The sequence below is a fragment of the Hemicordylus capensis genome, chromosome 1 (genome assembly GCF_027244095.1).
Source record: "Hemicordylus capensis ecotype Gifberg chromosome 1, rHemCap1.1.pri, whole genome shotgun sequence".
NCBI lineage: Eukaryota > Metazoa > Chordata > Lepidosauria > Squamata > Cordylidae > Hemicordylus > Hemicordylus capensis.
The window spans coordinates 412931591-413064582 of record NC_069657.1 but is presented as its reverse complement, the minus strand read 5'-3'; the positions used below and the strand labels follow the sequence as shown (position 1 = coordinate 413064582).

General features: G+C 45.9%; 3 protein-coding genes across 5 annotated transcripts; 2 read left to right on the top strand and 1 right to left on the bottom strand.

Annotated features, from left to right (window-relative positions):
- Positions 1–16400: 16400 nt before the first annotated feature.
- Positions 16401–25678, bottom strand: LOC128350394 (adenylate cyclase type 9-like). 2 transcript variants are annotated; one of them, XM_053308659.1, is made up of 4 exons: positions 25573–25678; positions 23231–23272; positions 19737–19778; positions 16401–19616 (listed from the first exon to the last, which is right to left on the bottom strand). In XM_053308659.1, the coding sequence occupies exons 1-4, from the start codon at positions 25593–25595 to the stop codon at positions 18425–18427; spliced, it is 1299 nt and encodes a 432-aa protein (XP_053164634.1). In that variant the 5' UTR covers positions 25596–25678; the 3' UTR covers positions 16401–18424. The 2 variants fall into 2 exon arrangements, with proteins under 2 accessions (XP_053164634.1, XP_053164637.1); XM_053308662.1 differs by lacking the exon at positions 19737–19778.
- A 76-nt stretch (positions 25679–25754) lies between these two features.
- Positions 25755–66795, top strand: LOC128350386 (mitochondrial amidoxime reducing component 2-like). Of its 2 annotated transcripts, XM_053308638.1 has the most exons (12): positions 25755–26071; positions 31898–32071; positions 34440–34602; positions 38693–38754; positions 38831–38902; positions 42438–42531; positions 56325–56515; positions 57217–57379; positions 59879–60019; positions 63612–63673; positions 64127–64198; positions 64924–66795. In XM_053308638.1, exons 1-12 carry the CDS (start codon positions 25809–25811, stop codon positions 65063–65065), a joined length of 1599 nt encoding a protein of 532 aa, XP_053164613.1. In that variant the 5' UTR covers positions 25755–25808; the 3' UTR covers positions 65066–66795. The 2 variants fall into 2 exon arrangements, with proteins under 2 accessions (XP_053164613.1, XP_053164621.1); XM_053308646.1 differs by lacking the exons at positions 25755–26071; positions 31898–32071; positions 34440–34602; ... (1 more) ...; positions 38831–38902; positions 42438–42531 and adding an exon at positions 50396–50817 and having other exon boundaries at positions 56342–56515; positions 65216–66795.
- Positions 66796–73748: 6953 nt separating this feature from the next.
- Positions 73749–101143, top strand: LOC128350382 (mitochondrial amidoxime reducing component 2-like). The gene is made up of 7 exons (XM_053308623.1): positions 73749–74285; positions 78098–78271; positions 79766–79928; positions 83667–83807; positions 88498–88559; positions 88636–88707; positions 100181–101143. Exons 1-7 carry the CDS (start codon positions 74026–74028, stop codon positions 100308–100310), a joined length of 1002 nt encoding a protein of 333 aa, XP_053164598.1. The 5' UTR covers positions 73749–74025; the 3' UTR covers positions 100311–101143.
- The last annotated feature ends 31849 nt before the right edge of the window (positions 101144–132992 follow it).

The following is a 132992-nucleotide window of genomic DNA, read 5'->3' as shown; positions in this document are numbered from 1 at the left end:
AAGGGAGGCTCTGTAACAAATAAACAGGGGCTATGGAAGAGGATTAATAATATATAGCATACAATTATTATCTTTAGATAAATGGACCCTTCAAATGAATGTATGAACATTTAGGAAGCCACTGATGAAGACCCAAAGTCAAAACGTATCTGGCTTCTCCTACAAAAAACTAAGAGTCTATAGACTCTTAGACTACATTTTGGGACTTCCAAGAACATTTTGGGACTTCAAAAACTCCCACACTCCCTCCCCCCCCGCCACCCACAGACATGCCTACTTTTCTATAATAAATATTATTAGTTTGTACGTGATACCCCTTATCTTCTTTATTCTATGTAGTTCTTGTCAGATCAAGTACACATCCTGTTAGTAAGCGGTTTGTTATCCTCACAACAACCCCGTGAGATAGGTAAGGCTAAGACCCAAGCTGTTCCTTCTGTCTTCTTCCCCCAGGCCCTTGGGCCAGCCTGCCCTATATAGCAGCAGAAAAGCCCCAGCCACAGCAACAGCCCAAGGAGATCTTACACACCTGAGGAAAGGTGGGGCAGAGGCAAAGACAGCACAGTGAGTCAGTGCCGCACCCAAGCTGTTCCTTCTGTTTTCTTCCCCCAGGCCCTTGGGCCAGCCTGCCCTATATAGCAGCAGAAAAGCCCCAGCCACAGCAACAGCCCAAGGAGATCTTGTGGGGCACCACAACATATTAGACTCAGAGGTACCAACCCAGAAGTATATGGAATTCAGGCCTGGAGTCAGGGTGAATTGACACCCCGATCTGCCTGGGTAATGCCTGGTAAATGATTTGTAGAGGCAGGGGTAATCTAGCATTGTTTATCAGTGTTTGTGGAACTCACAAGAGACTCAGTCAGGCTTAATTACCAGTCTCACACTGCTGAAATTATCCCTTTTCCTCACTGACAGGATGCTTCTGCCTCAGTCAAATGTACTGATTAACTCGTCTCACACATGTACCCCTTTTTATGTTACTTTAAATATTCTCTTGTTATAATTACACACTAGATAGAGGTACACAAGAAATAATGTAATTGCTGTCTCACACAAAGAGAACCAATTCTCTCACTAACTCCTGACTTTTAACACCTTTTGGGACCAGGCTAGCAAACCTGGGACAAGAGAAGGGGCCCATTTGCAACTCAGAGATGCAGATTTGCTTTGGGCAATGTCCCCTCCTCAAGATAGCAGCTAACAGAAGATGAGATTGAGATCTCTCTGGACTGGCTGAGTAATTAAAAGATGATATCCAGAAGGTAACAGCAAGTTGTCACCTTTTTGGGGACCCAGGAAAAGATGAGGAGAATTCAAATAGACTCTATGAGAGATCAAAGGAAAATACAACTATAAAGAATGAGGCTACTGGACAGAGAGCTGGCAGTCTTGTGCCTACACACAATCTTGTGCCTACAAGCAAGTTCTGCTCACGAGCAATCCCAGAGTTTGCTGCTAAGCCGCAGGGCAACAAGCAGGAACTCTGTCCATGGACAGGAACTGTCTGTGACTTCTACTGCGTAGTGAGAAGTCACGACTTCCCCAGCCATGGTGCTCTGACTCTCAGCCGTGCTCTGAGCAAACTGCATGCTTGATCCAAAAGCTCCTGTCTCCAGCCAAAAGCCTCGCTCCTTCAGCTGAAAGATCCACCATTCTCAAGCCTCTGATCCTGGTAATATGCTGCCTCTACAAGCCTTGGATCCCTCCATCCTTTCCCCTTCTTCTCCTTTCCCCTCGTCCCTCTACTAATTCCTGATCTCCCCAAACCATGCCAGCCCTCAGCCTTCCTTACCCCCTCCCCCCCTTTTTCCGTCTATATCTGAATTATATTAGGCTTTAGGAAGATTTAATACACACACATAGGTTAGTTAGGAACACTGGGTGAATACTGGTGCTGGCTAGGGTTGAAATACTGTTAGTAATATTGATAGAGTGTTCTGCTTTCTGCTCAGTTAGATTGATGTTCTTATTCTTTTATACTCAATAAAGCCCATTGAATCATTTAGGATTGGTTTGATCTCCTTTCTTCCTTGCGCCCAGATCCTACATGGTCACTATATAAAAGAACTTGGTCACTTGGTGACACTATGAGACAGGCCTAATTTTGTATGCTAGCTAATGAGCATATTTAATATATAAATCAGGCCTGGCCTGGACCACAACTATCTTACACACCTGAGGAAAGGTGGGGCAGAGGCAAAGACAGCACAGTGAGTCAGTGCCCCATCCAAGCTGTTCCTTCTGTCTTCTTCCCCACATCCCATGGCAAAGAAGAACAAGGTATAATATCAAAACCAAAACTCGGCAATACTGCTTTTGCTGGGCATAGCATTGTACTTTTATTCAGCGGGATAGCAAGGCTAGAGGGGTCTCTGGGACAAAACTGAAGCTGGGCCCCCTCTTTTCCTTGCTGCAGAAGAAGTACAAGGACAAAATATTATCGGCACACTCCTCTCACACCTAATGATATCACACATACCTCCGATGCATACAGACACTTTTACACATGCATTCCTCTGGCTCAGAAATATATATTTAAACATATATACCTACTACCTACATATATTTACCTCCTGGAGAGAGCTTGTTTTTTCCTATCAAGAGCCAATGGTATGCCAATAAGTTGGCAAGATGTCAGGGGGACCATTAAGAGTGATCCCTCACCCTTCCTCATTCATATAGTGATGTCCCTGCGGCCTGCCTTTATTAGGATCAACTATGTCACAAAGTAGTGAGTATGCTTTCAGTTCACCAAAGCTGTCAGGCAGATTGGATGCTACAGAAAGAAAGGGGTTTGTGTAAAAGCTGGAATGGAACACACCCTTAAAATCCGAACTAGATCCCAAAAAACAGCGGGATGTGTTGGAGGACACTGGAGGACAATGCTTCAGCACTGGCATATTTCCAATATTACACTTTTATTACAATATTGTATGGTAATGTGTTATTGTAATATGGAATACTAGCTGAATCCGCACAGACCATCTGTGCGCTAGGACTTCTTTGCTCTCCTTGTTGCCCCCACCACAGCCCCTGCTTTATTGTTCAGTGTCAGCCACTCACTCTCAGCTGCCCCTCCCTGTTGCTTGCTCACTCACTGCTCCCCACTGCTCGTTTGCTCACTTGCCCCTCCCCGCCGCTCGTTCGTTCACTCACCCCCTCCTCACCGCTCGTTCACTCATTCACCTCCTCCCTGCCGGTCACTCGCTTTCTCCCTGCCGGTCACTTGCCCCCTCCCTGCCACTCGCTCGCTCATTCCTTGGTCACTCGCTCACTCACCCCCTCCCCGCTGCTTGCTCGCTCACTGGCCCCCTCCCCACTACTCTCACTCTCTGCTCACTCGCCCCCTCCCCGCCACTCAATTGCTCATTCACTCCTCCCTGCCACTCACTTGATCACTCGCCCGCTCCTCACTGCTTGCTCACTCGCCCCTCCCTGCTGCTAGCTCGCTCACTCACCCATCCCCACCACTTGCTCACTCTCTGCTCTCTCATTCACCCCTGCCCGCCACTCTCTTGCTCACTCGCCCGCTCCTCTCTGCTCACTCGCTCTTCTCCACCGCTCTCTCTCATGCCCTGCTCTCTCACTCACCCCCTCCCTGCTGTTCTCTCACTCACTTGCTGCTCCACGCTGCTCGCTCGCCCTCTCGCCACTACTCTCTCTCTCACTGCCTGCTCTCTCACTCACCCCCTCCCCACCACTCACTTGATTGCAAGCCCTCTTCCCACTGCTCGCTTGCTGCTGGTCACTTGCCCCCTCCCCACTGCTTTCTCTCTCACTCCCTGCTTACTCCCTCCCTCCCTGCCGCTCACTCACTTGTCCCTCCCTGTTGCTCACTCCCCCTCCCCACCCCTCGCTCAATCAGTACCCCCTCCCTGCTGCTCGCTCACTCACTTGCCCCCTACCCTCTTCTCTCCCCATCTGCATTTGGAATCCCCACTGCCCAATTACCAATGTGCTTCTGCTCTGTTACCTCTGATTGGTAAAGCACCGTGTGGGTGGGGCTTGCCACTAGGACCTTAGATATCTATCTATCTATCTATCTATCTATCTATCTATCTATCTATCTATCTATCTATCTAATTCTCCTGGGTGTGCCTTGAGATGTGCCTCCTGGCACCCAGCTGATTGGCTGGGCGGTGGAGGCGCCTGATTGGCTGGACAGGATGATTGGTCACTGGCAGGCCTGGCAGCGGCGGGGGAAGGACTCACAATCTAAAAGAAACATAAGACAGACACCAGCAACAATCACTGGAAGTACTGTGCTGGGGGTCCATAGCGACCATTACTCTCCCCTTGCTAGTGAGAGGATTTGATGTAAGGCCCCAATCTCTTGGCCTCGGTTTATCCCCCGCAGCGCCTGCATCGCAAGGGGGTTGTAAGGCTGCGGAACCATCAGGAACGTGGGACCGGAGGCATGTTGCTAAGTAAGCAGCGCCTTTAAGGGAGAGAGGGGCCGTCGGGGCTTGGAGCGTCCTCTCTCCCTCTTGCAGCCTGAATCCGCGCTGACAGCGGGCGGGCTCGGGCCTTCTGCTCAGCCACTAGCAGCAGCCCCCTTGGGCGGCCCGCAGGAGGAGGAGCTCAAAAAGGCAGCTGGCATCCCAGCCAGAAACCCCCCACTCCTTCAGGGGTCTGACCAGGGACATTCTCCTCCCCTTCAAAGAGGCTCCAGGTATAGCGACACCCCTGCTTTGGCAGGAATTTGCCCTGCAAGAGCAAACTGGGGCAGGTGTACCCACGTGCCCCCAGGAAGGAGAAGACAGCGGTGCCTGGGCCAGCATTTCTGGAAACAGAAGGAAGCCCTTCACACTTCACACTTGGCTAGTGTGCAGAGGAGCTTCATGCGCATGGTCTGGAGGCAGGCCCACTGCAGGTTAGGTAGGCCTTAGCATTCCTAGATTGCAGTGGGGTGGGTGTGGCTGGGGCTACGAGGGAGGGGTGCTTCTCCGGCCAGCTGGTCAGAGGCAAGGCTGAGACTTGAAACTGCACTGGCCCCCTTGGATGAGGCAGGACATGCCTCTGGGAACTGCCCTTGTGCTTTGCTCCTTAATACGAAAATGGTCAAAAATTGCAGGCATCTCTCAGCATCTTTTTACTGCAAGAGGCAGCAGGCGCAGTGGATTAGGGCAGCCTTCACCTTGCCCAGCTAGGAGAGGCTGCGTTAGTTAGGGCTGCACTGCTGGAAAGAGCCAAAGCTCTTCCGCCCCCCAACGCTCCTTCCCTCACCCATCCCTCCGAATAGAAAGGATGTCCACTCCACAGGGCTCAAGGATCTGCCAGGGGATGCCGAAAGCTTCCTAAGAGTTCTGTGGACACAACCACTGCCACTGAATTGCAGGAATCTAACCAAGTGCTGCTAAGAGGCACCAACTGTCTGCACATCTCCAACCCCATAAATTTGTGTTGAGCCAGCCAGAGAACAAGTTGTAATGGGATGTCCAACAAATAAAGTTTATCATTCAATAAATCCCCAGCACAACCTAATAGCCACTAATTGTATGATCTGCTTGATTGCATTGCAGAAGGAGAAGGCATCATTCCCCTTAATGGGACACAGCCACCCCCTGCCTATAGGGGCAGCTGATACTGTGGGAGTCACATTTTTACTTTCTTTCTGCTTCTGAGAAAAAAGCCCTAAATTCTTAAGGGACTCAGAACCTGTGTTTAAAGGTGCTTCAAGCCTTGTTGAGCTCCACTGGTGCAAGTGATGGAATGAAAACTCCTTGACTGTTTTGAAGGCCAGAGCCTTTTCAGTTTGATCTCAGCCCTTCTAGAATTCAGTGATGAGGAGAAAAGAAGGTCTTCTCCATTACCCCTCTTTAGAGATTTGTTTTGTTTTGTTTTGAAGATGGAAGGGACCATGAAGGCCTTCTGCATGCGGCCTGCCAGAAAACCTATCCTGCTCCCTTTCTCTCTCATTCGCTGTTCCTAATACATTGATTTCTGGCAAGGGGAGAAGGGAGATCAGGGAGAGATTAGGAAAGCTCAATCACATTTCAAGTTGATTTTCCTCTGGCTGAAGGAGTCCAAAACCTAAACAATCATTTCCACCCTTTCCTGTGATGCAGTTGTAGAGATTACACCCCCCAAAAAAGAAAGAAAAAAGGCAGAGGGTGGGGGATAAACAGGCCTGCTTGTCAGTCAGCATGTTTTACTCGTGTGTGAATGAAGGCCTGGCAAGAATATTCTCCAATACATTTAACAGAATGGGTAGAATAATCCTCCAAAATATTCTCTCCTATTCCAAAGAGTGCAGAATATTCTTTTCCACAGAAACCCCACCTCCTTGACTCCTCGTTTCACTCTTTGGACCAGGGGCAGGTAACCTTGACTCTCCAGCCACTGAACCACAACTTTGAGTCTGATTATGCTGTGAGTTGTCGTTCCAGCGCCAACAGGGGAGCTAAGGTTGCAGTGCTTTAAACCACAGTTTCTCAACTGCTGGTCCCCGGACCGCTGCCGGTCCCCAGGGGGTTGAGTGCCGGTCCGTGCAAGTCCTTTAACACCCCCTCCTTTTCAAGCATGCCAGTCCTTTAACACCCTGGAGATTAGCTCCCTGGAGCTAATCTTTAACCAGGCAGCCTTCGCTGCAGGGCTCTGTCTTCCTCCGGAGTCCCAGACAGCCTTTTCTCACTCCCAGCTAATCTCTCCAGTCTCTTTGATGAGAGGAGATAGCGAGAGCGAGTGACGTCACTGGTATGCAGCCGGTGAAACACAGGAGGCAGGTAGCAGGGCGAGTGAGAGGGAGTGCTTGGCTTGGCTGGAGTGCTGCATGCATAAACTCTGTTCTGAACTACTACAGAGGAGGAACAGAGGAAGGCAGGCAGGCAAAAGATAAGAAAACAAACAAAAGTAAGCAACAGTGCTGATCAAATGAAAAAAGAAGGGAAAGATAAGAAGAATGAAAGGGGTGGGGGGAGGGGTGGGCTGATCATGTACTGACTCAACAAAAGGGGATCAAGATCAAATAAAATGGGATTTTTTAAAGCAAGCATACAGGAGAGAACAAATACAATCTGTGTTAACTGAAAAATAAAATGTGGGGAGGGGGATGAGGGAGATGAAGAAAGGGGTGGCTAGGCTACTGACTTACCAAAAAGGGGATGAAGCTAACATAAACTGGGATTTTTAAAAGCAAACATGCAGGCAGGAGAGAGAACTAGTGCAATGTGTGTGAACTGAGAAAACCAGTGGAAAAAAGAGATCACGAGAAAGGGGATGGAGTGGGGGCTGGGTGTAGCAAGGTATGAAATGGTGAATAGAGGAGAGAGAAGGAGGGAAAGAAGGATGAAGAAGAGACCCACTAAAAGTCTTCCCACTCATGTGTGAGTACATAGTACTCCCCCCCCCGCTTAAACCTCTGCCTAAAAATCATCACAGTTGTAAAAACCTGGATATATATGAATGTGTGGTATGAAGGGTTAAATCTCCCACCCCATTCCCTGTGGTTTACTTTCCTAATGTGGATGCCATATTGATGTGTAAAGTTCATTACCATAACATTACCTTTTCAAGGTAATGAGTGTTTTAGTTCTGAGTGTACTGCTTGGAGGTTTTTTGGATGATGTTTGGTTACAGACTTCCAGTATGAAATGAGATGTCATGTTTTAAGCTTCCTATCAATTAAGTTGATAAGCTGGTTTTATGGTAGCAAACATGCATTGTCCCATTTGCTAAGGAGAGCAAGGGCAGTGATTACCAAATGAAGAGAGGAGGAAAGCTGGAGGGGGAGTATTGTGTGTGTAAGAGAGAGTACTATTTTAAAAGCAATATTAAATTACTATTTTTATGCATTTAAGAAGCAAGATATTATGTATACAGGAACTTGACACAAATTCCTGCCTGCATGTTTATATGCAAAATAGATAGATGAGGAGTAAGAAAAGACAGAATTGGAAGAATGGAGTGTAAGGTTGCAAGCTATTTTTAAAATATGGTAATATTAAATCTGGACTGGACAAATCTCAGGTGCCAGGGAGCCATGATGTCTCATCCTTTCCTCCCTCCCCCTTTTGAGCCAGAACTTCAAAAGTTAAATATTGATTAAATTCATTTTCATTAATTTCACTTTGATTTAATTGATTGATTAAGTGTTATTTTAATAATCAGTACCCTAAAAATTGACCTTGGCCCCCATGAGCCAAGTCACGGTCAGTTTTGGCCCATCAGGACATTTGAGTGGTGAACACCTGTGAACGCCTGTACTAATAGATAAACTTGAAACCCCTTTGCTAACTGCTGGTCTGGGACTAGAAACTGCACACAAAAAATGTAGCGTAAACTTGAAACTCTGCATGATGAATTTAGCGGTCCTTGACTCCAAAAAGGTTGGGAAACACTGCTTTAAACTACCCATCTCAAGTTCATGTGTTTTATTCTTCCCAGTTACTTTTATCCTTCAAAATTCTGTATTTTTGCTAGCAATCCAGTCGTATTTGCGTTTCCGCCTACCCTGTAACCCACCTACCCCTTCAAGAGTCTGAGCAGCCGCCTGCTTTTCTACCCTTCTCTGCTAAACCAGGCAGGCTCTGCTCACCCCTTCCAGGGCTCTTGCCAGGTTGAGGCTGCTGTTAAAGACAGGTGCATGGCTTCTGGCCCAGTTTCCTCTCTATTGCTGCTCCAGAGTTCTTTCTAGGCAATAAAGAGAGTTTCATCCTCAGGAAACTGCCCCCCCCCATCCTCGCATTATTCTCTGGTCTGCAATGGACACCCTTCTTTCTATACAGTCCAGTGGCCAACAAGAATACTTGACTAAAGCTGTGACACAGCAGGGAAATGCTCGACTAACAAGCACAAGGTTGCCGCTTCGAATCCCCGCTGGGATGTTTCCCAGACTATGGGAAACACCTATATCGGGCAGCAGTGATTTAGGAAGATGCTGGAAGGCATCATCTCATACTGTGTGAGAGGAGGCCATGGTGAACCCTTCCTGTATTCTACCAAAGACAACCACAGGGCTCTGTGGGTGCCAGGAGTCGAAATCAACTTGATGGCACACTTTACTTTAAGCTGTAGAGCAATTTCATATCTGAATTTCTTCTCAGAACCTGTCCCAATGCATTAATGTGGGTTTCAGTTCCTCCAGAACCCTTTGGCCCAGCAAGATACCTTAATAAAATATTAGTACCTAGTTTCTGGAGGGCTCTGACACTGACGTAATGCCTTAGGAGGGGCTGTCCAGGAGGGGAGATCCGGTATGATATGATCCCCTGTAAGGAGCATGTCTGCCCTTGTGGTTCTGCGGAATTGGAGTCAACAGCCCATGTTATCTTGAGTTGTCAGTTTTATCGAACTTTGCTGGAGAGAGATATCAATCCTTTTTTAACAGCATAGCCCAGTTGTTCTGAGCAGTTCTATCTGGAATTACTTTTGTCAGACCATTGGGATGTAGTATCTTACAACATGGCGAAGTATTGTTTTCTGGCTAATAAGACCAGGATAAGAAATGTTGAGAAGCAAGATATGGGGTTGGATGGAATTAAATTTTAGATTATTATAATGCATGGAGCCCTCTGTTTTATGTAATGGATGGACTCAGGTGTTGTGGATCTGTTGTATGTTTCAACAGTTTATTACTTTATCTGACCAAGTTCGCTTTTATGGAAAGCGTTTGTACTTTGTGTATTGCTGGTCGAATGACAGTAATAATAAAGATTTGATTTGCACTGCGGCTGCTGCTGCCACCTCAGACATGTCTCCCCCAAGAGGCCTGGCTGTAGCTCAAGTCAGCAGCCACAGGGGAAGGCATGTCTCCATGCCACAAGAAGCCAGAACTAGGGTCCTCCTGATGATCACACTCAGGCCTTGGTGTCTACAACATGATACAACATTCCCCTGAGATGAGGGAGTCCAACTGGGGGTCCAGAGAGAAACACAACCAGAACAGCCTGATCCTCCACGTCTTTATTCAGAAGCAATTCCACCGAGTACATGGCAGTTACTTCATAGTATAAGTGGTAGGATTACAGCCACAGTGAAGGCTTGTACAGTACTTGGGACAAAAGAAAACCCAACGGTTGCCCTTGTAACTATTTTCGGAGAAGCTTATAAGGCCATCCTTCAAGGAAAAGCAGGAAAGATAGCAGCCTAAGCCTGGACTTCACTGCCTGATGCCCGGGTTGGAAATCCACTACCCCCCACCCCCAAGTTGATAAACCCTACTGCACCTGAAGTACTACTAAGAACTCCAAAATATGGATCTATGAACAAGCTGTTCAGTACAGCTAGGACAGACATGTTGCATGTGAAAGAGGGAGAAGGCCAGAAGAGGCCCTAGGAGGGCTCACACCCAAACCCCTTTCTGTCAACAGATTGCAGCTGTGATGCACCATCACATCTAAACTCAAATGGGACACAAGTTGTGGCTCCAGTTTTGAAGAAGGTGAGCCCAACAAGAAAGGAACAGAAGTGACCACCTTACAACTGGTTGAGGTTGCCCAACTCTACAGCCGAAAGCCAGCCAGAGAGTGGCCCTTCCAAATGGCCAGAGGAACGCCTTGCCACTGCTTGCAGTGTTCTAACCTAAAGTGAGATCTGCAGAGTAGCGTGCGCAGCCACCCCGCCCCACCCCCCAGCCACAGGCACCCTTGCAGTTGGGAAGCAATGCTGGGCCAAGCAGCAGGCCACGACATTGCTCTGATATCTTCTGCCACCGGGGTTGTGTGTGTAGAAGGACACACACGCACCCCCGCAGCCATCCCCTCAGCCGTGCGGCGGCTTGAATTGGTGGGAGGCGGCGAGAAGAAAATGGCCCCAGACGCAGTGATGATGGAAGAGGGAGGAGGAGAAGGAAGCGGCCGGTGGCCAAATAAGGGAGCCTGGCAAAGGGCGGGTGAAAATGGCAGGGAGGGAGGGAGCCCAGTGGGGAGAGAAAGCACTGTCGGGGGCGGGGGAAGCTGCCTCTGGCAGGATGTGGACAGGGACCTCCAGAACAATGGGGAACTGACTCTCTCTCTTTTTCTCGCCAAGACTGCTCCATTCTCTCTCTCTCTCTCTTTCTCTCTCTCACTCAAGCCAAGACTGCTCCATTATCTTAAATACCCAGGGCCTAAGCTGTGTAGGGCTTTATAGGTTATAACCAGCACCTTGTATTTTGCCCAGAAGCGCATTGGTAGCCAAAGAGCTCTTTAAGTATAGGAGTAATATATTTATAATTATATTATATACAATATTATGTACATAATTAAGTAAAATCTTTGTGTATTAAATTTTGAATACACACTAATTGTAATTATTTTGAATTTTTATTTTTTACTGGCGGGGGGGCGCTCAACAGAATGTTGCATCGGGGTGCCAGATCCCCCAGAGCCAGTCCTACCAGCAGCAAACCTGCAGAGCAGGGGAGCGGAGAGGATCGTTGGACGCCTTCCTGCGCCGATCCTGCCGGGGCCTGCCTTCCAGCCTGCCGGAGGGAGCTGGCTGCTGCTCACGCCCTCCCGCCTCCCGCAGCAGACGCCCGGAGGCAGCAGGGATGGGCGGGGCGCCTCCGGCCGAAGGAGGAGCGGCGGTCGAGGCGGGGCCTCCCAGCCCAGATATAAGGGCTGCTGGGGGCTCGCTTGGCATCGGAGTCTGAGAACAACTGCCAAGATGTCCCTGATCGCTGCCGACATGCTCAGGGCCCTCAGCCCGCTGCGAGTGGACATGCTCAGGGCCCTCAGCCCGCTGCGAGTGGACCCGACCAACTTTGGGGTGAGTGGCCTCTCTCCCTCCCGTGGCCAAGCGCTGCCCTCTGCTCTGCTCCTCCTCCTGGGGTCTCCGGAAGGCGCGGGGTGGGGGCGGCGTTCCTGGCTGTCCTGCTGCCGGCTCCGTCTGGCCGGACGGTGATCCCTTGTCAGCCTTCGCTGCCTGCCTCCCTCCACAGCAGACAGTCCGGCAGTCGCTCTGGGGCCAAGCCTAGACGGCGCGGTTTGGGGGGCGGGGGGGCATTCGTGGCCGTCCCGCTGCTGCTGGCCCCGTAGGGCGGAGATGCGCCTCGGGGATCCCCCACCTCTGACGCTCCTCCTCCTCCCTCCGCAGTCACCGCGCCAAGACCTCCTGATGAACATCACCGTCGACAACGGAGGTCCCATCATCTCCGAGCTGCAGCTCTCCGTCAGCGAGTTCTTCACCCAGGTGCTGCTAGAGCTGACCAACCGCTAAGCGGAAGGAGAGCGCCCCGCCGGAGCCGCCGCGACACCGAGGCCCCCCTCCCCTCAGTCTCCGCACACCAGCAGCAGCAGCAGCCGCCGCAATCCGCGCCCCAGTCGGCTGCAATAAACTTGTTGGAGTTGGCCTCTGATGCGCGGCTCTCTGGCGTCTCTTTGGGCTGCGGGTGGGGGCTGCCGCTGGGGTCAGGCGGGGCGGGGAGTCGTCCTACAAGCCTGGCCAGCCTCGGAGGGGCGGAGCCCTCGGCCCCTTAGAACTGGCCCCCTCGGCGCGGAAAGGGCCTGGAGGAGGACACTCCCACCCACGCTTCTGCCTCTCTCTCGGGGGTTGCTGGGTCAGGGTGGCGGGTCACGATGTGGGACGCCCCCTGCTCACCTTCCTTCCTTTGCACAGGGCCCTTCTGGGCTCCTCCACGCACCCCCTAAGAGGCTTCTGGGGCCGCTGCCCAAGTTGCGGGTCTGCGGGCTGCATCGATGGTTCTGAAAGAGCATCGGACCAAAGAGGGGCGGGCGTGAGGAGCAGACCCAGTGTGTCTATCTGAGCACGTGTGGGAAAGACCCTCATAGACCGTCTCCTGGAGCCCGATCCTAAGCCTTGGAAGCCAGGGGGTCACCCTCTCTGGACATGCCGTCCGAAGCTGGTGCCTCTTCCCTCCTTTCCTGCTTTGGGGGTGCAATGGGGTGGGGGTGCCCCAGGGCTTTTTATCAGGGGGTCAGAGTGGATGGGGGCGAAGGAGAAATCTGAGACGGCAGACGGGTGAGGGGATTGTTCTGGGCATCACACACACACACACACACACACTCTCTCTCTCTCTCTCTCTCTCTCACTCCTGCCAGCACGGACTAGGCTGTCTCCACACCTGTGCATGACCAGGCAGGATACAGTCTGCAGTGCCTGGGGTGAGAAGAAGGCATCTTTGGGAGCCTCTTTGCTCTTTGGGAGTGAAAAGAACTGGCCACTGCGCTCGGGCCCACAGCCCAGCTAGGTAACAGCCTCTCCTCTCCGGAGAGGCCTCCTAGTACATAGGAAGCTGCCATATACTGAGTCAGACCATTGGTCTATCTAGCTCAGTATCGTCTTCACAGACTGGCAGCGGCTTCTCCAAGGTTGCAGGCAGGCATCTCTCTCAGACATCTCTTGGAGATGCTGCCAGGGAGGGAACTTGGAGCCTAGATGCTCTTCCCAGAGCGGCTCCATCCCCTGAGGGGGATATCTTTCAGTGCTCACACTTCTAGTCTCCCTTTCATATGCAACCAGGGTGGACCCTGCTTAGCTAAAGGGACAAGTCATGCTTGCTACCACAAGACCAGCTCCCTTCTGTTCTTGTGGAGAACCAGTCTATGGGAGGAGAACCGGTCTTGTGGTAGCAAGCATGACTTGTCCCCTTTGCTAAGCAGGGTGCACCCCAGTCTGCATTTGAAAGGGAGACTACATGTGTCAGCACTGCAAGATATTCCCCTCAGGGGATGCAGGCACTCTGGGATGAGCACTTGCATCCAGAAGTTCCCAAGTCCCCTCCCTGGCAGCATCTGCAAGACAGGGCTGAGAAAGACTCCCGCCTGCAGCCTTGGAGAAGCCGCTGCCAGTCTGTGCAGACAATACTGAGCTAGATGGACCAGTGGTCAGACTCAGTGTATGGCAGCTTCCTCTGCGCTAGACCAGCTCTTCTGCCTTCCATTACAGTGACTAGGCAGGGCACATGGTGGGGGTGGGGGGGACTGGGGACCTCCCTCCCTCCCTCTCTGCACAGGGCAGGCAGAGATCCAGCAATGCCCAGACCATAGTAAGTAACTCAGAGCAGGCTGGGGCTGGCATGCTAACTGATAAGCAGCAGGCAGAACTGCCAGGCATCCTCCACCCCACTTACAAGGGGACAAGGGGTCCAGGAGTGGCTTGTGGGGCCTCCACAGGAACAGGGCAGGTGGGGGGGGGAGAGACACAAGGGCTGCCCCTGCCTCCAAAAGCAGGGCCAAAGCCCCACCCTTTGTCCTGGCTGGCACCTTGAAGTGGAGCTGCCGGCCTGGGCCCAGGGGATAGCGGAGTGGCCATCAGCAGCAGGACTCTGCCGGTGCTCTCCTCTGCTCCAGAAAACTGCTATGAAGGATGAAAGGCCAAGAGAAGGGCTGTGGACGGGGGAAGAGAAGGGCCATGCTAAGCCCCCCCACACACACACACAGTGCCTGAGTGCAATGGAAGGAAGCTTCTCAACGCCACCCCCAAGCACCTGCCCCCTCCAAGATGGGGACTCCTCAGCCCAGGCAGGGCTTCACACTCAGGGGGCAAGTTCAAGACTGGAGAGGCCCAGCCCTGCTGCAGAGTCTCTGTGTGTAGCTAGAAGGAATATACCTCCCATGGCCAATTGGGCCCCCAGAAGCTTCTCCCACCATCAGGGCAGGAGAGTCCTGCCTGACTGCAACCTTGGAGAAGCCGCTGCCAGTCTGTGTAGACAATCCTGAGCTAGATAGACCAACGGTCTGACTCAGTAGAAGGCAGCTTCCTATGTTCCTCTCTTCAGGGTGCCAGGGAGGCTGTCTTTCCTGCATGTGACCAGTAGAGGGAGCCCTCTCATGCATGCCCATTGCCCTCCTACCGGCTCTTGCTTGAAATGCCAGGGTAACCCAGAACCCTCAAGTGGGTTGTGTGGGGGGGATTGTCCTACACACACACACATGCTGAGGCGGTCTTGGCCTGGTTGTGGCTTCCCCGGGCCTGGACGTGCCAGGGAATACTTGGGACGATCCAGGTTCAGGCTGCCTGCTTGTTCCTGCAGGGAAGCGTTCCCTGGTGGAGGGATGTCCCACAGGGGAGTGGCCCTGAGAGGGGGCCTGGGGCAGTAGCAGCTCGCCCTAATGAGCCAGGGGGCAGCAGCTCCAGTTGCTCCTCTCTTGCCTATCCTACCCCACTGTTAAGGAGAGCCACTCTGCCTGCAGGCTGGTCATTCATCAGGTAGAGCTCTACCCGATGAATGGCTGGCCGCAGGTAGTGTGGCTCCTGTTAAAAATGCCAGGGTGGTGTGGGATGGGAGAGAGAGAGAGAGGCTCAAACAGAGCAGCCGGGAACCAGAGGCCGCTGTGCCTCATCCCCCCCTCCTTAGGACCCCCAGTGTGTGGGGATGTGGTCAGGCTGGGTCTCAGGGCCCTGCTTTGACTTGGATTTAGTGGGGACCAGAAAGGGGGCCTTTTCCACAGTGCTGGGGGCCCTATTTGGGGGTCACCTTCTCTCCCCACCACCTTAAGTGGCGCAGCGGGGAAATGCTTGACTAACAAGCAGAAGGTTGCCAGTTCGAATCCCTGCTAGTACAATACCGGGAAGCAGCGATATAGGAAGATGCTGAAAGGCATCATCTCATTCTGCACGGGAGATGGCAATGGTAAACCCCTCCTATATTCTACCAAAGACAACCACAGGGCTCTGTGGTCACCAGGAGTCTAAATCGACTTGATGGCACACTTTATTTAAAGCTGTAGAGCAATGTTCATGTTTGAATTTCTTCTCAGAACCTGTCCCAATACATTAATGTGGGTTTCAGTTCCTCCAGAACCCTTTACAAAATGTACCTTCTGGAGTTACACAGCAAATGCAGTGCCAAAGGAATACCAAGTGGTCCCTGCCTCTCAGGGCTCTAAAAGGTGGACGCCCAACTTGTGAGCAGAGATCAGGGACAGCGAGAAATGCACACCACAGGAAAAAGCCCATCTCACAGCGAGCCAGCCAAGATGGGGAATTGCTGCCACACTCCCTTTCCTGGGCTGGGCGGGTTGAAAGAAGGAGGTTATTCAGATGCCTTGTCACTCAAAATCTAGTATGTCAAATGCTCACACCATTAGGAGCAGGCCCGGGCCAGAAAAATAAGAGGGCCCACCTCCTCCATTGCTTCTCACAGTGCCAGATCTGCCAGGCAATGTGATCCTTGAGGCCTTCGCCAGTGGCTTTAAACTAGCAAGACCAGCCCATGTGCAGCTTGGACCAAGATGGAAGCCGGACAGGCCACCCAGCCCCATTCCAGAGAGGGACAGCAGAGATTGTTGCTCTGCGGCTGCTGCTGCCACCTCAGACACGTCTCCCCCAAGAGGCCTGGCTGTAGCTCAAGTCAGCAGCCACAGGGGAAGGCATGTCTCCATGCCACAAGAAGCCAGAACTAGGGTCCTCCTGATGATCACACTCAGGCCTTGGTGTCTACAACATGATACAACATTCCCCTGAGATGAGGGAGTCCAACTGGGGGTCCAGAGAGAAACACAACCAGAACAGCCTGATCCTCCACGTCTTTATTCAGAAGCAATTCCACCGAGTACATGGCAGTTACTTCATAGTATAAGTGGTAGGATTACAGCCACAGTGAAGGCTTGTACAGTACTTGGAACAAATAAAACCCAACAGTTGCCCTTGTAACTATTTTCGGAGAAGCTTATAAGGCCATCCTTCAAGAAAAAGCAGGAAAGATAGCAGCCTAAGCCTGGACTTCACTGCCTGATGCCCGGGTTGGAAATCCACTACCCCCCACCCGATAAACCCTACTGCACCTGAAGTACTACTAAGAACTCCAAAATATGGATCTATGAACAAGCTGTTCAGTACAGCTAGGACAGACATGTTGCATGTGAGAGAGGGAGAAGGCCAGAAGAGGCTCTAGGAGGGCTCACACCCAAACCCCTTTCTGTCAACAGATTGCAGCTGTGATGCACCATCACATCTAAACTCAAATGGGACACAAATTGTGGCTCCAGTTTTGAAGAAGGTGAGCCCAGCAAGAAAAGGACATAAGCGACCACCTTACAACTGGTTGAGGTTGCCCAACTTGCCCTAAAGATCAGAGGAAAGGGGATCTTTTTCTGAACGAATTTACATTGCACTACAAGAGTTCTGTTGAATACAAAAACCTTCGCCCTCTTACATCAACCTAAGTAGGTTCAACAAAAAAATGCACACTGCAACCCATTTCACGCCATCTCAACTTGTAGAAGTGCAGACAAGCCACCACTGCATTCTTGGCATGTGTCAGTAGGACAGATTTCAACCTGGATGCATCACCTTTAGGGGGGCCAAGAGTCGGTTTGGGTATATGGAAGCCAAATAAGCTGAGCATCAACCCAAGTGTACACAGGCCAGTGAGTAAGAAACCAGGAGAGAAAAGGCCACCATACTCTCATCAAAGGCTGGGCTTGCCCTTCTCAGTCACGGCGAGAACGAAAGTGCCTACACCCCAAACAATGTACGAGTCCCTCTTGATGGCTTTGGAGTCCCAGTCACCTTTGGCATTAGCTCTGCAGAGGGAAAGGCAAGGCCAAGGATGCAGAGAGAATCGCTGAATGGGCTTTTGAACTGCACCAGGCAGAATCCTTACAGGCCTGAAGACCCCCACAGAAACAGGACTGGAGTGGGGAATTAAAAAAAAAGAGGGAGAGGCAATCCCAAATGGTTTATTATGTTGTGTCTCTTACGCCAGACCAGATGTAGAGAAGCCAGTTCCGTCCCAAAGCTCAGAAATCCTTCCCAGCAGGAGTCAAGAGCAGAACACCTGAGGCTGAGATTGCCTATGCCTTTGCTTCCGGAACCCACTTCAGCCTGTGCAGGCCCATTGGGTGAATGCTACTGCCACGTGCTCCAGAACACACCATGGCACTTGAGTCCAAATATGGCACACACAGCAGCTGGACTGTCCTTGCGCACACAAGCTGAGCGGCCTGCTCCCCTCACCCTCTGCCAGCCCACCACAAGGCAGTCCTGTACTGCTCCTGCCTCCCCTGGCCTCACGACGCCTCCTCTCACTGGCTCTTCCCATCTGCCTCAGAAGGTAAGTAGACGTGCATTTCTCTGGGTCTACAAACAAAAAGCTTAACATTATATATAAATAACGATATATTCAAGGAGCTGCAATAGCCAAAACAAGAACGGAAGGTAGTGTTTATAAGAAATAAAAATGATGAGAACACCACGGCTTATCCTTTGAATGTAGTCCAATCCCCACCCTGTGGCTTGACTTTGTGCCTCTCTACCTAGACAGGGCGTCCAGCAGAGTCTATCTGAAGGCTCTTGATGTCTCCTCCTCTCAGCTGAAAGACTGGTGCAAAGGGAGCTGGGAGTGCGAGTGTGTGCGCGTGCGCATGGGAGTGCCACCTATGACTGCCATCCACTCAGATACCCGGCTGCCAAAATAAAGGCAGGCAACCACTCAGTCCATTTCCTCCCTGCCCGCTCCCTGCCCAGGAGAACAGAGTCAGCGGGGAGGACCTCTGTGTTCTTGCGGACAGAACATGCCTGGCGCTTCTCCAGGCCATCATACACTTCTGGAGGTGTTCAGCTTGGTCAGTTCATTCGCCTCTTCGAGACCCACTTCCTCGCCGTCACGCTTCTCGCCAGCCTTACCAAGTCTACATTGGTCCTCTACTTTGACCAGCTCTTTGGGGAGTTTTCTGAAACCCGGCAGTCCATCCTTGAGCTCCGAGTGATGGTCTGAGGCCTGGGGGGTCTTGTCTGAGTTCTGTACAGAAGGCACCAGGTAGGTGATCTCGTCCGTGGGAGACCGCCCAATGCTGCCGTCCACTTGAACACGGATTTCTGGAGATATGGACAATTGGTGGTGGGGAACGATCCCATTGTCCATGCATTTGGGATACAGAGAGGTCTTCATCTGACCTTTGCCCTTCACGTTGACGGTCGCCCTGTAGTCAAAGTCATACCCCATCTTGTGAAGGATGCGGTAGCTCTGCTCGCTCACCTGAATGCGGCACTCCACCCCCGTTGTGTCCATCCTGCTGGCGATGTTCACAGTGTCTCCCCAGATGTCATACAGGAGCTTGGTCGTGCCGATGACCCCTGCAGTCAAGGGGCCGTGGTTGAAGCCAATCCGCAGCTTGAAGTTGAACCATAGCATGTTGTTGTTGAAGTCGTCCACCACCCGCATCATTTCTTTGGCAAATTCAAAGAGGGTCTGCAAGTGGCTATGGGGATTGTGGCTATCTTGGCACTGGGAGGCGTTCAGCCCTGAGGCGGCCATGTAGGTGGCTCCGATGGTCTTGATCTTCTCAACGCTGCTGTAGTTGGGCTTGCTCAGCAGCTCATCAAAGTCCCCAATCAGTTCGTTCAGGACCCGGTAACACTCTTTGCCACCTTCGTAATTCTCCTCGTAGAACTCGCTGAAGTTGACGATGCTAGCAAAGATCACCCCGCCACTGTCCTGGTTTTTGGAGTAGCTCTGTGACACTTTCAGCTGCTCGGCCACATGATACGGAATAATATTGCGCGGCAGCCAGTCAGCCTGGTCCCTCATGCTCTGGATCTTCCTACGATGGAGATCAGCGTCCACGTCTCCATGGTAATGGAGGCGGTAACTGACTTCAAACTCCCGATTTAAGAACCAGACCAGAAACAGCAGAAGGAAGAAACCCAGAATCACTTCCTGGCCAATCAGGTCTGCTGGCCGTCTGAAGTCATCAGAAGTTGACCTGTTGCAGGGGTTGTCTCTGGAGCTGAAGTCAAGCAAGATTTTAAAAAAACAAAAACAAAAAACAGGAGGGGCATGGTAAATAGAGCACATTTTGGGAGAAAGGAATCACTGTCCAAAACAGGTACTAGATACTAATTCTTACCTGTTGTTCTGTTCTGAAGGAAGGCGGGGGATTTCTGTGGAGCTAAAATCCAAAATCCAACAGAACATCAACACAAAACCAGATCTATGGAACATTTCCATACTTTAGTCAGCTTTTTTCATGCAAGAGCTTGATCTACATGTCGGGCTTTCATCACTGAACATGGAAGACGCTTGAGGCTGCCACTCGCCTCTCTACAGCTCCTCTTCCATTCCATTACTGCCTCTCTGCCTTTCAAAGGAATCCAGAGTGGGAGGAGGAAAATGCCTTTTGGTACAACAAAACCAGGGAAGTGTAGTGTGTACTGCTGGGTGGCACCTAGTGGTGGTGGGGCACCCTGCCATCTCTGGAACCAGGGTAGATTAGTCCAGCCCTTGAACCAATCGCTTCCAAGCTGGATCTCTAAGGAAGGCTGTACGGCTGATCAAGACAGGGCTGAGTGCAGATCCAATGAAAGGTCATTCTCCTTAGTGGTCGGGAGCGGGTTGGGATAGGTTGGGTTGCTCCTCCTACCTGCTCCTGAGACAGGACGAATAGAAAAGCAGCTCAGATAACCCATGTAGGAGTGGGCTCACCCACTGCTTTCCAGGTTCTAAGTCACTGAATTGCTCTGGTGCCAAATGCCAACAATTATATAACAGACAATGGGAAAACCAAGCAGTAACAACACAACCAAGGGCAGGGAGGACCCCCAAGGAATGAACTATGGCTAGAGCAATAGCTCAGATATGACGGGTCTCCCCAGAAAGGTAACTGCCTGGCGGCAGAAAGCAAAGATTCAGACAGACCTGACACTGAACTGGGTGGGCTGTATATATACTCCTAACCACTGAGGAGAATGAAATTCCAACTATTAAGTCTCCACAGGCTGGGACATGCAAAAGCTTTCCCTGACAAACAGGAGGGAGTTCAGGGTCAAGGCCTCACAGAGGGAGTTCAGGGCCAGGCCCTCACTGAGGTACCACCTGCTGCAAGACCCTTCTCCCAAAGGAGGAACCGGAGGAAATTAAGGACTGCAGCCAGTGTTCCCTCTAAGAGGGATCCCCAGATGTTGTTGACTACAACTCCCAGAATCTCCAGCTGCAATGGCTTTTGCTTGGGGATTATGGTAGTCAACAACATCTGGGAATCCCTCTTAGAGGGAACACTGACTGCAGCTTGTAGCACTGAACCAAGAACAAGGACATCCCAATGACTGCCTTGCAAATACTGATACATGGGGCCTAAGCAGAGAATGCTGCTGATATGGCAGTGTTCCTAGTAGATTGGGCTGCAATACCCCAGCGGGAGCCAAACCCCTGAAGGAATATGCCAGGCTTTTACACTGAGGAACCCAACAGGCTAGAGTATTATTGGAGACTTTGCAGCACAATTAAGGGTCCTGAAAGGAAACAAAGGAAGATTCAGAAATCCTGAAACTCTCAGAATGCTTTAAATAAATTTTGACTGCCCTCCTAACATCTAATATATGCCACTCCTTTTTTGTTCTTTGAGAGAAGAAGAGCTGGGGCAGAAAGAAGGTAGCATTAACTCCTGAGACCTGTGAAACGAAGAGTTAGCCTTTGGAATAAATGTGGGGTCTGTCCTTAATCGAACCTAGAGTAGATTAGACAACTCCTGCATAGACAAGAGGGCATAGCCCAGATACCTTGCAAGCAAAAGTGATTGCTATTAATACTTTATGTCAACCATTTTAAAGGGACCGGCCAGAACAAATGCGATGGCTGACACCTGCCTTTTTAAGGTGTTTGGCCTCAACCCCATATCCATGTCCTTCTATAGAAAAGCAGTAGATTTGCACTATGGAGGGGAATAAGAGGCTGAAAGTTGTTAGAACTGCACCATGCTACAAAAAACCTTCCATGTGGCCTGATATATCCAGTTAGTAGAAGGTCTTCTTGATGCCAAAATGGTGTCTAGAATCTGGGGAATGTATCTGCTGGCCTTCAAGCTTTGCCTCTCAGCCTTTAGGCACACAGCTTCATCTAGTCCAAGTCTGGATGAACTGCTGGGCCTTGAAATAGGAGATAAGGGTTATTGCCTAGATGAGGGTGTGTGGACCCCTCCTTGGAGAGGTCAATGAGATGTGGCCAGTTTGCTGCCATCAAGGTTCGACTTTGTGTCTGGGGCAATTCAGCTGTTGGAGAGTGCATATAGTAGACCTTGGGTCTAGCCAGTTGTCAAGGTGTCTATTGCTTCCACTCCCTCCGGCATATACCTGGACAAGAAGTGGGGCACCTTTGCATTTTCCAAGGTGGCAAATAAATCCACCACTGGCTGAGCAAACCTGCACATTATGCATACAAAGGACTGATCACCGAGGGCCCATTCTGCCATCAATATTGCAGCAGCTTAACCAGACTGCTAACACATTCAATTCCCCCTGCAAGAAATCAGCTGTGAGTGAAATCACACTTGGCCTCTGCCCATTTCAGAATCAGTTGTGCTTCTAACACCAGTCACCTGGACCCTCTGGCAAATATGGGCCTTGGTGGTGAAGTTGTCAGTTCTGAGGAGCACATAAAGATGCATCAGAACTGGTTGGAAATCCAGGCGAGCGTTTTTGATTGCCCAACCAGTTTGTTATTCCTGCCAGTTGATGCTGTGTTGCCTCTTTTCCCTAGACCACTGACCTGACGCTACCAAGGTGGCTGCAGCAGGCAGCCCATCCCCACAGACTTGTAATCTGAATCTCTATCCACTGTAGGGTTTCTGGGGAAGACCACTGCTCCAGAGATGCCACCACCAGGTGTAGAATTGTGCTTCTCCTTAGAGATCTGGAAGTAATGTGGTCTGGCCAAGACAACAGAAACTCCTGAGATGGGCATGCTTAAAACCTTGCTAAAAGAACCATCTTAATGGAGGAAATCATGGATCCCTGGAGTCGAGTAAGGGCTGGAATGATAGCCCGTGGGCATCCCCTTAGAGAGATTTAGGACCTCGGTGTCCTTCTCTCTTACTGCTTCCCTCACACTCTGCCATCACAGAAATTACATGAGGTTTGGCAGGCTAAAGGAGAAAATCCCAGCTGGCATCCTATCTCCTTTCCCTCCTAGAGATGTAAGGTCAGACAAGGCACCAAGGCTCCTGATCTGGAGCTAAACAGGGTGGAAACAGGAAGGCAGTGGGTATATGCCCCTCCTATATGGGTTACCTGAGCTGCTTTTCTATTGGCCCTGTCGCGGGAGCAGGTAGGAGGAGCAACTCAACCTAGAGACACACTCCTCTACTGAGGGAGAAGGACATCCACCTGTACACTCCCACCAAAAAACAAAAACTCACCCTCTTCTGACTCAGAATTCAGTGCGCAGAGGGCTCTTTTCTCCTCTGGTTCTCATCAAGACAAAGACTTCTACAGGACGTTACAATCTGAATATCAATTCCCCCTTTTAAAGCTAAAAAAATCTTTTAATAAGTATACTTCATTAAAGCCCCCTGATAATCCAAAGTAACAAGATACATCAGGAAAGATACAAGATACATCGGGAAATTACCTGAAGTTCTGTGCTGAATCAAAGTAGGAGAGTTCCACAGAGCTGCAACAGAAATGCAACAGGATCACATCAACAAGAAAATTCACAGACCACATTCCCTGCTTGACTACTGAACAAATGAACCTGCCCTGCTGGATCCATTAATATAGCAAGCAGTTCTTTAGCACCTGGCAGTTATAAGCCTTGTGCATCTTTGCTCCCTGAGGGTCTGCTCCAGGGGCATAACTACCATTAGGCAAGGGGAGGCAGCTGCCTGGGGCCCCCTACGCCTCGAGGGGCCCCCCAGAGGCAAGTCACATGTGGAGTGTGTGTGTATCAGCGAGGGGCCCATTTAAAAATTTTGTCTCTGGGCCCACTCCAGCCTCATTGCGCCCCTGACTGGAACTATTTCAATGCGAAATATTCTTATCAAGTGGCTGGCTCTAACAGATCCCATAGTTCCTGCGATCCAGTTTGATTTTTAAGGGGTCGTTCTGGCCCCTTCCATTTGGGCTCTTACAAAATGCCTTTAGAAAGAGGGAGGTTCTGGTGAACTCAAACACCTGCTGGCTACTTTGTGATCCTTTAGTTAATCTTACCAAAGAGATGTTAGGGTACTTTCCCCCAAATGGGCGACTTCCTGAAGGTTTTGCCTACTTTTGCTGGCAACTTGGCCAGAAGGGTGCTAAATGTGTGTCCCAAGAAGAACAATCTGTGCCCCTCATCACGGCATGATGAGCTCCACTGCCTACTGCAAGCAGCCCAGAGATGAGAGTTTGGGGCGCAGGGGGGAAATGACTTGACACCTATATATGGCAGCAGCGTTATAGGAAGATGCTGAAAGGCATCATCTCATACGGTGGAGGAGATGGCAGCAGTAAACCCCTCCTGTATTCTACCAAAGAAAATCACACGGCTCTGTGGGCACCAGGAGTCGACACCAACTCTAGGGAACATTTTTTTTAAAATGTAATGTTTTTTGACATTTTGTATTTTACATACAACTTTCCTCATTTCCCCCCAATCGCCCCACCCCAACCCCAACCTTCTCTCTCCTAGCCAGCCTTTGCATGCTGCGCTGGCTGGGGGGAGGTGGGAAAAGAAAGGAGAGATGGGGGGAAAGAGAGAGCAGAAGAGGGGCAGCAGGAGGGGAGGGAGAGGAGAAGAGAAAGAGATACATACCCTTGCACCAAGAAGAGATGTGGATAGATCAGAGAGTGTGTTTTGGGTTGTCTGTGTGTTTTAATTATTCTAAGAATAATTCAGTACAATTATCCCAGATTTCAGTACAATTATCCCAGAATTATCCCAGATTCATGCAGTTTATTTACTTTTATGAGGGCCCATTTTTTATGTGCTGCTAACTCAAGCAAATCATGGACCCATTCCTCACTCCTAGGAGGAGTAGGAGATTTCCATCGCTGCAGTATTAATCTCTTGGCTACCAGTAAGCTTCTCCATAGTCATTGTTTAGGACCTGATTTTAGTCCCCACTCGGTTGGGATACACCCCAGTACTGCATGCAGATCCTTCAGTGCAAGGGATGAATCCATCACTAAATTAATACGCGTAATAACCTCCCTCCAGAATGCTTGTACTATGGGGCAATCCCAGAACATATGTGTTAAATTGTCATGGGGATTATTGCATCTCCAGCAATTACTATTTGAGGCCATTTTTAATTGCTTAAGGTGTAGAAGGAGCCAATATTTTATTTATTTATTTAACACATTTTTATACCGCCCAAAATGCAAGTTCTCTGGGCAATTTACAAGACAATAAAAAGATTAACACATTTCAACAATTAAAATTTAAAACATCAAAACTATTAAAACACAATTAAAACACAATTAAAACAATGTCTAATTAAAAGCATAGGTGAACAAATGCGTCTTGACTGCCTTTTTAAAAGTTGTAAGAGATGGAGAGGCTCTTATTTCAGCTGGAAGTGTGTTCCAAAGCCTCGGGGCAGCAATTTGCCCTAAAAATTATCTTCTGTTTGATAAGGCGCCATTTAAGATCCATTGAGCTACATTTAACACTACCCAAAATGTCTTGCCATTGCGTAGGTGAGAGTTTATGTGTAAGTTCCAATATCCAAGCCAGGGTCTCCATGCACAAGGCATACAGATATTTATTTAGTTTTGAAAGAGGGGACATCTTAATGGCGTGCACTAATGTATCTGGAGGTGTTGCCATTGCATCCGGTCCGAATTGAGCAGATATACTATAATGTTTCAGTGGCATATACTGCCAGGCACTGGCTGGGGGTAAGTGGCTGTGCCTGGCAGTATATGCCATTGAAACAAAGGGCACACTTTACCTTTATGCAAATACACTAACTAAATGAGCGAAGGACTTACGCACAAAGTCCTGCTGTTCCCATCCTGCCGCCCGTGCGCCGCGCCCACCACCCTCCCTGGCCCCTAGAATAGCTCAGCGAGGAGGCCCTCGGCCTCTCGGCCGGCAGCGAAGGGGTGCCGGCCGGGACGCCTCCTGCTCCTCCTCCTCCCCCCTCCAGGAAGGAGCCGCCTCCTTTATAACTCGTCCGCTCCTTCGTACCGGGCGACTTTTCGCGTCTGCTCTGCTGCTGCTCGCCATGGTCGAGCCCGGCTTCCTCTGGCTGGCCAAGCGCCGGCTCGACTGGCTCTCCGCCGCCGCCGTGGCCGTGCTCATTGCGCTGGGGGCCGCAGCGGCCTGGCACTGGAGGAGGCGGGCTAGTCGTCGGGGCCGGTTGCGGCTGCAGCCCGTGGGGACGGTGTCTGGGCTGTTCATCTACCCGGTCAAGTCTTGCCGGGGGCTGGCCGTCAGGCAGGCTGAGGTCACCGACTTGGGTCTCCGGAGTGGAGACTTGCGCGACAGGTAAGGCGAGGAGAGGAGGGGCCGCCGTGCTTTCCCTGCATCCGAGGTCCGTCCCCACCCTCGCAAGGGGGGGATTGCACAACTCCCTCCTGGAGGACGAAGAGTGGCTGACCTCGCTTCCAAACTCGGGTTTTATGATGGCTTGCAGCACCCCATCTGTTTTCTCCCCCAGCCCGGAAGACTGTGGGCCCGATCCTTTAGACCACCACACGAAGCCACGTTCTGTACATGCCTGCTCTGTTGCTCAAGAGCAAGTCCCTGCTTGCGTTTGAGTTATTTATTATTACTTACATAGCGCCATCCTCTGTGCATGGTGCTTTATGCAGAAGAAGAAGTCGATTCCCTGTCCTAAAGGGGTTCAAAATCTACTAATATTTTAATGTGTCTTTAACGTGTTTTTATCTATGATTTGTATCTTTTTATTAATTTTAAATGTGTTGTGTATTATGTTTTAATTCTGTACACTGCCTAGAGATTTTTATACTAGGTGGGATATAAATTCAATCAATCCGTAATAGGATTGCTGCTTTATATTTATCTTCTGTGTATGTTTACTTTGAGTATGTCCCACTGAAATGAGTGGGACAGTCTCTGAGTAAATGCATAAGATCTTGTGGCATGTGTGGAGTAGTTAATACTCAGATATTCTAGAACTACTCCATGATCTTAAATCAGTATGGTTAAAAACATCCTCCTGACATGCTCATATGAACAGTGATCTTTGAGAAGCACTGCAGTCTGCAAATTACTTATTCCTAGGAGTTCTTAGCCCTGTTTAGGCACTTATGTTGAACCTGTGTGTTCATCTGTCTGTACACTCTTACCTGTCTTTGTGTGAATGATTGTACCTCTGTACAAAACTACCTGTGTATACGAGTGTTGAACATAACGTGTGGATAGGGTTATTGTGTGGCTGGAATCCATAAATCACTTTCTCTGGAGTAATCTGTTTTGGAATGTGAATTTTAAATTGCATCTGTAGTGCTGCAGTTTTAAGCATGAGGGAGTAAGTACTTTCTTCTTAGTAAACATGTAGGATTGCATTGTGAAGTGCTCAAATCCACAGTAGTCCTTCGCTGACTTAAGTTGCAGTAAACTGGTCCAAGGTTAGAGTCAACTGGGAAAACCAAGAAGCTTTTTACAGCATGACTCCTGAGGTTGTGGACAAGCTGCTTTGGACTGTATGTCCTACCAGCTGTTCTCCTGACCCTTGCCTAACTTGGCTCTCTTCATCTGCCAACAGTACAATCAGAGAGGGTCTGGTACATACAAATGCTTCTCTGTGGGAGGGCAGGATGCCTCCTTGCCTTAAGACGTCTATTATTAGACTTTACTTGAAGAAAGCTGCACTGGATCCCTCAGCGTTACTACTACTATTATCTATATACCACTTTTCAACAAAGTTTCCAAAGTAGTTTACATAGCAGAATGAATGAATAAAGAAAGAAAGAAAGAAAGAAAGATGGTTCCCTGTCCCAAAAGGGCTTACAATCTAAAAAAAAGAAACATAAGGGAAATACCAGCAACAGCCACTGGAGGAATGCTGTGCTGGGGTTGGATAGGGCCAGTTGCTCTCCCCATGCTAAATAGAAGAGAACCACCACTTTCAGTTAGCCAGTTATAGACCTGTCTCCAACCTTCCATGGTTGAGCAAGGTGATTGAGAGGGTGGTGGCCTCTCAGCTCCAGGCAGTCTTGGAGGAAATGGATTATCTAGACCCATTTAAAATGGGCTTTCGGGCAGGCTGTTAGGATGAGACTGCCTTGGTCAGCCTGATGGATGATCTCCAACTGGGTATTGTTAATGTGATTCTGTTGATCCTTTTGGATCTCTCAGTGGCTTTTGATACCACCAACTATGGTATCCTTCTGGATTGCCTGAGGGAACATAGGAAGCTGCCATATACTGAGTCGGACCCTTGGTCCATCTAGCGCAGTATTGTCTACCCCTACTGGCAGCAGCTTCTCCAATGCTGCAGGCAGGAGTCTCAGCCCTATCTTAGAGATGCCAGGGAGGGAACTTGGAACCTTCTGCTCTTCCCAGAGTGGCTCCATCCCCTGAGGGGAATATCTTTATTATGTATTTATTTAACATATTTGTATACTGCCCAAAATGCAAGTCTCTGGGCAGTTTACAACAAAACAATAAAAACAAGTAAAAAGGTTAAAACATTACAATTTAAAACTTAGAACAATGTTAAAACTTCTAAAAATCATCAAACTATTAAAACGTATCTAATTAAAAGCCTGGGTGAACAAATATGTCTTGACTGCCTTTTTAAAAGTAAGAGATGGAGAGGCTATTATTTCAGCAGGGGGCGTGTTCCAGAGCCTTGGGGCAGCAATGGAGAAGGCCTGTCCCCCAGTAGCCACCAGATGAGCTGATGGCAACTGCAGACGAACCTCTCTTGATGATCTCAGTGGGCAGTGTGGTACATAGCGAAGAAGACATTCTTTTAAATACCCAGGGCCCAAGCTCATGTCTTACAGTGCTCACATGTAGTCTCCCATTCAAATGCAACCAGGGCAGACCCTGCTTAGCTAAGAGGACAGGTCATGCTTGCTACCACAAGTTTTACAGTTTGGGGTGGTTTACAGTGATTCTGTTCCTACTTCTCTTAATTTAAAAGTTGATATGTCAGCTATGCCAATTTCTGGAGAAAAATGACCTTAAAACAGTGCTTGGTACATATGCTGGTAACCTCCAGGCTCAATTATGGTAATGCGTTCTATGTGTGGCTGCTTTTGAACCTAGTCCGGAAACTACATTTGGTGCAGAACGCAGCAGCCAGACTGGTCTCCGGGATAACCTGAAGAGACTATATAGCACTGATCTTAAAAGAACTGAAATGGCTGCCAATATGTTTCCAAGAAAAATACAAAATGTTGGTTATCCTATATAATAAAAGGCTAAGTGAGTGGCCATGGCTTTGGAACGTTGGGGATCTGCGTCCCTGCCTCCCTGGGCTGTTCTGGGCCTGTGCGAAGCGCAGGCCCAGAAGAGCCCAAGGGACACAGGACCTCAGACACCAGTGTCCCACAGCCACGGGCGGCCATTAGCCGGTGTGTGGCGGCGGGGGAAAGTGGCCGAGGCGGCGGCGGAGCCGCCACCTCGGCCATGAGCTGCGGCACGGCGAGAGGAGGCTGAGGCAACCAGAAGCGGCCGCCCTGAAAAAGGCGAGGGCAATGGTGGCGGGGGAAGACCGAGACGGGGGACAGGGAAGCTGGGCGAGGTGGCGGCGAAGCCGCCAACGAGGCCCCTGCCCGCTCACAGCCGCCGCCGCCGCCTGCTCACCCGCCCTCCCAGCTGCCCAAAATCACCTTCCCCGCTCCCCCCCCAAAAAAGATTAAGGGCCAAAATGGCCCATGAGAAGGTCGCCGCCCCCGCCTATCGCCCTCCCGCCCACCCAGCTGCCGAAGACCACCTTACCCGCTCCAGCCCGAGAGAAAAGAGAGGAGCTCACGAGCAGAGCTCCTCTCTGTGCTAAATCACTGCTCAAACTGCCACTATGGACGCAAAGGACGCCTATTGCGTCCATTGCGACAGTATGGGCAGCAGCTTAACACAGAGAATAGCTCTGTTTCCGAGTTCCTCTCTTCTCCTTCGGGCTGGAGCGGGTAAGGTGGGCTCCGGCAGCTGGGTGCGCGGGAGGGCGATAGGCGGGGGCGGCCACCTTCTCATGGGCCATTTTGGCCGTTATTCATCCACCACCACCCCCCAAAAAAAGTAAAAGCAAAATAAGGAAGAACAAAAACAGAGAACAACAACAAAACAAAAAACAAAAAGAGAGAGGGGACAAGGGTGGGGGGAAGAGACAGAAAGAGAGAGAGAGACAGAAAAGACGGGATAGAAAGCTAGCGCCCGTTATCATAACGGGCTTAAAAATACTAGTTACATATAAAGCCCTTAATCGCTTGGCTCCAGGGTATTTAAGAGAGTGCTTCCTTTGTCAAGAATCCTCCCATATATTAAGATTATCTGGGGAAGTCCAGTTACAGCTACCACCAGCTTGTTTGGTGGCTATTTGGGACTGGGCGTTCTCTCTGGCTGCTCCAGGGCTATGGAATGTATGTAAAGTAAAGTGTGCCGTCAAGTCAATTTCGACTCCTGGCACCCACAGAGCCCTGTGGTTTTCTTTTGGGTAGAATACAGGAGGGGTTTGCCATTGCCTCCTCCCGCGCAGTGTGAGATGATGCCTTTCAGCATCTTCCTATATCGCTGCTGCCTGATAGAGTACCAGCTACAGTACCAGCAGGGATTCGCACTGGCAACCTTCTGCTTGTTGGGCAGTCATTTCCCCGCTGTGCCACTTAAGGTGGAATGTACTCTCTGTTAAAATCCGTTTCTCCATCTCTGGCTGTTTTTTTTTTTTTTAAACCCTTTAAGATCCACCTGTTTTCTCAGGCTTTTAATTATTTTAATTGGTTTTCTGTCATAATTGTGTTAATCATTTTCTCCTATTTTTATATTTGTTATATTTTAAGTTCTGTATACCACCTAGGGATGCATGTCAGGTAGTACAGAAAGGTAATATAGGAATATGATAGATAGATAGATAGATAGATACTGCTTGGGGGCAGCAACTCAAACCAAATTCCACCCTAAAAGTGGAATTTTACATCTCTTCCCATTATGTGGTTTTTTCCTTGTTTGCAATGAAGGAAGAAAGGAAAATGGCAGAAGGTGGAGTCTCCAAGTACTTTATTTTGCGTGATCATCTATGCATCTCAAGAAAACACTAGGGACTAAATCCTTGATTCTTTTCTTAGAAGCCAGTCATTTGAACTGGTGCAGTTTGGATACTAGTAACAGTCATGTCTTCGAGACCTGTTCCACTCCTCTATACCTTTTTTTTTTTTTTTAAGGAAAATTTGTGTGGGTGGAAGGGAAGGTTATAAAGACTGTTTATCTAATGGTGGATGATCTGATATAGTTCCATCAGCTCTGGGCCTTCCTGGTATGCCAGCTGAGATTCTACTTGGAGAAGTCACTCCTGACCTCAGTCACCTCATGCATTGGTGACATCTAGATTGGATTAGTGCAAATGTGCTCTACATGAAGCTGAAGACAGTTCAGAAGCTTCAGCTGGTCTGGAATGCTGCCACAAGGATGCCTGTGGGCATTGATAGCTTCTTGAGCATTACACCCATCCTGCAGCAGCTTCATTGGTTGCTAGTCGGCTTCAGGGCTAGATCCAAAATGGCTGGTCACCACATCTTGTGGCAGAGGATTCCACAAGTGAATTATGCGTTGTGTGAAAAAGATGCGTTGTGTGAAAAAGATGCAAAATATCACGAACACTGAAGAGCAGTGTTGAATAGCAACCCAATTCTTCACTTTCTGTCATATCGGGGCAGCCCTTTCTTGAGGCAGGGTGAAGCAGTTGCCTCCGGTGTGGGGAGGGGTGGCAAGTGCCAGGTCCCTTCTGCCACAGGCACCACCCTGCCACTTGCTGCCACTGCCCTTCCTCACCCCGCGGGAGCACGCTGTTCACTTCTCCTTCCTTGCCATGCTTGGGCTTGTTTCTCCTCCTGCACCCCCCTGCTTAAGCTAGGAATGCCCCTGTCATCACTGCCTGGTTTGCTGGTATAGTCTGCAGGTCCTTGCATGCCACTCCTGCTGCCTTGGCCGCATGGCCTGGGAATGCTGAGAACTTGTCCATGGATGGAGGGTGTGTGTGTCCTATTCTCCTCCTCCTCCTCAACAGCAAAATCTCTTGGACCGGTCCTGCTGCCATAGTCAGCTGCATGTTACGGGAGCTGGCTATGCAGAGTTTAGTTAACTTTCACCAATACTTACTGTGTTGTGGTCTGTTTTTAACTTCAGGTGTTGGCTTGTGATAAAGGAAGATGGACATACGGTGACTGCACGGCAGGAGCCTCGGCTGGTGTTGATTTCTGTGTCCAGTGAAGATGGCTGTTTGATTCTGAGAGCTCCAGACATGGAGGATCTCCGTATTCCCGTCAAACTATCAAGTAAAAATCCAGTGCAGAATTGCAGGTGCTTGACACTCTCCCCTTCTGTCAGCCTCTCGCATGCTTCCAAACGGCAGCTAGAGACGTTCTGGTATTAATTGCTTTTAGCAGAGAAGTTATGATACTCATTGTTTTTAGAAGTCTTCCTTTGCTTTAAAACGCCCATGTGTGGCCTTGTCAACGTTGGCAAAGAGACTTCTATTGTCTGTACGTTTCACTGACATAACAGCACTGGGTTCCGAAGGGCCGTGGGGCACTGCCCCCCCCCAGACCACGTCTTCACCACAACACATGGGTGTATGCATAACACACACACACACACACACACACACACACACACACACACACACTCCCTAATGCCCCCAAATAAGTTACTTAAAACTGAGGTGCTAAAACAGGCTGTCATTCCATTGCCATCTTGGCTCCGCCTCACACTGAGCACTGATATGGTTCTGCCTCTGGGTGGATTATTTGATGCCCTGCCAGGTGTTGGCCTGGCTACTCACATCCAGTTGCTGACAGCAGCACTGCAAGAGGAGTGCTGCCCAAGCCTCCTCTTTGGGCCCTGGCTTACCATGTGATGGTGGCAGTAGGCAATGCTTTTAGCGGTGACACCGTTTTCACGGGTCCATGTCCTGTCGCCCCGTGTCAGAAAATGGAAAGTTTTAAATGCTGCTGAGAGAGCATCTGCTGCTGCTCCTACCATAGTGGGGAGGTCTGGTAACTGCTGACACTCTAGTCAGTCCGGCTGATTAAACCAAGCTGTCCCTGTGTAACTGACCTGAAGTTTTTGAGCCTTTTAAAGCTATTGGCAGAGTTTCTATAACGGTGCTTCCGTATGTGTATGGATCCTTATACATTTGATGCTTGGTTGCTTTAGAAGAATGAATGCTTGGTGAAAGGGTAGCGTTGTAGTGACATGTATGTGCCCAGTCTCAAGGAGTTACCACAAAGTATATTGAAGTATATACCTCAAAAAAGTGGTACATCTGCTGGTAACCTCCAGACTGGATTACTGCGATGCGCTCTATGTGGGGCTGCCCTTGTATGTAGTCCAGAAACTACAGTTGGTCCAGAATGCGTCAGCCAGGTTGGTCTCTGGGTCATCTCGGAGAGACCATATAACTCCTGTATTGAAGGAGCTACACAGGCTGCCGATAAGTTTCTGGGCAAAATACCAGCTGTTGGTTATAACCTATAAGGCTTGGGCCCTGGGTATTTAAGACAACGTCTTCTTCGTCATGAACCCTACAACCCATTGAGATCATCGGGAGAGGTTTGTCTGCAGTTGCCACCGGCTGGTCTGGTGGCCACTCAGGGACGGGCCTTCTCCGCTGCTGCCCTGAGGCTTTGGAATACACTCCCTACTGAAATAAGAGCCTCCCCATCTGTGACAGCTTTTTAAAAGTCTTTAAAGACGCATCTGTTCACCCAGGCTTTTAATTAATATTGTTTTAATGGTTTTAATGCTGTTTTAAAATATTATTTTAAAATTTTAAAATTGTTGTAATGTTTTAAGCTTTTTTGCTTTTGTTTTAACTAATGTTATACTTTTTCTGTTTTTATTTTGTTGTAAACCGCCCAGAGATGTAAGTTTTGGGCAGTATAAAAATATGTTAAATAAATAAATAAATAAATAAATAAATATTTCCCCTAATGGGGCAAATAGTAATTTGGCAAGGTCGATTTTCATTAGGAACATAGAATGTTGAAAAGAATTAATCACCCCTCCCCCTATTACCACAGCACTGTGTTTCTGATCCACATAGGAATCCCCCATAGCTGCTTTTAAAAGATATTTAAAGAGACAGGAGATCAGTTTATAGGTATCTGAAGTCTCTTGTTGAGGCAGATTGCTGTCCCAGAAACATGGCTTCCATGAACTTACTCTGGTGATTCTTTTCTTGAGTAAACTGCTTTGACACACACAGCTAAATACCACATGCATCTTTACGGCTATGGCTGAGCTCAGAGTGGAGGCCCCAAAAGCTACTTTATTTTTTCTTTCCCTCTGTTTGACACTAAACCACTCCCACTGCAGTTGCTAACCCGTTCCTTCCCATTTCTGTTGTTAGTGCAACTACTGAATGATTCCCCTTTCTACATAAGAAAATTAAAATGCCATCACCACTATTTTGGCCTTTAATTGAATGCTATCTAGCATAAGAGGGTTTTAGGAGTTTTTAATTATATTCATTTGAAACTTGTGGTTTATTCTGATGTAGCTCACAATATATAGTGATGTTTACTACATTAATGAGTTTATAGTATAGATAAGAAATGAGGGGTTTTTTAATCACATGTTGCTGTTTACAATACTGCCCTGTTACGAGATGAGAATAATTTTAGTGGTTAGCAGAGAGTATGCTGATACCTCTTACATAATCTTTTAGGTTGTTTGGCTTTGATGTCCAAGGCAGAGACTGTGGAGAAGAGGCAGCTCAATGGATTACAGCCTTCCTGGACACTCAGCCATACCGTCTTGTTCACTTTGAATCAAACATGTTTCCAAGGAATTCAAAAGATTTGCTGGAACCTTTTCGAACCAGTGATAAGGTCAGATATCAGCTTTGTAATTGCTCTCGGACCGTGTCACATTTAGTTTTCTAGAGAGACATGGAAAGGAAATAAAATAATAGTATTGAGAAGCTGTAGGTTTTTCCCTGTATATTCTCTCCTAGCTCTCAATGAATTTAGAATTCTCTTCCTCTCTGTTTAAAGGTATTGGTCATGTGGTATGAAAAAGAAAAGGGTTTAGGAAAATAAGTTGTACAGGCAGTTTGATGCCAAAAAAAAACCCTCTGTTACAAACTTGAAATAACTGATATTTCCTTTCAGATCTTTCTGAAGGTTGGAGCAAAGGGTTTTCATTATATATAGTAGACTGTGCCACTGGAAGAATCTGTTTCTATTAGATATGGCAAGGGTCCCTCATTGTAAAGTTCTTCACTTGATTATCCTTTCCCACAGTTTTAGCTTTCCATCTTTCATCTCTGTTTTCAAAATTCTGCCTGTTCATATGGGAAACCCAACCTTGTAGGACATCTAACAGTTGCTATCAATTATCACAACACCAACACCAGGGTACTTAAGAGAGTGCCTCCTCTATCATGAACCCTGCCCTCTTATTAATATAATCTGGGGAGATCTGATTACAATTGCCATTGATTTGTTTGTTGGTGACTCAGGACCAGGCCTTCTCTGTGGCTACCCCAGGACTTTAGAATGCAAAATAAGTGCTTCTCCATCTCTGATTGCTTTTTAAAAGACCCTCAAGACACACCTGTTTTTTCAGTCTTTTAATTAAAATTAATTGTAAACTTTTTTTATTCAATGAAATTGCTTGAATTGTTTTGTGTCTGCTCTGTTTTATATTTGTTGTATTTGGATTATGTACACTACCTAGATATAAAAATATCAGGCAGTATAAACATGATAAATAAACAAACATTCAAACTAACCCTCCAACTATGTGCTGGGTTTCCATCATGTGAGGTGGGTGAGCAATTTCCAGCTACTTCCCCTCCTTTCTTCTGCAACTGCCTGTGCAGAACTATGCCTGTGCCTCCTGAAGTGATGTCCCTGATGGTTGGGGGACCTTCAGGGAGATAGTTTTGGGAGACACAGGCAGCTGCAGAAGGAAGGGGGGGTTTGCTGAAAATCACTCCTCCTCCCTTATGAAATGGGAAACCCTGGTGCCAAATTCATTGTCAGAGGATTGTTCTAGACATTGGCCAATTATCATAAGACCCCATTGTTAATGATAAACTGCTATCCAAAAAAACCAGCTAGTCCTGTTTTAAGTGAGAGGTGTTCCTCCAACACTGTTCTTCGATAAGTGGAGCATCTTCCTTATGAGGCATGGCTACAGCATCTGGGGCTTTTTAGTTTGGAAAAGAGGCAATTACAGGGAGACATGATAGAGGTGTATAAAATTATGCACGGAGTAGGGAGAGAGGACAGAGGGAATTTTTTCTCCCTCTCTCACAACACTAGAACCAGGGATCGATGAAACTGATGGCCAGGAAATTTAAGTCTGACAACAGGAAGTACTTTTTCACACAGCGCATAATGTATGGAATTCTTTGCCACGGGATGTGGTGATGCTTGGATGGTTTTTATGGGGGCTTTGACAAATTCATGGAGCACAGGTTTATCTACTAGTTTGGGGTTATAGGCCACCTCCAGCGTCAGAGGCAAGATTACTTTGAATATCGGTTGCAGGAGAGCAACAGCAGGAGAGATGGTGTGCCCTTAGCTCTTGCCTGTGGGTTTCTCAGAGGCATCTGGTGGGCTGCTGTGGGAAACAGGATGCTGGACTGTGGGAAACAGGATGCCTTGAGGCTGATCCAGCAGGACTGTTCTTCTTCTTCTTCTTTTTTAAGTGTGTTGAGGATTGCAGCTGCCATTACAACTCTTCATTTAATATATAGATATGGAAGTACCCATCAGACTACCTGTTTAGATTAGATATGACCACTTTCAGGGAGCTGTTTTTTTCTTTAGATAGTCATCTAGGGACTACTGCCATATAATCCGATTACCCTCACAGGGGAGTTGGTGGTTCTCTAGTATTCTCAGAGTAGCTATTGAACAAGGCATTACATTAAAGTGTGACACATTCCTGTCTGAAATAATTTTCAAAACAAAATTTTAAGTGATTTGGGATCAAGTATTTTAGGGAACCTTGATTAAAATGTGGAAGGGCTACCAGAGGCCAGAAATAAGTACTCCGTCTGAGGGCTGCCTTCAGTTTATAGTATATTAGTTTGCCATCCTGGTTTATATGCATTTGAGGGGTGGGGTTGGCCTTACAGCTTGTCCTTTTTGAATGTGTATCTCCAGATTATGTATTCTGACTGTAGTCCAGTTATGCTCCTCTCTGAAGCTTCTGTGGAAGAGCTAAATTCCTGACTGAAGAAGAAAGTTAAAATGCATAACTTTAGGCCAAATATTTTGGTCACTGGCTGTGGTCCTCATGAGGAGGTAATGAATACCATTGCACTTGTGTATGCATGTGAATATTTAATGGAAGTGACTGAGTCATAGATAAATACTAATTCGTTGTTTATGTAATCTAGTCAGGAGAAAGCTAGGATTTTCAAATAAACTATGAAGTTAGTAGCCTACTTTCAGTTAAAACTGAGTAGAAGTTGGGTACATAGTGTGGTGCTGCTGAAGCAATTACCTCTGGAATGGCATGAAACCAAACCATTATTGAGCTATTTTCCTGATAACTTCTTTCTGCTTGAACTACCATGTCTGTAAAACAGAAGTTATTTAGTGTAGGCACATTTATCAATCTGGGCTATCAGATATTTAACAGAATTTACTTGAATGCCATCATTCAATGTAAATGTCTCATTCAAATTCATTTTTACTGTTCTGAAGATTGAATATTGCTTATATCTTCCACTTAATCAAAATGTTGTGGTTTAGCCAAAGGCCACACACAAAAAAGTCTCAAGCAGGTTAAGTAAACAGTTATTTGGCTTTTGTTTTTTTTATGTTCTCACATTGAATAATGAGACTTGTAAGTATGTATGAAGAAGTGGTGTCTCTCAGGGAGGTCAAGGAGTTGCCAAATATGAGTTACAGTATGGTCTTTTGAAGCTGTACTTTATGAAATAAAGTTAATTTCCATATTTAGTGTGTGTTGTAATAGTAAAGTACCAGTTCTAGCAAGCACAATATGGAATATTTTGAATTTCTTGCCACAGTAAGAGCAGGATTCAGTTATCAGCCAGGTTGCACTTACCCGTGCTTATTTTATCTACATTAGTTATAAATATAAAAGTAATATCTCTGAAAGGTAACTAATTCTGTGTGTATCTCCAAATATCTGGAGAGGACAAAAACCTTTAAATCAGTAATGTCTTCAACAACACCATAATCTCTCAAACTCTAATATTCTTTGTGTTTGCAGCTGGTTTTCCTGTGTCTGAAGCCTTTCCTGTTCCTGTATGTACAAAGGGGTGTATGTGTGTGCTGGAGAACACTTTTTTCCCATCATCTTAAGGATATTCACACACGCAGCCTAACCCAGGCTAGGGCAGTGGGGCTTGGTGCACAAGGGCAGCACCAGGATCAACCTCATTCCCAGGGAACGAGGTTGATCCTGGTGCTGCCCCTGTGTACCAAGCCCCACTTCTAAACCTGGCATTTAGCTGAGGATAAGCAAGCCTGTGGTTTGCGTAACCTCGGCCAATAGTTGTTTGGGCGGTTGCTGCTAGGTTAAACAGCTTCCCCTTGGCCTGCCGCCATTTCCCTCACTGAGCCAGGGGGAAGGAGTGGCCATGCCAAATGTGGCGGCTGCTCTAACGGATGCAGGAGGGGAGAAGTCCTCCCGCTCCCAAGGTCTCCCTCCGCCGCACCACTTCTCATGTGGGAGCATGGAGGGGCAGATGGTGGCTGCTTGTCTGCCAGGAAGACCCTTCCGGCTAATCTGCCAGGAAGACCCTAACCCCGCAGCCTGCCCTCTCAGTCCCTCCCCAGCGAGGTCATGTGAAAGACCTCAGGATAAACTAAAATATTACAAATTAGTACCAAATAGGAAGTATCGTTATTTTATATGTTTCAGAACTTATTGGTGGCAAATGAAATAAAATAACGGAAATGCAAACGTGACGCTGTTATATTTTCTTAGGATGCATGGGATGAGATTGTAATTGGAAGTGCAGAAATGAAAGGGGCAATGGCCTGCCCAAGGTAAGCATTTTTTAAAACTGCATTTGAGTGCAAAAGTAAAGTCACGGTTTATCTCACTGTCTTTTTATTGTTGTAGATGTATTTTAACAACTGTTGATCCAGACACTGGGATTATGGACAGAAAAGAGCCTCTTGAAACCTTGAAAGGGTAACTAAATATTGGTGTTCATTTTTTCATTTCTTTGGAGATAGGCCAGGGCTTATCATATGCAATTCTTTTTTTAAAAAATAAGAGATGTTATATAAGAATTATGTTCCATGTGACTATGATGAGGAATCCTGGTCCCCCGCCCTGCCCCCATTTGAACTGTGGGAATAATCTGTGCAAATCTGTAGTACGACCAGACCTTTATCCATAAAGGGAAGCATTTTACTTTATGAAATGAAGTGATTCAAAGAAGAAAATGGAAAACCATTCTCTTGATACTGGACTTAGTTTCACTTCCTGAATTGTCCATTCTCTGTGTTCACAAGTCATTTGATTAACAGATTTTATATTTGCAGTCAGTCAGTCTTTATTACAGTCTTTGACCAATATCAGAACATTAAAAAATTTAAACATAGCCATATTAATAACATATCTGTACACTGGATCTAACTGTCAGCGAGCAGAGTGTGTCGAACTTGTACTGCAGAACAACAGAATTTTGCAACACTGTATGTGATAGACGGATTCACATCTGTTAACAAATATTTGACATAGAATCCGTCCAATTGTCCTGGCAGGTTATGTAAAACAGGGTCAATTAACCTTCACCTAAGGCCTATGTAAAAGACATACCACAGGAGCACATGTTCAACTGACACAATCTTCTCAGAGTTATGGGGGCAATATCTCTGCTCAATTGGAATTCTGCTATATCTCCCAGCCAGTAGTTCCAAAGGGAGGGCATTCATACGGGCCCTTGAGAAGGCCCATCTATGTTTAGGGAAGGTGAGGAGAAATAGATAATCTGCTGGGCGAGTTCTCATCCCACCACTGAGCAGTTCGAATGACCTAGATGTCCTCAACAGGTCATTCTGAAACTCAGTATCCCAGATCCTTTGTTTAATAAGTTCTTTGGCCCTGACCAATCCACAGAGAGGATTGCCTTAGGTGAAAGACCGTAGGTACGGAGTTTCCTAACACAATTCTCCCACTAGCTCGAGCAGTGCCTATCCAGTAATAACAAGGGAAGGAGACTAGAGGACATTAAGCTGATTCTTGCCCAGTTTATTAATATTAGATACCAAGCTCTGGCCTCTATCGAGATAAACACCCACTTCCAGTCTCAGAGTGGCATTAGAAAAACATCTGGGGGCAAAAAAATAATGTTCTTAAGAACCTGGCTTGGACCCGCTCCAGGAGGGAATAGTTGGCATAGGGTCCCAGCTGTGCCCCATATAACGTTTGAGCCATCGACTTCACCTTGAATAAGTTGATGACAGCTGGAATGAACATCCCTCCTTGCCGCCTGTGGAAGTTGAGAGCTGCTGACGCACTTCTCTGTGCCTGAGCAGCAGCGTATCTAATTTGGGTGGTCTTCATCCCAGAATCCTGAAATATGACCCCCCAATACTTAAAACATTTAACTTGCTCTATATCAGGATTGCCAACCCTCCATTTATATATATATATTTCTCCTATTGGAGAAGACCAAGATTTTAGTTTTCTGATCATTAATGTCCAATTGCTCTTCCTTGCAATAGAGGGCTAAGCCCTTAAGAGCTCTTCTCATCCCCAGGACAAAATGACTGTGTCATCTGCCTATAAAAGAACAGGAAGCTGTCTGTCTGCCAACTTTGAGGCATATATATTTAAGCCTTGAAGGCACTTGATTAAAGAGTTAACATAGATATTGAAGGGGCCAGAATGCACCCCTGCTTGATCCCCCAATGACTTGCAGTAATTTATGTCCTGTGAGCTTGTTGACATACTTTTTTTCCTTATTAAAAACTCCAATGATCTAATGCTTATGCCTGAGCCAATAAATTAGTACTCAGAGCATATCAACTGTCTGCCTGTCAGCATAAGCTGTGATAACAATAATTTGTAGGTAGATATGGTGATGAGATATTTAGGACCAAAATGGTTTTCTTAGCTAAGATTTGAATTAATATTCTTGCAAATGTCCTAAGACTTCGATGAACTCCAATCTTTTTTTGTTAATATGGCAAGCCCATAATACAAGGTAAACCTGAAATATCAAGAAATGCCTGTCCCTAAAATAATTTGTTTCATTTCCCCTAATTATTTGCACAATAGTCCTTATCAAACAGCACACTAGGAATGTGCACGAACCGGTTTGGTGCTTTGCCTGAGAAGTGCTGAATCGGTTCAAACTGGCTCAACAGAGCGGGAGCAGTTCCCTTAAAAAGCAGGTAAGGAGCTCCTTACCTGCTTTTTAAGAGATCCTCTCCCTGCCCCCCCCCCCACCGGCAGGTGCATGAACTACTAAGTATGTTTAAGATTGCTGTCTCTCTTCTTAATAGAGCAGCCCCCATTTTGGAAACAGAACAACCTGGTCCTTAATGCAATTAAAGCAACTCCTTGCTACTGACTGAATTGGCACCCTCCGTGCCCATTCTGCTTTATGCCCCTACCAGATAGTACTGTCTCTCCTATTCAGCTCCCGCAGCCTGCCTATTGTCACCCAGGAAACCTCAGAAACCCCCTCTGCCTTTTTTGTTTCTTTTGTTTCAACCCTTATCAAACTAAACCCCCTAACTTGACTTTCAGAAGCAGGTTTGCTGGCATTCTGCTCACATCCAGCCCCAACTGAGTGCCTCTTCTTGCACCTTCCCTGCATCCCTGAACCTGGTTTGTGGCACCTTCAGTGCCCAAGGTCTGCTTTGAATCTTGAAAGAGGGTACCTGCCAAGTTTCCAAATGCCCCCTTGAATTAGGTGGCAACCCGGTAATTTTGGAAGCCAGCCCAGCGTTCCCTTTTGAGGTTTTGTTTCTGCTCAGCAGAACAAGAGTCATAAATGGTTCTTTTTCTCTCTTTCCCTCTTTCCTCATGCTCCTTTATGTCAGTCATCCCCCTATTCTCCCCCGCCATAACTGAAACAGCTTTCAGGCCCATTCTGTTCTATCCATTTTACTAGCCAGTATTCAATATCTGATTACTGTGGTGTTCTCGTCTAATAAAGCTTGATTCTTTTGAAAAGTCTTGGCCAAGACTTTGCCTCTTAGGGTATATTATAATGAAATTACAAGTTTGTTAATTTTGTGCTGGCTAATCTGGGCCCACTCTACCAGACAGGTAACTGTTTGCTTCCCCAGCTGGTCAAAATTGGCTTCAGATGGGAATCGTTTCCCTAGCATTCAAATCTCCTAGATTCAAAGTAATTTTCCCAGAATTGATTGATTGTCTGCCCTGGACACACAAACAAGGTGCATATGTCTATATGAAACACAGGTCTGAGCAAATCTCTTTTTTGAATGCAACCTGTTTACAAGTAATGTGCTTCCGTTTGGTAGTCTAAGAAGATGCATTGTGTCTCTGTGGTGTCTTCTCTACCCCCAAGATGAGTTGTAGTTTCTGTGACTGCCAAATTAGTGTCAATATGAGACTTAATATATGTATAGAAATCCTGTATGTTTGTTGCCTTAAAACAAAGATGCTTTTATAACCACTTATTCAAAAAGGAGCACATTAACTATTTTGTAGATAACTTACCATGATTTCATTTTCCCTGCAGTTACCGCACTTGTGATCCTTCTGAAAAGCATATATACAAATCAAGCCCTCGCTTTGGGTGGTACTTTGGAATTGACAAGAAAGGAATTCTTCAGGTTGGAGATCTTGTGTACAAGATTATTCAGTGATGGAGATGCATCCCAAATAGCAAATGTTCTTCTGTATAAGTGCCTTTTCCCCAAACACTGTACCTAAAATAATTATAACACATACTTCCTATCTTGCATTCAGCAATCATGAATTCAGCATTTTACTATGAAGTGCTATGATCCTGAGGTTTGGAGATGATGATGATGATGATGATGATGATACAGCAATAATTAATAAGCATGCCTTTTGCTAGTAAGATGTATGTGATCTGATCCCTTTCAGAATTCAGCTTTTTATTGTTATAAGTGGATTAATGAGAGCTCATTGGGGAAAGTAGTCCTATCAGTGATTGATTTTTTTCACTTTTCAATTTGTTGGCACTCTGGTTCTAAACACACTACTTGGAAATCAGTCAATCCCATTGATATTTAGTGGGATTTTGGTTTTACATAATACTTTCAAGACTAGAATGGCAAAAGTAAGAAAACAGAGAAATATCTTCAGTACTTTCATTACAGCATCCGTCCACATTATGTGTGTTGCAGCTCATTCACAGTGATGATCAGTTTACAAGCATAGTTAAAGCTTTCTAATCTTCAAGACATAATTAGAATCTTCATGGGGGGGAAACTGGCCTGAATTCTGCCATCCATCTAGAAGAGATTTAACAAAGATCCTAGTTAAGTGAAATTGTCACATTGTAAGTGATCTATTTTAGGGAAATAATATGTATGTATTTTTATACAAGTGTTCCTTTGGCATGTTCTTACTGGACAGAAGCAACTGAGAAATCCTGTGTCAGAAATATGCAATCCTATTTTTCTACAACTGCTTGTTTTACAACTGCTTGTGAAGTAAACTTATATATGAAATTATGGAGTCTTGAGGCAGACTTAATATGTGCAATCTATATAGCTTCTGAACTCTGGAAAAAGCAGATGGTATTTGTTTTGCTGTGCCAGTGGTGCTCCTCGGTTTTCCTTATGTTTTGGAGTGTTTAGCAAAATACTCTTCCAGTAGCAGCTCTGTACAATTAGACTAGGAGAGAAGTGATTTACAGTAGGCTGTAGCTTTTGGTGCACTTATTTGGATATAAGCTCTGCTGAACACTCGGGAAATGTCCCATGCCCTTTACTTAACACAATTCAGCTGAACACAACAGGACATAAATGAGCAGACATGCACAGAATCTGTTAACATCATACCTGAAATCTATGCAGTCCTCTGTCTTCAATATTAATGTGACAGCTTTCTCTCCACTTGGGTATAGAAGCCACCAGATTTAATAGCTATTGGTAGCTTCTTGAATGTCTTGTTGAAAAACAAGAAAACTCAAATATTGCAGTAGCCTTTTTACAAAATTGATCCAATTTTTTAAAAAAACCCTAACTAATTATGGGGAAAAAATTGGTCGATTCTGTGAGAAAAGCACAAGGGCTAGTTTTAAATACAGGTGCTAGTTTTAAATACAGGCGCTCATAAGTTTCTATATCTAGAGATGTACATATCAGGCGGTATAAAAACATGACAGATAGATAGATAGATCTACAGAACAAATAACCATGGGCTTCTATTTTTGTCATGAAAGAATTATATGGATGGCCAGCTCTACAGCTGTTGACAAAAGAAATTTACCAGGTAAACAAAGGCAAGCTTTGATGGCAATAGAAATTCTTGCAAAACTTTGTACTAGTAGTCATGTAGAACTGAATCAAAAGTTTGTGTGTGAGGTGTAATTGGGCTCAAAGTACACACACTGTATTTGTTGTCTCTGTAACTTACCAGAAAGGACTCAACAGATTGTAGCAATATTGTGTAAATGTTTACCTCTGAACTTTACCATAGTAGCTTTTTGTTGCCCTAGGGGGCAGCCTGTGTGATGAAAGACGCTAATACTAAATTTTCAGTGAAATACTTTAACTCAGAAAATTGTCATTGAGAAAGGAAACTAGATGATCTTGAAACTACATTTTAAAGTGCAATTTGCTATCCCCCACCACCCGCAAAGCAATCATTTGAAAATAGACTGATTTCAATGTAATTATACCAGTAAAAAAGCAATCATGCATTTTGTCATAAAGCCATATATGCTTGCAGTAGTCCTGTGAAGCTTAATAAGTTATCAAACACCTAGTGCAATACTTTGGCAAAACAATAGCAACAAACAGCTACCTGTGATTGATCTGTGACCCAAGGCAAAAAGCTAATTGACTTGTGTACAAGGGATGTTGCAAAGCTATGAGCATGGTTGTGAAACTCAACCAATGCAACACCATCATGATAATCTTATGAGTCAGATGTGGGTGAAAAGTTCTTTTTTATTTATTTTATTTACTTAACATATTTGTATACTGCCCAAAACAATATACAGAGAATACAACTGGGCAGTTTACAACAAAACAATAAAAACAACAAATAAAAAGGTTAAAACGTCACAACAATTTAAAAGATTAAAACTATTTAAAAAATCAAACAATTAAAACAGTATCAAATTAAAAGCCTGGGTGAACAAATGTGTCTTGACTGACTTTTAAAAAGTCAGTCACCATTTTAAGACTTGTGTCCAGTTGATCAGGGATCCCCCCTCTAAAACCTTATCTGACAGCTTGCGTTCAGTACAAGACCTCCTCCTACGAACATGTGAACATGATGATTTCCATGCCTGTTATGAGCTTCTTTTTTGACACAACTACCACAGTGCTGGTAGGGGATCTCTTTCATGCAAACTTGCATGCTGGGATGCCAGTTTTGAAAATTACGTGCCACCTGCAACCCTGTGATCACAACCCAATATTTATTTAATTCACTGTTATTCAGAATACACCACTTTCCAATAAAAAGTTCACAAACCAGTCAAGTAGCAAAAGGAAGATAGTTCCCTGTCCCAAAAGAGCTCATACTTGAAGATGAAAGTTAGGGGAGACACCAGCAGCATCCCCTGGAAAATATGCTGTGGTAGAGTGGTAAACTCCTCCTGTATTCTACCAAAGACAACCACAGGGCTCTGTGGAGTCGAAACCCACTGGATAGCACACTTTACTTTAGAATGAGCAGAGCGGTTTAGTGAGCTACCACTTTAAAAGCTATGCAGTACTGAGGTATATCCCAACCGAGTGGGGACTAAAATCAGGTCCTAAACAATGGCTATGTACTGGAGAAGCTTACTGGTAGCCAAGAGATTAATACTGCCATGATGGAAATCTCCCACTCCTCCTAGGAGTGAGGAATGGGTGCATGACTTGCTCGCATTAGCTGCACATGAAAAATGGGCCCTCATAAAAGTAAATAAACTACATGAATGATCAGAAATCTGGGACAACTTTATAAAACTATTCTTAGAATAATTTAAAAACACAAACAAAAAACAACCCAAAACACCTTTTCTGATTTACCCACATCTCTTGGTTCAACGGTGTGTATCTCCTTCTCTTCTCCCTCCCCTCCTGATCCCCCTCTTCTTCTCTCTTTCCCCCCATCTCTCCTTTCTTTCCTCACCTCCCTCCCCCAGCACAGCACAAAGGCTGGCTAGAGGAGAAGTCGGGGATGGGTTGGGGCAGATGGGGGGAAACAGGGAAGATACACAAGGTAAAAAACAACAACATAAAAAGCTGCCTCTTTGCCAAGAACTACTATATTAATTCAAATACATGTGCCAGAACACCATCATCACAGAGCAAGGGACAACACACACATATTCCTTCCACGCCGTGCAGCATTAAGCACTGCTGTGAGAATATCTTGAAAGTTCTTAAATTCCTGAGCGATTGCTGGGTTCTTCTGATACAATCAGTATCTGCTTAGCATGCAGATGTTTCCAGGTTCAATCCTTGGCATCTCCCGTTTGGGCTGGGAAAGACTCCTGCTTGAAACATTGGAGTGCTGCTGCCGCCAGGCAGTGTAGAGTGTTTCTCAACCTTTTTGGAGTCAAGGACCGCTAAATTCTTCATGCAGAGTTTCAAGGACCGCTACATTCTTCATGCGCAGTTTCCTGGACCAGCAGTTAGTAAAGGGGTTTCAAGTCTATCTATCTATCTATCTATCTATCTATCTATCTATCTATCTATCTATCTATCTATCCATCTAACAGACTTCTATACTGCCCAAAACTTGCATCTCTGGGCAGTTTACAATTAAAATAATATAAGCATTAAAATCATTAAATTTGGAATCTTTTGCAAACATGGAATATTAGGGGTTCTCAACCTTGGGTCCCTCAGTTAAACTCCCATAACCCCCAACCACAATGGCATTTGGCCATTATGGCTGGGGTTATGGGAGTTGAAGTCCACCCACATCTGGGTACCCAAGGTTGAGAACCCCTGAATCTAAAAGCCTGGGTGAACAAATTTGTCTCCAGTATGTCTTCAGTATGTGTGGGGTGGGGGTGCTTGTGATTATTCAATGGAGAGGGGATGTTGGGCCATTAGAAAAATTCAAAAGCTACATGGGGCCAATGAAAACAACACACAAGCAAGCTTTTGAATTCCCCAAAATGCTTCGTCAGGCTGGATGTCAAGCAAAGCAAAAAGGAGCTGAGGAGAGGAGAGCTGGGCAAGTTCAGTAGAGCCGGAAATCTACAGTTTAACCCTCTCATGATTGAGGTGGAGTTTTAGCACGAGTTGTGTAGTCGCAGGGCTGGATCCAGACGACGTTAGTCAGGACCACCCACTGAAATTAATTTAGTCATCTCTCATTTGTGTCAATGCTGCTTGGTCATGATCACCTGGCTTGATCTGGATCCTGCTCTTAGATGTGCACTTTGTGAGGCGGACCTAATGAAACCCGCGCAGCTCCTCCAAAACTCTTTCAAAATGGTTACATGGCAGGTGCTGGGAATGGGGTTTTTTTTAATGATGAAAGAAAATGTGAAGGAGAGCGGTGGGGACCTGGCATTAAAGGGAAGGGGGTGATTCTGAGATGGTGGAGGACGTGGGGCATTGTAGTGGTGGATGCCTCATCTTCCTCGCTGGGGAGACAAGGCACTGTTCAGGGTGGGTGAAGCAATGGTGCACCGGACCACGCTCGGAAGGTTGCCTGGGTCCAAGAGCTGCCGCCACTGTGCTTGCGCACCAGAGTGTAGCAGGTGTTCCCCCATCCTCTCTCACAACGCACGCTTCTGTGCCCCCCTCCCAACTCCCCTGCATGCGCCAATCACACCAGCCTGCCTTAGGGGCCATGCAGCTCATGTGGTCCCACATGCTGCCCACGCATACCTGCGAGGCGAGCCAAGGCAGCCCTCCTCCCTCCCTCCTCTGCTTAGCCCTCACCGTGGCATGATCCCGGCCAGAGGTTGTCCCCCACACCCGGCGAGGTCATAAAGCGGACCGCCGTCTTCCAGACCAGGGGGTTATAGGGGGCTGAGGGACCATAACACCCCACCAATGCAAGAGGGAAACTGCATTTCCTTTCAAGGTGCCTTGGCCGCAACAGGCAGCTGGTTTTAAATCGGTTTGGATCAGACCTGAACCGTGCTGGGCATCAAATCCCCAGGATCACTTCATTCCAGTGCCATTCATCCAATGACCTTTTTGCATGAACGCACAAAACAACGTAACAACGATCGGGCAAGGGGAGACAGTTGTCTGGGGGCCCCACTGCCTGGGGGGGCCCTCCAGAGGCACCTCACATGACTCCCCATTGCCCCCTGCCCAGCCCCAATGCCCTTCAGCCACTTGCCCTGTTCGCCGTCTCTCCAGCTTGTTCTCCTGGCCGGCAATCGAGGCAGCAGACAAGCTGCAAAGAGCTCCTTTTCTCCCGCCTCTCAGCTGATCGGCGGGTGGGCGGGGCTTCCAGGGAGGCCTCCTGTAGGCCTCTGTGAAGCCTGAACTCCAGTAGGGCCCAAGCCAGCCAGGAAGGAGGAGGCAGCCAGAGTGGCCACCACTGTTCTCCGCAGCAGAAGACCCCCTGCTGCCCTGCCAAATCCAGCATTTGCCAGGTAGAGTGTGAACTCCTTTTTGTGGTTACCTTCACACACCCCCCCCCCCGATATATAGGGATCTGCTTGCCATAGGGCTTTGATATGTGGGGGGGAGGGACTGAGAAGTCTCTGAATATTTATTTTTAAACAGCTTTGAAAATTTGCTGGCTTAAAAAAAACTATCTAAAAAGTCCTATAAGTGGCTTGTTTCATGGCAGAAAATTACAAAAACTTCTGGAAGAAACAGTATTATATTTATTTTATTCATTCATTCATTCATTCATTCATTTATAAATGCACTTCTGTTCAAGTTGTTTTGCAACCCAGAAGGTCTGAGTGAGAACTGTGAAGCATGTCTTGTGCTTTTATTTTATTTTATTTTTCTTGTGTGTGAACTGCTCCCCAATAACTTGCAGGGACTTCAGGGTAAATCTGGCCAACATGTGAATGCAGCACCTCCATTCCAGAGGAGATGTGTGTTAAAGGGCTTTAAAAGCCTCCTGTGAAAAACCTCCTGGAATTGAACTTGACTGAATTTGTTCAGAATTCTGAGAAAACAAACACAGGTTCACCCTGCATGGCTGAAAGTCTCCTTTGCTAATCTGCACCGAGGGGGCCATTTTAATCATTCATCTTTCTAGTGTGTTCTAGGCATTAAAAGTAAAACAAATGTATAGTACTCAATGTATATCACTATATATTGTGACATGTGCGTGTGTGTATTCAGTGAAATGTATTTCCAGGCAGCATACTTATTTTGGAATATCAGACTTAAATCCTTGGGGGCCTGGGGTGTGCGGAAGCCCTGGACTTTGAGGGGGGGCCCATTTTAAAATCTTGTCTCTGGGCCCATCCCAACCTTGCTACGCCCCTGGCACAAAATGGTATCTTGCCTCTTCCCCGTACCACACCGCCTCCCTCCTCCACTTAGCCCTCCTTGGTAAGCCTACTTGCTCCCACTCCCCTGAGGAAGGTCCACCTGCACTCCCTTTCTGCAAAGCCCGAGCCAAGGTGGCCCTCCTCCCTCCCTCCCTCCGCCACTTAGCCTTTCACTGCGGCATGATCCTGGCCAGAGGTTCCACCCCCTGGCGAGGTCACAAAGGGGACTGTGGTCTTCCACCAGCAGTGCAGACCAGGGGGTTACAGGGGACTGAGAGACCACAACACCCCACCAAAGCAAGAGGGAAACAGCGTTCCCTCTCAAGGCGCCTCGGCCGCAACAGGCAGCTGGGTTTCAATTAATGAGCATGCAAGAACCAGCAGCCCTTCAAGTGGCACCCAATGCCATACCTTTTTCTTGATGCCCCCGCGCTGTGATACTCCTCCTCCTCTTCCGTGCCATGTGCAAAATTGAGGAAGTGAGTGCCTTGATTGCAGTTGTGGGGGGTTTGACTCCCAGTCAGGGACCGGCACTCAACCCTTTGGGGACCAGCAGCGGTCCAGGGACCGGTGGTTGAGAAACTGTGGCAGTTTCCTATTTCCTTATGAGGCACAAAAATTTGGGGAAATCTTAAAAACTAACAGGATTGTATTGTGGCCTGAGCTTTTGTGGCCTACTGCTGCTGCAGTGCACTCTACTTGTCTTCACCCCAGCTTCGTGGGTGCCTGGCCCCTGATACATCTGTCAGCTGTTAGGTGCCATGAGATTCTTTGAATGTGCGCTGGTCTTTTCTAGCATCGGGCTGGGATGCCTGGCGTTTGATGCACTGGCGTGGCGTGGCCCCCCTCTCCGTAAAACTTGCTTAAACGTCCGCAGCCCCGGGGAGTTGGGAGGGGCGTTGGGGGGGAAAAGTGGCACCATCCTGAAGTCATGTCAGGCATTCAGAAGTTGCAAACCGGTTTGGGGACGAAAGACGGGAAGAAAACCTTTTTGGCAGAGCCTGAGGAGACTAGAGAGAGTTTGCTGCAGCAGCCTGAGGGCGGAAAGGAAAGAGGGTGGGAAAGTCCGTGGGGGGAAGAAGGACTGGGAGGGAGGCGCTTGCGCTTGCTCTAAGGCAGCGGGAGGAGGAGCCCCCGAGCTCCCTCCGAGTCCAGGTCTCCGAGGGGCACCCTCCAGCGGTGCCTGTTCCTCGTCCTCTCCCCTGGCAGTGTGTGGCGCGACCATGGCTGGGCCTGGCGGGCTTTCCCCGCTCTGGGTGCCTCCACTGACCACATCGCGACTCGCTTGGTTTTGCGCCGCCGCCGCCGCCTCTCTAGGCTTGGGGGTCGCCGCGGCGGCCTGGCGGTGGCAGCGGGGTCGTGCGCGCCGTCGGCTGCTGCAGGTGGGGACGGTGTCGGGTCTCTTCATCTACCCGGTCAAATCCTGCAGGGCAGTGGCCGTGAACCGCGCCGAAGTGACTGAGCTGGGTCTCCGGAGCGGAGACACCCGCGACAGGTAAGCGTGTTAAGGGAATGGCCCGGCAGGCGGCGAGGGGCGGCCGCCTCGGGAGGCTTCCGGAGGAGCAATTCGCAGCGACGCACATCTCTGCTTTTGATACGCGGTAAACTTGTCCTCAGTCAGTCTCGCTTTGCGGCGACCAAGAGACCTCGGCTGCCCTGTTGCTTTTTGTGGGCTCGACGACGGACGCACCCCGTTGCTCTTTAGGGTTTCCCCACTTCTGCTTAGGTTTGGGATTAGCAAACGATCTGCCCACACGAATCACCAGGATGTCTTGGGAGGGCTGGTTCTGTCCTCTGGCTGTCTAAATGTCACCTGCCTGCCTTGTTACTGAATGTACATATGCGCACCACAAGCTGAAAATCTGGACACTGGCTGGTCTCCTTTGCTTGCAGGTATATTTTAATCTCTCAGATTTGGGGAGTCAACCTGCAGTAATGTTCAATCTAATTTGATTTCTAGGGTTATTGACGCACTATGTTCAATGCACATCAGTGGCGGCCCGTGAACCCGCCTCTGGGAGGGCAGCTGGACGGAGGCAGCTTTAAGAGTAAAGCAATTCGGTACGACTCACCTCCGCCGAGGCGGTGGCACCTGAACGCTTTTCGGAGCTGCAGTGTGCTGCCCAGGAGCCCCAATGGTGGGGAAGCGCCTCCGCCACTCACCTGGCCTCCACGGAGCCGAGCCTCTGCCAGCGGCCAGGTGAGTGGCGAAGGCGCTTCCCGGCTATAGGGGCTGCTGGGCGGGCGGCACGTTGAAGCTCTGAATAGCATTCAGGTGCTGCCTCTGCGGAGGTGAGTCCCAAATTACTTTACTCTTAAAGCTGCCTCCAGCTGCACCCCCCTTCTGGAGCTGCCACTGATGCACATACAGTAGTGTACTTCCTATCAGTACCCTGCATTTGAAGTGCAGCAAGAAATGACTTAAGGAGCAAGACAGAGGTTGCTGGTTCAAATCCCCGCTGTTATGTTTCCCGGACTATAAGAGGCAGCAGTGATATAGGAAGATGTTGAAAGGCATAATATCATACTACGCAGGAGGTAAGGTAAAGGTATAGTGTGCCATTAAGTCGATTTTGACTCCTGGTGCCCACAGAGCCCTGTGGTTTTCTTTGGTAGAATACAGGAGGGGTTTACCATTGCCTCCTCCTGCACAGTATGAAGTGATTCCTTTCAGCATCTTCCTATATTGCTGCTGCCCGATATAGTACTAGCGGGGATTCGCACCAACTTGATGACACACTTAACCTTTACCTTTTTTAAATGAATTAAAATGAGTATAATTTAAATGAATTAAATTATCATTCACCCCCAAACATGTACATGCAGGCGCTTTGGCTGTTGTGGCTAAGAAGGATGGTGGGAGTTGTAGTCCAACAACATCTGTGGACCTAATTCTACGGTATGGTTGTTAAAAGAACACATTAAAGCTGTTTAATGTTAGGGTTAGTCCCAAAATGTATACTCTATAATTCAGTAAACTACCCATACAGCCCATGTCTCTGTGGCTCTCGTTTCTCTTTAAGTCCCTGTAATGGTGCAGGAGCTGTCAATGGCAAAAAGGCCAGTGACCTGTAGTTAGGAAAAATAGGCTGTAACCCACAAACCACCCCCCTCCACCTCCCTCCACCCCACTTATTTCTGCAGACACCCTTGGGAATAAGAGGTTGTCCTTCAACAATATTCAAATATGCTTGACTCAAGAAATTGGTTCCATTGGCCTCGGTAGGGCCATTTTACAATTACAAGTGTACTTAGAGTTCCAGCCAGCTAAAGTCATATTTGGCAATTTATTTACATAAACCAAATTAGCTGTGGGATAGGGTAATGTAATGGCCCACCCACCGACCTGGCCCTTAGCTCTGCTCCAACATGTTCCACACAGGGGCATAGCTAGGGGAGAGGGGGCCTGTGTTCGCTCCTCTCCCCAGCGCACCCTTGGAGAGAGGGAAATAATAATGAAGAAAATAGGGAGGGGTGGAGCTGGGGGCCCAGGTTCTTTGAACTCATCCACTTTGTGGTTTCACAGTTGATTAGGGCTGGAGGAGCAACCCCCACAAGCAACAGATGTCATTGTGTATATATTAAGGAGCAAAGGGAACAGGTAAAAGGGACAAGAAAAGGCAAATAATCCAGGCCTTGACCATTGTTCTTCAGATCTAGAAGCCAACCCCCCAGTTTAAGAGCCAGACAATAGTCTGTCTATCTATCTTTCTTTCTTTCTATCTATCTATCTATCTATCGCCTTAAAACAATCATTTTAATGAAAGACGGTATATAAATTTAATAAATAAATAAATAAATTTAACAAATCTCTATCATCTATCTATCTATCTATCGCCTTAAAACAATCGTTTTAATGAAAGGCGGTATATAAATTTAATAAATAAATAAATAAATTTAACAAATATCTATCTATCTATCTATCTATCTATCTATCTATCTATCTAACTAACTAACTAACTAACTATCTTGTACACTGTCCCAAACTTCCAACTCTGGGTGATTTACAGCAACATAAAACATATTAAAACAGAAATTAAAACCTTAAAACAATTTAAAACCACAATTCTCATGAAAAAGCTTGGGTGAATACATGTGTCTTTAGAGACTTTTTAGAAGTTGTCAGAGTTGGGGAGGCTCTAATTCCAGCAGGGAGCGCATTCCAGAGTCTTCGGGCAGCAACAGAGAAGGCCCGTCCCTGTGTAGCCACTAGACAAGCTTGTGGCAACTGCAGGCTAACCTTTTTGGATGACCTCAATGGGTGATGGAGCTCAAGGTGAAGACGACGTTCTCCTAAATACCCAGGGCCTAAGCTGTTTAGGGCTTTATAGGTTATTAACCGGCACAGGGGCGTAACTATAATAGGGCAAGGGGAGGCAGTTGTCTAGGGGCCCACTGCCTTGGGCCCCCCCAGAGGCAAGTCACATGACTGGCTCCCCCGGGCTTCCTTCAGTTGTATTCATCCTCCAAAATTGATGTGAGTGTTAAGACCTGGAGCTACCAGAACAGCATGTCTTTCTCTAGTACCAATGGGGGGGGGGCATTTTAAAATCTTGTCTCTGAGCCCACTCCAACCTTGCTACACCCCTGAACTGGCACATTGTATTTTGCCCAAACACTTCTTGGTAGCCAGTGTAGTTCTTTGGTAGTTCTCTACTAGGCACTATAGTTAAATTTCTAGTTGCATTGTTCACTGGCACCTTGGATTTGTCAAGCCCTGAACTAGGAGGAATGAACAAAAAACCCGGACTGCACCAGGCAAGCAGCATGTAGCGAGAGGAGCACAAATAAGCTTCCAAGATTAAGGAGTGGGGAAGTTACTCCAGGAAGATGGAATGAGAGATGCAGCAGCCTGGGGCATGATTTCGGAAAAGGAAGAGAGAGCAGAAGGAGAGAAGTGGGGATTGTGTTGGCCCATGTGGCAGAGGAGAAGTGCCCAAAGGGAGCATTTGGAATACATGTGGAAGCAGGCAGCAGGGGAACAAATGATAGTAATAAGGATTTTCCAGGAGCTTCCAGGACAATGTTTGTAGTGGAGGTTATTCACTTCCTTCTCCCTGCTGCTGTTGCTACTTTAGCCTCTGTTTGCACAGTTACTGCTATAACTATCCTGAACATTGTTTCTAAGGGACTTCTCTGTTTGGGGACACTTCCAGGCTGCATTCGCCAAATAGAAACTGCCCCCACTCCCTTTTAGCAGGGAAGCTACTTCCTCTGCCTGTCTCTTAAGAACATAAGAAGAACATAAGAACAGCCCTGCTGGATCAGGCCCAAGGCCCATCTAGTCCAGCATCCTGTTTCTCACAGTGGCCCACCAGATGCTGCTGGAAGCCACAGGCAGGAGTTGAGGGCGTGCCCTCTCTCCTGCCATTACTCCCCTGCAACTGGGGAGTCCCATTACTCTTCTGCTCTTTTTTGAAGGGGTTCATTTTCTTATCCATATGCTTCTTATTTATTTATTTTTGAAGAATCTGATTGATTAGCCATGTAAGGTGAATTAGTTGAAAATTAGATTTTAACTAATTTTTCATGTTGCAAGTAAGTACTGCAAACTGGACTGAGTACACTTCCATGTTTTTATATTTCCAACATTTCCAACATACAGCCATTTTTTTGATTCCTTTATCCAAGAAGCACTGAGTGTACACCTTTCAGAGACTGATTCAAGTCGAAAACCCTCTAAACTCCATTTTTAAATTTTACGAACTGCAGATTGTTGGGGTACCCTCAACATGTGTCCCCCCACCCTCACCAAATCCTTTTGCTTACCATAGCCTGGTGAAAAGTTCTATAGGACTTGAAAGTTTGCTGTTCGATGCTTTATCTAATAAAAGCATTACTTACTTTGGGTTATGGGTTTTTCTTCTAATGGGCTAAGACAGCCACCCACAGTTCTGAAACTCAGAGGTTCCCTCCAAGGAGCAGATCAGGAAAATGCAGAGCAACAATATTGTCAAAGCTGGCATTAAATTTAGGTGTTGCACCTCAATTGAAAATGTTGCATCTAGAATCAATTGAAGCTGAAACTAGGTGTCTTACCTAGTGCTGAAAGGCTTTACCTCTCAAAAGATGGGTCCCAGAGTCTGGTGATTAAAAGATCATCCTTCTCAGTTCAAAGTGAACTCTTGGGTGGCCAGCTGCTGTATTTTTCAAATCACAGAATCATAGGACAAACTGTGTTGGACAAAAGATAAATCCACAATCCAAAGGAGGTAATGCTTTTATTGGGACCCAGCAAAATGTAGCAAAGCATCAAACAGTAAGCCTTTGAGTTTGACAGAACCCTTCATCAGCCTGGATGGTAAGCAGAAGGACAAGATGGGAAGATGGGAGTGGAAGCATTAGGATGTTAGGATTGTAGATCTTTCTTCTAATAATGGATCAATACGGCCACCTACAATTTTGTGATTACTTGATTTATGGTTATGGAAGTACTAGTGACAAAGAGCTATAACACTGAGGCTCTAACTGCACTGCATTATATTTGTGTGAATATAAAAGATAAAGATATAGAAATAAAAAGATAAAGATAAAAAAGTGGAAACAGAATCTAGCATATAGAGGGAAATATAATCTTTGCACAAGATATTTTCAGAGAGAATTTCAAAATTCTTTGGATGCATGAAGTCCTTTTTTCCTGAATTGCGGTGCTGCTGAAAAGCTAATGTGGTATTATTATTTATTTATTTGATTCTCTGCTGCTGCTCTTTGTACTCTATATTGCTTTTATGCTTTTGTTTTAAATTTTTAATCAGATTTGTTTAATATTTTTCACTTAATATTTTAATTGTGTCTTTTTTACCATCTTGTTTTTAAATTTTGCTTTAAACCGCCTTGGGATTGTTTTAATGAAAGGCGGTATATAAATTTAACAATAAATAAATAAAAATAAATTATATGGAACTAAGTCCTGCTGATTTCAAAGGATGTAGTGTGTTTTATGACTGAGTGTTGTGGATATCTGTAGCTGTCTTTCATAATAATAATTTTTTATTCAATTAGGATTATTTTTTATTCAGGTGTTGGACTGTGATAAAGGAAGGTGGATATATGCTGTCTGCTAAGGAGGAGCCTCGGTTGGTACTAGTTTCTGTTACCTGTGAACATGGCTATTTAACCCTGAATGCTCCAGAAATGAAGGCATTGAGGATACCTGTTGAGCTCCCAAGAACAAACTCAGTCTGGAACTGCAGGTATCAAAACGGGTTTTCTTCTTAATCCCTGGCAACTGGAGATTTTCTGTCTCCTATGTTTTTCTTCCCCTATTTAGACAAGTATTGGATTTCATGTGATGTACGTGTGTGTGTGTGAGAGAGAGAGAGAGAGAGAGAGAGAGAGAGAGAGAGAGAGAGAGAGAGAGAGGAACTCACACAAAAATATTCTCTGTAATTCTAAGGGTGGGTTCACACAACCACCAGTCTTGGGAAAATCTGGGGGATATGTTGGAAACTGAGAGTGCATGCTCCCGATGGGAGTCTGAACCGGCCCAAGTCTGGTTCTCAAGATTCTCTGCCCAACATTCTGCGGACTTCAGTACCCAGGATTTGGAAGTTAGATGGAGGATGTTGGGAGAATGTTGGGTGGAGACTGGGGGAACTGCACTTGGGCAGGTTCAGATGTCACGCCGGCCAGGAGCATAAACTCTCATATATCCCTGACATTTTCCTCACTTACGCACTCATGATGGTTGTGTGAACCTGCCTATAATAATTACATATGGGTTCTCCCTTCCTTTCTGTCTGTGGTATAATGAGCCCAGTTGCCCTCAGCACACAAGCAGAACACAGAAGGCAATGGGTTGGAGGTAAAGTGGGATACTTGTATTTTGAAATGTGAAGGATTCTGAAGGCATGGCTTTCAAGCAATTGAAGAAATGCCTCTTATGATCTTCTAGGCGATTTGGAATCCATGCTCAAGGGAGGGACTGTGGAGACGAGGCCGCTCAATGGATCACCAGCTTCCTCAACTCGAAACCTTACCGATTGGTCCACTATGAACCAAACATGGTGACAAGGAAGCCAAGAGATTTCCTGCCATCTTTTCAACCTACAGATGAGGTTAGAAAACAGTTTCCTTCAAAAATACGTTTTATACTTGCTAGAGAATTGAGCGGGCAGTTACACCAAGTATCAAAGAATGCTGGTATGGCACTGGTTTCAGGCTGCAATTTGCTTGAAATCAGTGGGATTTATGTCCAGGTGAATGTGTTGAGGTTCATGTTATATATTCCATTGTATAACAGCTTTGGCTTGTGATGGGAGGTAAATGAGACACTAGTAGATGAAAATCATATGATGTCCAGCTGGGGAGAGTACAGACTTTTCACATAAAGACTCATTGTTTTATTAAATAAATATTGCATGTTGTATGGTTTTATTTCACTCCCTGGCCCCTCCCTTTGGTGGTTCTTTGCATGAACGCTGATGCTCGCCTGCTTTCCTTTTTCACTCCAGCGGTCCTGTTTATGTTCTACTCATGTTTTTAAAATGCATGTTGGGAGGTGGCCAGAAAAAGTCATTGCAAGTATGAAACCCACCCCCAGCAAAGGTCCAGGGACTTTTGCTGGATGTGTCTCATATTTTGGTCCATCTGACCCTTTTCTGATGTTGCAAAACACCATGAAAACTTCAGGTCACCCATGTAGAGCTTGTGCGTTTACATCTTATATGTGTTTAGGCTCTGTGCAGAAGAACTTATCAATGCACAGAAGTCAGGAGTAGGGGCAGCAGGTATGATTCCATATTACTTACAATATATTCATAGGTTCCACATTTTGAGCCATCTGCACAGGGCTGAAGCTGCACATCTTTAACTATTTAGCATGGCTTAGGTCCAGGGTACTTAAGAGACAACGTTCTTTATCATGAGCCCTGCCACCGATTAAGATTAAGAGGAGAGCTGGTCTTGTGGTAGCAGGCATTAATTGTCCCCTTTGCTAAGCTGGGTCTGCCCTGCTTTACATTTGAACAGGATACTACATGTGTGAGCACTGTAGAGATATTCCCACACGTGTGAGACTACATGTATGAGCACTGTAAGATATTCCCCTTAGGGGATGGAGCCACTCTGGGAAGAATACCTGCATGCTTGCATGAAGAAGGTTCCAAGTTCCCTCCCTGGCATCTCCAGATAGGGCTGAGGGACTCCTGCCTGCAGCCTTGGAGTAGCTGCTGCCAGTTTGTGTAGACAGTGCTGAGCTAGATGGACCAATGATCTGACTCAGTAGAAGGCAGCTTGATAAGTTCCTAAGATCATCTGAGGAGGTCCGGTTATGCGGCTGGTCTGGCTTGTGTGGCTGCCCCAGGGCTTTGGAATGTAATTCCTGTCAAAATAAGAGCTTCTCTATTTCTGATTGCTTTTAAGAAGACCCTTAAGATATGCCTGTTTTCTCAGGCTTTTCATTAAAACTAATGTTAAACTGCTTAATTGTTTTATTCTGTGAAATTGTTTTAATTGTTTTACTCTGAATTGTTTTTATTCTGGGAAACTGTTTTGTTTGTTTTATTTCTATATTGTAACTTGGATTATCTGCACCGCCTAGAGATACATATATGAGGCGGTATATAAATATGATTGATAGATAGATAATTTGGTGCCTGCTTCTCTTCATCAGTTTTTAGAATATGAGTTCAAAAATATAGCTTTGAGAGTACTCCACTGTGTGGTAACAGGATATAGCTCATAGGTGCCAATAGGATATCAGTGTTATAGATTTGTATGCCAATCTGTCTGAAACATGTGGCATTTTTACAAAATATACTTGAAAGTGTAGAGACTTCTCAGTTCCACATAAAAATAAGCAGGGTGTTGGAGAATCTAACTGGCTCTAAAGATTTGGAGAACCTGTTCTGACTGGCAGAATTAAAAGAGATAATTTTGGGAAGGAGGGGCTCAGTGGGATTTCAGTGTACATTTGAAACTTATTCGGAAAATCCAGTTCATGGTATGAATATTTCCAGTAAGGGAAATATTGGAAAATGGACAGCATGATCCAGCCAACCTAAGCATTTATTTATTTGGTCCCATTTAAGCACGATTATCTCTTCTAATTTAAGCGTGTGCCTAAATCTCTCCCATTGCAATGCATGTGAGAGTTTGACTGAAATGTGCCGTTAGTTACTTTAATTGTGGGGTTAATTAATTATCTTTGCACTGATTTAGAACATAAGAACAGCCCTGTTCAGGCCCAAGGCCTATCTAGTCCATCCTGTTTCACACTGACCCACAAGATGCCTTTGAGAAGCCAGAGAGGGGAGGACATGATTTATTTTTACTTCTAGCTGAGGCAGGATATTATTACAGTGCCATGGGCTTTTAATGTTCTTCAGCAATACAAAATAGGTAAGGTAATTCCTTGGTTGCATGAATTTCTGCAATAAAAGAGTGCAGGTTTTAAAACTGCACAGAGCTGCTTTTCTGTATAACTCATACATTACATTTCTTACACGAAATGAAGCCAGCTCAATGAGAAATATCACCTTACCTATTTTGTAGGTATACCTGAAGACCAGCATGGCTACTGTCAGTGCCAAACCTTTTTGCATTTATTTGTCTAGGTTATCTATGCTGAAGCCAGTCCAATTCTGCTAATCTCAGAAGCTTCCTTGGAAGATCTAAATACCCGACTAGAGAAGAAAATTGCAATAGCTAACTTCCGGCCGAATATTTTTGTTACAGGTTGTGGTCCTTATGATGAAGTAAGTAGTATTGAATTCTTTTAATGTCTGTTCTGAATGTTGCATTTCTTCTTCAAAATCCTTTAAAAAAATTCTTTTATTTAAAAAATAACATGAAAGAAACAAACAAATTACATTTTCCTCTCTTGAACTTCCATCTTACAGTAATTATAAAAGGAATATTACATGTAGAGATTCGGAAATCTTCTTCCATCCTTTACCCACTTTTACCCCGTTATCCAAAGTTACAAAGAAATATAGGATATGTATATATAATACATAAAACAGTCATCAATACTAGTAAAAACCAAGTCTTGGATGCAGATGGAAACCTTGTGTTGTATTAACATTTATAAAGGGTTCCCAAGTTAATGCGAATGTTTCTTCTGAGTTATTCCACAAATATGCCGTAACCTTAGACATCAAAGCATATTCCCATAATTTTAATAGCCAATCATCCAAGGACGGGATTATCTGTGACCTCCAATTGGCAGCATACAGAATCCTAGCAGTGGTAGTCATGTATAAGGATAACTCTGTATATTTAGTAGGTATACTAGGTTTGGTCACATTCAACAACAAAAAAGCTCAGGTGAATAAGGAAAATTTATGTTTAAAATCTGCTGCATCTTAGAATGATTTTCTCCCTAAAACTGTTGTGCCTTAGTGCAAGTCCACCACGTATGATAAAATGTCCCTGAGTGATCTTTGCATTTCCAACAGTCTTTTGGGTAATTACTGTCCATCTTGCTAATGGTCACAGGAGTGATGTACCAGCGAAAATACATTTTATACCAATTTTCTCTTAAATTGCTATTTGCAGTAAATTTAATGTTTGTCTTCCATTGGTATTCCCATTTTTTAAAATCGATTGTTCTGTTTAGATTTTGCATCCACTCGATCATGCAGTCCTTGATCTGTTCTGTTTCCATATCATATTTCAACAGCAGCTTGTATATCAGTCCCAATAGGAGATCCGTTCTTCTTCAGAATCCTAATTTCTCTACTAAACATTTCTCTCCTGCCCAAGGAAGGAAGATCATCATCATCATCAATTTTATTACAGCCATTGGCCAGCAGAAATAGAAATAACAAACATATCCAATACAACAATACTAAAACACAATAAAACAAAATACAGTTATTCATAAAAAAATTAGTTTAAAAAGCATAAACAGCTCCCACAGTTAAGCACTTAATTGAGACCTTAACCTAATGGCAATATAAAAAAAATTTGCTACAATTTTTGTAATCTCAGAGTTTACATCCGCGAGACAGTAATATGTATAAAAACGCTCGCACCTCCTTTGTTACTTTGTTTGAGTAACAAAGGGGAAATAAGTTCTTCTCTAGCATCCCGATACAAAGAACAATATAGCAGAACATGAGTGACAGTTTCCAGGAGGCCAGCACCACAAGGGCAAAAAACCATAGCAGACTGGTCTTTAGCAAACCTCCGTTCCAAAAGAGAAGAGGGCAACACGTTTAACCGAGCCCAAGCAAATGAGACCCAAAATTTAGAAAAGTGCAATGTTGTTAAGTAATTGGCACCTCTATCTCCCCTAGGTGGCAAAATCCCAAAATGCTGAGAGGGGAACAAGTCCTGTGGGCCAAGGACATTAGTTCTTGATGTTCAGTGTCATGCAACCGGAGAAATAGTATTTCCTTCACCTTATTGCATTCCCGAGTGAGAAGTTCAAAAGGAGAAAGGCCCAGTTGCATTATTTAGTTATTTACATATGTTAGCCAAGGGTTGGGATAAGAATCCACCCATAAGTATTGGGAAAAAAGAGAATTCCTGAATCTCTGAGCAGAGTTTACACCATCTGGCAAAGGTAAGCTCCCAGGCTTTACAAGCTATGGAGAAAGACCCAGATTCCAAGCACAGAACAGAGTATGACATGCACCTAGGCACTGCGCGGATTGCTCTTTAAAAAATAGACTGTACTCTCTCCAGTTCAGCTGACACTCCCTGGATCCATAGCGGGACTCCAAAAAGTAATTGGGCTACAATCTTAGCACGGAATACCTGAAGAGCCATGGGAACAAACTGACCCCCTTTAGAATAATAAAAACGCAAAAAGGCACTGAGAATATTATGGGCTATATGAACTGAAGACAGCCTATGGGCGTTCCAGTTAAGATTATATTGAAATATTATACCTAGATATTTATAGCTGTAAACCTGCTCAATGCGATTCTGATTTATTACCCATTTGTATAATTTCCTGGATTTTGAAAAAACCAGGACCTTTGTTTTTTTATAATTAACTGTTAGTTTGTTAAAGGAAGATAATAAAAATTAAGTTACAAGGAGGTGTGCATCTTCAAGTACCATGTTTGTTAATAAATATTAGCAGCTTTTCTAAGATGATCTAATTAGGTGCATTACTTTTAAAAACTTCTGAAGGGGTAGCTTGGTGAGTCTCTTGCAGCAAAAACAACAAAGATTCTTTTAGCACCTTAGAAATAAACACATTTATGTGCTGAAGGAACTACACTGGCTGCCAATACATTTCTGGGCAAAATACAAGGTGCTGGTTATTACCTATAAAGCCCTAAACAATTTAGGCCCTGGGTATTTAAGAGAACTTCTTCTTCTTCTAACACCCACCGCCTGTTAAGATCATCTGGACAGGTTTGTCTAAGGTTGCCACCAACTCGTCTGGTGTCTACTTGGGAACAGGCCTTCTCTGTTGTTGCCCCTGGACTTTGGAATGTTTTCCTGGTTGAAATAAGAGCCTCTCCATCTCTGGCAACTTTTTAAAAGGCACTGAAGACACATTTATTCACCCAGGCTTTTAATTAGATTTATAGCTTTAATATTTTTAATATTGGGTTTTAAATATTTTTAATGATTTTATTTAATTGATTTAATGTTTTAAATGATTTTAATTGTAAACTGCCCAGAGATGCAAGTTTTGAGTGGTATAGAAATATTTTAAATAAGTAAGTAAATAAATAAATTTATTTCCGCCTCAGCTTTCGTGGACCACAGTGCAATTCATCAGATGCACAAAGTATGTCCCTCTGCTGTTAGTAAGCTTTGACTTCTCTCCCTCCCTCCTATATAGAAATGTACCTACCAACTGAGGATGACACTTCATGCATCTGATAAAGTGGACTGTACTCTGCAAAAGCTTATTCAGAAATAAATTTGTTGGTCTTTAAAGTTGTACATGGCTAGCTACCTAATGGTGCAGCGGGGAAATAACCTGCCTAGGGAGCAAGAGGTTGCCGGTTGGAATCCTTGCTGATATGTTTCCAAGACTATGGGAAGAAACACCTATACCGGGCAGCAGCGATATAGGAAGATGCTGAAAGGCATCATCTCATACTGCGTGGGAGATGGCAATGATTAACCCCTCCTGTGTTCTACCAAGACAACCACAGGGCTCTGTGGTTGCCAGGAGTCGACAGCGACTCGACGGCACAACTTTAAAGTGGTACAAGACTCTATTTTGTTTTTACTTCTTCTTTTTTTTAACTTTTATATGGAGACTGTGGACTTAGCGGCCTACTTTTGTACCAGCATAAATAACTATTTATGTATTTAAATAGTTGAATACAAAAACATAAATGTTTAATGTGAGGAAATCCTGTTTTTCTGTAGGATCATTGGACTGACATATTAATTGGTACTGTGGAGCTGAAAGGAAGAATGTCTTGTCCCAGGTAAGAGAGCCAAGCTGTGGTCTTATACCACCAGATGTTTTGGATTCCCCCCACCCACAAATGCTTTCAGCAGTGCTGGCTGGTGGAGGCTGGCGGGGCGGGGGGGAAGAGTGAAAGGCTGAGCAGAAGGTAAAAGTGCCTGCTGTCCGACATCTTGTGTGGCCAATGGGTTGTATGCCCCGCAGCATTCAGCTGATTGGCAGGGATGGGGCACATGGCTTCTTAGCCATGCAGAATGCTGGGCAGCAGCGGGAGCAATATAGAAATATTTGTTGTAGTAGTATAATTTATTGGGAGTTAAATGTGTACATGTCCTCAGCTCCACTACCCCTACCCCAGCCTCCACTGCCACTGGCTTTTGGCAAATTAGAAGAGCTCCTTATTAGACAAGATTAGAACTGTTCTTGAGAGATTAATAAGATTTGTTGATTTTAATGTTTTCTGCAACTGCAGATGCCTTATCACAACAGTCGATCCAGACACTGGGGTCATGGATAGAAACGAGCCCCTAAAAACGCTGAAAAGGTAACAAATATATGATTGCTCTTCTGTATACTTGTGTCTTTCTGTGCTGGTTTACAATTGCATTTGGGAATGCAGGTGTGACTGAGTCACCACAAGCAGAACCTTTCATCTCACCAAACACAACACTTCCCAGTGGAGTTAGTTCACACATATAGCTGCAAGTCATCATGCACTGAGTATTCAGGAACTGCACATGTGCAGGTGTGAACCAGCCCTATCAGTTAATTTGTGGGAATATGCCTAGTATCTCTTCAGGGGCAGCTAAGAATTGCTTAAGCAGTAAGTGGCCCCTCAAGAAAAATGTCTTGAATGGACCTTGATTCAGCTTTAATTGATTCATGTGGATCTTTTGAGTTTTCTCTTTTAGACAGTTGAGACTGAAGTATTTAGAATGTTGACAGATCTTGTAATTTCTACCCAGAATGCCGTTCTGCTCTGCACACTCGTGTGGGGGCAGAATATTCTTAAATCATGTGATTGGGGTGCTTTGGAGTGGAACAACTTGCCATATGGTGGTGGGCGAACATGTACACCCTTATTTTTAATCATGTGGTAGGTGCGGCCAGTGGATTATATGTTTTGAACCAAACCCTGGAAAAGTTATATTCTAAAAAATGGTTCTGCTATTGTTTCAGTTCAGTGTTATTTCCATTTTGTCCAAAAGCTACAACAGAAATGGAAGAAACAACACACAAAATGGTTAATAAAGTTCCTGTATCTTACAGATTTCATCCTGGAGAGAATCTATCTATGTGGTCGCTAAGGATTGACACCGACTTGGCAGCACTTAATCGATCAATCAACCTTACAGATTATTATAACAGTCAAAAATGCAGACTAGCCACTTTAGTACTGTTGATGAATTAGATACTAATTATTTTCATTCATAAAATGAATGTAAATTCAGAATGATTTTTCCTCCCTGCTGTATTTTATTCATTTTATGTCAAGGGATTTTTTAGAAGCCTGGTTTTATTTTCTTATTGACGGAGTATAATTTCCCATTTCTGTTTACAGTTATCGCAAGTGTGATTCTTCTGAACAACATGCCTTTAAGTCTGATCCTCCCTTTGGATGGTGTTATGGAGTTGATAAAACTGGAGTAGTCCAGGTTGGAGATCCTGTGTACAAAATAATCCGGTGATGGAAGATGTCTGAACTGTTAAATGTACTTGTTCAATTTCTATGCAAATGGATTCTACAAATGTGTAAATTCATTAACAAAATACATGCAAATGGATTCTGCATGTATTTTGTTAATGAATTTTCACATTTGTTGTAATGAAAGTTTTCTATGAAGACTTTAATTGGTTCTTGTGATGTAAGTTGACTAATTTCAACAGAGTTTGACCACACAATTATATAATCTGCAAACATATAAGTAAAGTTAGGACCTTTCTGCTGAATCAGTTTTTTATACAATAAATGTGTAGTTGTCCACATTTATAGTGCACAGTTCACACATCTTCGCGGAAGATGGCATTTCTCTTGTAGGAGTGTTACATTTATGCCCCTTGAAACAAAACATTTCCCAATATTATATCTTGCTGGGAGAGATCATCTGGGGATTTAGAGTTGGGTGTTACCAGTATGCTGATGACACCCAGATCTACTTCTTCATGTCAATTTCTTCAGGAGCTGGCATATCCTCCCTAAATGCCTGCCTGGAAACAGTAATGGGCTGGATGAGGGAGAATAAACTGAAGCTGAATCCAGATAAGATGGAGGTACTTACTGTGCGGGGTCAGAACTCTAGAGATGATTTTGATCTACCTGTTCTAGATGGGGTCACACTTCCCCAAAAGGAACAGGTTTGCAGTCTAGGAGTACTTCTGGATTCACACCTCTCCCTGGTTTCTCAGGTTGAGGCGGTGACCAGGGGTGCTTTCTGTCAGCTCCAGCTGATACGCCAGCTGCGCCCGTTTCTCGAGATCAGTGCCATCAAAACAGTGGTACATCTGTTGGTAACCTCCAGACTTGACTTTTGTAATGTGCTCTACGTGGGGCTGCCTTGTATGTAGTCTGGAAACTTCAGTTGGTTCAGAATGCGGCAGCCAGGTTGGTCTCTGGGTCATCTCGGAGAGACCATATTACTCATTTGCTGATGGAGTTACACTGGCTGCCAATAGGTTTCCGGACAAAATACAAAGTTCTAGTTATAAGTTATAAAGCCCTAAACGGCTTAGGCTCTGGCTATTTAAGAGAGTGTCTTCTTCACTATGAGCCTCATCGCCCATTGAGTTCATCTGAGGAGGTCCATCTCCAGTTACCAACAACTCGTTCGGTGGCTACACAGAGACGTTGCTGCCCTGAGATTGTGGAATGCGCTCCTTGCTGAGATACGATCCTCCCCATCTCTGGCAATTTTTCAAAAAACACCTGAAAACCCATCTTTTTGCCCAAGCTTTCTCACCTTTTTAAAATTGTCTGTTTTAATTTTATGGTCTGTTGAACTGATTTTAAGATTTTAAAATGTGGTTTTTATGGAGTTTTATTGTATTTTAACTTTTGTAAACCGCCCTGAGATGCCTTATGAAAGGCGGTATAAAAATTGAACAATAAATAAAATAAATAAAACTAGCAGACCCAGCACATAACATCTGCGCCACTAGTTTGTCGCTGCACTTTCCTTCCCCTCCTCTCACCTTCCCCTCCCCACCCACTGGGAGTGCTTTCCTTCCCCGCCGGGCATGGCGTGGCTCTGCCTCCCGCCACCTCAATACCCACCTGGCAACCTTCTGGGCCATTTTACTTTCCCTCTGGTCTCCCTCCACCTCTCGCTTGCTTCTCCCCCTGCTTCTGTCTCACTCGCCGCCACCCCACAACTTTATGGGCCAGTTTGCTTCTCCCCCTGCCTCTCTGCGAGAGTTCCTTGCAAGAGTTCCGTGGCTCTCGCGAGATTTCTGTGATGCATTCCCCTTCATCCACGCATAGACCATCTTAGAGAAATAGATAGATAGATAGATAGATAGTGCCATGAAATACTTGGCAAAGTTTCATGCAAAAGCTAAAGAATATTAATGGGCCATAAATTGTCTGATCGTAAGGACACATCCTTGAATAAGATGTGTATTGCTATTTGGGTCTCCTAGAAAGGCTAGTATGTGTGTGCTTGACCCTTGCCCTTCATAGCTTATTAAATCTAGTAGGGAGGGAATTTTTATCTGGGTCCAGCAGATTCTAAATGCTTCATTGAGAGAGAGAGTGGCCCCACGTTGGTTGAAGGAAGCTAGTAATCTTAAAGGTGATCTGGTATCCTTCACAATGTGGGCTCTGTGCCTGTGCAGCAGTCCCTGTGGAAGGATTCCAAGTCCCGCAAAATGCTCTGAAGCTCCGCTCCTCCCGCACAGAGTGCACTTGATATCCTTGGCAGCAGAGCACGTTCAGTATCCCCAGTGGCGGAGTGCTTCTTAGCTCAGTTCCTTTCCGACTGCCATTATGGAGAGTTCCCAGTTAGATACCTGCTCCTCTTGCTCAGTTCTAAAAGGAAAAATATGGTTTGCTCGCACATTTATCTGACCTTGGACTGTTTTTAGACCATTCTCTGCCTTATTCCTTGTTTGTTTCTCTGACCTCAGACCATTTTTTTTTTACCACTCTTTGCCTCATCCCCTAAACTTGTCTGCTAACGGACTCTTTAAAAAACCCTTTAAACATTGCACTACTTGCTGTGAGGACCTCTCCTCTTTGGACAAGCATGACCAGTGTTTGTTCTGCCTCAGGGAATACCCAAAAAAGTAGGGAATTGTGTCTTCCCTACTTTTGTCCGCCATTTATGAACAGGCCCTTTGACTGTCAATGCTGATGCCATGTTCTCTGACATTTCTGACCACGTTGAGATTGAACATGTCGAAGATGATTTCATTTGCTTCCCTGGCCTCACAGACTGCATTTAAAAAGGCTTGTGATGTGTCAAATGATGGCCATAAATGCTTAAAGAAGTGGAAACATTGAGAAGAGGAACCCTTCTCTCATTCCAAACACTGCAAAATGTGGTCGTTGAGATAATCAACGTGAACACATTCGACACCAGATAAGTCCGGCTCGCTGACAACTATTCCAACGGCGGCGCAACCTTCAGCCTCGACACACAGCACGATGTTGGGCCATTCCTTGTCTTCAACTTGACCTTGTGCTTGATCACTGACCAGACTTTAGCCACCTTTTCTCCATTGATCGTCCAAGGGGTTCCTTCACGCTCATTCTCCTCTTCGCCAAAGAGGCTTCGACAGCGTCACCTTCACATCTGCTGGCGCCTTTGACATTGGGATCGATTATACTGCCTTCAATGCTATCAACATCTACAGGACGTCCATCATCAATATAAGTGACTGTGCTGACCTCCACCACTCAACCTGCTGCTCCTTTTGACACTGACCTATGGAGGCACCTTTCCGATGATGCTATCAGTGTTGAGGGAATACCCTCTCTTCCAGGACATTGACTCCATTCTGGCCTCTCTAGTAACTACTCTGACGGGGTCCACTTTTAAGGGCTTCTCACACCATTATTATTATTATTATTATTATTATTATTATTATTATTATTACATTTATATCCTGCTCTTCCTCTAAGGAGCCCAGAGCAGTGTACTACATACTTGAGTTTCTCTTTCACAACAACCCTGTGAAATAGGTTAGGCTGAGAGAGAAGTGACTAGCCCAAATTCACCCAGCTAGTTTCATGGCTGAATGGGGATTTGAACTCAGGTCTCCCCGGTCCTAGTCCAGCATTCTAACCACTACACCACGCTGGCTCTCGACATCGCTGAAGATAGTAGTTCAGGTGCCATGGAGATTCCAAAGACCCCATCAACTTCTCCAGCAAGGGTGTCGCCTCTCTGTTCACCACCTCGCCTTTCTGTACCTTGGCCTTCTACATATGCTTCCTTCAAGTGTCCACTAGATCAGCCTCCTGTGCCTCTGTTACCTGTTCTACCAGCTGCACCGTAACCTACTGATCCAGTGCCAGAGGTTCCCCCTGCTGGGGTACCTGTGCCACCCACAGGCTCCAAAGACCTCATTCCAGGCCCACAAAGGTTGCATCTGATGATGACTATACTTCCTCCTCAGCATGAGATAATGAAACAACTTATACTGAGAACCCATGAGATCCTTCACCAATGACAGTGTTCCAAATCATCCCTCAAACTCACCAATGGAAGAAACCAAATCCTATCGGATTCAGGTGGCCAAGATGATTAAGATCCTCAGCCTCCAACTAAAGTCTCTGGTCCAAGCAGTCAAGGATCCATTCTATGATTCCGTTCTATGATTCCTCCGCCTCCGTGTCCCAACCAGCTGCACTCCCCTTGCTCTCAGTACTCATAAATTCTACAAAATCAGCATGGGAAGCTCCCTTCTGTTTATCTTCAACCTCCAAGAGATTGGAGAATGCAGGAGGACGGCTGCAAATTACTCTTCAAGCACCCCACACCAAATTATCTTGTTGTGGACTGTGCTATGGGTGGCAAATCTGGCTATAAACACTCTGCTCCGACTGGTAAGGATGGCCAGAAACTTGATTCCATGGGAAGGAAAATCTACTCTTTCTCATCACTGAAAATAGCCAACTACTTAGCGTGCATGTCTAAGTTTCATTACTCACTTTGGGACAGGTTCAAGGACGATTTACAAAATGCATCTGACCCTATCCAAGCAAAATACAAAGAGCTTCTGTCAAAGTCAGCTGACATCACATGCCAGACTCTAAGCACGACCAAGTATCTGATAGAAATAGAGTCCTGCACATTGGCTAGTTCCACCTCCTTGAGGCGCCATGCGTGGTTTTGCTTCTCATCTCTTCAACCTGATATGAGGGATAAGATTGAAGACCTTCCTTTTAATGGGAAAGCCAGTTTAGCGCCCAAACAGATGACACCATAGAGCATATGAAAAAATCAAAGTTTACGGCCAAAACTTCTACTTCCACTCTTCTGCTCAAGGGTGGCTGTGGGGAAGGAATCCCTAGGGGATGCCTTCCAGATCCCTTGGGATGTGCACCTATATGACCTCTTCTCACATCTCCTGCTCCTATCCTGTGTTGTAAGCAGAATCCTTCAACAAGACAAGATCCATAATACACCATGGTGGCCAAGACAGCCGTGTTTTCTGCTCCTCTTCTGCCTGTCTGGAGGCCTTCATCATCACCTTCCTCAGTGTTCTCAACAACTCTTGCAGAACACCGGCAAGGTCCTTCACCACAATCTCCGCAGATTGAACATGTGTCTTAAGTGCACCTGCATATAAATGGGTGCAGAGCATCTAGCAGGTGGAATCCAGTCTTCAGCAAAGTGAGTCACGGATTGCTGACTTAAGTCAGCAATCCTTGATGTGAGAATTGGTTGTTACAAATGTTTCCCCTTTTCCATGTACAAAATGCTGAAGGGTATGGGCTTGGCCCATCAGTTTTGGAAATCTGAAATAAAGTGCTCTGCATGCACATTATGCTCTACTTTTCATTTGTGGTATGCGTGCAAGCAGAATTGTACACCATGCCTCCCAGGTTGCTTGGCCATGAGCCCTACAGATTCACAGGCATCGAGGTGCTTGAGGAGCAGAGGGGAAGCTTGAGGAGCAACTCCTCACTTAAATCTGTTGGTTGGGAAGGGGAGGGCCCTTTTGAGAGGGAGAAAATGACAAATACAAATATGACGGATATTTATATACCACTTTTCAACAAAAGTTCCCAAAGCGGTTTACACACACAGCTCCCTGTCCCCAAAGGGCATCTAAAAAAGAAACAAGATAAGATAGACACCAGCAACAGCCACTGGAGGGATGTTGTGCTGGGGATGGATAGAGCCAGTTGCTCTTCCCCTGCTAAACATATATTTTTCTTAATATTCCTGATTATTACATAATATCCCTGATTATTACATTACATGTATGTATATTCTAATTTTTTGGTCTTTGACTGTAAACAAACTTGACTGACTGATTATATATATATTTTTCTTTTTTCCTTCATTGCAATGCATAAAACACAATCAAGGGTAGCAATAGTATATGTGAGTATAACTGAAAAAGAAAAATCCCTTAAACATAATAAGATACAATGAAAGCAGGAGAAATAGAGTGGGGGTGGGGGGCGGGGGACGCACCTTCTTCTAAGGACATATCTTTATGTTTCAAAGCATAAACAATCTATTAAAATTTGACCAAATGGCTGAACATTCCTCTTCTTTACCTTGCCATGGGAAAAAAAAAACACAACCAATTCAGATGCTGACATGGAAAACATATCAGTTATCCAAAGATGCAGTTCTGGAGTGAATATGTTCTTCCAGTGTTGTATTATAATCCTTTTGGCAACCCCCTCAAGAACGAAGAATCTACAGTTCTTTATATAATGGTAGTTTCCATATGCTGGGGATGTACCCCCCAAAAGCATGAATGCCCTTGACAGGCAATGATTGTTGCAATCTCATGTTAACAATCTTATGGATTTCAAGCCAAAATGGCACAATAACGGGACAGGACCAAACCATATGCATAAGCATACCCTTGTACAGATTACACCTCCGACATCTAGAGGTCTACAGCCATTCCTTGCTAAACATTCTCTGAGGTGTCCAATAGGGATGTGCACAAACCGGTCCTGAAGGTCCAGCATTCAGCCGAACTGGCGGCAGGGGGTGGGGTTTACCTTTAAGCAGGAGGGAGGGTGCTCTTACTCCCCGCCGTGCTTCCCCTGCTGGTGCTGTGACCAAAATAGCTGGTGCGGAGCAGCAGCTTACCCTCTTGCTGCCCAGGTCAGCATCAGACCAGAAGTGGCTGGTGCGTGTGCACACATCACGCACACGCACTGGCTGCTTCCGGTGTGATGCTGACCGGGGCAGCAAGAGGGTAAGCTGCTGCTCCGCACCAGCTATTTTGGTCACAGCACCAGCAGGGGAAACACGGCGGGGAGTAAGAGCACCCTCCCTCCTGCTTAAAGGTAATCCCTCACCACCGAACCAGTGTTTGGCCGGACTGTGCACAGCCCTAGTGTCCAATAGACACGGAATAAAAGTTTGTGTTGTATTAGATGCATTTTGAGATCTCAAGAGGCATGTTTCACTGCCTTCATAGCAACCCACTATTGATTTAACGATAGGATATTCAAGATCATTGTTCCAAATATATAGGATATAATCAATATCAATCTTATCAATGTCTTTAAGCTTCTGAAATGTAAATTAAACTTTCTCAGAGAAAATGCCAAAGAGAAAGAAAGATACATTGTAGTAGCCTAAGTACTAAATTATTTGTGATACTTTGGTGTTCGTTGATTGCTAAATCACTTGATGGTTAGGACTTCCAGCCTTCCAGAGTTGGCCTGGAGTCTCCAGGAATTGGCTTCAGTCTCCAAGTGACTGTTGAAAACAATCCTGTAGATTCAGTGACTTATTTTGTGAAAAAATATTGGGGGGTGGGGAGAATCTCCAGGAAAAGCTTCAATAGGAGCTGGCAATTTTGTTGGCGGTGCTTTCTTGTTATTGCCATAAATGCTGAAAACCACTGTAGTCTCTATTGTAACTAATTCCCACTATATACTATGGAACAAGTTCTTTGAAGAATTGTGGCCTATAACCCAACCCTAGACATGCAGAAATCCTACTGATTTCTGTGAACTTTCCAAGCTTTGGACCAGTGCTTAAATTATGAGTGGGGGTGGGGGGCAGAGAAACCTATGCAGGATGGGGGAGATTTGGATAAAATTGGGAAGAGTTCAGAAGGAGAGTTGGTCTTGTGGTAGCAAGCATGACTTGCCCCCTTAGCTAAGCAGGGGCTGCCCTGGTTGCATATGAAGGTTCCAAGTCCCCGCCCCTTGGCATCTCCAAGATAGGGCTGAGAGAGATTCCTGCCTGCAACCTTGGAGAAGCTGCTGCCAGTCTGTGTAGACAATACTGAGCTAGATGGACCAGTGGTCTGACTTGGTTTATGGCAGCTTCCTATGTTCCTATGAGTGGGGCTTGTGAATTTAATTAAAGCTCTGCTGTGCAATTCTGGCATGCAGCCCTCCAGACACATAGCTGGGTCCCCTCCCCCTGCCCCCCAATTTTTCTCTACTCCCCTTTTAAAACACACGCACGCACACACACACATTTTAAAAATAACTAACTAAAAGTTGCTTGCACTTGACTGATAGGCCAGATAAGCTGCCCTCCAATCCTATTTTTGTCACACACATCCCTCCCCAAAAAACATTTAGGCTGCCTACAGGCCAGCAGCCCTCTATGACCATTCTATGCATTTTTATCCAGAAGTGGGATTTTCCTTCCAAGATGTGCTTATCTCCCAGTCCCGGCACTTTTACTGAGAGTAATAAAACAGGGTCCGTCTGTTAGAAGCGACGGAAAATTAGGTATATGTACAAACGAACACGGATGACTGTGGTCCCACTGAAAAGGTGAGAATGAGTCAACCAGCATTCTGGCTGGTCTGGGAAATTGGCCAAGAAGTCATCCAACATGGTTTATAGACACACGCACGGACGCGTGTGCGTTTTAGCATTATTTGCGAAATAAAACTGGAGGCCTGCGGGATAACGACTTCTTCTAGCTAAGCTTTGGAAGCGGAACGATTTCATTCTTGCGCCGTTTTGGTGGTGGTGGTGGTGACTGTGCTTACAGGAAAAGGCTCCAGGGCTGCTAAGACCCCCCACGTGGTGGGGGTCTCTCAGCACGTCGTTGCCGAAGACGACCCCGGGGGGGGGCGTGGGTCAAGAACTCAATGACGACAGCGCTGGCCGTGCAAAGCTGCAAGGAAAGCGGGGAGGCTGGCTCGGCCCAGGCCCGCCCCCTTCTTGTGTAACCGGCGCTACAATCCTCCCGGTCGGCAGCCATGCCTGTGGGGTTTCTCCCCCTTTCGATGCCAGCCAGGCTGCCCCAGTCTCGCTTCGCATGGCTCTGCGCCGCAGGGGCGGTTTTGGCCCTGGGGGCTGCCGCGGCTTGGCGCTGGCGGCGTGGTCGCCGGGAACGGCTGGTGCAGGTGGGGACCGTGACGGGTCTCTGCATCTACCCGGTCAAGTCCTGCAAGGGGGTGCCCTTAGAACGCGCCGAAGTGACGGAGATGGGCCTCCGGAGCGGGGACATGCGCGACAGGTAGGGCGGGGAATAGGAGGAGGGCAGTCGTGTGAGTGTGGCAAGCGAGCGGGCGGGCGCTAGGACGAGGCTGGGAGGACTGGCGGAGGCAGTGAGGGACTGGCTGCTGCCCCGGTGGAGAGGCTCCGGTTGGTTCTCTCATAAAAATGAAGAGAGGCGGGGAGGCCACCGGGGTGCGCGCCTGTGGTGCTCGCGCGTCTTTCCAACTTGGTAGCCAGGGGGGCTTTGGGGTTTGCTTTTTTGCTGTTGTCAGTCTCCGGCTTGACTTTGGCCACCGGGGACTGATCGAGAAAACATGGGTCCTCCTCGTGCACTTTGATCGCTGGCACGCCTGTGGCGGGGTGCCTTTTTGCATGCCGATTTGGCCCTGCGCAGACAACTGTAGCAACTGTACGGGCCGAACCCCGTCGCCCTCTCGGCTTGCAATGCCTCCCCCGCGTTTTTTGGAAGTGGTCGTGTGAATGCCACTTTGTCGCTACACGGAATTAGGCCCCTTGTAGCTGCCAGTCAAAATCTGTGCACTGCATTCTGCTGCGTGTGGTGGAAGTCACAAGAATTCCACCTCACCGGGTTTCTGCCGGGTAAGGAGAGAGCAGTGAAAATAGGGCCTCAAACAAGCAGGGTGCACAAGACAGGTACCCCTTCTCCCTAACTCGGGCTGGATGTAGATGTGGAGCAGAATGAGGTGGTAGGACTGTACCACTTCAGCCTACATGCTGGCTCATGTTATGCTTTGGCCAACAAACAGAAAGGGAGCCAGCCAGCTCAGTTTTGCTGTACTGATTTTATCTGTGCAGGGAATTTTTTTTAACACAGGGAAACTTTTATTAGAGAATGTTTAACATATGGTTTACAAAAGCAACAGTGAATAGAATTTCCCAATAAAACACAGCCGCGTACTAACAAATGTGTGGTTGCAATGGTAGAGAGAATATAGCACGGTACTCGAGTTCCCACGGGTTTGGGTAGAGTCCGGTTAAAAGAGTTCAGTGAGAGGAATGTCCAAAAGGTCCAAGGGAGGGTCAGATCCCAGCCTCACCTTGCGTGTGGCCTTCAGGGCTGTGCCAGTCTTCTTCTGCCAATTGCAGCCTCTGGGCGTGGGTCCTTGACAGCGGTGGGTCTTCTCCAGCTCCAGGGGGTCCTCCAGGGGTGTTGTCAGCAGGAGTTCCTGGCGTGTTCAGCCACTGTGCTGGCATGGTTTGTTTAGCATGCAGATATGTTATAGAACACGTTCCCGAGGCGGGAAGTAACATACATACATACATACATACATGCAGGTCAAGACAGCCATAAGAAAATAAGTGTCCATCTGAGTTAGTCGCAAGCTGCAAAGCATCGCCAATGTAAAGTCCTCCTTCGGTTCCACGTGTATGTGAATCTGGACAGAGTCCAGGGTAGAGTCCAAGCCAGGAGAGTGGGGGAACGCAGTCTCAACTTGTAGGTGGGGGGTGGCACATTGTCTGGGGTGTCCTCTGGGGGTTTCCAGGTGGCCTGGCATCCTCCTGCAGGGAAAAAAGGAAACCTCACTGGGCTTGTCCGCAGCTTTGGTGGAGCTCCTCCCTACCAGGGTAGGGTGGAGTGTGTGGTGGCTTGTCCCCTGTGGGCGTAGTGGGGCAAGCCGTGGGTGAGCCGTTCCTTTGGGCGCTCAGTGGCCCCTCCCCTCTTGGGTTAGGGGAGCGGGCTGGTCCGTCTCCCCCCCTGGGACGTTAGGGGGGCGAGCTGGCTCCTGGTATTGGCGGTGTCAGCAATCTGAAGTGGTTCAGTTAATTCTACTACCTCACTCTACTTCATGTGTAGATCTTGCAAAATATTGCAGTGATCAGTTGGGACAGCTCCTTTCCAAGCATAAATCACAGGTCGGTGTGTCTCCACTCAGTAGCACACACTAGAAGAACTCCCCCCACCCCAGTGATTCATTTCATATGACTTGTGCGATATTTGGTCACTCTGGGCACACAGTTGCTGCAAAGTAAAGGGGTGGGTGGGCAGGTTTGCAAATGCCCTTCAAATGGTTGTATGAATTAGTCCACTATACTGTATTAGGCAAGAGTGGGGGAAAGAGGCCTCTGCTCTTCCTGATGTGGAGTGACACATTAATTTGCCCTTAAACTAGTCAACTAAAAGAAGTTAGTCTGGTTGTAAAGCAAATGTTCTATCCTAGAAAGTTCGTGTGAATTGACTCTAAAGAGAGAAGAGAGATGGTGCTGTAGTTCATGGACAAACACCTGCTTTGCACACAGAAGCTCTCAGGTTCAGTCCCTAGCACAGTCATCTAGGGCTGGGAAAGACTGAAACCCCGAAAAGTTGCTCCTTGGTGTAAATACTGAACTAGACAGTTCATTGGTCTAACTTGGTATAAGGCAGCTTCATATGTCTATGCTTAGAGCAGGTCACTTTCCCTTCAGTTTCAACATAGACAGTGATGCCAAGGATGCAGAACCTAATGATGGGATGTGGGTACCATCTGTCTGAGCAGGGTGAGTTGCATCGCTGTTCCCAGCAACTTGGCATACACCTTAGGATTTTATCTCTGCAGTATATGTTAATGATGTTTGTACATTGTACATTTTGTAATGTCAATAAAATACTGCCAGTAAGCTGCTGAGAAGCAATAGTAGCTGTTTTGCAATGGTTTTCCCAGGAATTGTGAAACTCGGGAGAGTTTCACTCTTGACAGTGTGCCATTCCTAAATTGTCATTCCTAATTTTTTCTGGGTTAAATGTAGATGCTTTTTATTTTCATGAACTGCTCCTTTAAAGCAAGGAACAGCCTTTTAACATACAGTATCTCAGCATTCCAGTCATTCATTCAGTGCATCCCAATAGCAGAAAAGTTCTCTCTTACTTCAGGGTCTTCCAGTGCCCATAGATTACAGCATCAACATATACATTAACACGTAGCTCCATACAGCTGCTGTAAACCCATACTTTTCTGCACAGCTCCATCAACCAGTGTGCCTATATCTGGTAGGTTTAAAGCACTAGAGTGGATTTTGCAAGCTTTGTTTTTAACTAATAATACATTCTCTCCAAACGTGTCCTAAGAGGATATGTAACCTGATCTGTAATCCTGGCCTAAACAAAGGTTTTGGTTTGCTGTAGATTCAGATCTTCACACAAGTTTTTGAACTATTTATCTGCTCTGCTTTTCTGTTTAAAACTGTCAAAGTGGCTTGCAACTTATAACAGCAAAACAAGTAAAGCAATAAAATGAAATGAAAGCAGCAGATAAAAGCAATAAAAAACACAAGCCACTAAAAAGTCTTTGAGAATAAAGAGTTCTTAACTGATATATTTTGGCTGGCCAAAGATTGCAATAAAGTTATTCATTCATTAAGCTGATATCTAAAACACACCAATGATGGTGCCTTATGAACCTGTCTGAGAGGATTATTCAACTGGAAATGCAGTGCACTATAGATTGGGGCCTATGGTAGGTTCCTATTATGGTATATGTTTCTGTGTGTGTTTTGGGTGAGGGGTGAATCAGTGATCAGGTCGCATCCCTGTGCTAAAGAAGAGCTGAAACAATTTGGGAGAGAGGCAATTATCATTTAAATTCTGAAATTTAAAATTTGCATGTCAGAATCTGCACTTCAGAATTATTATTTTTTAATATTGAAAATTGTCAGGTTGTCTACTTTTGTGCAAAATTGTATTTCAGCTATGACAGTGAGAGGAATGCACCAGTTGCTGCAAGGTGTTATGCAAATATGCTGTTACAAACAGCTTTGTTTATGAATGACGAAGCTTGCTTTGGTCGTGTGTTAATGCCCTCTTAGCAACTAATGTGGCTCCCTGTTGAACTATAGGTTTTGGCTTGTGATTAAGGAAGACGGACACATGGTCACTGCTCGCCAGGAGCCTCGCCTGGTTCTGATTTCTGTACTTTGTGAAAATGGTCACTTGATCCTGAATGCTCCAGGAATGAAGGAACTGATCATTCCTGTCCAAGTCCCTGGGCAAAATCCAGTGAAGAATTGCAGGTGCGTTATGAGGAGGCTTTCATCTCTAGTTTTCTTTCTGTACTGTTCAAAATATGTTTTCCCCACATACTGGCTGACAACCAGACTAAATTACTCTTGAGCAGTCCTACTGAAATTAAGTAGTGCTTCTGAGTAACTCCTGAGTAGTACTATTGAGTAACATAGTCTGGCTGTCAGCCACTGTTTTTCTCCTTGGTTTACTTTCATGAGAAGCATGGCAAAAGAGAGAGAGTCAGTGTGGTGTAGTGGTTTGACTCTCAGACTAGAGTCAGTGAGCCTGGAGTTCAAATCCCTCCTCAGCCTGTTACTGCCTCTCAGCTGAACCTATCTGACACAGTTATTGTGAGAATAAATTGTAGAGCATGCCCATTAGCTTGAGCTCCTTGGAGAAAGTGTGGGATAAAAATTGTATAATTAAATAACCCCCTTAGGGCATTGTTATTAAGATTAGGCTATTAAGATTCAGCTAACTCTGTGATGATTGGTCTGTTCAGATAGTAGTCCTCTGTAGAGGACTGATGCATGAAGGGAGACACATGAGCATACCAGCTTGCTATATCCTTGTGCCAGTGCACTCTCTGGTTTTGTACCCTAGATATCTCAGTGCTTGTCTGCACAGGATAGGCACTGAACACCGAAAGCAGCCATGGAGCCCTCCTCCATGGCCAGAGACTAACCATCTGAAAAAGGCCCGTGTCTCAAAAAATTGAGGGAAGAGAGAGAAATAGTCTGTGACATCAGCCAATTTTAAATAGATTCTTGCTTCATTGAAGTCAGTGGCAAAAGCTCCATTGATTTCAGTCCTGCTACAGTTTAACATGGAAATTTCTAGCTGGTTGCATCACTTATACTGCTTAACCTCAATAATGCAAGTCTGAACAACATAGGACACACAGGCCAATAGTGGTCCACTTTTTGATTATTTGTGCAGGGAGTTTCATATATGAGGGAGTGCAAAATGTTTGTGAGGGAGTGTATGGGCTCAGGTTGTGTTTATGATCAAATAAACCATCATTCATTCAGTTGTCTGGACCCCGAGTCTCTTTTAGTACATACTCTGAATTGCTGGGGGAGAGTGAAAGCTTTGCATGTTAAGGTTTGCCTTCCGTATTCAAGTGGAAAAATAGTCTTGCAAAAGCATCACAAGAAAATAAAATAGCAAGTTGCCACATCCTAAAAAATGCTAGTTTTTCAGGACATGGTAGTTTTTTATTTTATTGTAAACTTTCACAAGACCACTTAATTATGTGAATATCGAGGGACAATTAATCTTATGGTTATGCTTCCATCTGAAAAATAGGTGAGCGAATAAGTTAAATTTTAAATTTTTAAAAAGCTTAGAACTGAGTTTCATTGACACTTTCTTGACATCGGCATGAGTAACTGCTAGTCTCATTTTTTCCATGGTGATGAAAAACAGACATGATGTTATACGGAGTTTCTAAACCATCATTTATTGTGTAACACTTGGGTGTATTTTGTGCCCCCCATCAGGGTGTTTGGACTCGATATTCAGGGACGGGATTGTGGAGATGAGGTGGCTCATTGGCTCACCACTTTCTTGAAATCAGAACCATATCGACTTGTGCATTATGAGCTTCACATGGCACCAAGAAAATGCAACAAGATCCATATTCCTTTTCGAGCTAATGATGAGGTTTGTCAGATATTTTTTGTTGTGAATGTTAATCTTTTAGTATTTTGTTTTGGGTGATTGTTTTTTAATTTTTCCTGGCCACAATATTACACCAGTTGATTTAAAGAGCTGTATGGTGATGCAAAAGCAGAAAACATCAGCAGAAGGTTCCTTTCATTTGGGGGTGGGGGAAATGTTGCTTACTTTCTCTCGCTTTCTCTCACTGGCTGCTCGCCTTCCTCTCCCCCTCCCCTCATTCGCAAAATCTCAGGAGAGCTGCCACGCATGGGATTAGTGATGGGTATGCCTTAGAGAAATATATAGAGAGATAGTTATGCCCACTGCCCACTTCCCTAACAATGAGAAGTTTTAGGAGCAACACTAAATGGGTTTTGACCTCTGGTGGAGAGATCGCTGGAGGCTTAGTGGGTGTCTAATATTTGGTTTGTTTATAGCAGGCTGCTTAACGTTGGCCCTCCTGCAGATGTTGGACTACAATTCCCATGATCCCTGGCTATTGGCAACTGTGGGTGGGGATTATGGGAGTTGTAGTCCAAAAACAGCTGCAGGGGTCGGGGGGCTAAGCTGAGCAGGCCTGGTTTACAGATATACAAGTTGAGTATTAGGTGGAGCTGAACAGCAGTGCAGACTAAAAGTCAGCAACAGATCACATCAACTCCCCAGAGAGAAATCCTTGCACCTCATAAGGTAGAGCTGGCTCTCAGCTTTCTCCCTCAGCCTCTCCATTCAGTCTGTCTCTTTTTGTCTCTCAGAAGCTGCCTAGCTTTTGTTTTCTCTTTCCACCATACTGTACATGAACCTCTCTCATCAGATGGAGAGGAGAGTTGGTCTTGTGGTAGGATGCATGAATGGTCTCCTTTGCTAAGCAGGCTCTGCCTTGGTTTGCATTTGAAAGGGAACATACAGTGAGGGAAATAAGTATTTGATCCCCTGCGGATTTTGTCCGTTTGCCCTCTGACACAGAAATGACCAGGCTATAATTGGAATGGTAGGTTTATTGTAGCTGTGAGAGACAGAATAACAACAAACAAACCCTCAAAAGCCCAGTGCCCAAAAGTCAGCGATGGATTTGCATTGTAGTGAGGGAAATAAGTATTCGATCCCCTATCAACCAGCAAGATTTCAGGCTCCCAGGTGTCTTTTCACTATATGCAGGTAACGAGCTGAGATGAGGAACACCATCTGTAAGGGAGTGCTCCTAATCCCAGCTTGTTACAGTACCTGTATAAAAGATACCTGTCCATAGAAGCAAGCAATCACTCAGCTTCCAAACTCACCACCATGCCCAAGACCAAAGAGCTGTCGAAGGATGTCAGGGACAAGGTTGTAGGCCTGCACAAGGCTGGACTGGGCTACAAGACTATCACCAAGCAGCTTGGTGAGAAGGTGACTACAGTTGGCACGATAACTCGCAAATGGAAGAAACACAAAATAACTGTCAATCTCCCTCAGTCTGGGGCTCCATGCAAGATCTCACCTCGTGGAGTTGCAATGATCATGAGAACGGTGACAAAGCAGCCCAGAACTACACGGGGGGAACTTGTCAATGATCTCAGGGCAGCTGGAACCATAGTCACCAAGAAAACAATTGGTAACACACTACGCCGTGAAGGACTGAAATCTTGCCGTGCCCGCAAGGTCCCCCTGCTCAAGGCAGCACATGTACAGGCCCGTCTGCAGTTTGCCAATGCACATCTGAATGATCCAGAGGAGAACTGGGCGAAAGTGTTGTGGTCAGATGAGACCAAAATCAAGCTCTTTGGCATCAACTCAACTTGCTGTGTGTGGAGGAGGAGGAGGAATGCTGCCTATGAGCCCAAGAACACCATCCCCACCGTCAAACATGGAGGTGGACACATTATGCTTTGGGGGTGTTTTTCTGCTAAGGGGACAGGACACCTTCACCGCATCGAAGGGACGATGGACGGGACCATGTACCGTCAGATCTTGGGTGAGCACCTCCTTCCCTCAGCCAGGGCATTGAGAATGGGTCGTGGATGGGTATTCCAGCATGACAATGACCCAAAACACACAGCCAAGGCAACAAAGGAGTGGCTCAAGAAGAAGCACATGAAGGTCCTGGAGTGGCCCAGCCAGTCTCCAGACCTTAATCCCATAGAAAATCTGTGGAGGGAGCTGAAGGTTCGGGTTGCCAAACATCAGCCTCGAAACCTTTCTGACTTGGAGAGGATCTGCAAAGAGGAGTGGGACAACATCCCTCCTGGGTTGTGTGCAAACCTGGTGGCCAACTACAAGGAACGTCTGACCTCTGTGATTGCCAACAAGGGTTTTGCCACCAAGTACTAAGACATATTTTGTGAAGGGATCGAATACTTATTGCCCTCACTACAATGCAAATCCATCACTGACTTTTGGGCACTGGGCTTTTGAGGGTTTGTTTGTTGTTATTCTGTCTCTCACAGCTACAATAAACCTACCATTCCAATTATAGCCTGGTCATTTCTGTGTCAGAGGGCAAATGGACAAAATCAGCAGGGGATCAAATACTTATTCCCTCACTGTAATAAGAACAGCTCTGCTGGATCAGGCCCAAGCCCCATCTAGTCCAACATCCTGTTTCACACAATGTTCCACCAGATGCCACTGGAAGCCTACAGGCAGGAGTTGAGGGAATGCCCTTTCTCCTGCTGTTACTCCCCTGCAACTGGTATTCAGAGGCATCCTGCCTTTGAGGCTGGAGGTGGCCTATAGCCCTCTGACTAGTAGCCGTTGATAGACCTCTTCTCCATGAAGTTATCCAAACCCCTCTTAAAGCCATCCAGGTTGTTGGCTGTCCCACATCTTGTGGCAGAGAATTCCACAAGTTGATTATGCATTGTGTGAAAAAGTACTTCCGTTTGTTGGTCCTAAATTTCCTGGCAATCAATTTCATGGGATGACCCCTGGTTCTAGTGTTATGTGAGAGAGAGAAGAATTCCTTGTAGCCTTGCCTCATAAGAAAGGTGCTCTAGGCCGCCGATCATCTTGGATGCCCTCTTCTGCACCTTTTCTAGTTCCACAATGTCCTTTTTTAGATGTGGTGACCAGAATTGTATGTAGTGCTCCAGGTGTGGCCACACCATAGGTTTGTATAAGGGCATTATAATATTAACAGTTTTATTTTCAGCCCCCTTCTTAATGATCCCTAGCATGGGATTGGCCTTTTTCACAGCTGCTGCACATTGAGTCAACATTTTCAATGAGCTATCCACCACAACCCCAAGATCCCTCTCCTGGCTAGTCATCGATAGCTCAGATCCCATCAAAGTATAATTGAAGTTGGGGTTTTTCATCATACTTTACACTTGCCAACCTTGAACCGCATTTTCCATTTTGTTGCCCACTCCCTCCGTTTGGAGAGATCCTTTTGGAGCTCCTCACAATCCGTTTTGGATTCACTACCCAAAAGAGTTTGGTATCATCTGCAGATTTGGCCACCTCGCTGCTCGAGACTACATGTGAGTGCTGTAAGGTATTCCCCTTAGGGGATGGGGCCAGAGATCAGTGGAAAGGCATGCAGAAGGTCCCAGGCTCACTCCCTAGCATCTCCAGGTCGGACTGGGAGAGACTCTTGCCTGAAACCCTGGAGAGCTGTTGCCAGTTAGTGTACAATACTAAGTTAGATGGATCCATGGTCTGAATCAGCCCAAGGCAGCTTCCTATGTCCCTGTGTAGGTGGATGGAGCTATATAAGTAGGCAAACAAATACCTCAGTACTTCTGCATTCTTGCAACACAGGTTCCCTATAGTGACTGTGCTCCACTCTTAATCATCTCAGAAGCTTCACTGGAAGATCTAAATACCAGAATGGAGAAGAAAGTGACTATGCAGCACTTCAGACCAAGTATTACGGTTTCAGCATGCAGTGCTTATGAAGAGGTAATGGAAACGATTCATGGTTTTGTCCAGTTCACAAAAATAATTCGTTTGCAATGGCTTGAGGGTGGTTTTTTTTTTTTTTTTAAAGAAACCTCTCCCAAGAGTGTTGGGAAAACACCTGAGATGTATCTTAGGAATTATGACTGACATACTGCTCAAGGGAACATGGGAAGCTTGAGCACTGCCTGCATGCTGCAAATGCAAGCAGAGGTGCAACTAGATAATTTTGGATCCTGGACCTAAAGGATAAGTTTGGAGCCCCCCCCCCCCACATCTCACTGCAAGTTAAGCATCATCCCCCTATTCTCATCCCACATATTTATTTCCCCATTCCCCCTCTGTCTCTAAAGTACCCAGTACAGGTCACAATCACACTCAGCTGCCCGTTGCAGTGCGGGCCAGCCGTGACCCCACCACCCAGGACAGACTAAAGAAGATTTGGGGGCCCCCAGAGGGTGTGGAGGACCTGGACTTTGGCCCCGAAGTCTTACCAGGGGGAAGAGTGCCACTGCATGCAAGCACCTCTGATGGAGGTGCCCCAAATTTCCCATATCTCCAGTGGATGTTGCATTGTGCAGCTTCATGCACGAAGCCCTTACTGCTGAGCACTGCTGCCCTGCGGTGCAGCCCCATCGGAGGTGTTTACACACACACAGGGGTGCAGGCAGTGCTAATCTGCCCATGCTTCCCTTTGCTGTGTGTCAGCCTATAATTCTATCTTTGGATGTAGGGCTTTTACAATAGTATACTTTGTTAATAATAAATGGCAGTTACTTGGGGGTACAAGAGTAAAACACTGTGAATAAGTGCACAAGCCCTTAAAGTCTTCCTAGCATATCTTAGAGCTGGAGCACACATTAATTCATCATGGGGATGCCTCTTAAAATGTCATTCCCCCATGCCCTTGAGACTGCAAGCTTTCATTTTCTTTGCGAAAAATTGTCTTGCAAATTATTCCATTTTAGAACCTTCGCAAAATGAAAGACCTCCCTTGGCCTTGAAACTCCCCAGAGGGTTTTCTCTCTTCTCATCATTGCTCCGTTGTTTTTGAAATGCTATGGATCAGAATGAGTCAGGATTTTCCAGAGGAATATGATAAACCATGTCAAGACATGGCCAAGAGCTGTTCATCAGAGCTTCTTCAGAGTTTCAAATGTTTGTAGCAGAGCTCTTAATACTTTGGTATGGTAAATACCAAATATGGTAAAGCATAGTTAGTGGTTAGAGTGTTGGACTAGGACCGGGAAGACCCGAGTTCGAATTCCCATTCAACCATGTAACTCACTGGTCAGTCATGTAACTCTGGTCAGTCATGTATCTCTCAGCCTAACCTACTGCACAGGGTTGTTGTGAGGATAAAAATAAGCATGTACACCACTCTGAGCTACTTGGAGGAAGAGCGGGATATAAATCAATAATGATAATAATGATGATAACAATGATAATTAAAATTAATAAGAATGCGGGGGTGGTGGATGGGACACAGGCAGAATAGAAGCTGTGTTTATTTGATTACTGATCTCACCTTTTTCTTTAGTGGCTCAAACACCATTGTTTTATCTTGGGATGGATTAACAACTCATTAGCACCTTGGGCAGGAAGTGAAGTCAAGCAGCAGGGTCACAGACAACTGAGTATGTGGAGGGCAGAAGGTGAACGTCTGGGAAAGATTGGGGTCAGATTGGAGTGCTGCATCAGAGAGCCTGTGCAATGCTTTGGAAGGAATCCCACTTCAAGGGAGTTCAGGTGGGAAAGTGGGAAAGCAAAAGAGGTTGCAAGCTAGGGTTTTAGTTGAGGATTCTACTCAAAAGGGGGTGGGAGCAAGAAATTTAGGGAGAAGGGCAGGCAGGTAGACTGGGAGGACAGCAGGCTGGCAGGGAGAGAGATTAGAGGAGTTAAAAAGAAACTTAGACAGAACATGAGGAGCCACATGGACGAGACTAGAGTCTGGCTGTTGTCCAAGAAAAGACCCAGGCCTGACTTGGAAGCATTTATAACTATGGCACTTTCCAGACTAGCTGCTCATCCGCAGCAAAATGCCTCCATTCGGGGAAGTCACATTTGAAATGTAAACAGCAGGGGGAGCAGCCTCACAGCAACTAACAGCCTGAAAAAACAACTTTTTCACGCCGGATTTATGACGTCCTAGCTCTATATTGCAGTGATTAAATTCGCAACAGGGCATTGGAAATGTGAATGGCACCCTGCTGTCTGTGTAGGGACTGAGGTGTCACGATACATCCTGACCCTGTTGTAGGGTCTAGTCTGGAAAGCACCCAGGCGAAGTCAGGAGGAACCAGTGGGCTGTCTATGGGAGGGAGCCAGGCTGGGATTGGGGAGGACAGGGCCACCCCTTCTTACTCAGTTAAGGCTTCAGAGACTCCCCATGCAAAAACAAGGAGGTGCCTGGGTTGAATCCAGGCTGATTCTGCAGCAGCTTTAAAAACTCGGTTCAAATCAGGGATGTCTTTGATAATCAAGAGAAATCTGAAAGGTGTTTGGCTACCACTTTCAGGGGAGATCAAGCCAGGCTGATGCCAGATCTGATCCTAGAAGCCACAGTGAGTTATATGCCAGTTGGTAGCTAACCACAGCTCCCCAATTGGCTAGGCCAGGGGTTTACTAATGTGGCTCTCCAGATGTTTTGGGATTACAACTTCCAGCATGCCCTGGGAGTGATGGGAGTATATCTGCGGACCCAAGTTTGACAACCCTGGTCTAAGCCTTATTATAGAATGTTAGTGATGTCTGACACCAGCGTAGCAGATAAGTGAGTCACAAACCAAGTGGATGAGAAATCGGGAATCAAGATAAGACAGACCTCATAGATTTGATTTACCTAACTTCAGTTCTAGCTGAAAGGTTTAGCTTAAGACTTGTTCATCAGGAAACAGCCAAATTCAGTATCATTTTTTCTTCTGTATACAGTTACACTGCTAAGAAGTATATACAGCTAAGAAGAGGTATGGATTTTTAAAAAGAGTTGATAAATGGTTCTGGTCTTAAACTACACTACAGTATTAGAGGAGTTACACAAGTGTAGCAATCTTCTGTTTTTAAGAACAGCCCTTCTGGATCAGGCCCAAGGCTTATCCAGTACAGCATCCTGTTTCCCACAGTGGCCCACCAGTGCCTCTGAGAAGCCCACAGGCAAGAGGTGAGGGCATGCCCTCTGTCCTTCTGTTGCTCCCCTGCAACTGGCATTTAGAGGCATCTTGCCTCTGAGGCTGGGGGTGGCCTATAGCCACCAGAGTAGTAGCCATTGATAGACTTGTTCTCCATGAATTTGTCTAAGCCCCTTTTAAAGCCATCCAAGCTGGTGGCCATTACCACATCCCATGGCAAAGAATTCCATAAATTAATTATGTGCTGTGTAAACAAGTACTTCCTTTTGCTGGTCCTAAATTTCCTCGCCTTCAGTTTCATGGGATGACTCCTAATTCTAGTGTTGTAAGAGAGGGAGGAAAATTTCTCTCTGTCCACTCTCTTTACTCCTTGCATAATTTTATAAATCTCTTATTGTGTCTCCCCTGAGTTGTCTATTTTCCGAGTTTTATTTTTTATATTTTTATTTATTTATTTTTACATTTATATCCCGTTGCCTATTTTCTGAACAACGCACCCCCCCCCCCCGCAAAAAAATAAATAAATACAAGAAACCAGGTGCTGTAGGCTTGCCTCATAAGGAAGGTGCTTCAGGTCCCTGATCATCTTGGTTGCCCTCTTCTGCACCTTTTCCAGTTCTACAATGTCCTTAAGATACGGTGACCAGCATGAGTATGCAGACGACTGTTGAAAATACTACACCCGGCATCTTCACAGGGAATGAATTGTTATTAGTATTGGAATTTTAGGTTCCTGGTTTCAATATGTTGTGATTATTTATGCTGAGATTGCAGCACCGTGGGACTGCAGGTACTTGCTGTGAATGGCTAATTAGTTGATGGAGGCAATAGTGCCATCTTGTGGCAAGGTTTGTTGAAAGCAGCTCTGGTGCCATGCCCAAGTGACCTAAATTTTATGCTTGATGAGCTCTAACTACGAGTAGGAAAAGACTGATTGCCTTTTTTTGGTGCTGTGATGCATATAGCGATAACAGAATACTTCAACATCTTTTCTGTAGCTCTGACTGAGAAAGAGAACGAAAGGGAGAGTGAAACGGAACAACCTGCAAATACAACATGATTGTAAGAGGATATAACAGTGGGGATTTGTAGTGAAAATACATGATATGTTGCATCAGTGGCTGAAATCACTCCCAGTCTCCTTGGCCTCCCTGCCCTCTCAGGTTCCTAGCTGTCAAGTCCTCTTGGCTCTACACTCACCTTCGCACTAACTTCCCATGGTTCCTTTGCTCCAAGGCCTTATTTATTTACATTACATCTACATTTATATCCGGCTCTTCCTCCAAGGAGCCCAGAGCAGCATACATAGTTAAGTTTCTCCTCACAACAACCCTGTGAGGTAGGTTAGGCTGAGAGATTAGTGACTGGATGAGGTTTCCCACAGCTTCTCACCTCCTTATCATCTTCTCCCCCCCACCCCCCAATCTTATCTTTTATGCTTTGTCTTATCCCTCTTGCAATAGAAAAACAAATGTGACTGCATTTAGTAAGTGGAAACCACATCTGGTTGGATAATTTGAGAGGTTTTGTGCGAAAGTCATTGAAGTTCTTTAATTTTTCACTAGGACACCTGGGGCAGAATTATCATTGGTGACGTGGAATTGAAGGAGGTGATGGCATGTGGCAGGTAAGTGTGTTGTTAGAAAGGAGAAGAAGGAGGTGTTCTGAGTATTTTCCTTACAAAACCTTGTTTGTTGTTGCAGATGTATCTTGACAACAGTTGACCCAGAGACCGGCATCATAGACCGAAAAGAGCCACTGGAAACCCTAAAAAGGTAAAACCGGAGAGTGACTGGATCAGGGTGACACTGCTTCTGAAACTTAGTTGCTTTTTGCATTTTTAGAATGCAACCTGTATAAATGCATTTTTGAGTAAAATGTATTTCTGACCAGTCACTGCGTGAGGCTGTTCTCACAAGCAGCCCTACATGGGCCTGCACAGCCCAACCCGGCCTGCAGCCTGGCCAGACAGAGAGCCAAGTGCCCCTCTTGCCGGGAAATCCCCCAATTCACCATGTTCCTCACGTGGTGCATTGAGGGGTTTCTGGAGGGCAGGCTACATTTCCCCGACTTTGAGGTGACCACGCTTCCAGGAGCAGCACGGCTCATGTGGGCCCACAAGCCGCCTGGCCCAGTTCACAATGAAGATCGTCTAGCGAGGAAGTAAGTTTGATCCTGCCTCCCCGTCCCACTCACAGGTCGTGTGAGCAACCTTTCTCTTTCTCTCTTATTCCATATTGGCCTGCCTAGATTCTGTTCCACAGTGTGGTTAACCATTGCTTGATCTAAGGGGACCCTCGTGGACTTCATTTTGAGGGCATTCACATAATATTGCATTGCAAGTCCAAGAGGTTTTTAAAATAAACCTATAAAGCCCTAAACGGTTTGGGCCCTTGTTCATTATGAGTCCCACCATCCACTGCGGTCGGTCGTCTGAAGAGGTCTGACTCCAGTTGCCCCCAGCTCAGCTGGTGGTCACATGGGGACGGGCCTTCTCGGTTACTGCCCCGGGATTGTGGAATGCGCTCCCTACTGAAATTCGATCTTCCCCATCTCTGACCATTTTTAAAAAACATTTGAAAACCCACCTCTTCAGCCAAGCCTTTTCATCTTTTTAAATTTGTAGGTTTTAAACTGTTTTTTATTTTTAAATTGTCTAAATTGTATTAAGTTTTTGTGTATGTTTTAACTTGTTTTATGTTATTGTTAACCACCCAGAGATGAAAGTTTGTACAAATTAGATAGATAGATAGATAGATAGATAGATAGATAGATAGATATGGGTCACATAATATTGCATTGCAAGTCCAAGAGGTTTTTTTAAATAGCTATGGATCTAAGTCTTACAGTGCTGGTCAAAGTGATCTTTTCTACCAGCATGACTGCACCTCCCTCAGCTGTAGCTTTGGTAGGATAGTAAAATTGGCACCCAGAAATCAGTCGTGGAGGTACCTGTGCTGATGCCATTTCAGATCATGGGCAAGATTTTCATCACCTCAGAGATGTCTCTGATCTGGGGGTCATCTTATTTATGTATTACAAGCCGACCCCGCACAGAGCATCTGTGCGCTCTTTGGGGCCGGCTACCTCTCTCTCTCCACCCCCCGTCTCCGGCGGGGCCGAGTGTGGCGGCGGCCGCCGCCAGTGGGCCGAGTCCCCCAGCCGCCACTGCCAGCAGGCCAAGTGCAGCCGCCGCCTTAACATTCACGGCTGGGCCAGGCGTTAATTCTCCTGGGTGCGCCAGCCAATCAGGCGCCCCCGCAGCCCAGCCAATCAGCTGGGCTGCCGGGACGCATTTTTCCCTGGCACACCCAGGAGAATTACATATATAGATTTATTTTTCTATGTAAACCACTTTGAGAACTTTGGTTGAAGAGTGGTATATAAATATCCGTAGTAGTAGACGACTAGAACTCCCAGCATGATCACACACAGGAACCTGCCTTATCCCAAATCAGACCATTTGTCCATCTAGATCAGTATTTATTGTCTACACCAGGCCTGTACAGCATAAGGTCTGGGGGCCGGATCTGGCCCACGGGGACTTTTTTTGCTGGCCCCCAGGTAGGAATATCCTGCAGCAACAGCAGGAGCCATTAAGAGCTCTTGACATTTCCTGCTGATGAGTGGCAGCAGCTTTATGCAGTTGGCTGCTTGATGTCCTCTGCCCCTGAACTGGAGTCTACTGACACCAACCCTCTTTCTCCTTGCCTTCCTCCCTGACTCTAATTCTCTGCCCCGTAACTTCAATATTTTAAATAATTGATTTTTAATGTAATAATTTATGTGCTGAAAATTGACCTTGGCCCCACACAGCAAGTCATAATTGGTTCTGGCCCATAATTGGTTCTGGCAGGGCTCTCCAAGGTTTCAGACAGGAGTCTTTCCCAGCCCTACCTGGAGATGCCAGGGATTGAACCCAGGACCTTCTTCATGCAAAGCCGATGCACTACCACTGAGCTACAATCTCATCCCCCACTTCACTGCATAGCCCCCTCACAGCTCCCTCACAGTGATGATTGGCACATAAGCTGGTGCCCAGCCAACCTGGATGGAAGCACAGCTTACTGCAACAATAAGCAAATTTGCATCCCATTCCCTAGATTTTCATGTGTGTGTTGCTGTTCTGCTGAAGCTCCAGTTTGGGCTGGATCAGGATTGGCAAGATTCAGGTCTGGATCAGGATCTTTTGGCTAGCCATACCTTTCATGTCATGCTCCTGTTTTTCCTGTCCTGAAACAAACAAACAAAAAAATGGCCAGTGGTTCCTGTTTGAAGGGATGGGGGACAAGGCTAGGCCAGCCCAATTCTGTGGATGACTGAAGGAGTGCCCACTCCCATACCATTCTGCTTGAATGCTAAGATCATCTTTGGAGGCTCTCCTCTGGATGCCCCCACTGTCAGAGGAAAGACAGGCGGTGACTAGAAAGAGGACTTTCTTTATTGTAGTGCCCAGCTGTGGAGACAGAGAGGTCTCCCCACATTTAAAAATAATAATAATTCTCCCAGACAGTTGAAGCTTTGCATTTTAGTTGCTGGTTTTGTTTGCTGTTTTATGTAGTTGTCATTAATATTGTTTTTATTGAGAACAATATGTATTATTTTACAGAGGAACATAGGAAATTGTCATATACTGAGTCAAACCATTGGTCTATCTAGCTCAGTATTGTCTTCACAGACTGGCAGTGGCTTCTCCAAGGTTGCAGCCAGGGATCTCTCTCAGCCCCATCTTGGAGAAGCCAGGGAGGGAACTTGGAACCTTCTGCTCTTCCCAGAGCAGCTCCATCCCCTAAGAGGAATATCTTTCAGTGCTCACATGTGGTCTCCCATTCATATGCAACCAGGGCAGACCCTGCTTAGCTAAGGGGACAAGTCACGCTTGCTACCACAAGACCAGCTCTCCTCTTTTATTGTTTGTTTTATTGAGAGGCAGTGTTATGTAGTGGCTGGAGTGTTGGACTAGGACTGGGGAGACCTGGATTCAAATTCCCATTCAGCATGAAACTCACTGCGTGACTTGGGGCCAGTCACTCATCTCTCAGGCTGACCTGCCTCATAGGATTGTTGTTGTGAGGATTAACATAACCATGTACACTGCTCTGGGCTTCATGGAGGAAAAGCAGGATATAAATGTAAAAATAAATAAAAGTGTTGTATTTTACTATGATGACTGCAAATATTTATGTACCACTATTCAACAAAGTTCTCAAAGCAGTTTACATGGAAAAATAAAGAAAGAAATAATAAATAAGATGGTTCCCTGTCCCCAAAGGGCTCACAATCTAAAAAGAAAGATAATGTAAACACTAGCAACAACCATGTTCTCTCTAACGTTCTTCATCTGTGTGCAGAATGAGTTTAGTTTTGGGCGGCCGTGTGCCAGTGTATCAAGCCAGTGTGCGCATGTGCATGCATTCAGAGTGGGGCCGTCTTGATTCAACCTGGGTGGGATTGAAAATTAACTGAGCAGACATCAAAAAATGTGTGAGTGCGTGTATGAGTGCACACATTTGGGGTGGTGGGAGTCGTGGTAATATAAATGCCTAAATAAATACATGCATACAACTCCTGCTGCTCCCTACTGTGCCAACACCTCCTGGCAATATAGATCCTACAGGTAGGAGGTGCAACTGAGAAAAAACCCTTTTGCAGAGCTGGCTTTGTACAGATACAAGGAAGTTTTTGCATGTTGAATAACAACAACAACAATTATCATCATTATTATTATTATTATTTTACATTTTATATCCCGCTCTTCCTCCAAGGAGCCCAGAGCGGTGTACTACATACTTTAAGTTTCTCCTCACACCAACCCTGTGAGGTAGGTTAGGCTGAGAGAGAAGTGACTGGCCCAGAGTCACCCAGCAAGTATCATGGCTGAATGGGGATTTGAACTCGGGTCTCCCTGGTCCTAGTCCAGCACTCTAACCATTACACCACTCTGGTTCTAATAACAATAGCACAACATGGCAGTGATTAAAGAAGGGGGCACTGAAGAAAGAAATGGAAGATCTCATTTCTGCAGCCCAGGAACAATCACTACAAACAAATGATATAGAAGCAAAAATATATAAGACCCAGAAAGACAGTAAGTGTCAATTATGCAAGGAAGCAGATGAGATGGTTGAGCACCTTGTATGTTGTAAAAAAAATCATGCAGACTGATTAAAAGGAAAGGCACAACAAAGTTGCTGCAGTAATCCACTGGAACTTTTATAAGAATTACAAATTGCCAGTAAGCAAGAATTGGTGGAATCATCTGATTGAGAAGGTCACAGAAAATGAAGAGCCAACAATCCTTTGGGATTTTCAAATGCCTGATCTGACAGTCATTGAGAAGAATCGGGTTCTGATAATTGATATTGCAATCCCAGGGGATAGACAAGTCGACGAAAAACAGTTGGAGAAAATAATTAAATACAAGGACCTTCAGATTGAAATTGAGTGGCTCTGGAAAAAGAAAATGATAGTGGTGCCAATAGTTGTTGGTGCCCTTGGTGCAGTACCAAAAGAACTTCAACACCATCTCGACACCTTGGGCATCAATAAAATTACAACACATCAACTACAGAAGGCTACACTACTCAGGACAGCACGAATACTATGACGAGATCTTTAATTTTTCTTTAGTTATCCTAGATGCTTGGAAAGGGCCTGATACTTAAAAGTACCAAATCCAGTCAACAACATTTGGTACACTGTGTGTAAATAGCATAATGATAATTAATAATAAAATTAATAATTCCTCACAGAGGGTCCACCGCAACACTGGCTGTTTCCAGGAACTATTAGAATTGGTAGGAAATCCTCCAGGTGATCAAGAGGATCTGGATGGCAGTCATGTTAGATGTTTCAGACAGATGTGGAGCATTGCCATGTGAAAGTAGTCTCTCATATGGATAACCTCACATGTGAACCAGCCTCAGTGTTGCCCATTGAAGTGTAACACTGACGCTGCTGCTGTTGCTGCTATTACTGCCTTTAATGTTTATGTAGTATTAATAGTGCTGTTCAGTGCCATGCAGTACAATGTCCTAAGATGACCAGGGTATGCCTAGTGTTTTTGTAGCATAGTTGTAGTGCACTCAAATAAGTCAGTTTGCCTTCACTGGTCAAAATTGGCTCCCACAAGTTACTTATTCATTGAATCATTACATCTCTGTACCACTCCACAGTGAGACTGTCTGTTTCTGATGATTAATTAATATAAACTTCAGTTGATGAATCTCTGTAGGCCAATTTGAATCAGTAAGAGAAAATGTTAATCAGTGAGTCTGCACATTAGGGTCATTCATGTTTATATTTTTAGGCTATTTTGATTCTGGCAAATTACTGGAACAGGAAACATTCAGGAGCATATTACTGTGACCTTTCCTTCTAACGATGAATAGTAGCTTTCGATTAAATTGCAAATCACTTCCTCCAATATCTCAAAAATGCACCTCTATTTAAGTTTGGTTAGGCTAAACACGTATTTAATTTTAATTGGTTAATTCATCATCTGTTTTGAAATCTATGCATTGATTCATCAACCAATAATTCTTTGATTGGTTGGCAGCTCTAACGATAACACAGTGCATCCAACAGGTTACCTTCCTGTAATTTGACCTTTTATATAACCGCATCTATCTAAATCTGCTGTAATAAAGCTTGATGATCTTATGCAGCAAAGTCAGTGCCCAAGATTTTACTGAGCTTTTACACCATCATAAATATAGTGAAGTGTAAACTTTCAAGGGGAGCGCCATAAATTTGGGTGAGAGAAGGTCCTCTATAATCATCCCAAGGGCTCATCTGGCAAATGCAAAGTGCCTTCCATGTCTGCGTGGGGAGAGTTTAGCATGACAGGACACTAAATCTCAGCTGGGTAAATGGTCAAAAGAAAATAATTCTCCTACCACTCTATTGCCAAGATGTCCAAACAGCAAAAGTGATTCCCACCCCCACTCCATCAGTTTCTTGACAACACTGCAGCTATGGAGATAAATTCAAAAGGTGGCCAAGAGGTTTTAAAAGCATTTTTAACTCTTCCGACTCTCTTCAGGGCACACTTTTCTGCAGCCACCCAAGAGAACTAAATAAGGTGCATCTTGCAAAAGATGGAAGGTGGTGCACATGTATTTATTAAAATATTGATATATTTGTTAAAATATTGATAGTCTGTCTTCTGGACTCTCATTGCCTCTGCAAAGTGGATCACAAACATCAATTGAAACATTGCACAATCTATGAAAAAATAAAATATGAATATGACACATATTTATATACCGCTTTTCAACAAAAGTTCCCAAGCGGTTTACATAGAGAGAAATAAATAAATAAGATGACCTGGAGAAAAATCAGAGAAAATGAAACAAAAAGGCCAGACTAAAAACCAGAAGCTGGATACTCAAATCAGAGAAATGGAAGGAGAAAGAAACTATACCCAAACATGTGATGTGATGAAACAAACGCTTTTGGCCGCCTTACTAAAATGCCACAAAAGAGGCTTGGATTCAGGGCTGCACAAGCAGAATGCCCCTTTCCTCCCCTGTTTCTCCACTGTCCGCCCACCCAAACTCACTCTTGTGGGTCTGGCTAATTTCCATTGATTTTTCCCTTCCCATAGAGTCCCTCTTGCATCACATCCCACATCAAGAAGGTCCCCCTGACCCCTGGGGAAGAGAGCTGGTCTTGCGGTAGCAAGCATTGTCCCCTTTGCTGGGACAGGATCTGCCCTGGTTTGTATTTGGATGGATGATTACCTGTGAGTGCAGTAGGACGTTCCCCTTAGGGGATGGGGCTGTGGTTCATTGGCCGAGCATCTGCTTGCATGCAGAAGGTTCCGGGTTCAATCCCTGGCGTCTCCAACTAGGGCTGGGAGAGACTTCTGCCAGAAACCTTGGTGAACCACTGCCAGGCACTGTAGACAGTACTGAGCTAGATGGACCAATGGTCTGACTTGGTAGAAGGCAGCTTCCTATGTTCCTCAGGTGTGGCTTTTGCAGGGGGTTGTGGTAGGGAAGAGGGGGCAGGAATACTTTATGGCATGAGCAACATTTTCCTCACACAACTCTGCTCCAGGCTGTGAAATGGAACAGCTACAAACTTGGGACTTCTTTATATGAAACAGTGGCTGACATCTAGACTAACACAGTGCTGGTGTTACAGGGCACTTTCCATATTGGACACTACAGCAGTGTCACTATGTGTCTGTTAAGTGTGCTTCCGTATTGTCTAAGTATCGACATTGCAGTCCCTGTGCTGTCAGCAAGGTGCTGTTCACATTTCTGATGCCTTCTTTCAGATTTTACTGAGGCGTTATAGTCCTACAGCGTTGCCCCCCCTCACCAAGGCTGTATTTTCCCCTTATAGCATGGTTTGCTCCCACGCTGGAGGCTTTGCACAATGTCCTTTATATACAGTTCTGCCAAGCCAAAGTAAACTACAGCTGTATTACCATGTAATCTGGAAAGTGCCCAGGGGAGGGGCAATTATTGCCACTCTGTGCTTCCATCTGAAGCCACAGTGTCTCCCAAAAATATGCTCCTGTGGGTCATGTGAGGGTAGTAGAGATGGGCGAAAAATGCTGCTCCCACATAGTGCCAGTATTGTGTTAGACTGGAAGTTAGCCAGTACCTTGACTGCTGGAGCATCCACAGTTCTTTTCAGTCGGTGTGAGATTGTTAACTGCTGTAGGAGTTTGCAAGGTTGAAACTCTTTGATTTAAGAAGAGCTAATTTCAAGGAACTCGGTAGATTTCCCCCTTCAGTGTCCGGAAGAAGTGACTGTAACATGGCGGCTATACAGCTTGATCCTATTTATGTTTACTTGGAAGGAACATCTGCAGCCACCTATTTATTTATTTTATTTTACATATTTTTATACTGCCCAAAACTTACGTCTCTGGGTGGTTTACAACAAGATAAAAACATTAAAACATTAATTAAAAACAAAAACAAGAAATTTAAAACTCAACAATTTAATTTAAAAGACAACAATATTCTAAAACAGCATTAAAAACAATCAAGACAGTATCAGTTAAAAGCCTGGGTGGACAGATCTAGGAAGGGAAAGCCAACAGCTTGAGATTGTATGAAGAGTGCCAGTGCCCTCATCCTTTGGACCACTTAAAATGCATTGCTTGTTGAAAGACTAGTGGCACCAGAGTCCACCTGCAAGCTGGCCCCACCAGACAAGCTAGAATCCAGACCAGTGGATCCACAGGGTGAATGCCAGTTAAAAATCAATTCAAGAGTATAAATGGATTCAAACGGCTAGTTACAATATATTGTTGCCAATTTAATTGGCTTGCAGATTGGGCTGCTTAAAGTTTTCTGTGCTCTGTCAAGCTACTGAAAAGCTGCTCTTGTACAGTCACGGCTCAAGCACACATAGTATCGTCTTGATTTCTCTGAATCACTAAAAATCATGAGGGTGCTGCTATCTTATTGTAGAAATAGGCTCATGGAAAGAGCTCACAGCAAAAGCAGCAGCAGCAGCATCACAATGGGGATTTGACATTGGGTGCAAATCCTCCTGAATTAGCCCAATACAGAGTCTTTAGGGAGGCGGGTTTTGGATGCGATGTTGCATCTGCACCCTTCACAGGTCATGTTGTAATTGCAAATTTGCCACATGATGGTGATTGAGAAGTCAGTAAGGTCCTCCACATAGAGTGGGCTGGGGGGAGACAGGATCCTACCTACCGCCCCCCACAATCCAGGGCCCGCAGAGGGCTCTGCCGCCTGTGTGCCCACATGAATGGCACAGCGATGAGCAGCGTGCTGAAGGAGAGGCAGGGGGAAGGAAGCCCGGCTGTCAGATATCCCACAGTAGACCATACAAGCAGGGTGGTGCTTTGGGATATCTCCCATCTCCTAGGCTACTCCTCCTCACTGGCTCTGTGTTAAGTATGACTGCCAGCAGCCCAAGTGCCCACACAACCCGGGCATGAAGCATGAGGCACACAGACGTCCTGCTACCTCACTTTTAGCCCTGGTACAAAAGCTGGACTACCCGGAGGAGTGCCAGGATTGGGAGCACGACCCGGGCTAGCACTGTCTTAGCCGGGTAGGGCTGGTCGTGAGAATGACCTCAGTGGGTTTTAAAAACCACCCTGCACAAATCCAACAATGTACACCTGCCCACTACCCAATTATTATCTTGCTACTTGTTGGCTCACAGTTAGTATCTCAAGCGTGGACCAGGGTAAGTTCAATTGAAAGGTGCTACAGTCTTGGATTTCAGAGACTTTGGTCCAAGTCTCAGCTGTGATGTGAGCTGAGGGTAACCTATTGGAAATGTTATGGACTCTCAGCTTCACGTTACCATCAACAAAATGGTAAATGATAAAATTTTGTGGCACACTTTGCACATTGATGAGAATACTCATCATTTCTGTTGCATTCTAGAGTGTTCTGAGTGCTTCACATATATTATCACAGAAACTAGAATAAAAATCCTGTAAAGTAGATCTGTATTCTTATCTCCATATTGCAGATGGGATAGGGAGGGACTGAGGCTGTGAACTAGTAGCTTGCCTAAGGCTACCTAGTGAATTCACAACTAAGGTGAGAGAAGAAGTAAGGACTTTCTGGCTCACACTTTTTTAGTCATAAGAACATAAGAACAGCCCTGCTGGATCAGGACCAAGGCCCATCTAGGCCAGCATCCTGTTTCACACATTGGCTCTCCAGATGCCACTGGAAGCCTACAGGGCATGCCCTCTTTCCTGCTGTTACTCCCCTGCAACTGGTACTCAGAAGCATCTTGCCTTTGAGGCTGGAGGTGGCCTATAGCCCTCCGACTAGTAGCCGTTGATAGACCTCTTCTCCATGAAGTTATCCAAACCCTTCTTAAAGCCATCCAGGTTGTTGGCTGTCACCACATCTTGTGGCAGAGAATTCCACAAGTTGATTATGCGTTGTGTGAAAAAGGACTTCCGTTTGTTAGTCCTAGATTTCCTGGCAATCAATTTCATGGGATGACCCCTGGTTCTAGTGTTATGTGAGAGTCATGGCACTACATCAGTTCTAACAATAGTTACACATGAAAGATAATGACCTCAAGGCAGAATCAACCTTAGTACCATTTACTCCATTGAGGGGATGGGGTTGTAGCTCGGTGGTAGGGCATCTGCTTTGCATGCAGAAGGTGTGTCCCAGGTTCAATCCTTGGCATCTCCAGGTAGGGCTGGGAAGACTCCTGCCTGCTCTCTCCTTGGAGAACCGCTGCCAGTCAGTGTAGAGTAGACAATACTGAGCTAGATGGACCAATGGTCTGACTCAGTAGAAGGCAGCTTCCTATGTTCCTGTGTACACTGGGACTGGCTGCTAGCACAACACGCAGAATTATGAATGATACAGCTGCACTTCTAAAAGCAAATGACGTTTGGTAGTGGCTGGACCTCCAAGTGGCTCGGACCAGGGAAACCTGGGTCCAGATATCTGCTCAGCCACAACGTTTACTTGGTGACCTTACACCAATCACTCTCTTTCTTAGCTCAGCCTACATCCTAGGGTCATTGTGAGGCTAAGAGGACCATTTACATCGCCTGAGCTCATTAGAAGAACAGCATAATAAAAATAAATATAAAAACTTCTCCGTGAACTCAAATATGACTAACATTTGGGTCTGCTGTTACTGTAAAGCAGGGGTTCTGAACCTTGGGTCCCCAGCTGTTTGAGTACAACTCCTATCATCCCCATGCTTGGGGGTGATGGGCATTGTATTCAAACAGCTGGGGACCCAAGGATGATGGGAGTTGTCGTCCGCCAACTTCTGGGGACCCAAGGCTTGGAATCTGGGGACCCAAGGCTCTAAAGGTAAATATAAGTATTTTATGAAAGGGCAACACAACTGTTGACCTGCATTATCTTTACAGAGAGCAGAGCTGGTCTTGTGGTAGCAAGCATGACTTGTCCCTCTAGCTGAGCAGGGTCTGCCCTGGTTGCATTTGAATGGGAGACCACATGTAAGCACTGTAAGATGTGGTAGGGGATGGAGCCGCTCTGGGAAGAGCAGAAGGTTCCATGTTCCCGCTCTGGCTTCTCCAAGACAGGGCTGAGAGAGATTCCTGCCTTCAACCTTGGAGAAGCTGCTTCCAGTCTGTGTAGACAATACTGAGCTAGATAGACCAATGGTCTGACTCAGTAGAAGGCAGCTTCCTATGTAACATGGCCATTTTCTTTTCATATAGATTTACTTTGGAAGCCACATTTGTTTCTTACTCTGATTTTCCTAATAAAGATCCTTTGTCCTTTGCAGGTATCGCATGTGTGACCCAGCTCTGAAAGCGATCTACAAATCAGCTCCATTGTTTGGAAGCTTTTTTGGAATAGATAAAGCTGGAACCATTGAAGTTGGACAGCCAGTATACAAGATAATTAAGTGCTAGGGGGAGAAATCACTTTTAGATGGGGACAATTATCTTTCTCTAATCATGTTTCTTTGTTCAATAGCTGTAATATTAAACTGTCAGGCAGAACCCAGCAAAAACACTTTTAAGTCCTGTTGATTTCAGTATTAGAGATTTAAGTATTTGTACAGGTCTCATTGAAATCAGTGGTACCTAAAAGTGCTTAATTTTGATTCGTTCATGTTCATATATTTTCCTGGTTCTAATTTTACATTGCTTAGACAAAAATAATATGCATGTTCTAATCTTACACATGTTTAAGTAATGTTACCAGAAAATTTCCTAGTACTGTATTAAAATCTAAAGCTATGTTCTCAAGAGATGTCTAGAATATATGGGGAAACTTCAAAGAGTCCTGTGGCACTTTAAAGACTAATGAATTAATTGTGGCCAAAAAAAAAAAAAAGGACTGTTATTTCTGATGCGTGGTGCATTATCATCAGCCGGCAGAAAGAAAGATGGATTTTTATTGTATTGTTTTTAACTGGTTTTATTGTTGCGACCAACTTGTCTTGGAAAAGTGGCATGCATTGTTTAAAATGAATAATCTGTATGACTAAACATACTGCTCATGACATCACAATGAACTGCATTAAGTGTGTTCAGATCTAGAGTTTTAGACATAGCGCAGTTAGTATTTTCTATGGGAGAGGTGGCTGTACTCCTTAGAGGGCAACCCCCTTTGCTTTTCTATGATTATTGATACACTGGTAGATTGAAAATATGCTTGTTAAGATTGCTTTTGTTCAGGAAACAGATGTCAGGCATCCACAAGATCATTTGGATTTAATAAACATCCACACTTTCAGAAACTATTTGTAGTATCATTTGTGAAAGGGCCCAAGTTGAAAGTTGCTCCTGAAAGCTGCCTAAGCAATTTGTTCCTGCAGATTTCTGACCATTGGTCCATCTAGCTCAGTATTGTCTACACAGACTGGCAGCGGCTTCTCCAAGGTTGCAGGCAGGAATCTCTTTCAGCCCTATCATGGAGATGCCAGGGAGGGAACTTGGAACCTAGATGCTCTTCCCAGAGCAGGTCCATCCCCTAAGGGGAATATCTTACAGTGCTCACACATCTAGTCTCCCATTCATATGCAACCAGGGCAGACCCTGCTTAGCTAAGGGGACAAGTCATGCTTGCTACCATAAGACCAGCTCTCCTCCTGAAAAAAAGATGTAGTAGCTCTTTGGGAAGCCCAGTGCTGTCACTCCTAGCACAGAGAGAATTTTTATCAAGGACAGATCTTCAGAGCCAGTGTGGTACAGTGGTTAAGTGTCAGACTAAGACCAGGGCAACCCAATTTCAAATCCCCATTTAACTATGAAGCTTACTGGATGACCTTGGCCTAGTCTGTCAGCCTGTCTTACCTCACAAGGTTATAATGAGGGTGATGGGGAAGAATAATATATGCTGCCCTGATTTCCTCGAAGGAAGGATGGAATGTAGTCAGTATCTCATCAAGCATATATCCCCAAAATTGGATTTGTTGAGGTAAGGTGAATGTCAGGGAGAACTGATGGGCGTGGTTGCTTAACACTTCCTCTACCCACCTATTCTTGCTGCAACTGTCTCGCGGACTCTATATTTTTTCACATATGGGTCTTGTGTGGGGGGGGGGGTAGAACTGTTTCAAAGTGTCCAGAGGTGGTGGTGGGAAACTCCCCTTTAAAGAATCTTAAGCACAAAAACTGATTGTTTAAGGTCCTCTTTCCTTCTTTTCTCAGATGGAGTGTATGCTTTTTAATGTTGATGTGGCCCCCTCCACATGTAAAGCCCAGAGCAGTTCCCTTCCCCTCCTAAAAAAGGGTCTGGGGGCATTTGTAGGGGAGAATAAATGTGTGGGGGAAAGGCTAAGCACATTCTTGTCGCTTGTTGATTTCCCCAGCAAATGTACACACACACACACCCCACCAAGCGCTCCCATTATGAGGCAAAAACAGGACTGGACATCCGATCTTTGCCTTCTTGCATGAAGTTCCACCTGGGGTTGCTTGTGGATTTCTTCCCATCTGAATTTCTCCTGCATTCTGGGATTCTGAACTGCCCAATCCTGTTTTCGGAGCAGCACTAAGGTGTTGATTGAATACGCCACCAAGGGGAATCTTGACATGATTGCACAATCAAACTTGGTTTCCTTTTTATCCTGAGCTGTAATCTCTGCACAGGTGCAGATCAGTAACCTGTCAAGGAGGGGTGGGGAATGTGAACTGCAGACTCTGACAAGATGCACAAATGCCAATAAAGTTCATTTTAGAAATTATCCAGCGAAAGGCAGAGCTAATCTTGTCATAGCAAGCATGAATTGCCCCCTTTGCTAAGCAGGATCTGCCCTGGTTTGTATTTAAATGGGAGACTACATGTGTGAGTACTGTAAGATAGTCCCCTTAGGGGATGGGACTGCTCTGGGAAGAGCACCTGCATGTGTGCATGCAGAAGGCAGAGCACTCTTACCCCTGGACTTCTGGGCCAAAGTCCAGGGCCTCAACACTCTGTGGAGCCCCCAATCCTCTTTAGTCTGTCCTGGGTGGTGTGGTTGCACCAGGCGGCCAAGCATGACTGTGACCTGCACTGGGCAGCTGAGCGGGACCTCTGCTTTAGAGACAAAGGGTGGAGTGGGGAAAGAACTATGTGGGATGGGAATATGTTAAGTTGCATGCTGAAATGTTTCTGCTAATGCATATTTGCTTAAATATAGCTGTTTTATATTCTTACATTCTTGTGAGTTCAGTTGCTGCCTGTGCCCTCAAGATCTCACTTGTTAAAAATAGTGTGTGTGTGTCTGTGTGTGTAGGGGGATGATGCTTAACTTGCAGCGAGGGGGGATGGATTTAGACCCAGTCTCCAAAATTACGTAGGTGCACCTCCGGCATAACGTTCCAAGTTCCCTCTCTGATATCTCCAAGGTAGGGCTGAGAGAGACTCCTGCCTGCAACCTTGGAGAAGCCGCTGTCAGTCTGGGTAGACAGTACTGAGCTAGATGGACCTATGGTCTGACTTGGGATATGGCAGCTTCCTATGTTCCAGAATGGCATACAGAGCAGAGTGACATGTGGGGGAATGGCAGATTGAAATGGAAGAATCTATTAATTCCTGGCTCCATTCTGAGTTTTGGAGACTCTGGAGGTGAGATGTCTGCATATGGCATCCCTGCCTATACACAGTGCTTGCATAAGGGATTGCAACAGCACAGAGCTGTAGTAACTCCCAACACTTCTTGAAGGCTCTTTTGCTGGCACAGACCTTGGTGAGGAACTGCGGGTGTGATGCACAGGAAATGTTGGCGTAAGGAGCAAGATAAACAGATCCGGGTTGGGCCTCATGCAAGCCAACCACTCTTCTTGCTTAGTTGGGTCACTCTCACTAGCAGATTGAATAAACCCGTCTTGTTAGCCTCTGGGCGCATGCTCCGTGGTTCTCTTATGACAGCTGCTAGGATCTTTCTTTCATGCAGCTCTGGTTAGCATCAGTTCGGAAAGCTCTCGGTAAACAACGGACTAATTGATCGCTCAGCTTTCACATCGCTACCGCCGTGCTGCGCTCACATCTGTGTACCATTCCTGTCATCCGCATGCCATAACACTGGAGAAATGATGACTGTTTCTTGGAGATTCTTCTGTAGGCCTCGTTGCCAAGACCAAAGCTGTAATGGTTTGTTATTATGACCTCCTGTTATTCCATTAGGGCTCAATTGCTCGAGAGAGAGAAAATGGTGTGTGCATACTTTAGGAAAGTTTTCACCCTTTCCATTGACCTGACATCACAGTTTATACTAGAAAATGTATTAATGACAAAGTAGTGTTTTCATGTCAGGAGAACCAACTTTAACAGCTATAATCTGCCCTTAGTCATCATAAATATAAATGTATTGGTAAAACAGATCTTGTTAATGCAGCCAAGATAAATGCTAGGCTATATTTCAAACCAATTGAAGTGCACAGAGGGGTGTGTGTGTGTGTGTGTGTGTGTGTGTGTGTGTGTGTGTGTGTGTGTGTGAGAGAGAGAGAGAGAGAGAGAGAGAGAGAGAGAGAGAGAGAGAGAGAGAATGTGAGTCAGCTGAAATACACTATTGTCAAATGGCTGTTAACATGATCCCCCTCACCCCACACTTGCTTTTATTTTTCTTTGGGTAGCACAGTAACAATCTATTCAATCTATTCAATACTCTTCTCCTTTGTAGTGCTGGAAGGATGTCCTTTGTGCTAAGGAAAATAATAGGCAAGACACCTTCACATTTATACAGCCAAGTTGTCTTTTTAAGCAGTAACTCCATAGCCCTCTTTAGATAGTAGGCCTGTGCACACAGTCATCAAAATGAAGGTAGAAGGCATTCTACCCTTTTTTGCATGATTGGGTGAACTCACAAAAATCCCTCCAGTACATGTTGCTCAAAGCAGGGTAGCCCAGCTGTCATACCTTGCTCTTAACCAAGGTAGGAGAAGAGGAGAGTTCCCCTACTTTACTTTTCTGGTCATGCAGATCCACTTACCTCTTTTATCCAGCCACTGGGGCCCAGCAAGCCTGGAAACATTAGAGAGCTGTGGCTACAGAGGCTGCTGTCTATGGATGTGCCACTCTGCAAAGCACACTCTATTATCCTGATCCTGGAGCAGCTTCAGCAGAGCTGGATTCACTTCCTGTTCCTTTGTGGCCAGTCAGAGGGCAGCTGCTGATGTAATGAGACTTTCCAGTCTACCAGCAGTGAAAAGCATGCTGGGAAGCCATGGAGGCCTTGGAGGACTATCAGCTGCTGATTTCAACAATGGACGCTGGACCTGGCTTAATCATATATCTCCTGAGTTTGTTGACCCGAACAGAGGTTCTGCTTGTGTGCTGCTAATGGTGTAGGACCTTTCTTACCCTCAAACCCACTCCTAAATGGTTGTGTGAACAGGCCTACTATGTTGTATGAGTGTACAGATGGGTACAGATGTATGTACACTCATCCATATTTTTGTGTCAATGACGATACCTTTGTTCATTTTAAATGTCCTCGCTACAGGCCTCTCAAATGCATGGTTCAGATAGGAAGTGTACTGCTGTACCTGTGTTCAACATGTGTTCAATGCATGAATAACTACCTGTGTACATGTCTGTACCTGTGTACATTGTGCAAGTGTTGAACATAACATGTGAATAGGGTTCATGTGTTACCTTGGTTCTTCTGTTGCTGCACTTCTCTTATGTTACTCTCCTGAACCCCATTTCTGTATTTGCCCTTGTTTCTTCTTTCTTATTCTATATCTGACTGCTTATTCTAGGAGTGTGCTGCCTAGATTTTTTGAGGCCCCCCCCCCCGATTGGGTAGGGAAGGGGGTGGGTGGGTTTGAGGGCCATCTCTATTTTTATGTGATTGTTTCTCATTTTATTAAGACCAGTGCAAGTCTTTATAAAAGAGAAAGGAAGGCATTTCAACCAGGAGATCTGGTCTTGTAGTAGGAAGCACAACTTGTCCCCTTAGCTAAGCAGGGTCCACCCTGGTTGCATATGAAAGAGAGACTAGAAGTGCCCTGGTTGCATATGAATGGGAGACTAGATGTGTGAGCACTATAAGATATTCTCTTTAGGGGATGGATCCGCTCTGGGAAGAGCATCTAGGTTCCAAGTTCCCTCCTTGGCATCTCCAAGATAGGGCTGAGAGAGATTCCTGCTTGCAAGCTTGGAGAAGCCACAGCCAGTCTGTGAAGACAATACTGAGCTAGATGGACCAATGGCCTGACTCAGTATATGGCAGCTTCCTATGTTCCTATGTTAATGTGCTCCTCTGGACCATACACCTATGCCTCATAGTGCTACAATTACTGTTTTCTGTTAGAAACAAATTGAAGTTTGAGCATTTTCCAGGAGCATGGTAGGACTTCCTAGTTTGGGCTGGCTTTGAGTCATCAGGTAGACTTATGCCAATAAGATTATTTTAGTTTAGGATATAATAAAGCATAGTACTTTACTGAGATTATGAAGGGCCCCACATGTAATGAAGTGAGATGAAAAATATAAATGGATACATGGATGGATTTATTCAGCCCAAACTGTGTAAAGTAATACATAACACAGACAGTAGGCTCATCCACACGATCCCCATCAGGGTAGGAGAGCCGGGCATATTCCTAGTCATATGAACTCCAAAGACCAAGGTAGGAAGCAGGGAGAATGATCAACTGGGTGCTGGGTAGGATGGGTGTGCACTACCCGGATTTTCTCCTCAGCATTTTACCAAGGGTGAACAAATGGCTGTCCTACCCAGCTTCCACCTCCTACCCAACCACTCTTTCCTCCCTTGATCTCTGGAGTTCTCACATTGGGAGACTGGGAGCACACCCAGCTCTCTTACCCTAGCTGGTCTCTCCTTCTGCCCAGAAGCAAATTGTGTGAATGAGCCTAATATATGATTGTTTACAAGAGAACATGTCATCCAAAGGTTGTTGCATACATTACTTGCTTTACATGTGATTGCCCAACGTATCTGTCCTTAGGACAGATGTCCAGACATTACAAAGTTCAGTTTTGCTGACGTGAGTATTAACATGCATGTTGGGAAAGCCCAAAGGACCTGTCTGCACATGTTATCTTTACCACTTGACCATTTGAAACAGCCTCTGCATGATGACTCCTTGTGGGACCAAGTTTGTTCTTCCAGACCACGTATGTCTCCATTCCAGCACCAGCTGCCAACAGGAATTTATTCTGGTGGCGCAGAGATATTCTTTGTGATACAAAACAAAGTGGTGACTGGCTGAATGCTACCATAATTGCAGAGATAAGCTTTCCACATGGAGTCAGTTTCAAGTGGTCTGATAAAGAGAACATATAGGCTGCTCTAAGCCAGTTACCAAGACTCTGAGATCTGCTCATTTTTGTTTAAGAAAAAGAGGGAAGCACACTGTAATGTAATGGCATACATAAGGGGGGAAATTACAAATGTGCCCTTTATTCAATGGGAATAACAAAATACATATTTAGAGGCTCAGTTTCTAGACCTTAATCCCTTTGGAAAACAATATGCCTCTCAGGAATCCTGGAAGCAAATAATGGGACTCTGTGTTGTTTAACTGCTCTATTATTTAACTGCAGTTACTTAAGTCTCTGGAGGGAAGGATGTAATAAATCTTTAAGTATTTGTTCTGGTTTATGGCCGAAGGGAAACTGTATAACTCTAAATCAGATGTTGTAAACATTTGCAGTGGCATATTTTTCCTACACGGGGGCATCTTGGCATAACATTTGGGAAGACAGGCTTCCAGGGTCTGATCCTCTCTTAAAGCTTGCATCCATCTTTCATGTGACGTTTGGAAGGCATGGCTGTGCGCAGATAGGATGTTAAGATTCTTGAAAATACGTTGCAGGGGCAATTGATACATCACTTGGAAGTTCAGGTACCTCAACTTCTTCCCTCTCCACCCCTTTTTCTTTTTCTATTACATCCTATACTGTAAGTCTATGAAAAGAGTCTGTGCTATTTTTTAATCTATATGCAGAAGCTAGGACAATTTAGAATTAATTGATGATGATGACTGACGTACAGGGCAAGGATGCACTCGTGCATCAAGAGGAGCAGGCTAATAGCACTTCCAAACTAACTGCATTGGTGCACCAGGGAAGGGTAATTTTTGATGCCCCCTTCCCCTGAAATCCCTCTGTGCTACCTAAAAATATGTCCCTGAGGGCTGCAGCACCTGAAAATATGTCCCTGAAGGCTGTGAAGTGCTGAGGGGCATATTTTCAGGTGGACAGAGGGCTGCCTGGGGAAGCGTGCTAGTCAAAATTGCCTCTTCACTAGTGCAGTTAGTTGGAAAGTACTGTTAGCCTACTACTCTCACCACAGCAGTGCTTCCTTGCTCCGTATATCAGTCTTATCATTATCATTATTATTTTATTAAATTTATGTATGTATGTATGTATGTATTTCTTTAAAATATTTATATCCTACCCCTCCAGTACAATACTGCTTGGGGTAGCTCATAACAATAAAATAGATACAATATACAATAAAAGCAATGACATTAACCGAATTAAGTAAACAACTTAAAAGTCAGGTTAAAAACCACAATCAGTATTAAATTGCAGATTAAAAATTTTAAGAGCTAAAAATTTAGAATTATAAAAACTAAGAACCTACCAGAGAAGGGGCATTAAAAAGCCTCTTTAAAAAGATGTGTTTCTAGTTTTTGTTTTTTTTTAAACACTGAGGGAGAGAGCATGGTGAAGCTCTTCAGAGCGGGTGTCCCAAAGCTGAGGGGCCACAACCAAAAAGGCCCTGTCTCTAGTCCCCACCAATCAGATCTCTGTTAGTGGTGGGGCCATAAACAGGGCCTGAGACCATGAATGGATGGCCCTGGCAGGTTCATATGGATGAATGCAGTCCGACAGGTACACTGGCCCCAAGCCATGTAGAGCTTTAAAGATCAAGACCAGCACCACGAATCTAGCCTGGAAGCAGACCGGTAACCAATGAAGCTGCTGCAGGATGGGTGTGATACCCATGAAGCGACTTGTGCCCACGAGCATCCTTGCAGCATCATTCTGGACCAGCTGAAGCTCCCTTAAATAAAATACTGTTGATTAGTGGGCCACTGAAGCCCTTGAGAAGGTTGCTAGAGCATGCCCGGCTCCTGATAGTAGACCAGGGACTTCCACAAGAATCCATAAAACTCCCCACCAAATGTAGGATGCCTCCAAAGGCACCCTCCCGTTTCATATGTATAAAAGTTCTGTGAAGGTCTGAGCAAACTTTAGCTCATCTAAAGATGTTGGCAGGTTCTGGCAAGCTGATAGTTAGTGGCTCGTGTTATTCCCTTTTTAAAATAATGGAGCTTGCAGTATCTGCTGCTCCTTCACTCCAGCTGAACCAGAACTGGTTGTTGCTTCTCCCAGGCACTCCTTACCAGCCAGGCTTGGGTCATGCCTGTGTTCCCTCTTCCGTCCCACTCCATCCCATCACTGATCTACGTTCCAGCTTTCCCCTCTTACAGTTGCTCTGCAGAGCTTTCCCCACGCAGAGAGGTGTTTCTTCTTACTGGTCCGTAACTAGGAACCAGTCTTCCATCTCCTCACTTCTCTCCCCCACCTGACATTTCAGTTGTGAGCTCGGGGTCTACCCATCCACACCCACACTTGGAGTGGGCATGTTCAGAATGTGCACATGATTGCTTTATAAATGCAGGTCAGAGCTGCAGCAATTGCTTGTTTTTAAGGGGAAACTGTTCATGCAGGGCCACTAAGCAGAGCTAGCGATCATCTAGGGCACCAGTTCTTGTGCCTGCGCGCCTGAGTAAATGAATCAAGTTTTGGTGGGCGCGGGCACACCTCCTTCTATATCCTGTGTTTCAGGGGGCCTGAACTCAGGTTCGCTTTTTAAATGAAGGTGGTATGGTCATCCACACAGACACACGTACATGTGTACAAACATCTGTACACCCGTACAACATAAAAGGCCTGTTCACATGACCATTGTGGGGTGGGTTGGAGGGTTAGAGAGCTCCTACCCCTGTTGCAGCACATGACCAGAACCTCTGTTTGGGTCAGCAAACCTAGGAAACACACAATTAAGCCATTGTTGAAATTGGGAGCTGCAAGCGTGGTAAGTCCTCCAAGGCCTAGCAGGTCTTCCCAGCATTTTTGTTTGTTTAACATATTTCTGAACGGCCCAAATTCATGTCTCTGGGCAGTTTTGCACTGCCAGCAAACTGGAAAGCACCATGATATCAACAGCTGCCCTCTGAATGTCCACAGAGGAGCAGGAGATGGACCCAACCCTGCTGAAGCGGCTCTAATATCAGGATCATGGAGTGTGCTTTGAAGAGTAGCACATCCATGGACACCAGTCCCTGTAGCCACAGTTCTCTATTGTTTCCATTCCTGCTGGGTACCAATGGTGGGACAAAAAATGGTAAATGGATCCACAGCACCATTAAAGCAAGGTAGGAGAGATCTCCTCTCCTCTCCTACCTCAGTTGAGAGCAGGGTAGGAAAGCTGGGTTAGCTTTGAGCAACCTCCACTGGAGGGATTGTGTAGGTTTTCACAGTCACGCAAAACCAGAGTAACCCAGCTCCGACACTGATTGTAATGGTTAGATGAATAGCCCTATTGTCTGAATAGGGCTACGATGTCTACATTTAACCTGACAAGTTCACTACTTCAGGAAATACTGGTGTTCACACAGTACATTTGCACATGTTAAGATATAGAAATTTAGACCTCCTTTTCTTCATGACATGAGATACAATAGCTTAACAGTGACAAAAATATTTGTCCAGGTTGCACTGTATTTCCCTTATCCAAGTGTAGAGGGCAGTCAAACACAACAGAGTTGCTAAAAGTGAAGCAAAGAACTGTCTTCAGATACAGCTTGTTCTGCAGACTCTCAGTACATTTTGAACAAAGTTTACTTGGAAATGACTTCATAGCATTCGAGTCCATATTTTCACACTGCCGCTTATCCAAGGATTGGGTTCATTAGTCTGCGAACGGCTTCTGCCTCTCTTGGGCTACTTCCAGACATGCTCCTCATAGAGCCACCCAATCACTGCTTTTCTGCTTTTGAGTCGCAAGCAGAATTGCATTGCCACTTCCACACAAGTGGGTGGTATTCTTGACTATATCAAAAACCAGGCGATGGCCTTGAAATTTGCTGTGAAACCTACAGCCTCACCTCACTTAAATATCTGTTTCTCTGCTTAAAAGCTGAAATGAAACTCAAATTGGCTGCAGTGCAACCAGATCGCTCTCCCTTCAGTACAGCATGATGCTTAGCTGGGAGTGTGAGAAGAATGCAAGGGAAAGGCAGATAACTGCTTCAATGGGGCACTTTTGATTTCACTGCAGGAAGCCTTGCTAGTCCCTGTCAATCTTCCCGGCCATCAAGGATCAGAATAAGCTAAAGCACCCCACAAATCTGCTTAACAAGGATAAAAAAAAAATAGGGCCACTCGTCCCACTGGTGCTGCCTAAATGACATTCAGATTGGACTACTGCAATTCGCTGTATGTGGGGCTGCCATTGAAGACCGTTTGTACTGTGCAGAGGCTTCTGCTTGTCCAGAATGCTGCCCCAAGGATGCTTGTGGGTACTAGTTGCTTCTTGGGTATCACACCCACCCTGCAGCAGTTTCTCTGGTTACCAGTTTGCTTCATGGCTAGATTTGGAGTGGTCTTGACCTTTAAAGGTCTTCATGGTTTTGGGCCAGGATATCTTTTGGACCATTAATGCGAATCTCCTAGGGCTCTTTGTTTCACATCTTGGGCCCTGCTTGTGATCACTGACTGAGATTCGATTGGTGGGGGCTAGGGAAAGGGCCTTTTCCATGGTGACCCCTTGATTCTGGAATGTTCTCTCAGAAGAGCTTTGCTGTGTTCTCCAGCTCAGAGTCCTAAAAATATCTCTTTAAACCCATTTGTTTAAAGAGGCCTGTTAGTTGTCTTTTGTTGCCCTTTGTATCCGGTGGGTTTTTTAGATGGTTTATACATATAGTTTTAAATGGGTTCTGTTTTAGTTAATTTTTTACTAATTTTCTACTGTTTGATCTGTTGCATTGGTTTTGTGAGCCACCCTAAGCAGTCTTGCCCCAGAGGGGTTGGATACAAATATTTTAAGCAGACAAATACATGACTCTGAATGCCCCCCTCAGGCCCCGCTCCCCAAACCTCCATCTTTGTCATGCCAGCTTCTTTGTGGAACTCTGTGTTTTGTTTTTAATGACAGCCAGTGAATGTTTGGATCAAGTGGGGAAGAAGTACAAAGTCAATAACCCAGGTTAGTGCATTCCTGGGCCTGAATGCTAGGGAGGGTGACATGGCATAGGATGAAAGGGCTTCTCAAACTTGAGTCCCCAGGTATTGCCAGACTACATTTCCCATCATCCCCAGCCAAAATGCCCTGTGATGGGATGATGGGAGTTTTAATCCAAAAACATCTGGGGACCTAGGTTTGAGAACCCCTGGCATAGGGATTCCATACATCAGGATTTGGAAGGCCTGATACCTTTATTTTGATCTAGATCTAATGTTTTTCAACAGCCACCTAATGGTGTAGTGAGGAAACCACCTGCCTAGAGAGCAGGAGGCTGTTGGTTCGAATCCCCGCTGGTATGTTTCCCAGAATATGAGAAAATCTTATATCAGGCAGCAGCAATATAGGGAGTTGCTGAAAGGCATCATCTCATACTACTGCGCGGGAGCTGGCAATGGTAAACCCCTCCTGTATTCTACCAAAGAAAACTACATGACTCTGTGGTCACCAGGAGTCGACACTGACTCGACGGCACAATCTTTCCTTTTCCTAATGTTTTTCAGGGGATTTTCATTACAGAGATGCTGTTTATAAAACTGGGTCTTGCGAAAGCTTTTGACAGTTTGGACAGCTATACTGCTCCCCTGACAACGTTATAATCTGCTTTCGAAATTACTCCCAGCTGTTATGAATGTATTAATTGGTGTGATAGTTTTGTTTTGTTGCCTATTTTAATTGTGGGAGATCCTGGTTTGTGAACATCTGGAGAGAGAAGTTAACCAGGGCAATGAACTTAGAGGAGGAAACGCAGAGATCTCAGGGTGCAGCCTACTGAAACCTTTTCCTGTGCGAGTCCTAATGAAATGAACAGCAGTCAAGCTGAAGCATAGTGGTCAGGAAGCACCACTTCCATCATTTCAGTTGGCCAGGAGACATTTTTGGCCCAGAGTTTACAGAATGTAATCAAATGTATTGGGACCCCACTTGCATTATGGAAGCTAGAATTTCACATCTGTGGTTCATCCTGTGGAGCCTGATGCCTGCGGGCCTGAGAAGCAAGGAGGTCTTATGCCTGCCTTTGCTATCAGGCAAATTTATTAAAAGCCCAATTTTTATAAAGGGGGACCAGCAATTAGGATATCATTTCATAGCAGTTCTAGCCCCCTGAGGGCAAGATCTTGAGCTAATTAATGACTTTCTGTTTAATAGCAGAAGAAATTATCAAAAACGCCACATTTTTAGTTGAAATAGATGGGTATGTCCAAGTCATAATAACTGAGGGACGGAGAAATTAAGACTGCAATTCATTCAACTGAAATAATCTGCAATCATTTCAAATCATATGAAATGCATGGAGAGATATGCTTACCGGTGCCTATAATCATGATGGTTATATTATGAACTTCCATGTTGGAAGGCAAAATGGCAGCGGCTAAGGTGCAGCTAATGGCACAGCAGGGAAATGACTTGACTAGCAAGCCAGAGGTGGCCGGTTTGAATCCCCACTGGTATGTTTCCCAGACTATGAGAAACGCCTATATCAGGCAGCAGTGATACAAGAAGATACTGAAAGGCATCATACAAGAAGATGCTGAAAGGCATCAAGAAGATGCTGAAAGGTAAACCCCTCCTGTATTCTACCAAAGACAACCACAGGGCTTTGTGGTTGCCAGGAGTTGACACCAACTCGACGGCACAGTTTACCTAAGAAGCAGCAGTGTAAGAGGCCTATTGCCTAAAAATCCTACTTGTAGGCTTTTCCTGTCCTTCACACCCAGCAAAAGGGCCTGTAGCTCAATGGCAGAGCACCTGCTTTGCATGCAGAAGGTCCCAGGTTCAATCCCTGGCATCTCCAGGCAGTGCCGGGAAAGACCCACCTTGAAACCTCAGAGAGCTGCTGCCAGGTAGTGTAGACCAGGGGTGGGCAACCTTGGCTCTCTCCATCTGTTGTTGGACCACAACTCTCACAGTCCCCAGCCACAATTTTTGGCTGGGGGATAGGCAGTATTGAGGAAGAAAGGAAGCTGCCTCATATTGAGACAGGCCATGGGTCATCTAGCTCAGTACTGTCTACCCTGACCAGCTGGCAGTTCTCCAAGGTTTCAGGCAGGAGTCTTCCCCAGCCCTACCTGGAGATGCCAGGGAAGTGATGGAACCTGGGGTCTTCTGCATGGAAAGAGATGCTCTACCACTGAGTGATAGCCCTGCCCCACGAAGGAAGCATCTGAGGCACCTGGCAGGCTACTGTGTGAAACAGGATGCTGTACTAGATGGGCCTTGAGCTTGATCCAGCTGGGGCTGTTCTTATGTTGTTGTGTAAACATATAAAGCTGCCTTATATCAAAGTCAGGCCATTAGTCCATCTTTGGGGATGACAGTACTGAGCTAGGTGAATCAATGGAAAACAGGAAGCTGCCATATACTGTGTCTGACCATAGGTCCATCTAGCTCAGTATTGTCTACCCAGACTGGCAGCGGCTTCTCCAAGGTTACAGGCAGTAATCTCTCTCAGCCCTGTCTTGGAGATGCCAGGGAGGGAACTTGGAACCTAGATGCTCTCACGCATCCCCTACGGGGAATATCTTATAGTGCTCACACATCTAGTCTCCCATTCATATGCAACCAGCGCAGACCCTGCTTAGTTAAGGGGACAAGACCTGCTTGCTACCACAAGACCAGCTCTCCTCCCATATGGTCTGACTTGGTATAAGGCAACTTCCTACATAGCCTATGAAGGCTTCTGGTTGGCCACTACAGAAAGCTGAATGGCCCATTGAGATGGCCTTGCAGTGGTCTTCTTATGTTCACTTCAGTCAACAACTCAGGAGGAAGTGACTGGAAGAGGGGAGGCATGCAGCCTGATCCTAAGTATGTTTACATACATATGTTTAATTGTAAATCACCCTGAGCCATTTTGGAAGGGCAGTATAAAAATCAAATAATAAATGAATGAATGAATGAATGAGAGTATGCCACATGTATTCAATGGGCCTTACTCACAAGTTTGGGTGAGGAATGGGGAGAGAGCCCCTTTCAACACAGTGGGGCTAACTACTTCCAAGGTAGGAAGGTTGTGCCATAAGTTGGTTTTTTCAAGGTCAAGAAAGGAAGCCACTGGCAAAGCATGGGAATGCATGCAGGTCTCTGGAAGACAAGTACTATACCTTCTGGAGCACTCAGCCATCCTTCACAGTGTGTTCAATGGTGCTATTCATGGGAAGGTGGTGACTAGTCCTTGGCCTTCAAGCACACTGGAGTTTTCTCCTGCAGAGACGCTGCCACTGTGAGCACTTTTTCTTTTTAACCAGCCCTGGTTTCACCTTACCACTTTGAAGTCATTATAAACATAAATCTTTGGGGATATATTCATAGAAGTTAATGGAAGCCTCAAATACAGCCATATTTTTTCCTACCAGCTCAATAAAACATATTGCTTTTTCTCCCAACTGGTATTTTTCTATTAGCTACCTCTAGAAGAGACCTGCTCTTGTGCCGTAAAATGACTCCAGATGGAGACCCTGGTGTAGTCGGTTGAGTCCATGTGCAATGTAAACACAAAAGAAAGGCTTATGCTTCTAGTTCTCATCTTCATCCAGGAAATAAGAAGCATGCCGTTGGCTTAAGGAACTGTAGATTTATTCCACTCAAATGTCTGTTTTACTATGTGCTTTTCCATCTGCTTCCAGAAAGGCCTCAACATGAGAGTTTGGTGAATGGACCTTGTATACTGGTAGATACAAGTTGATAGACAGTCTGTGGAAAGTAGCCCCAAAGGACATTGGGCTGCAGTGAGATTCCATGGCCTACCACATCTGGCATGTCAACTTTGCACTGGCTTTGAACGTTTCTGCAGTTTTCTTCCAGCTGCCTGCACTGCTCCTTCCTTCTCTGCCAGAAAGGGAAGTTATTTTCCCCACTTAGCAGATGGGAACATTTGAAGAGCAGAGAGACTCGCTGACTTGCAGTTGTATGGAATATCATCTGTCTATAGCAATGGTAATAATGAGTTATCATCTTCAGTGGAGGGGGAAAGCACATGAGTTTCCTAGCATTTCCACATTAGGTATGAAGACAGATAGATAATTAAGTAGTTGATGGCGGTATGAGAAAGCTATCATTGCCCATGGTTTGCACACTTGGAGCATTTCCAGATGCTGGCTTTGTCCAGGTGTTGGAGTGCTTTGGGGGGTGATAGGATTGCCTATTTAGACTGCCAATCACCCGCTAATCACACATTTGAGTGGAGGAATGGAGAGGCAATTACCATCCCAACTGCTGCTAATTTGTAATATTCACTAGCAAAGTTGTTAGAAAGAGAGGGAGGGAGAGGCTATATCAAACAGAGATGGTGCCCTTCCCAACCCTGTGGAATCAACCCCTCGTCCAACAGGAAGTACTGTGATAATAATGGAGAGCTTTCTGTTTCGATGGACTCTCTCTACCCATTACTGTGCTGGAAAGTGTATACATGGATTGACAACATCCTGACTAAATTTACTAGAGGAAGTCATGTTGAAATTTAAGTAGTCTTTTCACGGGCATCCAGAGGGGGGCAGGAGGGACAGTGCCCCCCACCCATCACCCCAACTGAAAAATTGACTTTCACCATATTCATCTTCCTGTGGCCACACAGTTGCTTTGCTTCTCAACCAGTCTTCCAAACAAGACACATTTTGCCTTGTTTGTGAGCAATTCCTTAAGAAGCCTTGGTTCAGCAAAGTCAGTCTGTCTCGCTTGTCAGCATGAGGCTGGGGCCAACACAATAGTTCTGTCTTGTTTATCTCATTGTACTTTTCCTCTCAGCTTGGCCATCTGGCAGCGGAGATGTTATTTGCAAAGATAATAAAGTCTCCAAGCAATCAGTTGCCTTTTATGTGGTGAGAAGGAGTTAAGAACACTGATGGCCTCATGAAAAATAAATTAACGGAAGCTGAACAAGACAGGCAATTCTTCACAGTACTACAGTGCCCTGGGGAGAAGATTTACATCTATGGTGTAGACATCTATGGTGCACACATGCCCTTTGAAATTTGGAGCTGGCTTGACAGGGACATAGGAAGAGGCCTTATATCGAGTCAGACCATCGGTCCATCTAGCTTAATATTGTCTACACTGACTGGCAGTGACTCTCCAAGGTTACAGACAGGAATATCTCCCAGTCCTACCTGGAGATGCCAGGGCATCAACCTAGGACATTCTGCATGCATGCATTCAAATACTCTTTCACTGAGCTATGGCTCCATATCTTACAGAGCTCACATGGAGTCTCCCATCCTAATGCAAACTAAGATGGGCCTGGCTTAGCAAAGGGGACCAATCATGCTCGCTATCACAAGACCAGCTCTCATCCTCATTAATATGTACACCACAGAGCAACCTTGGGGTATTTTAAGGCCACACTGTTGCTTTGTGGAGGCAGATGCTTGAGAACTAGCCCTGGTTGCCTATGTGCCTAGTTGCTGCCCACCCACTTGTCCTGAATACTTGTAAGTCAACAGTTACTATAAACACACCAGAAGTCTTTTATATTCTCTTCTCATGAGGAAGTTGTTATGAGATGTCTTGCTGCTCAAAGGAGCATGAAGCACTGATTTCCACAGTGACCCATCAGAAGATGCTTCACTTCTCACTCTGAACGTATGAAGCTGCCTTGTATTGAGTCAGACCATCAGCTCATTGTTGCCTTCAGGCTCCTCAAGGCTCATTGTTGCTTTCAAGGCTCTTCAAGGTCTTTGCTAAGTGTGCTGGCTGACATGATGCACAGCATTATGTAGCCATTAGCTTGTGCTCCTGGGCTGCTGTGGAGTTGTAAGGCACCCTGAGGCAGTTTTCCCCATTGTTGCATCATCTATCTATCTATCTATCTATCTATTATTTATTTATTTATTAGATTTATATACCGCCCTTCCAAAATGGCTCATGGCGATTCACAACATGATAAAAACAATTAAAACAAATTAACAATTAAAATCAAACTATTAAAACACGACAAAACCAATAAAACAGCTAAAAGCCCTGAAAATCAGGGCAACAGTTTAAAACAGTTTAAAACAATTAATCATTTAAAACTCTGGAAGGCCAGGCCAAATAAGTACGTTTTAAGGGCTCTCTTGAAGGACAGCAATGATCTCAAATTATGAATTTCTGCCGGGAGTGCATTCCATAGCCCAGGAGCAGCTACAGAGAAGGCCCACCTCTGCATCACCACCAGATGAACTGGTGGCAACTAGAGACGGACCTCCTCAGATGGAGGAGGGACCTCCTCAGAATGTGCAGTGGGGATTATGTAAAAGAAGGTGCTCTCTTAGATAATTTCGGACCTAAGCTGTTCAGGGCTTTAAAGGTAATAACCAGCACTTTGTATTTTGCCCGGAAACATATCGGCAGCCAGTGTAGCTGTTTCAAAACAGGCATCATATGGTCTCTCCGGGTTGCCCCAGAGACCAACCTGGCTGCCGCATTCTGAACTAACTGAAGTTTCCTGACTACGTACAAAGGCAGCCCCATGTAGAGCACATTGCAATAGTCAAGCCGGGAGGTTACCAGCTGATGCACCACTGTTTTGAAGTCATCCTCTCCGAGGAATGGACGTAGCTGTAGAATCAGCCGAAGCTGATAGAAAGCACTCCTGGCCATGGCCTCCACCTGAGATACCAGGGTGAGGCCTGAGTCCAGGAGTACTCCCAAGCTGCGCGCCTGCTTCTTCTGGGGGAGTGTAACCCCATCCAGCACAGGGAGATCTAACTCATCCCTCAGATTCTGAGCCCCCACCATGAACACCTCCGTCTTGCTTGGATTCAGCTTCAATTTGTTGTCCCTCATCCAGCCCATTATGGCCTGTAGGCAGGCATTTAGAGAATGAGTGCCATTTCCTGAAGATAAAAAGGAGAAGTAGATTTGGGTGTCATCAGCATACTGATAGAATGCAGCACCAAATCTCCTGATGACCTCACCCAGCGGTTTCATGTAGATATTAAAAAACATTGGTGACAGAATGGAGCCCTGGGGGACTCCATATAACAGCTCCCATTTTGAGGAGCAACTGTCACCAAGCTCCACCATCTGGAATCTACCCGAGAGATAGGAGCTGAACCACTGCAAAGCAGTGCCCCCTATCCCCAACTCCCCCAGGCGATCCAGAAGGATACCATGGTTGATGGTATCGAACGCCACCGAGAGATCCAGAAGAACCAGCAGAGTCACACTCCCTCTGTCGATTCCCCAGTAAAGGTCATCCATCAGGCTGACCAAGGCTGTCTCAACCCCATAGCCAGCCCTAAAGCCAGTTTGAAATGGATCTAGATAATCAGTTTCCTCCAAGACTGCCTGGAGCTGGTCGGCCACCACCCTCTCAATCACCTTGCCCAACCAAGAGAGATTGGAGATTGGCCTGTAACTGTCCATCACTAAGGGATTCAAAGTAGGCTTCTTTAGGAGTGGTCTAATCAATCCCTCCTTCAAACAAGGGGGCACCCTACCCTCCCTCAGTGATGAGTTTATGATATTAACTAGGCCATCTCCAACAATCTCCCTGCTAGATAGAAGCAGCCAAGTCGGGCAAGGATCCAGAGAACAGGTGGTAGGCCTCACCGCCCCAAGCAGCTTGTCCACATCCTCAGGATGTGGTATCGAACGCCGCCGATACAGATTGAAACTGATCCAATCTAATACTGCAAGAGGGATTGCTGGACACCTCCTCCATAGACCTTGCAAAAACAGTGGAGTCCAAGTCGGCCCGAATACAGGAGATCTTGTTTGCAAAAAACCCATTAAAGGCATCACAGCAGAACGACCCCAGGGACTGATTTGAAGTAGAAGGAGCAGAAATCAAACTCCTCACAACCCGAGATAGCTCTGCCGAGCGTGAACCTGCAGCCGCAATGCACGCAGACCAAAAGCTCTTTTTTGCCGCACGCACCTTGACCGCATAACTCTTCAAATGGGTCACATGCTGTATCAGATTCGAACTGAGTTCTCCTCCACTTGTGCTCTAGTCGCCTACCCAACTGCTTCAGCCCCCGCAACTCCTCAGCATACCAAGGGGCCATTTTTGCAGTAGGTCGGAAGGGGCAATCATGTCTACTGCCCTGATGAGTTCCCTGTTCCAGGTTCCCACTAGGGCATCGACAGAATCACCAGCCGCACCAACGACAAAATCCTCCAAGGCCTTTTGAAATCCCACTAGGTCCAGCAGCCTTTTCGGACGGACCATCCCAATAGGTCCACCACCCCTGCAGGGGTGGATTGCGGCTGTGAGACCAACCTTAACCAGGTAGTGGTCCGTCCATGACAATGGGGAAATGACAGGATCCCCTACCCACGGAACACCCCCCTGATCCGAACAAAACACCAAATCGAGTATGTGGCCGGCAACATGAGTTGGTTCAGAAACTAATTGGGATAGGCCCATAGTTGTCATGGCCACTATGAACTCCTGAGCCACACCAGACAAGCCAGTCCCAAAGTGGATATTGAAGTCCCCCAGCACTAAAAGTCTAGGAGACTCCAACACCAACTCCGCAACCAGCTCCATCAGCTCAGTTAGGGAGTCGGTTGGGCAGCGGGGTGGACGGTACACCAACAGAATCCCCAATCTATCCCTAGTTCCCAGCCACAAAAATATGCGCTCAGTATAAGTCAGCAGTCTCACAGGGGCCCTGGTAAGAGAAATGGTATTCTTATGGACCACAGCCACTCCACCTCCCCGCCCACATCCTCTAGCCTGCTCCATGACAGAGTAACCTGGTGGGAGAAGCTGAGCCCACACAGGACCACTCGCCTCCCCCAAGCAGGTCTCGGTTATACATGCCAGGTCAGCTCCCTTATCCATGATCAAATCGTGGACAATTTTGGTCTTATTCTGAACTGACCTGGCATTACAGAGGAGCAAGGCCAGACTCTGAGGGTCGTTGGGGCTGCTCCCCGAGGCCTGAGAGTTGACAGCGCAGTTGGAAGTGGAAACAGTCACTAAGTTACTAATTTCCCTTCCCCTGGAACAGCCAGCTGCTCTGCCTGCGCCAATTCTTCTATTCCCCACCACAACAGTAATAGCTGCCCCAGAAATGCTGGGCACACTCCCAGAACCATCCCCCTCAAGAGAGCCCAAACACATATTTGATAAAGGCCTGGCACAACCCAACCCAACCCCCCAGCCCTCAGTCCCACCCTCAAGGGCCCACCCCCAAAGGCCCAGCCCCAAAGGCCCAGCCCCCTTTGGCAGCCGCCTACAGGTGGCCTGATGGCTATGCCTTTGGCGAGCCTCCCTGCTTTTAACCCAACAAGCCCTGAGAGCCACACCTCTCACATGTAGCTCCCAGAGCTGGCTCCAGGTGGATCTCCTCAACAGTCTGGGGGCTGGCAACCAGCCAACTAGAACTTGGCAGCAGACAAGCAGGCTGTTCCCCATCTGGGCTGGAAGCTCTACAAGAGGCAGAGGGACCAGTTGGTAAGTCCCTGCAGGCAGATGGAATGGCCTTGCAGCTCCTTGTCACTTCCCTCATATCATCATATCATCTAGTCACCCCTTTTCACATGACCATGCATACCTGGGTACAGCCTCTGACCTGGGTATGCATAGTTGTGTGAATGGGCATGTGTGTATACACGTGTGTACACACATGCCTGTTCACACGACCTTGCAAACTCAGGTCAGAGGCTGTACCCAGATATGCATGGACATGTGATTGGGATGATTGTCTTCAGGTGGAGATTCTAGGGATTGAATCTGGGACTTACTTCATGCAAAGCAGTTGATCTATCATTCACCTATTCTTCCCTCTTTCTGCAGCATAAAAAGGCCCTAATAGCTGCATGTTCCCTGGATTTATTACTGTGCATGTCTCAGTTACCCCTTCACCCAAAACCACTGGAATCCCATAAGAATGTTTCTTACTTATACTATTGAGACTTGGAGGTCATTTTCTCCCATCAACCTTAAAGCTGGGATGATCTATGACAGTCAATCTTTTTTTCCCTTTTCTAATTTTATCATTTTCTTCCTACTTACTAAAATAGTGCGGCATACTCGAGCACCAGATGTGGGGGGTGTTATTCTTTTGCTCTCTATCCTGCTAGCTAGTTATAGTGATCATTTATATGGGAAAAGCACTTTATTCCAATTTCTCATCTTGTGTATTTCTTCTATTTATACATCCACCTTTTGCCTCAAATGTCACTGTTGTCAAAATTTCATTGGTAATTTTAAACTTTGACCTTGGGATCAGAAAGAGACTGGGAAATTAAGATGCTACTAAAAAGGGAAGTTAAGATGCGAATAAAAACCTTAAAATGTTCTTGTTCTTTCTGGCAGTGGTGGCACCAGAAAACAAGTTAAGTAAGAACAAATCAGACTACTTTCCTTTCATTGTACCTACATCTAGACTAAATTTGGTGCAAATTGAGGTCCTCAAGTTAGATCTCTTGTGCCTCAAATGCTCATGTGTCCACCCTCTTGGATCGGAGTGGATGTCATAATTACAAACTGCACCACTGAGGTGTCCCTGTGTGTCATTAACTACAGCTGTTCCAAATTTGATTCAAATTAGTTTGACAGTCCTCAAGTTAGTGCACTTGTGCTTCAAAAGTTTATGTATCCACCATCTTGGATTGGGGAGGGTCACATCATCACAAACTACACCATTGGGGCATCCCTATGTGTCCCTACAGCTGCAGCAAATTTGGTTCAAAGTGGTTAGGCGATTCACAAGTTAGCCCACTTGTGTCTCCAAAGTTTACGCGTCCGCCATCTTGGATTGGGGTGGATGACATCATCATAAACTAAGCCATTGAGGTGTCCCTATGTGTCCCTACAACTGTTCCCAACTTGGTTCATATTGGTCCAGGTGTTGCGAAGTTGATAGGGGGGGACACACACACACAGAATATGTGATCTCATAAGCCTACTGGAGAGTAAGCTAAAAAATTGAAGTGGGGCACAGAAGGGGCAAAGTAAGTTTATGGGTGGGCAAGCTGTGTCCCACAAACTAGATTTCTGAAATAGAAATTGAGGAAGGGGGTGAGCTACTTGGGGGTGGGGCTTGCCTCCCTCCCCATGCCCTGCTTGGAGCTGTCCTTTATTTCTGGAAAATGCCACCTGGAATTTTTGGAAGTTTGACAGAACCTTTCATCTCAATGAGTCTTCCCTCAACTGAGATGACCAAGAGACCTCATATTACATACACTATGCCCACAGATAAGAATATACCCATCCAGGTCATGAGATGGAACAATGAGCTGCTGAGCTGCTGCTCAGCTACCAAGGCCGATCCCAGCAAACTTCAAGCCAAGACTGTGGGCAAAGCGTCAGCACATCATGAAGTTTGCTTTCTACTTTCTGAGTTTAGGGGAACATTTGGTTTCCTTTGTTAGATCTATCTATCTATCTATCTATCTATCTATCTATCTATCTATCTATCTATCCATCCATCCATCCAGCTAATTTGTGTACCACTCCAAATTCATGTCTCTGGGCAGTTTCCAACAGTTTAAATTCTAGTTAAACTGCTTTAACAATTCTAGTTAGAAAACTTGGGTAAATAAATGCATCTTAGGAGTCTTTAAAAAACCTATCAGAGATAGGGAGGGTCTAATTTTGGCAGAGAGTGAATTCCAAAGCCTCAGAGCAGCAACAGAGTAGGACTGTCTCTAAGTAGCCACCAGATGAACTGGTGGCAACTGTGCATCCTCTCTGGATGATCTCAATGGGCACGGGTCTCATAGTGAAGAAGACATTGAGGCTATTCCCACGATTACTGGAAAGTGGGCTAAGGGAGCTTAGCCCGCTTTCCAGGGATGGTGGGAACCACCAGACTTGCAGACGAACCTGGTGCTCCCAAGGCGGCTAGCCCGCCTAATCCCCCCTGCCCTTAAATGAGGTTAATGGAGTGAGTGCTCCGTTAACCTCATTTTTTTGCTTGTGTGTCACCATGGCATGTGTTGCCATGTGTTTGCACGTGAGTCACCGTGGTGGGTCTACACGAGTAACCCCCCTGACTGGGAGGCTGCAAGCAGCCTCTCGGGCTCTGGGGGTCTCTCCAGGATGTCCCACACACTTCCTGGAACTTTTGGGGGTCACACAGCCCCCGATCCCCACAGCCCCCACGGGCTCTGTGATGGAGCCAGCAGTTGTGTGGGCGGCCGATCCAGCCACCCAGGGCTGCCTTTTGATTGTCTGTGGGGAGAGCAGGCTAAGCCTGCTCTCCCCGCAGACCTGGAAGAAGCTCTTCTCACCGATTGTGAGAAGAGCTTCATTCTCTTAAATACCCTGGGCCTTACATAGTTTATAACCAGCATTTTCTATTTTGTCTGGGAAAATATTGGTAGTCAGTGTAGTTCTCCCAGCATTCAGACTGCAATATTTTACCCCTAGGAAAATGCAACTCTTCTCCCAGATAGCAGATTAGTTGTTACGATAATTGCCAGGTAGAATGTGGTAGCACAAGAGTAGTGAGCCTATTGGACAATCTTTGTGACTGCCACAGGTAGTAAGGAGTGACTCAACTCCCTTCCCCACACACCCAGAGCATTTTGTCAACCTTTGGAAAAACACATGATGACCGAATTCAGATGTAACACGATACCAGAGGTTGGTGTGCCCGTGGTTTTGATTTTAAACTATAAATCGCGCTGCAGACATTTGTCCAACCGCAGTCCAGCAAGCTCTAGTTCCAGGAGAGAGGAGCCTTCTCTGCTGCTCAGCTGCCAAGGCTGACCCCAGCAAGCTCCATGCCCAGACTGTGGGCAAAGTGTCAGCACATCAGGAGAGCGGCTGCAACTCGCCACAATCTTGAAGGGCACGTGCTGAGCGCGAACATGCGTTTTTTGAGCCATCTGTCTGCCCTCGGCATGGAAAGGGCATTTCAATCCTTTAGATGCCATGTCATGCCAGTACTTCTTCAGACAGTGATGGCACCACCACCCTCCAAAGAGCCCTGCACCTAAATTGTCCTGCACAAGCACAATTTCAGGGTGGGTAGATGGGATATTGGGAGTCACTATTTTCCTATTATTCAGGATAGGGAAGGGAAGGCAACGACTGCCTAGGAGGGGGATATGTATATGAGGGAAGGCAAGGTATCACCATGACCTAGGATGCTCTTGTGAGGGCTCACCCCATCAAAGCAGTCCCTGCAGACCAAGCCACACTCCTGCTCTGCTGGCAGCTTGCTTCCAGTGGGCTATCCCTCTTATGAGAGGGCCAGTCTACTGGGAAGGACCATGTGGCTGTAACCCCTAGGTCTCCCATTGGACTGCATGTTCGCGAGCTGAGCTAACCCAACAGCAGGGGCCTTGCTTGTGTGGGCCCCCCAACACTCCATGGTAAAAGTTAGAACAGAAGCACTGCAATCCTCTGCTCCCCAGTGAACCCTTGCATGCACCCAAAGGAGATTCTGACCCTCCATGTGTCACGTGCATGGATGGGGGCAAATACCTGGTGTGGGGATGGATCTTTACTTCCATGCAAATTTCCTGGGTTTGGTCCAGCGTTGTGCCAGATGCAGATCTGCCGGCGTAGGGAATCATGGGAGAGGTGAGCCCCAGTTTCCAGCAGCCCCAGGAATACAGGGTTGCTGTTTGGGGGGCACAAGCAAGGGTACACATACCTACAGGGGGAAAGCTTTGACAGCTATTTGGCGGCAGTCAGCAAGACAGGGAGAGCTGTCACTGGAGTCCCTGTCCCTGCTGCTTTCCTCCATTCCTCAACCTAGCTTGATATAGAGCCCCAATGGCCTGATGATATTCTCATGAGAGAGCAGGTTGTGGGAGAAGGGGTTGTTTTGTCATCACACGTTATTCAAAGTTTTGCTCAGGAGTTTTTCTTCCCTCCCCTCTGATAGTTCTTCTCATAAGGGGGTGACCCCCATGGCCTGGCACACTCTTGAGCGAGCACGGTCCACCCCTGGTTGGGGGCTGCCTTTTAAACCCGACCCCGGGAAGTGGTGCACCTAGGTAATTTTGGCACCCAGACCGCTCCCACTGTGAGCCCCGTGCCACAACCCCCCCTCCGAAACCTGCTTTTTGGGGGCCTCCTGCTGCCACCCCAACATCACAGGCTTGCGAGGATCTATTTCAACTGTGCAAACACGCTGGAGCAAATAATTAATAAATAAGATGATTCCCTGTCCCAAAGGGCTCACGATCGAAAAAGAAACATAAGATGGACACCAACAACAGCCACTGGAGGGATGTTGTGCTGGGGATGGATAGGGCCAGTTGCTCTCCCCCTGCTCAATATAAGAGAATCACTACTTTGAGAAGATGCCTCTTTGCTCAGTTAGCCAGTTCAGAGGATTGTAGTGAGGGTAGGAAAAGCCTTCTACCCTAATTAAGGAGCTGGGTGCCCTCCCGTTTGCTGATCATGTGTCCATTAAAATCAAGGTCAGAGGCGCCAGCTGTGATTGGGTGCTAAGCCTGAGCTGCACCCTCCACCTTGCTGCTGCACCTTCTCCTACCCTACTTGTGAACTGCCCTCCTGTTGAATAGGGCTATAGTGTGGTATATCCCAACTATTTACACTTTGGATTTGGTATGCAAATAGTTTTGCATTTCCCCGTGGTATGCTGGCATGCTAGATTGTTTTAATGCACCATGTTGCAGGATATGAAGAAGAAGATCAGGAGAGCTGGTCTTGCGGTAGCAAGCATGAATTGTCCCCTTTGCTAAGCAGGGTCTGCCCTGCTTTGCATCTGAATAGGAGACTACATGTGTGAGCACTGTAAGATATTCCCATTACGGGATGGAGCCACCCTGGGAAGAGTGTCTGCATGCAGAAGGCTCCAAGTTCCCTCCCTGACATCTCCAAGATAGAGTTGAGAGAGACTCCTGCCTGCAGCCTTGGAGAAGCCACTGGCAGTCTGTGTAGACAATACTGAGCTAGATGGACCAATGTTCTGACTCGGCATATGGCAGCTTCCTATGTCCCTATGACTTTCTCCACCTCCACCCCCAACCTAGGTTATCAGCTCCACTGCAAGGCTCTGTTGTTGTTTTAAAAGCAAGTCAGTTGGGTCACTGAACGGAGATTTCCTGCAGTTTAACTCTCTAAAGTGTACAGCACTGAGGGAGAATCTTTATTCCAAGTCTGTCTCCCCCTGCCAATCCCCAAATCACCATATTGGCACATCCTTCGATACCTTCTTTGTTGGAAATAACATGAGATCAGAAACCTTCCCTCCAAAGTCAATTCTGCTTTCATTAATGATTGTTATAAGATGCCATTTATAGAATGAAACCATGTTATAGAGAACCAAGATAGATCTTCGGGGAGTTGTCAAGGCTAAGAAAGAGCTCATTCCCACCATCTCTGTGCTCCAAATAATTTTCAGAAACTAGTGTCTTGGGAACCTGTCGAGGTACATGCAGAGACTAGGAAACAGAAAGAGGGGAAATGAAATGGGGGTTGCATTAATGGGGAATGTTTAAAGGCCTGATGCAGAGGCTGCTGGATTCTTTCCATGGACTTTAATCATTCCCGAATCTGAGCATAGTGAACTCAGTCTTTCCACAGCACCAAAGGACTATTCTTTCCCCAATGAACGGATATGGTCAATAGATATTTCCAAGGACCCCACCAGACTCTTGCATCATGGGGCATGTCCTCCCAAGAGATTGCCGATTTGCCGAATCCTCAGCTTGGTGCTTTAGCTCACAACTTGAACCAAAGCAAGGACCTCTGCTGAACTCCCTGGCCTCTGGAGGTCTTGGTGAGTGCAATCCTCCTCAGCTTCTCATATCTCAGTAGCCATGGCTCACCATTCTGAAGGTTGTCATAGTAACCATTTGGCTCTGGACAAAGGACGGTAGGGATGTGCACGAACCTGGTTGGTGTTCTATGCTTAGAAGAACGCCAAACAGGTGACCAGAAGAGCCATGTGCAGACGCGGAACTATTTATCTGCAGAGCACCAGAGGGGAAAGCGTGGCGGGGGTGGGGGTAAGTGCACCCTCCGCCTTCCTTAAAGTGACCCCTGCCCCACCATTGGCTCGAAGAGAACGGGTTCCGTGCACATCCCTAAAGGAGGGAACCAAAAAGCCAGTGTGGGTTAGATGACTTTCATCTGTTTAAGATCATAAAAAAAAAAGTCCTGCTAAATCAGAGCAAGAGCCCATCCGTTCCAGCAGCCTGTTTCCAACAGTGGCCAACAGGTAACTCTCAGAAGTCCAGAGCAGGACACAGGCAATAGTCCTCTTGGTGTATTTACCCAGCATTTCCACAGGTATTCTCCCCCGGTCACAGGTGGTGGTCTAAGGGCACACAAAACAGCCACCTTGCTGAAGCTAAGCAGGTCTTGGGGGGTCAGTGCCTGGATGGGAGATCCATATATGCCACCTTTGGGGTTGGGGACATAGCTCAGTGGTAGAACATCTGCTTTGCATGCAGAAGGTTCCAGACTCATGCCTGAAACCTTGGAGAAGCTGCTGACAATCAGTGAAGACAATACTGAGTTAGTTTGGCCAATGGTCTGACTCAGTATAAGGCAGCTTTCTGTCTCCCTGTGTTGAGGTTCCATTTTACAGTTGTGACTAACAGCTGTTGGTAGACCCATCCTCCATGACTTGTCCAACCCTTTAGATGGTTTTTAAAGTAGGGGCCATCATCACTTTTTGTGGTAGTAAATCCCACAGTTATTTGCAGTATAAATTATTTCCCCCTTTTCTCTTTTCTTAACCGACTGCATATCAGTAGGTTTACAACATGAATATTATTGCCCATCAATGTCATTGGTGATCCTGAATTCTAATATTGGGAGTGTGGGAGAGAAAACTCCTCCACCTTCCATTCTCTCCCACAGCATTCACAGATTTAGAAACCTCTGTCTTGCCCCTGCTTAACTAGTTAACTCCTCGTTCCGTTTGGTACCAACTCTTTTCTATAGCTGGAGCAACTAAACTGTACATAGTATCCCACATGGCCACACGATAGTCTGATAAATCACAAATATTGACCATTTTATTTCCAGTCCCTTCCTAAACATTCCTAGTACTGAGTTTGTCTTTTTCATTGCTTAATGCACACCATGTTCATGGGTCTGATAAGCTGTGCACTAAGACTCTAAGATCTCTTTCCTTGGGAACCACAAGTAATTCAGAGCCTCATCAGCATATAGATGAAGCTGGGATTGGTTTTGCCCCAGTGTCTATTAATATGCACTGATATTGATTATCATTTGCCATTTATTGTCCCATCCATCCAGTCTGAAGAGATCCTTATGGAGCCATTTTGGATTTCATTAGGCTGAATAATGTGGTGTCATCTGGACATTTGGCTACCCTACTGCCTCTCCGTGACACTATATCATTTACAAGTAACTTAAATGGAACATCTCCCAGTACAGAACCTTGGGGGACTCCACTGTTTACTGCTTACTTCCCTCTATTGTAAAAGCTGTCAGCTTAGTCTATCCTCTGTTTCCTGTTCATTAACCCATGAGAGGACTTGTCTTTTTTAAATCTTGTGACTGCTCAATTTACTGAGCCGCCTTTGATGAGGAAGTTGTACCCTGTACAGAGATCGTATGTCCGCTGAATAGAACCTGTGAGTTAGGTTTTCCCCTCAAGCATTCACTCACCAATGCCTAAAGAGCAGTTGCAGTTGTGACACATGATTCATTACTGTCCCCAGGTCTCTCTACAGGCAACCAGGAAGTCCTCCAACATGGGGCGGCACTTCCATGAAGCAAGGTGAGATGGCCGCCTCAGGCAGCAGATGATTGGGGCACCAGCAAGGAGACAAGGAGGGAAGAAGCATGCACACGAAGGGGAGCAGCATTTGGCACCCTGCCTCATTCGTCCTCAGCTAACTGAGTAAAGTGGCACCTTTTAACATGGTGATTCTATTTATTTAGCAGGAGGAGAGCAAGTGGCCCTATCCATCCCCAGCACAGCATCCCTCCAGTGGCTGTTGCTGGTGTCTATCTTATGTCCATTTTAGATCGTGAGTCCTTTGGGGGACAGGAAGCCATTTTATTTACCTAATTAATACGTATGTAAACCGCTTTGGGAGCTTTTGTCAAAAAGCGATATATAAAAATATTCGTTGTTGTCGTCATCACCTCAGGTGCACAGAAGCCTTGAGCTGTCACTGTCCAGCATGCACAGAGGAAAGGCTGTCCTCCTCACAGCACAGTGCAGAAGGCCTCAACATATGGGAAAGACCATACCAGAGAAGGTGCTCCTTCAAGTAATAGCCTGGCCCAGCTCTGAACCTATTTAGTTCAGTGACAGCTGCAGTGTGCTTTTCTAAACACAATAGCAACTAGGAGCTTATGTTCCTGGATTTGAGTTACGGAGGCGACTTTTTTAATTTTTTTCCATGCCAAAGACAATAATTTCCCCCCTCCCTTTCTTTCAAAATAAACATCACACAGGAATGTGCTTCAGCAAATGGCTGGGGCTTTATTATATTTCATGCAGCTTTCTAAACAATTTTCAGCCTTGCTGGCGCTCTGTCAAACAGAAGGCGACCAACAATAGCAAAATCCCATTAAAGCTGAGAAAGTTCCTTCCTGAGGTGAACATGGCCAGAAATAGTAATCTTGGCTTGCGTCTCAATTTGGCACAAGGGACTAATAATGCATGTTCTGCTAATGGAAATTATCTAATTTCATCCAAGTGCAGCTCCAGAGAGAGAGAGGCTGACGCACAAACAATCAATATAACAACATTCTTCTTGAAGAGCTGAACAATGGAAGGCTGGTGGGATTGTGACGAAGAGCGTCACCCTGAAGAACAAACAGAAGGTGTAAAAATAGGCATCTACAGCACAGACACAACGGGCTATTTTTCATTCTGAGGGAAGAATGGTTTGTTGAGTTCTCAGCTTCATTAGATGTTGCAGGGAAGGCCACTGGGAGCAAACAGCCCCACCTTTTTTCCATTTGGGCTTGAATGTACTAAGGAACTCACTGTACAAGCCTTCGCACCATCAAATGTGCCTTTCCCAGTAACAATTGTCGTATTCTCTCTAGTAATCTTTTCTGTTGTGCTGTTGTGAAGTTTGTCCCAGTAGGGATCATGGTGCAAGGTTGCTCAACTTTGACCTTCCTGCAGATGTTGGTCTACAACTCCCATAATCCTTGGCTATTGGCCACTGTGGCTTGGGATTATGGGAGCTGTAGTCCAAAAACAGATGGGAGGCCTAAGTTGAGCAGGCCTGATAGAGAATGTGGGGGAAGGAATCAGAAAGGAAGACAAGGAGAAGGAGAAAATGGAGCTGTTGTTGAATACACAGGAACACAAGAATAAAGGAAGCTGCCATATACTGAGTCAGACCATTGGTCTATCTAGCTCAGTATCGTCTTCACAGACTGGCAGCGGCTTCTCCAAGGTTGCAGACAGGAATCTCTCTCAGTCCTATCTTGGAGAAGCCAGGGAGGGAACTTGGAACCTTCTGCTCTTCCCAGAGCGGATCCATCCCCTGAGGGGAATATCTTGCAGTGCTCACACATCAAGTTTCCCATTCATATGCAACCAGGACAGACCCTGCTTAGCTAATGGGACAAGTCATGCTTGCTACCACAAGACCAGCTCTCCTCTCTAAATCTTCAGTTAAATTTAGTTAACTAAATCTTTAGTTAAATCTACTTAAGCTTGCTTCCTTTGTATGAGGGAAGCAGCTATGAAACAACAATGCAAAATCTTTCCACACAAACTCATTTCATGACATCACACACTTTGCATTGTGTGCTGCAAGGATCAAGAAAGGCGGGTGTCCTTCTTCTACAGCAATTTGATGCATGTATATTTCCACAGGCAGGATACCAGACCGATGGACTGTGCAGCCATCCCCAAATCCCTGCTTCCAATGCGTGGGATCCCAGGAATTTGCTGGAGCCGCATTTTGGGCTGCCTGGTGAAGTGCAGAGGCTGAGAGAGCATCAGGCCAATTGTTAGCAACTTTACAAGCAGCAGACAAATTGCACCATGGCAGCTCCAATCAAAGAGTGCACTGAAGGAGAGCCTCTCTCTCTCTCTCTCCCCCACCCCCCCCCCCCAATTCTTTGGCAGGGAATGAGCTCAAGTGTTAAAAAGACCCACAGGAGTTTGACAAGAGGAAGCTGCAGCCCATGGAACTGTGATGAGAAACAGTTCCCAAGGACTTGATCTACCCTTCTGTAGATCTAGGCTAGAAGGCAGTCTAGGGGGTTGTATATGAGCCATATAATCTGATGTGTTTATTAATTTAAGCCCTAAAAATCCCATTGCTGGCAAGCAGTCCAATTGTGTTTTGACTATGATGAGGCAGAAAGGGAGACATGATGTTGTTTTAAAGGTCTGATGTCATTTTGGGTGTTATGATTTCTAACTGGGTTCATGCGCGCATGTAGGTTTTTAAGGAACACTTGACGGGGGGTGGGGGGGGGATGTATCCATGCAGGGCCAATTGACATCTGAGAAGGCAAACTGGTGCACTGAATGTGATTGAGGTGGGCCTGGAATATAGGAAGCTACCTTAGACCAAGACAGACCACTGACCCATCTAGCTCAATATTTCCTACAATGACTGACTGCAGGTCTCCAGAATTCCAGGCAAGGATCTTTCCTTGACAACTTGGGGATCGAACCCAGGGCCATAGCTAGGAGAAAGGGGGCCTGTGTTCACCCCCTCCCCAGTGGCCCCTTGGAGTGAGGGAGATAATGAAGAAAATAGGGAGGGGTGGAGTTGGGGGGCCCTCAGGAGCTGGGGACCCTGGGTTCTTTGAACCCATCCACTCAGTTATAGCTACACCCCTGATTAAACCTGGGAGCTTCTGCATTCACAGTATTTGCTCTCCCACTCAGCTACAGTCCTTCTCCCCTGCTTAGCATAAACATAAACCGCTTCAGCGCATCATGGCGAGTTAATGGTGTCCCATGCCCTTTCCACACGGTTGCTCAGACTGCTTCAGGCAGAGCTGGAGTTCTCATGGTGGGCTGGACGGCATGCTTAGCACACACTGAAG

What these genes read in the sequence shown, in the direction of transcription:
- LOC128350386 (XM_053308638.1), top strand. Translation starts at nt 25,809, where the DNA reads ATGGTCGAGCCCGGCTTCCTCTGGCTGGCCAAGCGCCGGCTCGACTGG. An exon ending in AACTCAGTCTGGAACTGCAG is followed by an intron (nt 56,516 to 57,216) that starts GTATCAAAACGG and finishes ATGATCTTCTAG; the next exon opens with GCGATTTGGAATCCATGCTC. An exon ending in CTTTTCAACCTACAGATGAG is followed by an intron (nt 57,380 to 59,878) that starts GTTAGAAAACAG and finishes TTATTTGTCTAG; the next exon opens with GTTATCTATGCTGAAGCCAG.
- LOC128350394 (XM_053308659.1), bottom strand. Translation starts at nt 25,595, where the DNA reads ATGGGAACAGCAGGACTTTGTGC. An exon ending in GGAACAGCAGGACTTTGTGC is followed by an intron (nt 23,273 to 25,572) that starts GTAAGTCCTTCG and finishes TTTCTGTTGCAG; the next exon opens with CTCTGTGGAACTCTCCTACT. An exon ending in CCTTCAGAACAGAACAACAG is followed by an intron (nt 19,617 to 19,736) that starts GTAAGAATTAGT and finishes GCTTGACTTCAG; the next exon opens with CTCCAGAGACAACCCCTGCA.
- LOC128350382 (XM_053308623.1), top strand. Translation starts at nt 74,026, where the DNA reads ATGCCTGTGGGGTTTCTCCCCCTTTCGATGCCAGCCAGGCTGCCCCAG. An exon ending in CTTTTCGAGCTAATGATGAG is followed by an intron (nt 79,929 to 83,666) that starts GTTTGTCAGATA and finishes CTTGCAACACAG; the next exon opens with GTTCCCTATAGTGACTGTGC. An exon ending in CATGCAGTGCTTATGAAGAG is followed by an intron (nt 83,808 to 88,497) that starts GTAATGGAAACG and finishes ATTTTTCACTAG; the next exon opens with GACACCTGGGGCAGAATTAT.